The 121,896-nt window shown below is 42.8% G+C and overlaps 8 protein-coding genes across 8 annotated transcripts; 2 read left to right on the forward strand and 6 right to left on the reverse strand.

The window, feature by feature from the left end:
* Nucleotides 1–1,437: 1,437 nt before the first annotated feature.
* Nucleotides 1,438–4,221, reverse strand: LOC306914756 (elongation factor 1-alpha-like). The gene is made up of 2 exons (XM_079491945.1): nucleotides 4,140–4,221; nucleotides 1,438–2,967 (listed from the first exon to the last, which is right to left on the reverse strand). Exon 2 carries the CDS (start codon nucleotides 2,916–2,918, stop codon nucleotides 1,530–1,532), a length of 1,389 nt encoding a protein of 462 aa, XP_079348071.1. The 5' UTR covers nucleotides 2,919–2,967; nucleotides 4,140–4,221; the 3' UTR covers nucleotides 1,438–1,529.
* A 2,204-nt stretch (nucleotides 4,222–6,425) lies between these two features.
* LOC306914703 (elongation factor 1-alpha-like) lies at nucleotides 6,426–9,248 on the reverse strand. The gene is made up of 2 exons (XM_079491869.1): nucleotides 9,127–9,248; nucleotides 6,426–7,954 (listed from the first exon to the last, which is right to left on the reverse strand). The coding sequence occupies exon 2, from the start codon at nucleotides 7,903–7,905 to the stop codon at nucleotides 6,517–6,519; it is 1,389 nt and encodes a 462-aa protein (XP_079347995.1). The 5' UTR covers nucleotides 7,906–7,954; nucleotides 9,127–9,248; the 3' UTR covers nucleotides 6,426–6,516.
* Nucleotides 9,249–11,391: 2,143 nt separating this feature from the next.
* LOC306915782 (elongation factor 1-alpha-like) lies at nucleotides 11,392–14,757 on the reverse strand. The gene is made up of 2 exons (XM_079493397.1): nucleotides 14,633–14,757; nucleotides 11,392–12,973 (listed from the first exon to the last, which is right to left on the reverse strand). Exon 2 carries the CDS (start codon nucleotides 12,922–12,924, stop codon nucleotides 11,536–11,538), a length of 1,389 nt encoding a protein of 462 aa, XP_079349523.1. The 5' UTR covers nucleotides 12,925–12,973; nucleotides 14,633–14,757; the 3' UTR covers nucleotides 11,392–11,535.
* Nucleotides 14,758–53,493: 38,736 nt separating this feature from the next.
* On the forward strand, nucleotides 53,494–69,489 carry tbx21 (T-box transcription factor 21; the record flags this gene model as incomplete). Its single annotated transcript, XM_079492061.1, is given in 7 exon segments — nucleotides 53,494–53,508; nucleotides 53,511–54,160; nucleotides 63,160–63,314; nucleotides 64,834–64,955; nucleotides 65,972–66,130; nucleotides 67,672–67,733; nucleotides 68,590–69,489. Coding segments are annotated over 7 exon segments (1,986 nt in total). The 3' UTR covers nucleotides 69,413–69,489.
* Nucleotides 69,490–79,185: 9,696 nt separating this feature from the next.
* osbpl7 (oxysterol binding protein-like 7) lies at nucleotides 79,186–100,998 on the reverse strand. Its single transcript, XM_079492140.1, has 22 exons — nucleotides 100,876–100,998; nucleotides 96,113–96,356; nucleotides 95,305–95,451; nucleotides 95,147–95,200; nucleotides 94,945–95,058; nucleotides 94,659–94,814; nucleotides 93,940–94,051; nucleotides 92,247–92,365; nucleotides 91,976–92,062; nucleotides 89,602–89,749; nucleotides 87,764–87,870; nucleotides 87,001–87,175; nucleotides 86,635–86,781; nucleotides 85,959–86,095; nucleotides 84,997–85,140; nucleotides 84,641–84,704; nucleotides 83,470–83,548; nucleotides 82,461–82,605; nucleotides 81,560–81,710; nucleotides 81,158–81,284; nucleotides 79,500–79,622; nucleotides 79,186–79,350 (listed from the first exon to the last, which is right to left on the reverse strand). The coding sequence occupies exons 2-22, from the start codon at nucleotides 96,242–96,244 to the stop codon at nucleotides 79,242–79,244; spliced, it is 2,577 nt and encodes an 858-aa protein (XP_079348266.1). The 5' UTR covers nucleotides 96,245–96,356; nucleotides 100,876–100,998; the 3' UTR covers nucleotides 79,186–79,241.
* Nucleotides 100,999–101,712: 714 nt separating this feature from the next.
* On the reverse strand, nucleotides 101,713–109,452 carry mrpl10 (mitochondrial ribosomal protein L10). The gene is made up of 5 exons (XM_079492454.1): nucleotides 109,353–109,452; nucleotides 108,501–108,670; nucleotides 108,174–108,338; nucleotides 105,175–105,319; nucleotides 101,713–102,725 (listed from the first exon to the last, which is right to left on the reverse strand). The coding sequence occupies exons 1-5, from the start codon at nucleotides 109,390–109,392 to the stop codon at nucleotides 102,484–102,486; spliced, it is 762 nt and encodes a 253-aa protein (XP_079348580.1). The 5' UTR covers nucleotides 109,393–109,452; the 3' UTR covers nucleotides 101,713–102,483.
* Nucleotides 109,453–109,576: 124 nt separating this feature from the next.
* On the forward strand, nucleotides 109,577–113,758 carry pnpo (pyridoxamine 5'-phosphate oxidase). Its single transcript, XM_079492453.1, has 7 exons — nucleotides 109,577–109,907; nucleotides 110,771–110,895; nucleotides 110,974–111,073; nucleotides 111,216–111,269; nucleotides 111,463–111,591; nucleotides 112,341–112,411; nucleotides 112,533–113,758. Exons 1-7 carry the CDS (start codon nucleotides 109,725–109,727, stop codon nucleotides 112,696–112,698), a joined length of 828 nt encoding a protein of 275 aa, XP_079348579.1. The 5' UTR covers nucleotides 109,577–109,724; the 3' UTR covers nucleotides 112,699–113,758.
* Nucleotides 113,759–115,681: 1,923 nt separating this feature from the next.
* On the reverse strand, nucleotides 115,682–121,688 carry prr15lb (proline rich 15 like b). Its single transcript, XM_079492751.1, has 2 exons — nucleotides 121,574–121,688; nucleotides 115,682–116,191 (listed from the first exon to the last, which is right to left on the reverse strand). The coding sequence occupies exon 2, from the start codon at nucleotides 116,162–116,164 to the stop codon at nucleotides 115,829–115,831; it is 336 nt and encodes a 111-aa protein (XP_079348877.1). The 5' UTR covers nucleotides 116,165–116,191; nucleotides 121,574–121,688; the 3' UTR covers nucleotides 115,682–115,828.
* Nucleotides 121,689–121,896: the final 208 nt, after the last annotated feature.

The following is a 121,896-nucleotide window of genomic DNA, read 5'->3' on the forward strand; positions in this document are numbered from 1 at the left end:
AGTATATTGTTTTAAGTTCAAATTCAGCTAAAGGAATACTTTAACATGGTCTCATAATAATAAATAGGTCCTAATCTTCATTATAAGATGGTAGGTAGTACAGTAGGTACCATTTCTCACTCTGCATTTATTTTTCTTTCTTAAATTGATGCAAGAATGGCTTCTATCAACATGCTAACTTTCCAGGAAGAGAAAGTCTGTAGTTTCCATTAGCTTGCAAACCTCATTGAATATGTCACTGGTATGCATATTTCTAAACTGTCCACCACCCACCTCTAAGATGCAGCGCAAGCAGACATATTTCCCAGCAAGCCAAATGGCGTCATGATGGCGTTATGACGTCCTCCGGTGACTCCGGTGACGTTCAGGACTAGGCCAGATCACAGCCCATATGGGGATGATCTTTACGTCATTTCCAGGACGTCTTCACTAGTTGAAATAATGAAGCTTATTCGGGGCCAGATCTGACTACTGTAGTTATGATGTGACAGTTTGTGACTTAAGTTGATCGAGCCTCGATCGGACTCATCCAGGACTCGTGTTCTGGGCCAGATGTGACTAGTCTTGGTTTGACTTGATCTGGCCCCAATAGAGACTCACTAAGTCCTGACCGTGCTTGCTGGGTTACGGCACCATAACCTGTGACAAGCCAATGACAAGAGAGTATATAACCCTCAACGTTGTTTCTCATTGATAACGAGAACCGGTCTATGACGAGATTATTTTCCTCCCAAACATGTATCTCTTGTCTTGGTTGTGAAAGCAACAGTGCAGCAGAAGCACGGCATGCATGCATGCCAAAGTGAAACTGTCCATCCTGTGCATTTTCCATGTAGGAAGTATAACACCAGCCCACTAGGTGGCCAACCAGACCACATAAACCACAGCTCATCTCCCAGACCTGGCTCATATCAGAAGAAAAAAAATTAATAATTTATATTAAACCTGCTTAAAGGTATGTGGAGTTTGCCACATAGGGCACTCAATGTGTTTATAGAAACTGTGCCGATAACTCTGTATTAGTGTTTTAATACATTGAATGTATAAGATATAGAAATAACACAGAAAAGATGGAATTTGGTGGAATTTATTATTGTGAAACAGTATAAAAACAATGGTGGTCATTAGAAAGACAAACAGTCCATTTTGTAGAGGAAAATGATGAACTAGGAAGCTAAACAAAACATGTACGTCTGTAATCCACGTAACTCGAAAACCGTTCGCCCCACCGATCGGTGGCAAGAACCAGCACAAAAGCATCTCCCCGGGCTCTGGACCTGATCACCACTATATCTCCATATATGGATTTTAAATACTTTTATTAGTTACACCAGCAGCTTTTCTTTCCAATTTTCAGATTTGTGGCATCATCAAGAACAGTTCAAAACCATTTACTGTAACTTAAACTTTTAACTGAAAAGGAGGCACGGTCATCTGTTGATTCAACAATGTATTTATTTTCCTTTTTTTACACACAAATGACAATACAAATATACAAAAAACAACAACAATACAAGACAAAACAGAATTCACTTTTTAGTGGTGACCTTCTGTGCAGACTTGGTCACCTTGCCACCAGAAGCAAGCTTCTTGTCCACAGACTTGATGACACCGACAGCCACCGTCTGCCTCATGTCACGCACGGCAAAACGTCCAAGGGGAGGGTACTCCGAGAAGCTCTCCACGCACATGGGCTTGCCAGGGATCATCTCAACAATGGCGGCGTCACCAGATTTCAGGGCCTTTGGGTTGTCCTCAAGCTTCTTTCCGGAACGACGGTCGATCTTCTCCTTGAGCTCGCTGAACTTGCAGGCAATGTGTGCAGTGTGGCAATCGAGCACAGGGGCGTAACCCTGACAGATCTGGCCAGGATGGTTCAGGATAATGACCTGGGCAGTGAAGGTGCCAGCCTGCATGGGAGGGTCATTCTTGCTGTCTCCAGCAACGTTGCCACGACGGATCTCCTTAACGGACACGTTCTTAACATTGAAGCCGACATTGTCACCAGGAGTGGCCTCGACCAGTGTCTCGTGATGCATCTCCACAGACTTGACCTCAGTGGTCACATTGGCAGGGGCAAAGGTGACGACCATCCCGGCCTTCAGGATGCCAGTCTCCACACGGCCCACAGGTACAGTTCCAATACCGCCAATCTTGTAAACATCCTGCAGGGGCAGACGGAGGGGCTTCCCAGTGGGGCGGCTGGGTGGAAGGATGGCATCCATGGCCTCTAGCAGGGTGACCCCGCTGGCATTGCCTTCCTTGCGCTCAACCTTCCAGCCCTTGAACCAAGTCATCTTCTCACTGGACTCAAGCATGTTGTCTCCATGCCAGCCAGAAATTGGTACGAAGGCCACGGTGAGAGGGTTGAAGCCGATCTTCTTGATGTAGGTGCTCACTTCCTTGGCGATTTCCTCAAAACGCTTCTGGCTGTAAGGGGGCTCAGTAGAGTCCATTTTGTTGACTCCGACAATAAGCTGCTTCACTCCCAGGGTGAAGGCCAGCAGGGCGTGCTCGCGGGTCTGACCGTTCTTTGAGATACCAGCCTCAAATTCACCCACACCACCAGCAACGATCAGCACAGCACAGTCAGCCTGAGAGGTACCAGTGATCATGTTCTTGATGAAGTCTCTGTGTCCTGGGGCATCGATGATGGTGACGTAGTACCTTTCTGTCTCAAACTTCCACAGAGCAATGTCGATGGTGATACCACGCTCACGCTCAGCCTTCAGCTTGTCCAACACCCAGGCATATTTGAAGGAGCCCTTGCCCATCTCAGAGGCTTCCTTCTCGAACTTCTCGATGGTTCTCTTGTCAATGCCTCCACACTTGTAGATCAAGTGACCGGTGGTGGTGGACTTGCCGGAGTCGACATGGCCAATGACCACAATGTTAATGTGAACCTTTTCCTTTCCCATTGTTGCTTAAGTTTCGGTGTTACCAATTCACACGGCCACACAGCTGCCCCTATAAGGTAACAGAAAGAAAAGAACGAGCTGACATGATCTGACATCACAACACTTCATATTTGGGCATGCCTGACACAGAACTCCATATATAGGAAAAAAGGAACAGAGAGACAGATACAGACATCTCCATATATGTGCATAAAAGGGACACAGACAGATGGGTGGAACAGGTAAAGAAGGTAGGATGTCCGCACACCGTTCTTAAGCTCCCAATAGTATTTCATTAGGATTCATTTATATCCTAATAAAATACTATCTCTATAGTCATGTGTTCAAGACGGATCTGTCCGATATTTCATATTCCATCCTAATTAGCTAACATTGGCTTTCAAAGTTTGCAGGATAGGCCCGTTTAGAACAAAAAGCCTCAAATCATGAACGCAGCGTGCAATTTACGTGAAATCTTTCACAGACTTTCCTACTAGGCTGAGGAATATATCCCACCCTTTTCACATTGGCCTATTATAGCGCCACCAGGAGGCCACAACCTGACCTGCCCTGGTGGAGACCTACTGTAACACTCGTCCATATAGTGCTCATCACTTCATCCTGCTTGCTCTAACAAGCAACATGGTACCGTGGTCGAAGACTCTAATGCACTGCTAGACACAATCGCCAAGTTCGCCATGATGCCTGAACACGAATAGCAAACAAATACTGAATGTACGTTTATTGAGCAACAATATATATTTTTGGGGGGCTTTTTCCTGTCACACTACTGTCTGTAAAGAACCTAAACCAAGTCACTGCCTTTTGGAGCTTTATTGGGAACTTTGTTAGCCATCTGTCAAGAGCTCACCCACTGCAGGTTGAGTGTTTCCTTTCTCTCAGGCCTTGGACAGGATAAGTCTTTTTACTGTTCTGCCCTTACTATACGTTTGGTGTACAGTCTGTATGGCTTGGCAGACAGCTAACAAAGTTCCCAATAAAGCTCCAAAAGGCAGTGACTTGGTTTAGGTTCTTTACTGGTGAATACATTTGTAAAACTGCAATACAGAAAAAACAGAAAACAGACATTTGTGTCAAATACAGTACAATCATAAACCAAAACATTAGTCCTTTTTATGCATCACTTTTAGAAATGATCAAACCAACTTACAAGCATATTGTTTTAAGAGATAAAATATGCTTTAAGAGCCATACACTTTAACAAAAGACACACAGACTTACAGACTTATCCTGTCCAAGGCCTGAGAGAAAAGAAACACTCAACCTGCAGTGGGTGAGCTCTTGACAGAGTGCTGGTTTACACTGACTGGCTCTGACCAAACTAATCACCTATTAAATACCCTGGTGAGGCTACCAGGTGAGGAGAGTTACTAATTAGGCAAAGGAACATTGGTCTCCATTACACATACAAGGCTTAAAGGTAAACTACATAGAAAGTAAACAGCACACCTATCAATAAAAGTGTAAAAATGTGACAGGAAATGGGGAGAGAGATGGGGGGGTGACAGCAAAGGTCATCGTGATCAGGACTTGAACCCGCGACATGCTGTCAGGATTACCAGCCTAGCTTATATACAGTAGGTACTATAGAGAAACCACACGAATGAAATAAAAAAAAGAGGTGGAAAGAAACTGATGAAAAAGCTGTTGCTTCTTTACTGATCAAATGCAACCACTTTTTCATGAGATCTTTTCTTTGCCCGATTACAAGACTATAAATAAACGTGACTTAATTTTTGGTTCAGTCTCAACTTGATTTTGAGTTTATCGATTCAGTTGTAATGGTAGCCTAACTGTAAAACCCAATAAATCAATACGGCTATTATAGCCCACAGCAGATTATCATCCACAGTAGTAAGCAGTGTATGGGTAGTAGCCTACTTTTAGATGTTTTAAAGTGTTCATAGTTTAATACGGAATTATATTCTTAAAAATCAACTTGTTAATTTAATTTGGCTTACACTTGTAATTCAATGCATTATACATGTTTGAACATACTTCTACTTAATTTAATTATCAAGCAATTCATGTGTAAAGCTTGAAAATGTGCCTGTTGTGGTGCAGACAAAATGTTTAAATATAACACAAATTAATAGTGGCTTGTTACATAACACAGTATATTGTTTTAAGTTCAAATTCAGCTAAAGGAATACTTCAACATGGTCTCATAATAATAAATAGGTCCTAATCTTCATTATAAGATGGTAGGTAGTACAGTAGGTACCATTTCTCACTCTGCATTTCTTTTTCTATCTCAACATGCTAACTTTCCAGGAAGAGAAAGTCTGTAGTTTCCATTAGCTTGCAAACCTCATTGAATATGTCACTGGTATGCATATTTCTAAACTGTCCACCACCCACCTCTAAGATGCAGCGCAAGCAGACATATTTCCCAGCAAGCCAAATGGCGTCATGATGGCGTTATGATGACGTCCTCCGGTGACTCCGGTGACGTTCAGGACTAGGCCAGATCACAGCCCATATGGGGATGATCTTTACGTCATTTCCAGGACGTCTTCACTAGTTGAAATAATGAAGCTTATTCGGGGCCAGATCTGACTACTGTAGTTATGTGACTTAAGTTGATCGAGCCTCGATCGGACTCATCCAGGACTCGTGTTCTGGGCCAGATGTGACTAGTCTTGGTTTGACTTGATCTGGCCCCAATAGAGACGTCACTAAGTCCTGACCGTGCTTGCTGGGTTACGGTACCATAACCTGTGACAAGCCAATGACAAGCGAGTATATAACCCTCAACGTTGTTTCTCATTGATAACGAGAACCGGTCTATGATGAGATTATTTTCCTCCCAAACATGTATCTCTTGTCTTGGTTGTGAAAGCAACAGTGCAGCAGAAGCACGGCATGCATGCATGCCAAAGTGAAACTGTCCATCCTGTGCATTTTCCATGTAGGAAGTATAACACCAGCCCACTAGGTGGCCAACCAGACCACATAAACCACAGCTCATCTCCCAGACCTGGCTCATATCAGAAGAAAAAATTATTAATAATTTATATTAAACCTGCTTAAAGGTATGTGGAGTTTGCCACATAGGGCACTCAATGTGTTTATAGAAACTGTGCCGATAACTCTGCATTAGTGTTTTAATACATTGAATGTATAAGATATAGAAATAACACAGAAAAGATGGAATTTATTATTGTGAAACAGTATAAAAACAATGGTGGTCATTAGAAAGACAAACAGTCCATTTTGTAGAGGAAAATGATGAACTAGGAAGCTAAACAAAACATGTACGTCTGTAATCCACGTAACTCGAAAACCGTTCGCCCCACCGATCGGTGGCAAGAACCAGCACAAAAGCATCTCCCCGGGCTCTGGACCTGATCACCACTATATCTCCATATATGGATTTTAAATACTTTTATTAGTTACACCAGCAGCTTTTCTTTCCAATTTTCAGATTTGTGGCATCATCAAGAACAGTTCAAAACTATTTACTGTAACTTAAACTTTTAACTGAAAAGGAGGCACGGTCATCTGTTGATTCAACAATGTATTTATTTTCCTTTTTTACACACAAATGACAATACAAATATACAAAAAACAACAACAATACAAGACAAAACAGAATTCACTTTTTAGTGGTGACCTTCTGTGCAGACTTGGTCACCTTGCCACCAGAAGCAAGCTTCTTGTCCACAGACTTGATGACACCGACAGCCACCGTCTGCCTCATGTCACGCACGGCAAAACGTCCAAGGGGAGGGTACTCCGAGAAGCTCTCCACGCACATGGGCTTGCCAGGGATCATCTCAACAATGGCGGCGTCACCAGATTTCAGGGCCTTTGGGTTGTCCTCAAGCTTCTTTCCGGAACGACGGTCGATCTTCTCCTTGAGCTCGCTGAACTTGCAGGCAATGTGTGCAGTGTGGCAATCGAGCACAGGGGCGTAACCCTGACAGATCTGGCCAGGATGGTTCAGGATAATGACCTGGGCAGTGAAGGTGCCAGCCTGCATGGGAGGGTCATTCTTGCTGTCTCCAGCAACGTTGCCACGACGGATCTCCTTAACGGACACGTTCTTAACATTGAAGCCGACATTGTCACCAGGAGTGGCCTCGACCAGTGTCTCGTGATGCATCTCCACAGACTTGACCTCAGTGGTCACATTGGCAGGGGCAAAGGTGACGACCATCCCGGCCTTCAGGATGCCAGTCTCCACACGGCCCACAGGTACAGTTCCAATACCGCCAATCTTGTAAACATCCTGCAGGGGCAGACGGAGGGGCTTCCCAGTGGGGCGGCTGGGTGGAAGGATGGCATCCATGGCCTCTAGCAGGGTGACCCCGCTGGCATTGCCTTCCTTGCGCTCAACCTTCCAGCCCTTGAACCAAGTCATCTTCTCACTGGACTCAAGCATGTTGTCTCCATGCCAGCCAGAAATTGGTACGAAGGCCACGGTGAGAGGGTTGAAGCCGATCTTCTTGATGTAGGTGCTCACTTCCTTGGCGATTTCCTCAAAACGCTTCTGGCTGTAAGGGGGCTCAGTAGAGTCCATTTTGTTGACTCCGACAATAAGCTGCTTCACTCCCAGGGTGAAGGCCAGCAGGGCGTGCTCGCGGGTCTGACCGTTCTTTGAGATACCAGCCTCAAATTCACCCACACCACCAGCAACGATCAGCACAGCACAGTCAGCCTGAGAGGTACCAGTGATCATGTTCTTGATGAAGTCTCTGTGTCCTGGGGCATCGATGATGGTGACGTAGTACCTTTCTGTCTCAAACTTCCACAGAGCAATGTCGATGGTGATACCACGCTCACGCTCAGCCTTCAGCTTGTCCAACACCCAGGCATATTTGAAGGAGCCCTTGCCCATCTCAGAGGCTTCCTTCTCGAACTTCTCGATGGTTCTCTTGTCAATGCCTCCACACTTGTAGATCAAGTGACCGGTGGTGGTGGACTTGCCGGAGTCGACATGGCCAATGACCACAATGTTAATGTGAACCTTTTCCTTTCCCATTGTTGCTTAAGTTTCGGTGTTACCAATTCACACGGCCACACAGCTGCCCCTATAAGGTAACAGAAAGAAAAGAACGAGCTGACATGATCTGACATCACAACACTTCATATTTGGGCATGCCTGACACAGAACTCCATATATAGGAAAAAAGGAACAGAGAGAGACAGATACAGACATCTCCATATATGTGCATAAAAGGGACACAGACAGATGGGTGGAACAGGTAAAGAAGGTAGGATGTCCGCACACCGTTCTTAAGCTCCCAATAGTATTTCATTAGGATTCATTTATATCCTAATAAAATACTATCTCTATAGTCATGTGTTCAAGACGGATCTGTCCGATATTTCATATTCCATCCTAATTAGCTAACATTGGCTTTCAAAGTTTGCAGGATAGGCCCGTTTAGAACAAAAAGCCTCAAATCATGAACGCAGCGTGCAATTTACGTGAAATCTTTCACAGACTTTCCTACTAGGCTGAGGAATATATCCCACCCTTTTCACATTGGCCTATTATAGCGCCACCAGGAGGCCACAACCTGACCTGCCCTGGTGGAGACCTACTGTAACACTCGTCCATATAGTGCTCATCACTTCATCCTGCTTGCTCTAACAAGCAACATGGTACCGTGGTCGAAGACTCTAATGCACTGCTAGACACAATCGCCAAGTTCGCCATGATGCCTGAACACGAATAGCAAACAAATACTGAATGTACGTTTATTGAGCAACAATATATATTTTTGGGGGGCTTTTTCCTGTCACACTACTGTCTGTAAAGAACCTAAACCAAGTCACTGCCTTTTGGAGCTTTATTGGGAACTTTGTTAGCCGTCTGTCAAGAGCTCACCCACTGCAGGTTGAGTGTTTCCTTTCTCTAAGGCCTTGGACAGGATAAGTCTTTTTACTGTTCTGCCCTTACTATACGTTTGGTGTACAGTCTGTATGGCTTGGCAGACAGCTAACAAAGTTCCCAATAAAGCTCCAAAAGGCAGTGACTTGGTTTAGGTTCTTTACTGGTGAATACATTTGTAAAACTGCAATACAGAAAAAACAGAAAACAGACATTTGTGTCAAATACAGTACAATCATAAACCAAAACATTAGTCCTTTTTATGCATCACTTTTAGAAATGATCAAACCAACTTACAAGCATATTGTTTTAAGAGATAAGATATGCTTTAAGAGCCATACACTTTAACAAAAGACACAGACTTACAGACTTATCCTGTCCAAGGCCTGAGAGAAAGGAAACACTCAACCTGCAGTGGGTGAGCTCTTGACAGAGTGCTGGTTTACACTGACTGGCTCTGACCAAACTAATCACCTATTAAATACCCTGGTGAGGCTACCAGGTGAGGAGAGTTACTAATTAGGCAAAGGAACATTGGTCTCCATTACACATACAAGGCTTAAAGGTAAACTACATAGAAAGTAAACAGCACACCTATCAATAAAAGTGTAAAAATGTGACAGGAAATGGGGAGAGAGATGGGGGGGTGACAGCAAAGGTCATCGTGATCAGGACTTGAACCCGCGACATGCTGTCAGGATTACCAGCCTAGCTTATATACAGTAGGTACTATAGAGAAACCACACGAATGAAATAAAAAAAAGAGGGGGAAAGAAACTGATGAAAAAGCTGTTGCTTCTTTACTGATCAAATGCAACCACTTTTTCATGAGATCTTTTCTTTGCCCGATTACAAGACTATAAATAAACGTGACTTAATTTTTGGTTCAGTCTCAACTTGATTTTGAGTTTATCGATTCAGTTGTAATGGTAGCCTAACTGTAAAACCCAATAAATCAATACGGCTATTATAGCCCACAGCAGATTATCATCCACAGTAGTAAGCAGTGTATGGGTAGTAGCCTACTTTTACATGTTTTAAAGTGTTCATAGTTTAATACGGAATTATATTCTTAAAAATCAACTTGTTAATTTAATTTGGCTTACACTTGTAATTCAATGCATTATACATGTTTGAACATACTTCTACTTAATTTAATTATCAAGCAATTCATGTGTAAAGCTTGAAAATGTGCCTGTTGTGGTGCAGACAAAATGTTTAAATATAACACAAATTAATAGTGGCTTGTTACATAACACAGTATATTGTTTTAAGTTCAAATTCAGCTAAAGGAATACTTCAACATGGTCTCATAATAATAAATAGGTCCTAATCTTCATTATAAGATGGTAGTTAGTACAGTAGGTACCATTTCTCACTCTGCATTTATTTTTCTATCTCAACATGCTAACTTTCCAGGAAGAGAAAGTCTGTAGTTTCCATTAGCTTGCAAACCTCATTGAATATGTCACTGGTATGCATATTTCTAAACTGTCCACCACCCACCTCTAAGATGCAGAGCAAGCAGACATATTTCCCAGCAAGCCAAATGGCGTCATGATGGCGTTATGACGTCCTCCGGTGACTCCGGTGACGTTCAGGACTAGGCCATATGCCCATATGGGGATGATCTTTAAGTCATTTCCAGGACGTCTTCACTAGTTGAAATAATGAAGCTTATTCGGGGCCAGATCTGACTACTGTAGTTATGATGTGACTTAAGTTGATCGAGCCTCGATCGGACTCATCCAGGGCCAGATGTGACTAGTCTTGGTTTGACTTGATCTGGCCCCAATAGAGACGTCACTAAGTCCTGACCGTGCTTGCTGGGTTACGGTACCATAACCTGTGACAAGCCAATGACAAGAGAGTATATAACCCTCAACGTTGTTTCTCATTGATAACGAGAACCGGTCTATGACGAGATTATTTTCCTCCCAAACATGTATCTCTTGTCTTGGTTGTGAAAGCAACAGTGCAGCAGAAGCACGGCATGCATGCATGCCAAAGTGAAACTGTCCATCCTGTGCATTTTCCATGTAGGAAGTATAACACCAGCCCACTAGGTGGCCAACCAGACCACATAAACCACAGCTCATCTCCCAGACCTGGCTCATATCAGAAGAAAAAATTAATAATGTATATTAAACCTGCTTAAAGGTATGTGGAGTTTGCCACATAGGGCACTCAATGTGTTTATAGAAACTGTGCCGATAACTCTGCATTAGTGTTTTAATACATTGAATGTATAAGATATAGAAATAACACAGAAAAGATGGAATTTATTATTGTGAAACAGTATAAAAACAATGGTGGTCATTAGAAAGACAAACTAGTCCATTTTGTAGAGGAAAATGATGAACTAGGAAGCTAAACAAAACATGTACGTCTGTAATCCACGTAACTCGAAAACCGTTCGCCCCACCGATCGGTGGCAAGAACCAGCACAAAAGCATCTCCCCGGGCTCTGGACCTGATCACCACTATATCTCCATATATGGATTTTAAATACTTTTATTAGTTACACCAGCAGCTTTTCTTTCCAATTTTCAGATTTGTGGCATCATCAAGAACAGTTCAAAACCATTTACTGTAACTTAAACTTTTAACTGAAAAGGAGGCACGGTCATCTGTTGATTCAACAATGTATTTATTTTCCTTTTTTTACACACAAATGACAATACAAATATACAAAAAACAACAACAAACAGTACAAGACAATTAATGATATAAAGAAAGCAAAACTATAACAAAAAAAACAAAACAAAACAGAATTCACTTTTTAGTGGTGACCTTCTGTGCAGACTTGGTCACCTTGCCACCAGAAGCAAGCTTCTTGTCCACAGACTTGATGACACCGACAGCCACCGTCTGCCTCATGTCACGCACGGCAAAACGTCCAAGGGGAGGGTACTCCGAGAAGCTCTCCACGCACATGGGCTTGCCAGGGATCATCTCAACAATGGCGGCGTCTCCAGATTTCAGGGCCTTTGGGTTGTCCTCAAGCTTCTTTCCGGAACGACGGTCGATCTTCTCCTTGAGCTCGCTGAACTTGCAGGCAATGTGTGCAGTGTGGCAATCGAGCACAGGGGCGTAACCCTGAGCGATCTGGCCAGGATGGTTCAGGATAATGACCTGGGCAGTGAAGGCGCCAGCCTGCATGGGAGGGTCATTCTTGCTGTCTCCAGCAACGTTGCCACGACGGATCTCCTTAACGGACACGTTCTTAACATTGAAGCCGACATTGTCACCAGGAGTGGCCTCGACCAGTGTCTCGTGATGCATCTCCACAGACTTGACCTCAGTGGTCACATTGGCAGGGGCAAAGGTGACGACCATCCCGGCCTTCAGGATGCCAGTCTCCACACGGCCCACAGGTACAGTTCCAATACCGCCAATCTTGTAAACATCCTGCAGGGGCAGACGGAGGGGCTTCCCAGTGGGGCGGCTGGGTGGAAGGATGGCATCCATGGCCTCTAGCAGGGTGACCCCGCTGCCATTGCCTTCCTTGCGCTCAACCTTCCAGCCCTTGAACCAAGTCATCTTCTCACTGGCCTCAAGCATGTTGTCTCCATGCCAGCCAGAAATTGGTACGAAGGCCACGGTGAGAGGGTTGTAGCCGATCTTCTTGATGTAGGTGCTCACTTCCTTGGCGATTTCCTCAAAACGCTTCTGGCTGTAAGGGGGCTCAGTAGAGTCCATTTTGTTGACTCCGACAATAAGCTGCTTCACTCCCAGGGTGAAGGCCAGCAGGGCGTGCTCGCGGGTCTGACCGTTCTTTGAGATACCAGCCTCAAATTCACCCACACCACCAGCAACGATCAGCACAGCACAGTCAGCCTGAGAGGTACCAGTGATCATGTTCTTGATGAAGTCTCTGTGTCCTGGGGCATCGATGATGGTGACGTAGTACCTGGCTGTCTCAAACTTCCACAGAGCAATGTCGATGGTGATACCACGCTCACGCTCAGCCTTCAGCTTGTCCAACACCCAGGCATATTTGAAGGAGCCCTTGCCCATCTCAGAGGCTTCCTTCTCGAACTTCTCGAGGGTTCTCTTGTCAATGCCTCCACACTTGTAGATCATGTGACCGGTGGTGGTGGACTTGCCGGAGTCGACATGGCCAATGACCACAATGTTAATGTGAACCTTTTCCTTTCCCATTGTTGCTTAGGTTTCGGTGTTACCAATTCACACGGCCACACAGCTGCCCCTATAAGGTAACAGAAAGAGTGAGCTGACATGTTCTGACATCACAACACTTCATATTTGGGCATGCCTGACACAGAACTCCATATATAGGAAAAAAGGAACAGAGAGACAGATACAGAAATCTCCATATATGGGCATAAAAGGGACACAGACAGATGGGTGGAACAGGTACTCTCAGAAAGAAGGTAGGATGTCCGCACACCGTTCTTAAGCTCCCAATAGTATTTCATTAGGATTCATTTATATCCTAATAAAATACTATCTCTATAGTCATGTGTTCAAGACGGATCTGTCCGATATTTCATATTCCATCCTAATTAGCTAACATTGGCTTTCAAAGTTTGCAGGATAGGCCCGTTTAGAACAAAAAGCCTCAAATCATGAACGCAGCGTGCAATTTACGTGAAATCTTTCACAGACTTTCCTACTAGGCTGAGGAATATATCCCACCCTTTTCACATTGGCCTATTATAGCACCACCAGGAGGCCACAACCTGACCTGCCCTGGTGGAGACCTACTGTAACACTCGTCCATATAGAGCGTCGCAGTCCCGCCTCCTACCCTGGACCAGGAAATGAAACCCAATGCATTATTCTCATAGACATTTCTTAAAGTATTTATTTAAAGACGGTTACGCCGCGGACAAAGCCAACTCGAGTCGTGACAACTCATGACAACAAACAATATTTTGGACCAAACAAATAATTAGAAAGAAGAAAAAAACGGCAGGTTACTTTGTTGTTTTTCTTCTTTGTAATTATTTGTTTGGTCCAAAATATTGTTTGTGTTGTCATGAGTTGTCACGACTCGAGTTGGCTTTGTCCGCGGCGTAACCGTCTTTAAATAAATACTTTAAGAAATGTCTATGAGAATAATGCATTGGGTTTCATTTCCTGGTCCAGGGTAGGAGGCGGGACTGCAACGCTCTATAGTGCTCATCACTTCATCCTGCTTGCTCTAACAAGCAACATGGTACCGTGGTCGAAGACTCTAATGCACTGCTAGACACAATCGCCAAGTTCGCCATGATGCCTGAACACGAATAGCAAACAAATACTGAATGTACGTTTATTGAGCAACAATATATATTTTTGGGGGGCTTTTTCCTGTCACACTACTGTCTGTAAAGAACCTAAACCAAGTCACTGCCTTTGAGCTTTATTGGGAACTTTGTTAGCTGTCTGCCAAGCCATACAGACTACACCAAACGTATAGTAAGGGCAGAACAGTAAAAAGACTTATCCTGTCCAAGGCCTGAGAGAAAGGAAACACTCTGTCAAGAGCTCACCCACTGCAGGTTGAGTGTTTCCTTTCTCTCAGGCCTTGGACAGGATAAGTCTTTTTACTGTTCTGCCCTTACTATACGTTTGGTGTACAGTCTGTATGGCTTGGCAGACAGCTAACAAAGTTCCCAATAAAGCTCCAAAAGGCAGTGACTTGGTTTAGGTTCTTTACTGGTGAATACATTTGTAAAACTGCAATACAGAAAAAACAGAAAACAGACATTTGTGTCAAATACAGTACAATCATAAACCAAAACATTAGTCCTTTTTATGCATCACTTTTAGAAATGATCAAACCAACTTACAAGCATATTGTTTTAAGAGATAAGATATGCTTTAAGAGCCATACACTTTAACAAAAGACACACAGACTTACAGACTTATCCTGTCCAAGGCCTGAGAGAAAGGAAACAGTCAACCTGCAGTGGGTGAGCTCTTGACAGAGTGCTGGTTTACACTGAACTGGCTGTGACCAAACTAATCACCTATTAAATACCCTGGTGAGGCTACCAGGTGAGGAGAGTTACTAATTAGGCAAAGGAACATTGGTCTCCATTACACATACAAGGCTTAAAGGTAAACTACATAGAAAGTAAACAGCACACCTATCAATAAAAGTGTAAAAATGTGACAGGAAATGGGGAGAGAGATGGGGGGGGGTGACAGCAAAGGGCATCGGGATCAGGACTCGAACCTGCAACACGCTGTCAGGATTACCAGCCTAGCTGCCCGGACCGCTAGGCCAGCCCGGGCCATATTTGTAGTTTTTACAGTGCATGAGGCCTACCCTCTGTCACACCGACACACAGTATACTGTCTTGTACTGTACAGTGTACACTACAGTATGTGGGTACTGTCAATTTACTGTGTTATATGTGTCAACATATATTTGCCTATATGCCTATACAGTTTGCAAATCAAGCGATTGTGTGAGTCATTTATCTAAGGATGAGGGCTGGGTCTAGGTGATTATTAAGGAGCTGGATATAGCTTTAGCGCTATGTATACTGTATCAGGTGGCTATGTATGGACCTGTACTGCATTTTACATGTTAGGTTGGCAAAGAGGTAGTTTGTTATAGGTCTATTTAACTGATGTCCCAGCATCATCATGTACAGTTCCAGTACTAGGTAAGGGGGTCACTGTCACTCCAATGAGAACGTGTTCATTATGTCAATTGGAAACATGCCCGTGTCAAGAGATCGAAACGCTGGATGCTGTGGCACAGCAAGCCAGCACGCAAGGCCAAAACACATCTAGGATAAATGCACACACAGTCAGCTGGATGCACGGACACAGCATGCGCACCCATATTGGGACACTCACATCCAAAGACCCACAGGCATCATGTATGCAACACACAGACTTGCACACCAATTGAACTCACAATGATGCACGCACGCGCGCACACACACACGCACGCACACACACACACACACACACACACAGAGGCGAGAAAATTGGCGTGGTGACCTGCGTTTGAACCGGTGACCTGTGTAACTCACCCCTATTGATGGCAGGCAGTGCACACTGCACGCACTCCCTCACAGCCAGCAGAGCACTTCAGCAAGCATAGCATGACCCCAGGGAGGGACACTGGATGTGAGCAAGAAGAGGCCGGTGGAGCATTGATAAACGGGGCAATACAGGCGCCGAAAAGATAGTTCTGTTTGTTTGTTTTAATGGTCAAATACTGGCCAAAATATGAGTAGGAGAGGGTGTGTGTCAGAGAGAGAGAGAGAGAGAAAGAGAGAAAGAAAAACATTGACATATAATGTCTTGTCTAGTCGGACATAATACTGTAAGCGTAATCCATAGTTTGTCATACGACCGCATCTGTCATCATAAATAACATATTTCCAACTCAATGTTTTCTACTTGTGTTCAGGGTATACAATGCCATGGTTTGTGCCCTTGTGTTTCTCTCCTAATCCTAAAGGCCACAGACATGAGGAGCTGTTCATTGATGGGGTTAAGCTCTACATGTTAGGCACAATACTGTAAATCAATGCACTGCTCTGCCACTGATCAATGGCATGAATTCATGTGCATCCTTTGCGCTCAATTACTGATTATTTTCCTGTTCTATGCAATGTGCATGTTGGAGAGCAGTTGGCCTAAATTGACCTGTGTGTGTGTGTGTGTGTGTGCGTCTTGGGTCAAGTGGGTGCTCTGTGCAGGCATGCTCATGCGTTTGTGTGCGTTCGTATTTCTATTTATGTGTGTAGGCATGTGAGTATGTGTATACATGTTGTGTCTACCCATGAAATAATTCCAAAGACTTGGAGTCAGATTCAGAGTCCTCTAGTTTCATATCCATTTGAAAAAAACATGTGTTTAGTCAAATATGCCCCATACATGTGTGCTTCCCAAAGGAAGTTTTGATATGATCAGTCCTGCGATCATTCAGGCAGATGTTATCCGCGTGCAGTTCATGGTAAAGTGGAGATATTACTAAACACACCTTTTTCCAGAAAAATAAGGCACAGTTCTGAGCCCTTTGATGAGCAGACTGGAGTCAGACAAGACTGTCTGCTATAGTCCTAAACAACATCTTCCTAGTCTATATTCCAAATTAATCCAATAAAATATCCACCAAAAAACTAAAGATCTTCTGTCTGAAAACCTGATAATCCTCAAAGTCCAAAAAGAAAATAGCAATGCTTTGCTAGACCCCAGGAGATCCCTTTGTTCCCTTTTTTCGTTGCAGTTCATAACATCCACCATCAGACTATCTTCTTAATTTCAACCAAGCTTCCCTTATTTAGGTATTAAAGTTTGTCGAACACACTATACAATGGTTCAAAGTACTGATTTGGAATACAATGTAGGCTTTTTTCCCCTTCTTTATTTAGCCAGGGTAGTAGCTGAGCACAATTAAGTTCTCATTTTCAGCCCTGTACATTAAAACCTGGGAGCTGACCAGTACAACCTCAGTCTTATACTGTTGGCCACTAAGCTGCTCCACTGGACTTAAAAAGAGTCTCTTTGTCAAGCTACACCAAACACTCTTTCATGATCAAAATGGAACCCCCGTCCGGCATTACTTCCTGGAACTTTCCTACCAGTGATCACTTCCTGGAACTTTTACTGCATGTGTTGTTTTTCCCCACTACTCATCAAAACAAAACTTTCCCTCCCACACTTTCCTTAGTGGACGCACTCTGAGCCCCCCACCACATGTATAAAATGCACTTTTTGGCCAGAAAGGGATTGTTTTTAAAATACTTTTAGTTACTCCACTGCGCCCTCTATCGATGTTGCCAAGAAAAAAATCCCTTTCTGGCCAAAAAGTGCATTTTAAACATGTGGTGGGGGGCTCAGAGTGCGTCCACTAAGGAAAGTAGGCTTTCTAATTACACAAACCGCCTTTGTTTTGGTGAGTAGGTAAAACGTTTTGTATATTTACGCTACAGACGAGAGGCTGGTCTGCATTTATGCGAGCGTAGGAAGAGAACAATTCCATAGAGCTAGAGCTATGGACCAGAGCTACTTTACACCCAACCACCAGAGCTCAGATGAGAGTCAGCATCCCACACCACCCGTCACAGCTGAAGGCCAACAGTTGGCCACTGTACTGTACCTTAACATTCCTGGAAAGCATAATAATATTGACACCTGCACAATGGATGATAATAAGATCCAAAACTCCTCAGACAAGCCAAAACATCATTTGGTGGGCTGAGGAAAAAGGTTTTCCATAACAGCAACTTCAGACAATATACTCAGCATCACCCAGGACAGAGTGCCACACATGCGGTTGCAGTGTGGAGTCTACCCTGAACCACCTCAGGTTGCTAGGCCATGTCATACACATGCCCAGCTGCGTGTGTGTGTGTGTGTGTGTGTGTGTGTGTGTGTGTGTGTGTGTGTGTGTGTGTGTGTGTGGTGTAGAAAGTTGCCACACATACACAGGGAGTCATCTCTACACCAGAAGTACAGTTGACAGAGAGGTGAGCCACGTTCCATAAATCATTCACATCATTTTCATGTACATTCTCTAATTTTGCATTAGAGCCCCATGCAATGTTTGTCGTCCCCAGGAATGCTATAGGCTATCAAATATTTAGAGACACAGAGAATCAGGGTCACGATGTCCTGCACCATAGCACACGGTGGCATACTGTATGTTGGCATGTGCTTATCCATAAATGCCTGACTTTTACTGTACTTTGTTGCAATCACAGCGCAACAAGTTGTGAGCTTGGATATCTTGTTATTCTCTGTGTGCGACTCCAGCTCGCAATTAAGTATACAGTAGATCCTATTCCTAAGCTCAACACGTTCCATTCGGTTGCCAATTTTGGTGTTCATTTGAAGTCTTTGTAAAAGCAGCTGTGAATTGCTGCTATAGCCCCAAAAGGAATTGTTTGGAACTTTCAAATATATCAAATTTTCAGAACAATGAGCAACCCAACGCACATTTGTGTCACCGTCTAACTCTAACCAGTTCTACTTGACAACATTTGAATTATGTAATAATGACAATACACTTTCCATTGTATACCACCTTTCCAAAACAAGGTTGACAAGGTGCTTTACAGGGTAAAAACGCCAAACAACAGGAATCATGTAGGCTTCCCATTGCATTATTAATAGCCTATAGTATAGAAGCAGGATGGATGAGAGACTTTCAGTGTAGCTTTCACTGTATCTTTCAAGATGAATTAACACACGCTAGGTGTCTTAAGAGCATCATAATGCATCAGAATGTTCTGGGCTTGAGACATTCATCGAATATCTCAAGCCTAGAACACAGAACTCATCCTGATTATGAAAAGTTAGCAGACAAAAGTAAGTGTTCCATAAGTGTTCCAAAGTCCACTGTTCTGATTTAAGATAACAGAATGTTGCCCTGCATATTATATTATAACATGATAGGTGTATAATAAAGCCACAGTGGATAATATACAAACATGCTACAATAACAATCACGTACACATACAGTATATGTACAGTTGGGTGCCACCGATATTGTCCCTTATTATTTGACCCATTTAGGCCTGACCTCAAAAAATTTAAAAATCCTTCTAAATCCTCCAGTTTTCTGAAATAAATACTTTCACGATTTTTCAAAAATAGCAGACCTACAAGCTCGTAGCGCGCCACTCGGTGGCGCGCTATGAGCTTGTAGATCTGCTATTTTTCAATAGCTAAATTATAACATAATGTTTAAAACACCAAAAGGGGTTCCCGCCCAAAATGGGTTAACTGTCCTTTTGCGCAGATCACGCAAACCTCAGCAAAAAGAAAAGGACAATATCGATGGCCTCCAACTGTAGGTGTATAATAAAGCCATGGATAATATACAAACTACAATAACAATCACGTACACATACAGTATATGTACACATCTACAGTATGTTCAAATACTCCCCTTGCTACTCCATTGAGCTTTCAACATGCTTGATCAAGTGGTGCTATGCACATCCTGCCTGCCAGTAATCATCCAGTACACTGGGTCACATATCACAAGCCTAGATCTTGTGAGGTGAATAAATGGAGGCAGGTGGTGAAGTGCCAAAATCAAACATATATGGCCCCTTAGGTGGAAGCAACAGAGGGTGGCAGAAGCACTCGCTTCTTCCCCAATGTGAAGTGTGCAGTTCGACAGAACGCGTCCAAGATCTGGGTTCTGATAATAGAAAATGTATGACAAAGGTGTCATAACCCGAAGACCACCACTTGACCTCACTTGCTACGGTGGGAATGGAGATGTCTTTCTCTCCCAAGTGTTGGCACCATTTCAACACCTGTGACTTTATTGTCAGATACAGTATGGAAGCTAGTGTCACGTCGGTGATGGGTGAGGCCGGAGCTCTTTGACAAGGGCAAGACATAGAAATGTCCGGCTGCGAACATATCAACTCCGTGATCGGCGGGCACGTCACTCAGCCGAGGCGGTTCTCATTACCGTGCCCGCATGGCAAACGGGGCGGTGTAGCCCTTTATTTTTTTCCAGGCGGCAGTATCACAGCTCCGATCTGTCACCCTTCGCTTGCCCTAATGTGCGAAAGCAAGACGTGTTGCGCCTATTAGCACTTCTTGGCAAGGATGGCACGCTGATCCCTCGTCCTCGGGGAGCACCCGGCAATATGGTGCCGCGTGGTGACCGCCTGCCAGCCCCGCGCGGCTCCCACTGTCACAACACATCATGCATCCCTAGAAACCACAAGCGCCACCAAACACCTCCTCCTCCTCCTCCTCCTCCTCCTCCACCGCCGTCTCCTTCACAGCACCCCCGCGACTGAGGCTGGCATGGCTGCCACTCAGCCGCTGTGACGTGACCCGAAACAGCCTCAGAACCAGGGCTCATGCGAGTTTGTAGAGGAACGGGGAAAAGGGAAGTACAAGTAGACTGTGCTTACCTATAGAGGGTTTCTTAGGAAAGGCCTGTGAGGTGATACAGTAACTACAAATTGACGTCGTTCCGAACTTCTGACAGGTGGTCTCAGAACCTTTTCACAGAACTCGTGCACCCCCAGATTTCCTGACTCTCCGAACTAGTTTGGAAAGACGTCCATTCGTCCAAACCCAACGTTTTTTCCAACGTCGAAAGGAGCATGTATTGGCCTTCAGACAATAATATTGTCTAGCCGCATCATACTGCAGGATGATTCACCCGTTTCAAGTAAATCATAAAGTGGTGTGAAAAAATCCACACAGTGAATGAATGAATAATACCAATTCAATCACTGTAGGCGGCAGGGTCCCATGGGCCGGTTTCATAACTTCATACTCCATAGTGACTCACTTCATATCACTTACATGATTTATATGGTTACCAAGTGTGCGATTTCTGCAGAACATTGACGACACGCAAGAGTTTCATTATTCACCACAACTCACTTAGAGCCCTTGCAGAGATGTGACCTATGATACTAAATGAGTAATCTCTCTAGAGAGATAACTGTCTGTAATCTCATCAGTCTCACCAGAGGTCAGTCAGTCACTGAGTCAATTAATTTGAGTATGATGCTGATCAACGGTCCAATAGTTAATGGTGGGTAGATCAGAACAGAAATATTCTATACTTGATCTTGATCTTAAACTGAGTTTAAGAAAGATTTGAATGAATGTGTAATTGTTTAATTTTAGTTTTTGCTGTGCCAAGCCATGTTACAGTTGAGCTGTTACAATTTGACATACAGTTAATGTACTATCCCCATTACACAGTTTACAAAACAACAAGAACAACAAAGTAATGGGTGAAGGAATTGCATCCACATCATGTAAAGAACATGCTTAATTCATAAGAACAGAAGGCAGTCTGCCCTTCTGTAGACAACATCATTTTGTGTATACGCAGATGGAATTGCAAACTGGCATCAAGAAGAAGTACTATAGTCATAGTGACACTTGATTTGTACACTTGTATTATTTGAAACAACTGCAGTACTATTCTATTCTAAAGGGGTGGCTTCGGCAGTAAAGATACCACTTTTCACATACAAAACTCCTACTTTCTCACCTACAATCAATTCCACAATGCCTGCATGTACACGAGGGCTTTTGGCGCTTGGCTATATGTAATGTAAAAGGTCAACGTAACGGCGCGTTTCTGTACGCTTTGTGACAGCAGCAGCACAGCCTGCCGTACCTGTCTGTACCTAAGTCTGTCTGTACGCTTTGTGACAGCAGCAGCACAGCCTGCCGTACCTGTCTGTACCTAAGCCACATCTTTGGGCACGTTAATATCCCCGCCATCACATACGTGTTTATTCCACGTGTTAAAATCAGAGCGACCCGCTGTGACACGCGTGGCTACTATAGCGATGAGTAATATCCCTGCGAGGTGCCTTGTTATCCCGGTCCGTCATCCCCGATCCTCCCTGCCACTCTGCCACTGCCCCCGTCGGGCAACTCGTTTGTGCAACGGTGCCGCATTGTGGCCACGCATGGCACCGAATAGGGACAGGTTTCTGACCTGAAATTAAATTAGAATTAGATATGCCAGAGGGGGGTCACTGCCCACATAGGCAGGGATGTCAGAGCCCCTGTGCTAGGAAGCAGCACGGTTTTGATTGATTGATTGAAGAATTTATTAACAGTTTGCAGAATTACAGTACATTTCAAGCACAAACTCAATACAAAGGCTGTTAACTGTGAGTGGACGACCCAATTAAGCATTACACTTGTTTCCAACAGGGTCCACCATGTTCAAATCATCAAAACATTTAGAGACGTACAAATAGACACTTCTATAGACAGAACAGGAATTCATCAAAAAAGAATTCATCAAAAAGGAGGTAAAAAGGGAAAAGAAAAATATACAGTGAGGGGGAAAAAAAGGGGGGGCGGGGGGGGGGATTCACGTTCAGCTCCGTTAAATTGTTTGTTTTCCTTGGAGGAGCTGCGTTGGGTCCCCAAGTCGGCTCCGTGGCCGTACCATGAGTTGGCTGTGTGGCCGTGACCATCTCTTGTGTTGTCCTTGCGTTGGGTCCCCAAGTTGGCTCAGTGGCCATACCTTGAGTTGGCTGTGTGGCCGCGACCGTCTCTTGTGTTGTCATTGCGTTCGTGTTTGAGGGATTCCGATTTTACAGGGGCCAGTTTCGAATTGCAGCCGTCCGTAGGTGCCCTTTGAGAGCGGTTTTGAAAGAGTCAAGGGATTCGCATGTCTTAATGACAGTTGGTAGGGCGTTCCACATTTTAGTGGCATAGGAGCGAAAAGAATTTAGTCCCTTGTTTGTGCCGAATCTGGGTTGTACATGGTTCGTTGCACTCCCTCTGGTGTTGTGGGTGTGGACTTCGTTAACATTAAGGAAGTATCTAGACAGGTACATGGGTATCTTGGTGGTGTATCGAATCTTGTGGACCAGACCCATTGCAAGATGCTGTACTCTGTCGTCGACCCTAAGCCATTCCAGCCTGTCGAAGTGGGCAGGGGTGAGGTGGGTTCGGGGGGCTAGATCAAGTAGGAGCCTGACCAGTTTGTTTTGGGAAGTCTGGAGCCTGGTTTTAAGGGCCTTTGAGGTGCTGTGGTACCAGGAGGTGCATGCATAGTCAAAGAAACCCTGTACAAGGGCTCCTGTTAAGGTCTTCAAGGTGTTTTTGTTGACCAGTGAGGAGATCCTGTAGAGGAATCTTGTTCTATGGTTGACTTTTTTGATTACGTTGGTGGCCATTTTATCACCGGAAAGATTAGCCTCCAGGATGGAACCTAGGTAGGTAATTTCATCTTTACGTGTGATAACATTGTCACCCACTCTAACCAAGAAGCCATTTGCCTTGTTGAGATTACTAATAGAGCCAAAGAGAATGGATTCAGTTTTTCCCAGGTGTAAAGATAGTTTGTTATCAGCGAGCCAGGTGCAGATTCTACCGAGTTCAGAGCTGAGGGCATTTTCAACCTGCAGTTTGTCCCTGTCCGAGACCAGCAGTGCTGAGTCATCTGCGAACAGGAACAAGTTGCAGTCACAGGCTGAAGTCATGTCGTTTACATATATTAGGAACAGTAGAGGCCCTAGTATGCTTCCTTGTGGAACGCCACAGCTCACTGGGAGGGGGGGGGACAGTGTTCCGTTCACTTCCACCATCTGTTCTCTCCCCTCCAGGTAGGATTGCATCCAGCTCACTGATGTGCTATCGAAACCAATTGCTTTTAGCTTGTTAACCAGTATGGAGTGGTTCACGGTGTCAAAAGCCTTTTGGAGGTCCAGCATGACCATGCCGCAGTATTTGCCAGCGTCCACCTCTTGTTTGATGTGGTCGCTCAAATAGAGGAGGCATGTGTCAGTGGAGTGGGATGTTCTGAAGCCAGATTGGAACTCGTACAATAATTTATTAGTGGCAAGATACTTTTCAACCTGTTCATAGACTATTTTTTCCATCACTTTCGAGATGGAACTAAGAATAGAAATAGGGCGGTAGTTGCCGGGGTCTAATTTACTCCCTTTCTTGTGCAAGGGGGTTACTTTGGCCAGTTTGAAATCTTGGGGGACCTGTCCCTGTTTGATGGAGAGGTTTACTATGTGGGTGATGATTGGAGCTATAGAGATGGCTGAGTCTCTGAGAAATTTGGAGGGAATGTTGTCATGTCCTGTGGCCTTGTGGGGTTGGAGGGCACTCAGTTTCTTAATTACCTCATCAGTTGTTACCATAACTAGTTTAAAATCGTCTTTACAAACACCTAGGTTTTTGTAGAAGGTTGTAATGTGCTCTACACCAAAGAGCCCAGAGTGGGAGGGCAGTTTGTTAACCAGAGTTGTTGATATGTTTGTAAAGAAGATAGGAAGGAAGAGAGAGGGGGAGAGAGGAGGCTGGCCCGCGTACATGCGCGCGCAAGTGTGTGTGTGTATGGCATGTGCCTATGCGCCGTGCATGTACAGTTGGAGGCCATCGATATTGTCCTTTTCTTTTTGCTGAGGTTTGCGTGATCTGCGCAAAAGGACAGTTAATCCATTTTGGGCGGGAACCCCTTTTGGTGTTTTAAACATTGTTATAATTTAGCTATTGAAAAATAGCAGATCTACAAGCTCATAGCGCGCCACCGAGTGGCGCGCTACGAGCTTGTAGGTCTGCTATTTTTTTTTAAATCGTGAAAATATTTATTTCAGAAAACTGGAGGATTTAGAAGGATTTAAAAAAAAATTGAGGTCAGGCCTAAATGGGTCAAATGATAAGGGACAATATCGGTGGCACCCAACTGTACGTGTGCGCGTGTATGTGTGTGTGAGAGAGAGAGAAAGAGATAGAGAGAGATAGTGGATGCATGTGTGTGGCGATCTGTCCCAGCCCCATGGATGGCTGGCTGCGGTCCCATTAACACTGACGAGACAAAGGGGTGACATGTCCCTGCCCGCAGGGGCCCGTGAAGATTTAAATGCACACACACATGCATGCACATGCACACGCCTTTGCTTAATGCCAAGCGTGCACGCGGGCGTACATGATGTCGATGTGCACTCCCGCGGCCTCGGTCGTGGCATATGTGACAACTAACTGATGAGAATATGAACAACATGTGTGGGATATGAAGAGGGAGCCGGGCTCTTCTTGCACAGTCTACTGTATGGCTCTTGTTTCGAGGCTTATACACAACAACGTCTTCAACCTTTGTTGTTGAGATTCGTGGCTACATTTAAGCGTGTAAATTAATTAATAGGAGTACGTTTTTTTCTTTCTTTTTTTTTGTTGCTGCTGCATGTGATGTACGTAGTCTATCAAATGGTTTTAAGCCCATAATCATTTACTTTTATAAAAAAAAAATAATAATAATTTGTATAAAAAAAGGGGAAAAAAAGAACTTGGCCTTTTGTGTGCACAAGAATGTTCGTGCGTCCCGCACGCACGCACGCACGCACGCACGCACGCACGCACGCACGCACAGACACACAAACACTGACATAAATGAGATCTGCATCTATGTACTTACAGTAGTGTATAGATCAAAGACATGATAAATAAAAGACCAGCATATGGTAAAACAAAGCAAGCATCTATTCTATACCTATACAAATAGACAGTAAATGGACAAAAGAAGAATAAAAGAGAGAGAGAGTTATGTGTGCGTGTGTGTGTGCGTGTGTGCGTGCGTGTGCGTGTGTATTTGCAGATCTTTGTCCATGGGTGTCTGTATGTGTGAAGGATGATGACACAGACAGGATCAACAACAAACCAGGAATGGTTACACACACACACACGCACGCACACACACACACACACACACACACACACACACACACACACACACACACACACACACACACACGCACACACGCGCGCACATCATGGTTCACAAACAGCTGAGCTGACGGATGGGGGGTGACAGAAAGCGATGCCAAAGCAGATTGAACTTTGGGACATCTCTGCTTTCGACAGCTTCAACAAGCAGAGGGCACGGGGCGGTCACCGGGGGCATGGCACCGGTCACCGGGGGGGGGCTCGCACAACATCCTGGGCGGGGGAGGTGGGGCTATAGATGGGTGGATGGGTGGGATGGAGAGAGGCGAAGGGGGGTGTTATGTGTTGGGGACAGGGGAGGGGCCGCGGCAGGCAGCGGCAATGGGAGGCGTTGCGGTGTCACTGTAATGTCAACCTGCGTCAAGTACAATCATCGTTAGCTGTAATTTTCTAAGCAATTAGAGCGCTTATATTGAGAACGCTGGCCAGCTGACAAACACAGGGGGCTGGCCACCGGAGTTCCTCAGAGCTATTTGGACACACACACACACACGCACGCAGACACACACGCACACACACACGCACACACACACAGACACATACATGGGCAAAATGTGCTACACACTCATTGGCCTGTTTAGATTGTGTGTAATGTATAATATACATTACACAAAAAGAACAAAAAAACCCAAAACATCTACATATTATGTAGATGTTTTGGGGGTTTTTGTTCTTTTTTACAGTTTTTTCTTTGTCTTAAACTTTCAGTTGAATTATTGTATTAAAGTCAATTGAAAGCACTGTTTTTTATTTATTTTTATCACTCCTTATTTTTTATCCCTCCTTATTTAAGAATTTTAGATGATGTTGACCATGGCCTGAAAATGACTGTAGTATGTGTTTACTTATGGCTTTGCTGGGGCTCCTCCGACACTCATGCAGGGACACAGGTAGGCAGACAGTACAAACACATTTATTGTGGCAAGAGCAAGACTGTATACAAGCCAGAACAGCTGGAAACATGTGCCATCATGACAGAGGCTCTCACTTGATTGGGGATGGCCGATTTTTCCTGTGTGCATCAATGCACAACAGGTGTGTCGTCACACCCAGCTCAGTTTAATTAGTTTGACTTAGGCCAGGTCAGGTGTGACTGCTTAAATCAGCCGTCATCCACGCCGCATACATACCCGCCATGCTGAACTGAGGCCGGGGAGAATCCCCATTGCTTCCTCATGACTGACTAACTCCAATAACCAGCAGGACAGAGTCTGGGCATGTCTACTGGGATCAGAATGATGAGGAGGAGACCCCCACAGTCTGTGTCTGTCTGTCTGTCTGTCTGTCTGTCTGTCTGTCTGTCTGTCTGTCTGTCTGTCTGTCTAGTATAGTCTGTCTGTCTGTCTGTCTAGTATAGTCCTCAGCGCCCGCTGGCCTAGCGGTCCAGGCGCGCCACGCTGTCAGTGTTCGAGTCCCGTTCATGACGAGTGAGGACCTTTAATACTGCATGTCTCTCCCCCTCTCCCTCACTCTTTTCTATCAACAATCAATAAAGACAGAAAAGTCAAAAAGAAATCTTCAAAAAAAGATCACACCTGTGTGAACTGAGCGGAGCAACTATGCTGTTATTGTGATAGGTACTGTACTGAACTCAACGCTAGTGCAAACCCCAGGTCACGCAGCGCTAACCACCCAGTAGGGGTGGGACAATATGGGTTCCTCACGATACGATATATATCGTGATATTAGGCCCTCGATAACGATAATATCACGATATTCGATATATTGCGATATTTGCGATATATCGATATATTGTATGAAATTTCATCAACGATATATCACGATATCTGCAACTACAAAATACTTGGAACTGAAAAAATGCAGCATTTTGTATTCCCACAAAGCTGTTTGGAGACTTTGGACAAATCACCATCCAGTAATTCAGTACTTCTGATTGCTGTGGAATCTGAGTGGGATTTGCTTTATTTTAGCTGTCATTTCCTCCTTTTCTAAACATGTTGTTCATCACTTCATTATGAACAACATTTCAAATTTCAAAAAAAAAAGAAAGAAAAAAGTTAAATTTTTTTCCCGATATCGATATTTTAATAATCAATATCGATTTATCGCGGGAGGACGTATCGATATATATCGCCATATCGATATTTCAGCACACCCCTAAGTGCCAGCCCAGGTCACAGAGCGCTACTGCAGCTGTCCGTGCTGAAATGGACACACACACACACACACATGAGTTTTCTTCGACAGGTGGCTGGCATCTCCCTTAGAGATAGGGTGAGTTCAGTCACACAAGAGAGACTCAGAGTAGAACCGCTGCTCCTTCGCCTGGAAAGGAGCCAGCTTAGGTGGTTCGGGCATCTGGTTAGGATGCCTCTCGGGCGTCTCCCTAGGGAGGTCCTCGACACATGTCCCACTGGGAGGAGACCCCGGGGCAGACCAAGGCGCAGTTGGAGGAAACACATCAACTCACTGGCCTTGGAACGTCTCGGAATCCCCCAGTTGGAAGTCACTAATGTTGCTCTGGAGAGGGAAGTCTAGAGCTCTCTAGTGGAGCTGTTGCCCCCGCGACCCGACTACGGATAAGCGGTTGAAGATGGATGGATGGATGGATGGACACACACACACACACAGCTGCGTATTGGAGCGGTTAGGCACCGCTCAAAAAATAACTGCTGAGGCCACTCTGTGGGCATTGTTGTCCATCAACACTACAGTGTAAAATCCTGGGTGCTTATTTAACTCTGAAAGTGAAAAATGTACCCTATGTCCACTTGGTTCCATTTGTAAACTCTCTGAATTAGAGATGTCCCGATACTGTATCGGTATCGGAAAAATATTGTACCGGGCCTTATTTGGTCATATCGGTTCATATTGGTATCGGCAAATATGCCAGTCTAACCACAGATCCGACACACGGGTAAGGGTAGCAGGTAAATAAAATATTGGGGCATGTGGAGTTTGCTTTGGAGTTGCCCAAACTGCATTTGGGCAACTCCAAACATTCAACATTTGAATGAGGAGTCTGCTATAAACATAACACGAGATATATAGCTAGATAGCTATAAACACTATTCCCGGTCGGTGGACTTCAAAATAAGATCTTTTTTCTTTTTGTATTATTATAAATATTATTCTCTGGTATCGGTATTCGGTATCGGTATCGGCTAACACAGAAATTGTGGTAACGGGATCGGATCAGAAACGAAAAAACTGCATACAGTAGATGAATATATCAACCAGTGTAGGATCCCGTCGACACAGTCCTTCCAACACTCTGGATGCAGTCCAGGGTGGTATTAGCACAAAGCTGCCCGGTTCAGCTCTACTGGAAAGATATCCTTTGTGAAGTGCCAGTCAACACTCTAATCACAGATCTAAATTTATACTTCTAAATGTTAAATTGCATGTAGCACAACCGAAACTAACAAACTTTAGCTGTCTGTTACCAAACTCGTCAGCGGTTATGTTCCAATATATCAGAAGTCAGGACCTCATTATATTACTTTGTAGATGTGACCTCTGCTATGACCCCTAGATTGGCCAAATACCTTTGAAGAGAAAAAAACCCAATTCCTAATATTTTTCCCTTTACAGTCAAACAAGTCCTGCTAGTAGCCCCTACCCTAGGCTATAAATGGTAAATGGTGCATTTATATAGCGCCTTTATCCAAGGCGCTTTACATAGATTGTGCATTACATTCATCCATTCACACACACACACACACACATTCATACACAGATGAGATGACAGAAGAAACCATTAGAAATTAGGGGTTCAGTGTCTTGCTCAAGGACACTTCGGTTCCCATCCAGCCACTGAGCCACCGCCGCTATGATGCTCTTTATAACCAGACGGAAACTAAGGGTGATGTTAGTACAGTGGCCATGGGGTCTGAAAATCGGTAGAATTCATCCTGTAATGTGCCAGTTACATTGTGAGATGTCTGAAATGTTGTACAGACATCTGACGGCTAGTTCAAGGTTTATGTAACCGCTCTCAAAGGGCACCTACGGACGGCTGCAATTCGAAACTGGCCCCCGTAAAATCTGAATCCCCCCACCACCGCCCACCCCTTTTTCCCCTCACTGTTTATGTTTCTTTTCCCTTTTCTTTTCCTGTTCTGTTCTTTGACTATATGGAAGTGTCTATTTGTACGTCTCTAAATGTTTTGATGAATTGAACAAGGTGGACCCTCTTGTAAACAAGTGTAATGCTTAATTGGGTCGTCCACTCACAGTTAACAGTCTTTGTATTGAGTTGTGCTTGAAATGTACTGTAATTCTGCAAACTGTTAATAAATATCTCAATCAATGTTGTCAAATAATATCACTAGACTAGACCAGAGGGTTTAAGTGGTTAACTACTTTCCAACACTGCCACTTCCTTCCATTAAATAGGCCAAAAAAGGTGGGTATTTAAGTAGATAAAGAGGAAAGAATAAAAGAGAAAGGACATTTATTCCTTGAGATTATAGGCCTATCTCGCTTTTCACGCCCACTTCCGGTAAATAGTGGTGTCTTTAACATTAGCATTTACACGTTTTTTTCTCTGGAGAATCTAAGTACATTTTCTAATGTAAAAATGTGACCAATATTATTATGAAGCAAACAAGATGGTAAATCAGCTCGAACAGATAGAACAAACCTTACCTTGAGAAAACAAAAGTTGTAGACTTCTTAAATTACCTCTGTTAACATGTAGCGTCTATGGAGTGACGTCACGCTATCACCACTAACCCCAAAAGGGGGCGTATTAAGGGGGGCGGGGAAATTCTGTGAGATAGGCTTATTGAGACAGTTGAGCTGTGATTGCAAGTGTTTGACCAAATTCTGACCAAATTTGGTCAGAATTTATTGAGAGGATAGCTCCTTGAGATGCAGCATCTCATTTTAGAGGGGGTATTAACATAACAGTAAAAAATTACATACAATACAAATACACAATACACACACGTACAGTTAGCTTGCTCACCATCTCCCACCCACACCCCCAGCCCTCAACTCATTTTAAACAAAAAAGAATGGAGAAAACGGCACCATGACCAAAGTTAGAAATAAACGTAAGCAGTATTAAAAGCATATACAGGTTGTTTTTCGAGATGTGAATACAAGGAAGTCCTTCCTGAAGCGGCCAAGAGAGGTAATAGATCTGAGTGAAAGAGGAAGATTGTTCCAGTCAGATGGAGCTTTGTAGTGGAATGACTTGCGTCCAACTTCAGAAAATATTCTTTGGAGGAAAGTAAAATAGGGATGTTGTTACATAAAGCTTCAGTCTACACAGTATAATCCTGGTTTGATCTCAGTCCAGACGGAAAACAACCCTTGTTGGTTTAGTCTAATAATACATTTCAGAGAGTGTCTGACAGCCATACTGGCCGAGAGACAGACAGGTAGAATAAAGGGACACACAAAGGCAAAGGCAGCACAAGAGAAACTTATTTTCCTCCTTCTCCTCTCTCTATAATATTGTGTGGAAGTGCTGGGTGTATAAATACCCAAGTCCCCCCAGGGCCCCACCCAGCCCAGCAGGACTCTCTCTCTCTGTCCCCCTGCCCAGACTCTCTCCTCCTCCTGATCCTCCTCATTGCCCCCCAAGATTCCACCTCGTCCCCTCCTCCTCCTTCACCGTCTAATTAGGATCTTGGGCCTCGTTAGGGCCAGCGGCCCCAGGGCCCCCCCGCTGATACAAAAGATGATTCCATCTGACGTAACAAGTCAGTGCCATGGGGACGGATGCTAATTTTAATTAATTAAATGGAAGGGTCAGGTTGCGACAAACAAGAGCCAGGGGCAAGTGGTAGGGTAGGGGTGGGGGTCAGCTCGATTGGACCAGCCAGACCCCTGCTATCCTCTGGAGGGGAAGACGGAGCCCACTGCTTGCGATTCCGATGCATCGCCATTCTGACTCACCGCATATACTAACCCTGTCCCTAACCCTAACGGAAGCCACGTAGTCGGAATGTCAGTGTGTCGGAATGCCACTGTTTCCCCGTTGTTCACCTCATACAGAGGACTCTGCGTTATCGCATGACAAAAAACACTTTACAGGACAGTTACAGCACAAGAATGGCTGACAGACTGAAGAGGGGTCTCAGGAAGAATGAACGATGCTATTTTCCTTTCTAAGCACATGATGTTTGGACATGCATCGCCCTTGTTTCCACCCAGGAAATCATCAGTGAAATAAAAATGCGATTGGGTGACACAGTGGTAAGGTGCCCGCCCACCACCGGCAGAGACTGGGGGTTCAAACCAAGGTATGAAAAATAAGGTAAAGACACCAACGTCATTTTCGCTAACATGCAATTCCAGACATCAGATTCATCGCACCACGGGAGCCAAACTACACCCAGAAGTTCGGTGGAATGCATTGGAGTCATTGAGAGCCCGGTGACCAGCTCAAGAACAAACACTATTTCTGAATGACTGAGACTCTTTGTAAAGTAATCGCTTCTGGAAAATAACAGAAGACATGCTGTGTTGCTTTTCGATATGTATGCTGCGGAATTTTATAGAGGAATCAAAAGACCACAAGGTACATTTCTGAACGTGCCAAGTATTGCGAGACTGTCCATCGTTTCCTGTCTGGCAACCAAATCTCGCTATACCTCCGAGATAGAAACGATACCTGCCACTGTTTAGATGCCTCAAAAAGATTATGTACTGACCACATCGAATAGCAAGTGATTAGAAAACAACAACAACCATCCACTGCCATGTACAGTATTTCTTCAAACTTCTGGTGCAAGATTTGCCACTAATGATCGTCATGGCGCAGCCCCGGCGTCCAGTCATGTGACTTCATGTCCGTTCCTTTCATTTTTGTTCCTAGGGTTCAAATCCGCCGTGGTGCATCTGGCTTTGTCGAGTGTCTATACACAATTGGCCCGTGTTTGGGCGGGGAAGGGAAGACGAGCGGGATATATTTTTTACTATACGTGTACTCATACAGGCTGGGGCGGCACCTGTCAACAGGGATTTGCACGGGAGTCATTATGACAAAGACTCTACGTCCTCCCGGTGGGGGCTCCTCACTGGCAGGTGAGACAGTAGGTTACAACAGCAGTGACAATACACGTGTGTGGGGAGGAATTAGCCCTTCACTAAATTCCACCCCAAAAAGCGATTGTCCAATACCAATCCAAATAGTTTAGCAACGGTTGCTATGCAGGTCAAGCTTTCTTCGCTGCTAACGTGCCTATTGGACAAGGATGGGTTGGGGAGGGACTTAGTGAAGGGCTAATTCATTGGCATAGTGACTAAATTGGGGAGAAAAAGTAACACGGTAAATAAATAATAATACTTGTGTGTAGGGTATTATCTCTCACAAGTCACAACACTCCCCTTGTTGATTTTTGTCAAATAGAGGATATGCGCGTGTGGTATCTGGTGGAACCACATTTCATCAATATAGCCTAAATCATGTTAAACTAGACAGACTGAATTCACATCTAAAATTGTTAACGACTGAATAATACTAGCCATAGTGAGAGGCTACAGGGCCAAAAGGCTAGACATTCAGGCCCCATTCTTCACAGCTTGCACCTATGCTAAATAGCTAGGCCTACTTTGATGCAGGAGCATTCAGACCAGAGGTCTCCTGTTGTGCTTCCTGTGACCTGTCCAGACATCTTGGTTTGGGTGTTAACGACTGTCTGTTTCAAATGTGTATTGGGATTTGGGCTTGTATAAAAACTCTACTCAAATGTTGAATCTGGAGTAGTGTGTCCTGCCGTCAGGCTGGGTGCATGCATGGCTCCGGCCATGCATCTGATGCTGTATTGAACTCTGAAAATAAACCTGGACTCCGAAACCTTCATTCATCTGTCTGCCTCCGCGTTTATCCTGAGTACTTTTGCCTAAGTATTAGAAGTTTGTTCATGAGCTTTATAGAGAGGAGAAGCAGTCTCTCTTTGGAGTTTTTATACTTCACGCGTGACATCATCATCATACCCGGTAGTTATGCGGGAACGCCTACTGAGTGGCAAAAAACTACTTTCTGGCCTTGACAGCCCATACATCCAAACAGAAAGGTCCTGTCTGATTGCATTAAAGGACCTTAAACGACATTAAACTCACTTTGCCATTCAATTTGACACTCGATTTGCCACTGAAGTGTTATGCATGCGAATAAACTCTATTGTATTGACCTTTGGATTATCCATGGTGAGCATAGGACAGAACCACAGTTTCCCTGCAGTCTTGCAATTCAATTCAATTCAATTCAATTCAATTCAATTCAATTCAATTCAATTCAATTCAATTCAATTCAATTCAATTCAATTCAATTCAATTCAATTCAATTCAATTCAATGCAATTTTATTCTATTGCCGAATCAGTACAAGACACCTAAAGAACATTGTGAGCAAGCATTTGGCAACAATGGCAAGGAAAGTTTGAGTAGAACCAGGCCCTAGGGTGGGCTGCCATCTGCCTCGACTTCTTTATGATAAGGTTGTAAGGTTGTGTGCCCCCCTCCACCCCCCCCCCCACACACACACACGTTTGAGCCATTGTTTTGCCATGGTCAGACCCAGCTGGCCACTGTTAGCTGTGTGGTGGGGGGCAGCGGTAGCAACCACTGATACCATCTGGGTAGAGCAGCGCAGGTCAACACTGGTCTATAAACAGATTACCAGCATCAGTATGTGTATCTAATGATGTCCCAGCATATCATATATGACAGTCGAGTCAACTTTATTATAACTTTATTATAACTTTGGTTATCTCAGACTGTCGTAGAAATGATAGATGGCGAAGAGTGTAGCACTTTCTCATAGTTTATAGTCCATTTGACTGTACAATCTATTTCTATCTATGATATGAATAGTCATTTATTTATTGTTAAGGTACCCCCCCCCCCCCCCCTCTCTCTCTCTCTGTCTGTCTGTCTGTCTCTCCCACTCTCTCTTCCCATTGACCTAGTTTTAGCATTTGATCCTGACTGGAAGGTTAACCCCTAGAGGGTGCACAGTGTCAGCCTTGTGCCATGTCAATTCCCACACAAAGGCCACCCTTTGTCACTTCATATTTTCAAGGCTCCAGAACCCTGGCTTTTTTCATTGTTGTTTTCCATGGCAGGGGTCACTTCCTAGCGGCCCCCCTGTTGTTCTTCCGCAGGTGCACCCGCTGCTGCTGTTGACCATGACACAAGTGCACACACCAGGGAGGCAGCCTAGCCTAGAGAAACCAACACAAAACGTGCTGGTTCATATATACAATAGGTCTTGGAACAATACATATTTTGCACGTATGGAACTACATGGACATTTCTTTCATGGTCATTTCTTTAGCGGTTTCGGATGTTATCAGATGATTTAATCTCCGTCATCAGCCCTTATCAAGACAAGACCATGCAATGCAGCCAGTATGGACATTTCCTACATATTGACGTTGTCGTCAGCCATTGTCCGACGTTGCGTTTGGTGCGTTGTCCGACTACTAACCCTAACTCTAACCCTAACTTCAGTCCTAACCGGCCACGGAAGTAAACATAAAGTGAAGTTGTTGTATAGTGCAGTTGCACCATGTTTTCACTTCGGCGGCAGTAATTTAGGAATGTGGAAATGTCCATTGCATGGTCTTAACATATTGGTGTTTGTCGGTTGATAACATTTAAATATATTTATTTCTCAAAGCAGAGAAAAGTTTTGCTTGAAACAGTTTTCCCGCCCCGCACTCCCTCCACCTCTCTCACATCACATCCATCGGCTCGGTGGAATCGTGACTCGAAAAGACAGGACATTTTAACAGGGTGTCCTCATCTTCGCCCCGGCTGGTCTGCCGGTTGATAGCAGGAGCATGTGTGAGGGCCGCTTGTGGCAGGAAGTGAGCCCAAGACCTGGCGAGCCGCGTCACAGACGGCCACAACACTGGCCACCGGTCACAGCTCTGCCGGAGGTCGGCAGGCATCACATGCTGGGACCTAATGCTACTGATGAGAGAGAAAGCCTGGCCCGCGGGGCCCTCACGGCCCCCAGGCCTATAGCCACTCAGTGTCAGGCTAACCTGAGCCGACAGACGGGCCACCACTACGCCACATATCGTTGCTGTCGGGAAGAAACCTCTTATCTCCCTATTTTAACTTTTTGTGTTTTTTATTTGTAAATGAATGCCCTACTCTGGATCATACTATAGTATCACACAGAAGTAGATGGTAGATCTGCTACTTTTGTCTTTTTTATTTTAATCCTAAAGTAACAGTTTTGGACTAATCTAAGCACACACTCCCACTCAAATTGAAATTCATAGCATCACACATAGAAGTACACACACACACACACACACACACACACACACACACACACACACACACACACACACACACACACACACACACACACACACACACACACACACACACACACACACACACACACACACACACACACACACACACACACATGTATTTCCTTTACCATGCAAGAGGATGCTGTAGCATTCTAACATGCTCACATTGCCCCTTCTTAAACGGCAGAAAGCTGGTGTTCAAATTCCATCTTCAAAAGAGTCATGCAAATACACACCTGCATCCTGGTGAAAGCTGACCATGTTCTCCCACCTTCACCTGTTTCCTGGCCCTTGAAAATGGTAGAAGAATGCCATAGCTGCAGCACATTCACCCATTCCCAACTGGGAAAAGGTCAGTGTAGATGTGATGGCTATTGCAGCTACCATGTTCACCTGTGCAATATACAGTCCCTTACTCTCTGTTGCATATCTACCAACAGATGGAGTAGAACTAAGTATAAGAAATTCACCCATCCCATGTGAAAGGCTTACTGATTCCATGTCTTTATGAGCAGCGTTTTTCCCCTGCACTGATTTTAAGAATTAAGTCTTGGCCATTTCCTTTCTCACTCATAATGTACAGTATGCATTACATTAGCCTGTCAGAGCACAAGACAGAATAAATGGAGCTGTTTTGGGATCAGTGCCTGTAAAATCACTTGGTAACAAAGAGCCAAAATGCCAGCCACATGAGTACACTTGTAGTTTTAACATAAAGATGTCAATTGAAAATGCTACCAAAAATATGGTGTCTCTTTTGATAGCTACAGTACATGCTAAAAGCGTTTTTATTTCCACGTTGCACTTCAACAGTCTCAGTTGAAGGGAGAATCATTGCCTGACGTATCAATATCAAACATCATTTATTTTCTCTTTGCCGAAGAGGCACTGTTCTCTATCAACACCCCACTGGCAGACTGCACTGGGAGATATGTCTGTGCTTTAGGCAAGAGACGGATGGTCGAATTGCTCGACTTTTCACATTTCTTTTAAATACATATCCCCCGCTGGCAATAGACTTCTGAGAAAGTGGAGAAGTTTTCTGGCTTTTCCCTTTGTTAAATCAGAACATTTTGGATCCTGGTTTAAAAGCTCCAGGTTTTCAGTGGACTAGAACAGTTTTGCCCAATGTGGCTTGTCAAAGCAGTACAGAGAATGATGTCAAATGTGGCTCTCCTCTCTTTCTGAAAAACGAATGTGAAGGAAAGACTCCCAGATGTTTCACTCATACTGAGAGTGAGAAACAGATACACTGATCAACAGCTCACTAACAATGATGGCAATGATGCATATTAATTTTACATGGATCATACTTGCAATTGAAGATCACATGAATGGATCTTCCTTAGTGAACTGTGACAGGTTTGTGACCTTGTAGATCAGCTATTTTCAGTGCATGACACCTGCGCACAACTAAATGTATGTGTAACTCTCAGGCTTCGAACAAACAAAAAAGGTAGGAGCGCACACCAGTAGTGGGGAGGTGCTGAGCGCAGGAGATAAAACTTTGACTGAGAGAGGAAAGAGGCCGCACAGCTCGTAGTCACGATGCCATAAATGTTTTTATTTTTCCGAAACTCTCAGGCTTAAATGATGGGCTTGTTGTTTTTGTTATTTTGTTGTGTTTTTTAAACTGTGTTGAACGTATTGGAGGGGACTGGAGGGCAGGGGGTGTAAGAGAATGGGGCGTGGGTGAAAGGCACTGGGGGGAGGCATCGTGAAAGGAAACACCGTGGTGTTGATCTCCCGGAATCTCGGCATGCCAGAGCCCTGGCTCGACTGGCACCAAACCCAAATACCGTTGCCCTGCCCCTCTTCCTGTCTCCTGTCTCCTGTCTCCCCTCTCTCTCTGTCTCTCTGTCTCTCTGTCTCTCTGTCTCTCTCTCTCTCTCTCTCTTCTGCTTGCTGCTATCGCTGAAACAGGAGAGCCTCGGTCTCTTACTTCCACCAGCAGGATCAGCGATTACCCCGGCCCAGGACGGACAGCATTCCTTCCGCTGCTACTGTTGCTGGCCGGCTGTCGCAGCGCGCGGCCAGAATAGATTTGTGACGACCTTCTGGTTACTAGAATACGTCGCCGTCCCAAGAATCGGAGGAACACAAGGGATACACGCACGCACACACACACACGCACGCACTCCAAGACTCATACACATAACCATGGAGATCAAAGAGGCTCATATAAACAGTAAACACACTCACATGCAGATTCACTACGGCCCATGCCTGCATTGTTGTCATCACTGGACAGAAACAGTTGTCAAAGTTCAAAGTGCTGACTACATAAAGTAAAAACTTGACGAGTATGACGAAAAGGGGCAATTGGTGACCGAACCCTGACCCCGGACACTGATTGACGTTATCAATACAACCAGTAAAGCTACAACAGTAACAGCTACTGTACAGCAGACATCCTACAGAGGACATCGATCAGTACTGCCTGTGATGATTGACACAGATGACTATTTCTAAGCCAGTGATGAAGGGCTAAAATTGACATTGACAGTGGGTGCTGACTGGGTTAAAAGCAGAACAAAGTTTAAGGATAGAACGCACACACCGAACAACGTTTTTTAGACTTTTTTTGTAAACAGAAATAAGACGTTTTGAACCATGGTGGATCTTTCTTTGTCAGGTGCTGGTGAAGTCTAAACCATACTATAGCTCGGTACGTTTTACCCGTTTCTAAGCCATTACAATCGGCAGGGGGTGGACAAATGTCCGAGGGAAAGGAATAAGATATGGAGGCTTTTTTATGAACAAACTTTTGGAAGGCTGGTGAGTGACGGAGGCAGATTGGGCGAGCATGGCACGGCTGTCAGGTTTGACTGGCGAGCCTCGTCGTGATGCGAGTTGACTGGAGCCCTGCGTTTGTCAGGGGAGGTGTCTGCACCAAAAGTGCCAGAGCCCCCCAGATTGACACTCATTAGTGAGGGGCTCTGAGGCAGAGGTGGCCAGAGGGGGGTGGGTGGCAAGTCGAAGGCAAGGGGCCACATCCCGCTAAAAATACATGATTACTAGTGATTGATACGGAGAGCGAAGGGACTGATAGGGCCAGATGAATCAGACGGCTGGGAGCGGGCAAGACCTCTGGTTGGCAAGCCGTTGTCAGCTGGAATGCCGCTTAAAGCCACCGTGTCCTGCTCAGCGTGTCTGATCTGAATCTGACCCAGTCCGTCAATGCCACATTCTAGCCTTCCCTGAGTCCCTCCACCACCTTCCTTATACCCCATCAACTTCTTGTACTTGCACCACCCCACCTCCACCTCCCGAGCAGACCCTCTGTCAACTGCCACTTAAGCTGCACACAAAATGCACATTACACAAAATGCCAGCAAGTTAAAGGCATTATGAAGGACCGGTGCTTCAGTAGGCAGGAACTGGGGGTGGCAATGAAGGACCGGGAAGTCTGGCGTAGCATTGTGGAATCCATGATCTCGACCGCGGTCGAAAAATGATGATGATGAAAGGCATTATATGCTACATTCAAGCCTAATTTAAAAAAAAGGTTTCTTTATTAATTTTTCAAGTCACATATGAGTCAAAAATAGCATACAAAAAGCATGTTACCCCTCCCTCCCCCCAGAGTTCCCGCTCTGTAAGAGCCACAACCCCGGTATCTTGTACCATTAAAAAAGTTACCTAATTTGTATTTATTTTATGAATATTTTGCTTTTTTCCCCCCTCTATCAGCCACTATGTAATTATGCTGGGTGTTTTCCTGCAGAAAGACACATCCCTCTGGTGCATTTTGGTTTTGTTACACTGTTTATGTTGACATTCCACTGTTTATGTTGACATTCCCTTGCAGGGACGTTTCTGTCTGTGGGGGGAGCGGGGGCTTGGCAGGAGCTCTTAATTGATCCTGAACTTGAACTTCAAAGGAAAATGTGCACTGAGTTGATTGAATGGGCCATAAAAGTGTCAAACTCGTTCTATGCTGTTCTCTCTAATAATTGAATGTATCAAAGACAGTAATCACTTTGATACCCATGTCAGAGAGGGGAGGGGGGTGCTGGCGTGTACACACAGATCTGAGGTTCTACCTAGTATGCCTTTAATCAAACCAGGGCCACTGGACATAAGGCTTGAATATACTGTAAGGCCTATACAAACATACATTTGTGCATACACGCATGCATGCACGCACACACAAACACACCTAGTTAGTTCCTTGTGGCTGTAACCATGCTACCCTCTCCATGGCCTCACATAGCCAGAACACTGTCCATCACTGTGTGTTTATGTATAAATCTGTGGCTCAGGTCATTCATTACACATGCCTGCAGCTGTCAATCATTCAATCAATTCCTGCTTTATTACAGTGATTGTAAAAGCAGCCCCGCCAGCACCAGCTAGCAGACCATTATACAGAGTGAGTGAGTGAGTGAGTGAGTGAGTGAGTGAGTGAGTGAGTGAGTGAGTGAGTGAGTGAGTGAGCGAGCGAGCCAGTGAGCCAGCGAGTGTGCGTGTGTGGCTTGCGTGTGTTTAATTCTGAACCTTGTAGGAGGACTATGTTCTTTCAAAGGTGGAACGAAGAAATTTGATCACAATGGCCACTGAGCTTGAATTGGTCAAGGTGGTTGTGAGTGACCAGAGCAACCAAATGCTTGTCGTCACACGACAAGCATTTGGTTCAAGTTCAAGGTTAAAGGTAGCTTGTAGAGCCCATGCTGCTCTTTACATCCAACAGGACCAAACAGGTTTGAACCAACGGACAATTGGCATCCAGAGCCCTTTGATCTTAGTGGTGGGTTTGAAAATGAAAATAATAATACAAATATTGTATTATATGTTTAATATTTATTGTAAACTCTTTTGATGTGTCTTATATGTAAGGAAAGGAATTGAGGTCACCAATATCAGTAGGGGTCTAGGGACCATGACGGTGCACAGCCAATCGCATGACAGTGCAGTCCAGGGCCGGATTCAGCCAGGCCCACTAGGGTGGGCAGACAGAATGTTATAGGGGGGACGACGCGGGCGAAACATTTTTGGGGTGTCAAATCCCCCCAAACCCCCGAAATGCATAGAAAACTATGCTATCATCATATCAGTTCATATATCTTCTCCTTCTTTGACCAACAGTATGCTAACCCAATTGCCCTTCCTGACCCTACCCTTAATTTGCATTTACCTGAGCTTGGGACTGGCACAATTACATTTATCTTTCTTTCATCTTTTTATTTTTTTCATCTTTTTTATTTATTTTTATTTGGATCTCTCTATCTATCTCTATAACATGAGTCTTCTGTTTGTCCTGGCAAAAATGGTAACAAATTCATCCATGTCCAATGTATCATGTGCCAAGATGACCGCAAGTTCTTTTATCTGTCGTGCAACATGGTGCGACGGTAGGGGGTTAGGACACATGCCAGCGTGGAGAAGGAACTCTCACATGAAGCTGAAGACACACCAATTACAAGGGCTGTCACATACAACTTGTGCAACACAGGAAATGCTTTCTTGTATGTCTTCATGTGTTTAGACACAGTGGCCAGGTCTGTTTCGGTTGGACAACATATCTTGGATCTTTTGAGAGACTGAGAGGGGGTGATGGTGGGGTTATCAGTATCTGTATGACCCACAGTTGACAACACAACACTTTCACCAAGGCGTTTGCTCAATATGCTCCTTCTTTTAGGTTGATGTGACACATCCTGATCCTGAGATAACTGAGAAAGATCAGTCCAGCAATCCTCTTTGCGGATGTCTTTCAAGGACTCCAGTGATTCAGTAACAACCAAACCAGCAGAACACATGAGACAGCATGAGACTGTAGAATAACATTTGCTGGAATTAAGACACTAAGCACCCGCACTAGAAATGTGGCAATCTCAAAGAAATGTAGCCTCTTCATTTGAAATCAAAGGCCTGATGCTTCAGTGCACAAATCAACTGAGGCCTCATCATCCTCTGAAATCTCTGACAGGATAGTGCAAAGACGTTCTTCGTTCTCAACAATGCACCTTGTCACATCATAATGGCTTGTCCAAATATGCAACTGGTCGTTGTATACTGTAACAGTGAATATATAGCACATATCTATCCACCTTCTTTTGAAGTAGTGCTTGGACACCACCTCGTACTCCACTCATCACCAAAGCACCATCATAACACTGGCTAACTATATTGTCAGCACTGTAGCCAGCCTCAGAAATGTGTTTTAATATCTCAGTGCTGGTGTACTCGGCATCAAGTTGGTGCAAGTTAAGTAATCCAATTAGATGCTCCTCTGGTATGGATTTACTTACAAATCTTAGAATTATAGACAGATTTTCTACATTGGTCCTGTCCCTTGTCCCATCACTTTTTATACAGAATCCTGCAGAGGCAGCTTTTGAATATTTTTCCTGGATCTCTGCAAGAACCATGCTGGCTATGTTGCAATTATTTCATTTTGAATATCCATAGATGTGTACGTAGCATTTTTATTCATGCTCTTAGCAATAGCAGCTAGCTTCTCATCCTTCTCTAAGGTGTACTCCAATAATTTCAAAAAAAGACGAGATGTTATCATGATCATCATCAGCAGCATCGCTGTGGTCACGTAAGGTTTATTTTGTTCCACAGAGCCCCAACTCGTTAACACAGAGAAACTTAATAACACCTCCAATGCTTTTAACATAGTACCGGTTCTTTTCAAGTGCTGTCTTACCTACCAGCATACTGTCAAATGTCGCCCCGGTCGCCTCTCTGGACTACATGTGTTCTGACCAGGTCCTGTATATGATTGTGGCTGGATGCAGCCCCCTTCCATTTTCGAGTGCTGCTTTCCAGTTAGTGTAACCGCGCATGGTATAAAACAACATCCCTTTCATTTAATTACCAACACTGCTATATTTCCGACAGGGGAAACAGAAACAGAGTACCCAAGCCATGGTCGTGTGTGGTACCAGGCATGACACAAATGCACGTTTGGGGTATGAAGTTAATATGGGTTGGGACGGTGCCTCTCCATTCAAGTCTGTGCTCACTGTGACTGGGACCGAGACAGCGGAGACGTCGGGTCCCCCATTGTTGGGTCTAAAAATGTGGCGCAGTGCCCACCCAATCAGAAATGGTACAGATATTTTGTGATATTTTTAAAGAAATAAAAGAATCCCCTTAACTTTTGATTGGGTGGGCAGGACGCACGTTTGGGTGGGCACAAAAATATTGTATAGCGACAATGTGGGGTCGTAAAACATATATATATATATATAAATAGTACAAATGCAGTGAAGGTCCCAACAGAGTACTCTTTGACTTTGTATGTAAGTGTAGACTTCGTTCCGATTGATCAGCTGAGTCTATTCCCCTAATTGTCATCAGTTATACTGTGTGTGTGTGTGTGTGTGTGTGTGTGTGTGTGTGTGTGTGTGTGTGTGTGTGTGTGTGTGTGTGTGTGTGTGTGTGTGTGTGTGTGTGTGTGTGTGTGTGTGTGTGTGTGTGTGTGTGTGTGTGTGTGTGGAGGTGGGGTGGCGATGGAGTATGTGGTGTGAGTGTGGGGGTGGGAGTTTAGCATCAAAATATACTTTCAGTACCAAGTACTCAAATTTTCACAAAATAGCAGATCTACAAGCTCATAACAAGTCACATTGTAGACCGGCTGTATGTGGCTACTGTAGACTTTGTATTAATACAATCTGCAAAGTAACAAGCAACTAAAGCTGTCAAATGCTGTAATTGTAGTGGAGTAGAAGTAACAAAATGGAAAGTAAATTGAAAGTACCTCAAAATGGTACTGTGCATTGTAAGCACTTCAGTGCTTCAGTAAATGTACTTAGTTACTTTGCAATGACATGACAGGCCATTCACCAGCTGTACTTATTGCTACAGTGCAGGGACATGGGTTGATATTGCAGGTCTTAACTCAAAATGTATACATCACACAGCTTAGATCTTTGGATTAAATCGGAGAGCAGACCCATGCGAACTTGGTGATGTAAAAACAAACTGTAGTTTCAAAATTGCACGTTCATGGAATGTTAATCTACAGTGTTTCTAGTGTTAGTAGCTCAGTCAAGCCCCCAGAATGGCTGGCCAACGTTGAAGCCGCCGAGACGTAGTGTTCAGAGCTGGAACTGCAGAAAGCCCCATGCATTTAGCACGAGGAAACCCGTGCAGCTGGGGGTTTAACATTGAGCGCTCGGTAGCACTTGTCTTCCGCATTTGACCATAGAAATTTGGTGTTGTTCAGCAGCCTGCACCAATCAGTTCACACTCATCTGTCAAGTCTGTCAGGTGACTGCCAGCCCTGTCCTGTCAGTAGGCAGTTGGCAGGGGCGATAGGAAACACTGGAAGGATTATAGGATCTAATCTCTGCTCTTACCTTCCTGAATCCTGGGCCCTTGTAAAACGGGCTCCCTGAATCCTTACCATCTTCCAGTGGTGGAAAGTAACTAAGTACATTTACTAAAGTACAATTTTGAGTTATTTGTACTTTACTTGAGTATTTCCAATGTCCAATACTTTTACTTATATATATATATAATATTGTACTTTTACTCCACTAAATTTATTTGAAAACTTTAGCTAGTTACTTTGTAGATTTTGATTATTATTATTATAAAACATACATTTACGACTTCAGTGCTACAGTATATACATTTCGGCCATCTGAAAATAGCCGATCTATAAGCTCACAATGCGTCGCGATGGAACGCATTGTGAGCTTGCAGATCTGCTATTTTCAAAAACTTCAAATGGGACATTCTGCATTGATCAAAATACATTTTGATCAATGCCAATACTTTTGTACTTTTACTCAAGTACAAGTCCGGAATTGTACTTGAGTAAAAGTACAAAAGTATTGGCAAGTATTTCTGTATTTCTATATTGCAGTATTACTTTTACTTAAGTAAAATAATATGAGTAATTTTTCCACCACTGCCATCTTCCAACAGTCATCCTTCCTGGCCAGGGATTCAAATATACCCGGCTGCTGGTGGCCTGAGGTGTCAGCCTTGGAGGTGGACAGTGGCATGGTCAGGATGCCAAGTGGGGTTAGCATGGATGGGGTGGGTGTCAGGGTGGCAGAGTGGCTGCTTTGACAGCGTGAAACCGGCTGTAATGGAACCAACCCTATATCTTCTCTGAAATGCATTTATGGAGAGAGCAGTTTGCCAAATCCAATGTAATGGGCGATAATTCTGCCGCTTTCGCCATGGTCTTGTGGTTAACCCCAGTTGTCATTTCATGGATGTCAACGTGGGAAAACAGGGTGATGATGGAGAAACCATGTGAAGTGTCCGAAAGTGTTGAAAGGTTCACTGCTGGACGAGGAATAATTATTAAGCTAACAGACAGAGCATTTGTCTGGAGGCAAATAGACACAGATCCATGGAAGCACCTGACACCGCGTCCACAGGGATTTATTGCCCCGTAATTATGTATTACAGACATCCAGAATGGCAGGTGTATATCCGGTGGTGATGATGCATTGCCTGTGAGCTTGTCACTTGAAATAAATAATATACTGCATTATTATTGTATTAACAGATGCTGCATAACCACTGCCTATACTATGACAGAGAAAACAGACATTTAGTGAGTGAGAAAGATGAAAGTTAGCATCATGTCTTTCAGAGGTTTTTGGGGGGGCGTACAGAACCACCTTGCTTCCCCTATGCTCACTAATCGAAGCCGTCTTGAACTTGCCGTGAACCTGAACTGAAATACACAGAAATACACAGAAGCTAAGTGACTAACACACGCAAGGCTTTTCTTAGCAGACTCTTGGGGCCTGGGTGAAGCGAGGGGAACTGAGATCAAGGAAGGCAATGAAGACTGGGCACTGGAGGAGAGGAACACTACATTTAAACTTTGATAATAAAAAGGCAGTTTATTCAGCTATTTTTACATTTCTTTTAAATGCCACACACTTTCATTGTATGTCCAAATGAGAGATGAACACATAGTAATCAACGCGCAAAAGCACGAGACAATCAAAATGACATTATACAGTACAAAATCATGTTCTTAAAGAATAAAGCAATTATCTTAAACTCTGGTGTAAATAACTGGCCCTTCCACAATACCTCGCCCAAATATTTGTCCGGAGATGAGCGACACTTGAATTGGGGAATGGTGAATGCTTTGTATGGGCAAACTGGTGTCCACACACACACTAATTAATTATCTAGTTCAGACCTCACAGATTTGCAACAGGTTTTTGAAATATTCTCCATGCAGCGAGTACTCATCACATCCTCGTGGGTAAAGGATTTTAATCCTCACACACACACACACACACACACACACACACACACACACACACACACACACACACACACACACACACACACACACACACACACACACACACACACACACACACACACACACACACACAGGTGGTCCACCCCCTCCCTTTTTTTCCTTTCTCCCTTCTACTCCTCTTTTCTTTCATCTCTCCTTATATTTTCCTTTTTTATTCATTTTTATGAATACAATTATTATTAATTCATTACGGCTAAATGAACTAGGCTATAAATGAACCTACCGGTACATATGAAATGAACCAAATGAACTCATGTACGAATTCTTATACAACATCTGTAAAGGTATGCTACTGTTCTATCATTGCTATATGACATTATGCTAATTATTATTTAACACATTTCATTGCATTTTATTTTTGTTCTACTTGTATTACTACTACCATCTATTAATTATAATTGCATTTTTTTCCCTTCTTGCAGTATTGTCTCTGCATCTGGGAAGAGTGGGCGGACAGGTGCAGGGTAATGAGGGGTATTTATGCATTGCATATGTATATATGTATGTTTATGAATAACGACCTCACATTTAAAATGAAACAATAAAAATTTTTTTTAAATAACATATTTCCGATATTGTCATTGCACAATGATGTATTAAATATGGCTTAAGTGGTTGGTTAATAAGCCCTAAACGGCCAATTAAGTTAGATGACCATCTTCATCCAATAGCTTTGTTTGACTTCTGCACAAGTCAAGTTGAACTTCTTGTCACAGAACGCTATCAAAGCTTGGCCCAAAGCCAAGAACATCTTCTGGGCGACCAGCCAACAGCTACACGACCACCCATTCATGATTTCACACACCATATATTGTTTGGGAGGAGGGGTGACCACAGACCCAGCATGGGGCTCGCAGTCAATCTAGATTAAGATGTTGCCGTCACTCTCAGGCTCCTTGTTTGCTTGTAATGAAATTCCGCAACAGTAATCACAGTTAGTGCTATTGTGAGCAACTGCCAAACCTGACCCTGACAGTAACATTTAGTATAGCAGGGTCAGGCTGGATCTGACAAGGGTGATGACTTCTTAATGCAATCAGTTTGCAAGGCGAATGGATGACTGTCGACCGTGGTGGGGGGTCTTGTCGGATGCTGGTGTGCGTGTGTGTGTGTGCGTGCGTGTACGCGTGCGTACATGCCTGCGTGCGTGCGTGAGTGAGTGTGTGTGTGTGTGTGTGCATGTGTGTCTGCTCACTCTCTGTCTGTAAGAAGAGACTGGTGGTGTTTTGGGTGGGGGGGGTGTTACATCGATCTGCACCGATGGCGTAGACCAAAGGAATGTAGTGGAGTGCCGTGCAGCTGCCGTGTCCTGTCACAGCACGTCACTGCGCAGTCTGTCTGAGGAACATAAAGATGGCAGTGTGGCATGTCCATGTGCAGGACCTCCCATGGTCCCACAGGCCTGAGATTTGAAAAGTCAGTCGTGGGATAGGGTTAGGGTCTGCCCTAGCAAAGGCCACCAACAGAAATATATAGCATCATTTAGTTGAGGCTTGTCAGTCTGTCAAGGTCATTATACCCCTGTGGCAGGGAACTGCACTCTGTCCAACCGGGCTCATGCACTGTGACGTTCCCACTGCTAAAGGATTGATCAGGCAGGTGAAATTCTGAATCCACTTGCTCTTGGACATGACCGATGAAAGAGCTTAGCTTCAGGAGGCAAGGGCGGTATAAACAGGACGAATACACACCTCATTTCCTGGGCATTTGGAGTATGCACAACCTTCCATCTAATTACCAGTTAAGCTATGGGATCTAATTATACCACCTCTATTCAACAAAATACCCCCCCTCGCTCAAATATCAATATCATCTTCCTTGCATGAGTGGTATAGGATCTTAATTAATTTCTCTTGGGGATGGAGTAGCAGTTTATGACATGCTATCTAAAACCAAAGGTCTTGGCGTTTTGCCCATAGGGTTTTGCCAGACACAAGACTCACAGTTCCAGCCAAGCGTACTCTATGTACTTTTCTCCACAGGTGAGGTGTAGTGCCATTTGTAAGTAGAACAATGATCTAAACAGCACACAAATCAAGTCAAGTAGAGGCGAAATGATAGCGCACTTGAAACATTTGTTAATGTATTGTACGATTTGTAAAGCAATGCACAAAACCTAATTCCACAAGATGCTATGGAATTTACAGTAGGTTAGGTTAGATATTCTGTAGCTGAAATATATATAGAGATATAGATATACTGTAGATAGAGATTTTTTTTAACCATCAAATCTCATTGAAAGGAATATTTAAGGTTGAAGAGCTGTCCGTTGGCAGGCTGAAAGGTCATGTCTGGAGTCTGAGTGCCGTAGATTGTAAGGGCAGTGCTGCGTGCGTGCCTAAGAAGGTGCTGCCCGCTGCCTGCGGCCTGTGTGTTTATAGGGGTTAACGTGGGTTCATAGGCTAAGCAGAGAATGTGCACTGTCCCACTACATGCTGTATGATTACGACACGACCCCCTCTTAAACAAGCTCTTAGCGAAAGTGGCAAATGTCTGGGGCTAACACCAAAACAACGTGTCAACAGGGCAAGCTTTGGCTGCGGGGCAACAAGGCTATAACCTACCGACTGAGAATAGGATATTAAGATTCATACATCCCTAATATCATTGGAGAGATTAACCAAACGATTGTAATCCACACATGCACACGCGCGCACACACACGCACACGCACACACACACACACACACACACACACACACGCACACACACACACACACACACACACACACACACACACACACACACACACACACACACACACACACACACACACACTTTTTTATTATGAAGGACACCACTCACACATAGCGATACTCGTTAAAAACAGTCTTTCTCAAGCTATGGCCATGACCAATTTAAAACGATGACAGCTCCTGTTGTCATCTGAAACCTGCAGCCATAGTGTGCAGCTGCAGGTGTAGTGTTGCCCCACTATCGCTGGGGACAAGACAGCAACCCACCCAGCATTGATTACCATCTAATTATAAACGAAGGAAGTGGCAGCTTGTTTGTTTCTAAGGTTGCTGTGGAATAAAAGATATTTGCACTTCTCCAAGAGAGTTCATGTGATATTGGGTGCTAAATCCGCTGAGCACTAGGTGCTACCTTCTCTTTTCTACCCCTCTCTCTTTCCCACTATCTGGCACTCCCTTCCCACCCGTTCTCCACTTATTTCTGCCACCCTCTGGTTTCACTGCCTCTATAGGTGGTGCCTCCTGTAGCCACGGTTCACACCCCATCTGGAGATCTAAATAAACATATGTTGTGTTAATTAGGACTCAGTGCCACACAACTGTTCATCTTTAGAATAATTTTCCTAGACCACAGGAACACCACAGGAAGTCTGAAGTTAAGTTCATACTTCATCGACGCGTTGTGAGCTTGTAGGTCTGCTATTCTGAGTCGTTCTCATGAGCAAAGACGAGAACTGATCCTTATTCATTGATTATGACTGTGTGTGTGCGTGTGTGCGTCTGCGTGTGAGTGCGTGCGTGCCTGCGTGTGTATACTGCATTGGCCTACTACAGAATTTGCTATAGGCATGAAAACTGGGTTAAAGTGAACTGAAGGCCATGGTTCAGCATGTGCAGTGGGCTTGATTTGTGAAGCATGTGTGACAAGCATGCTGTGCCCACCCACATCGGGCGATGTCAAGATGATGGTATTTATGGCCAAGGGTTATGCACTCAAGAGGGACAGTTGACATAAAACATAAGTGGGGGATCGCAGTGTGATTATAGAATAACACTGACGATAAATGCTATAGCAAAGTGCTATAAGCAAGTTTCAATCCAAGTGCTTATATAGGAAGTAATATGTCAGCTGAAGAGAAGAATGAAGCGATGGCATGGAGAGTGACAGGACGAACCCATGGTCAACATACAGCCTCTTCAGGTTTCACAGGGCAGAGGCTGGGGACACTCACTCCTTTCCACTACTGGACACAAGTTGTAAACTAGAGTGGTGTCAACTTGAAGGCTTTATAACCTGCCTAATGTTAGCCAGTGATAAACAGTGCCTCCGTTCCAATTCAAATAAACAAGCCAGATTAACCACGTATAATTAATAATTTCAATATTCTTTCTTTTTCTCATCAACCCACAGTGCACTTTGCACTGAAACGAAACAAGTCACAGCTATAAATCCTGACACCTGGACCTTGGGGACCCTTATAATATGAGTTAATACTGACACATTAGCGTATACTTTATTTCTGAGTACTCGACCCATACCCACTATAAGTAAATACTAGGTACATTTGTTAGGACAGCATATTGGGTCTTGCCGGGTTTCATTGAGTATGTACCAGTAATTTCAACCTGTCATCTCTGCTGTGTTCCAGCTCTGCCACCCCCCTTCTCATGGCAGCCCTGTGTGTAACTGTCACCGTGTGATAATCCTCTGTACTGGCTGAGAGTTGGACATATGAGATACTGTAATGTGACAGTTTCCACCAAAATGAATCTCTGTTTCATTAAGTAGTAGTAGTGTTAATAAAGAGATGCTAATACGCCCGTCGATGTCCATCGCCTCTAAATCTGTCAGGCCGCAGAAGTCATATACAGGCTATCCACTTCAGACAGCTTTTACAACATTCCCTCGCAACTGTTGGGATTTTATATCAGCATTGAGTTACAGTGCTGCTCTGCTTTCTGTGTCCATGCAAGATTGTAAATGAAATTGCATTTTACTATTAATAACACTGTCTGACACTCTTACCCCAAGTGACATACAATATAAAGGCAACAGAAAAAGGTCAGACAGTTGAAGATATACTGTAAAATGACTGCTTCATTTGTACTCACGGCTGCATCTTTGACTCACATGCTGAATTTATACTCGGGTGTACGACAAAGTGTACATCAGGCTTCGCGGGGGGACTCGCGGGGGACTTGTCCGGCTGGCCTGGCCATGGTGTCGCTCACGCTGTGGCCCTCTCGCCATCCGTGTCAGCCCAGATGACTTCAGCACGTGCCCTTGTGAGCTCACCTTGCTAGGAGAGACACACAGGGAATGGGATTACTGCAATGACAATGTGGCGGGGGAGAAAACTGTGTCATACCTGCACTAGGGGGATTTCTCATATGTGTGTGTGTGTGTGTGTGTGTGTGCGTGTGTGCGTGTGTGCGTGCGTGCGTGCGTGCGTGCGTGCGTGCGTGCGTATGTACAGTATATGAACATATCATTGCACAGATACATGTATGCTCACACACATGGACAGCTAATACCCCAGGGCTATCTGTTTCATGTGTTTATGGAAGATATCTCCAGGCAGAGTATACAGCGATCACACAGGTCTTAAAAGAGCTGTAACCACTGCTGTACGACTCAATCAGACACGGTTTTTTATCCAAATGTCAACCAAATGGACCTTGCTTTTAGTTGTTGTTTATGTTACCAGATGGGTGTGATTTACTATATATATATATATACAGTACATTTACCATTATTACACTCCTGTCAATCCAATCCAAGAGCTGAGTGTGTGTGTGTGTGTGTGTGTGTGTGTGTGTGTGTGTGTGTGTGTGTGTGTGTGTGTGTGTGTGTGTGTGTGTGTGTGTGTGTGTGTGTGTGTGTGTGTGTGTGTGAGTGATTAAGCTCTGAACAAAGTCATTAGATAATAAAAGTAAATGCAGTTTTTAATTTCACAAAATCAGAGTCATAGTCACATACCTGTATAACAGTCCACAGTTTTCACGCACATGTGGTTTTATCGAAATAACGTTTTTATGAATGGGTTTTAAATAAATATATGAATCATGATTTGGCAAAGTGTAAAAAAGCAGCCTAATCATATTTACTGATTTCTCTCACATGTTTTGTATCTCAATTTTCTGTTTAAAATAACAATTTCACTTCCTTTGAATTTGTATCGGCATCATTTACATGCAGTAAGTGATGTTTGGTTTTGTTGGTCGGGATACCACAATTTTATGAAATCAAGAGACAGCAGTCAGTCACAGAACTCATATAGGACGGGATACAGGATAAACAAGTTAAATTGGAACACAAATAAATTAGCAAAGAGAATTTTGGAACTGGAACACTGGAAAATTGAGGCTGATAAATGGGTAGCCTACTTGTACTTCCTCCTGATTAGCTGAAATTGTCCACCCACCTGAAAATATATTTTCTGTTGAGCAAAGAGCTGTATACAGACCCCTGTTACTGACACTGATTATAACCTATAAATAATAGAACTTTAACATATTAACACACTTTTTGCAACTAAACTAAACAACTAAACTACCAAAAGTATAAATTCTACTGTATAGGCCTATATATTAATGCCAATTTTGCAACATGATTATAATCTACAAAGACAAATAAAAATAGGCAATGTTATGTGACAATAACTTTAAAAGGGGCGGGATATAGCCTATACTCGCACCTATTATATGAATGTATTAATATTAAATTGTTTAGCAACTTTAGCCTATATTTATTTTTGTCTTTAAAAATAAATGAAACTTGTATAGGCTAGATAGCTTAGGCCTACAGTTAGACAGGCGACGCTACACTATAGACCACCCTCCCCTCCACTCCTCAAGGACCGGTCCTGTGATTAAAGAGGGGCCGTCTCTGTCATCATGTGGAGCCTATCACGTCTTGCCTATATGCATCAGGCACACCTCCAAAATATTACCACTCACACATGATGGATATATCATACACTAGAATGCTGGCCATGTGTTACAGTCACTGGCAGCGAAAAATAACAAATAAAAAGACACGGCAGACAATCTAATTAGTTATGTGAGATGAGATGGCATGCGTTTTTAAATTATAGGCTATAGCCTATATTGATCCATCTCTTAACATCATAGCAGTCAGTCACTGGCGCTGTCATTTTGTGGAGAAACTTTTCTTGCCAGTGTTTTGACTGAAAACAGAATTACAAGTTGCTTAATTCGTGTTTATTTTAATTCTTATTTACAATCGCGAGTGATTGATTTCATTCAACTTAACGGAGTGTAGAAAGGGAGCTGAACCTAAATGACATTACACACTCACCCACCTTGTGAGCGGGGCTGCAGATGGGCGGCATAGGGACGGCATTAATCTTTACCTCAGCATGTTGAATGGGACTGACGCGCAAACTTTCGGAAAGGACGCCGATCTCAACAGCCACGTTCACCAACAACAACAACACCAACAACAACAACACCGCACCACCACCACCACCAGCAAGGACTTAACAGCAGACTTCAAGATGGGGATCCAGGACGCGAGGTTTTACTACTCGGACTCGGTTCAGAGCGGACAGGACGCCCTGGCTCTGTCCTCCTCCTACCACCACACGGAACAGAGCGTCGGGGGTTTCGGCGCCCACCACCACCAAGCGGGGAGGTTTTACTCGCAGTCCCTCGGCAGCGGCGGCAGCTGTCCTTTCGGCGGCGTGCGGTCGCCGGCCAGAAGCGGCAGCGGACAGGGCTACATCCCCGCGCACGGAGAGGCGGGCTTTCCCTCCTCTGCTGGGAAAGAAGTTTATCATCCCGCTTCTTCCCCGGAGAGTTACCCCGCCGCCGCAGCCTTCCACCATCAGCACCACCACCACCACCACCACCACGGCTACCCGCGGCCCCTCTACCCGCTACCTGGGCTGCAGGTGTGCGGCAAGACTCAGACACTGCTCAACAACTACCCGCTTTGGGCGAAGTTCCACAAATACCAGACCGAGATGATTATAACCAAACAGGGCCGGTAAGCAGACACAACAAGACTTTTTACATGATTTCCCTAAACGCGTGGTGTCCGGCTGTCCGCTTTTGTTTTACGGTAGGCAACTGCAGATCCCAGTTGATTTGGTAGTTTTGGTACCAGTGAAAGGGGGGTTTCGTCAGGTGAGGTGACAGGGGTGTTGGGAGATGCAATTTTTGGTCCAAAGACAAAGTTTAAATTAAGCTTTCTTCACAACCTTTTGGAATAAAAGCGTTGGTTTCGATTCTCAGTTTAACACTCAAGAATAACCTGCATGATCAGTCTTCTTTCATTTGAGAATGGAGTGTGACACATTCAGTTTGATTAAATGAACAAACACACTTGCACACAATGTGCATTACGATTTGAATTGAATTTGTTAGTTGTCGGCTACTAATCGTTACATAGTAGCCGACAACTAAATTACAATTACAAATTCTTAAACAGGGAGATTTTGTATCGAATATTACAGTGATTTATTCAAATAAAATACACAATATTTAAGTCAATGTATCGGTCCTGTTCGTTAAGTTTCAATTAAAGCCCAATATGGCATAAAGTAGGCTATAACATACTTACAGTATAGGTCGAATAGGCCCTATTTCAATGCGTTTTGCATGTGGTATGAATAACCCAAACAATTTCCATTTAAAAGAAATCTTTAAGCTATAGCCTACTTTTTATTCAAGTATATATAGACTCATTTTTTAAAAATCTCCTTTATGATTTTGAGAACACGACAAGAGTTAATTAACGTGCACTAATTTGATTTCCATAATGCTACAATTGTGATCTCCTCATTACTCATAAGTATATGCACCTGTTGTGCCTATACTGTAGTCTGTGGCCTGTATTGCGCTCTCTGCCAAGTTAAAGCAGTGCACATCAGTCAGACAGTTGGTAGAAATGTTGCATTATAGGCTATTTATTATAGGCCTTTAAAAAAACTAAATATAGGCATATTATAACCTATTTCTTACCTTATAAAAAACACCTATAGTAGTGAATATATTCAAGCTACTGCCTGCATGGACTTTTATATCCAATATAAGCCATTCACTGTGTTTTACAACAATATGCCTAATTATCAAATTAGCCTATCACAATTGCAGACCATTAGTTAATTGGCTCTACAATTTTTAATTTTTGTATTGTGAATTAATCAGTATAAGTCCCTTTGCTGTGGGCTCTGTGTGTGTGTGTGTGTGTGTGTGTGTGTGTGTGTGTGTGTGTGTGTGTGTGTGTGTGTGTGTGTGTGTGTGTGTGTGCACGCGTGCGAGTGCGCGTGCGAGAGAGTGTGTGTGTGTGTGTGTGTGTGTGTGTGTGTGTGTGTGTACGCATGCGTGCGAGTGCGTGTGCGAGAGAGAGAGAGAGTGTGTGTGTGTGTGTGTGTGTGTGTGTGTGTGTGTGTGTGTGTGTGTGGCTGTGTGTGTGTCTGTGTGTGTGTGCGCGTGTGCCGTGTGTGCAGTGCGCTCCATTTGAGTAACTAGTCGTAACAATAATAATGATCAACATGTATAATTATGTATATATTCGACCTATCCCTCAATTCATCCACAGTACGCTATAGCAGCATCCACACATGCATGTAACCACATCTATGCACACAACACATTACGTAAAAGTGCATGACATTTGTGTGTCATTCATTGCTTCCATTACCAACACAACAGCAAAGCAATGTGCACTAAAGTGTGAGAGGAAAAAAAGTATAAATAATTAATACCTTTATTATCCTAAATAAACTCAGGTGGTTGTGGAAAACAAACAAGAGGACGTTGAGCTGCAACGTGCAAGCAACATGCAAGCATTCAAGTCACCGACGACTGCAAGCCACTCTTTCATGCTGTGTAAAACCACAAACCCATAAGCCTACTGTATATGTCCTCTCAAAATACTTGAATCCTGTCAATATGAATATTCTCTTCCTCATGCCTTAAATAAACTCTCTGAGGCCAGAGTACAGTGAGCTGCCACAATCAAATGACCATACTCTGAGCGATGGGCATGTTAAACCAGCCTGTTGGAACCATAATGGAAACGTTGTCTTGCAGAAATTCCATTGGTTGTGCAGAAGTGTGACATCAAGTGGCAAAAAAGAAAGAAAAAAAGACAATATTTTTTTCCCCCTGTCTTCTTAAATTTGCAACTTACCTTTTTGACTCCCATGATAATTTTTCACTGCAGACTTCATGTAAAAGGTCTGGGGTCTGCGATGTTAATCATAACCTGCAGCCGCTGAGAAGACGAGAGAAAGAAGCAGAGGAGAGTTAGTTGGCTGTAGAGCGCAGGGTCTTACACTGCTGGGTCTTTAGATGGCCATGCTGAAAAGTTGAGGCACCTTTGAAGTCCAGGAAGTAAAAGGCTGCATGGGTAGTGGGTACCTCTTCTTTTTTTAATATGCTATCTTCACCTTCGGCTCTCCTCTGGTAGATGTCGAGTATATAAGGCAGACATCTCTTAGATGTTTGCTCAGGCGCCTGCATGTTGCATGGCCTTTGAAACCTACATCCATGCTGGGCCCTGTAGCACTAGCAAGGGGCTGAATTCTCCAACTCGTTTTAACGTTTCTCTCTGAGATAAGCTGAATTTGCCAACTTAAGCTAGTGAAACTTCATTGAATTGGTTGATTGTGAGTTAATAGATTTTGTAGATAGTGATAAGCAAAAGATGGTTAACAGAACAATTTGTTTTCCAAAAAGGACAGGATTAGCCATTTAATAAAAAATCTTTTTATTTCCTTCCATCCAATTTCATTTTAAGTTAATTTCAAGTTATAAGGAACTGTAGTAATATTTCCAGCTTTCCCTTTTGTTACAAAAAAGAAAACTGTAAACTGTAAACTTGTATTATCAACATAATTTGAAACAACCATTGAAAGTACAACCTGTTTTGTGTGTGTGTTTCTAATGTGTTGTGCATATGTCACATAAAAAAATGCAACAAAACTGTAATAATTGGCCTTAATTGGCATAATTTGAACACTTTTATGAAGAATATTATCGATAAAATACAAAGCAGTCCAGCCAGGGCCGGATTTAGCCAGCCCCACTCAGGTGGGCAGACAGAATTGTAAGGGGGGCGACTCCGCCGGCGCGGGTGGGGTGTCAAACCCACATTGGGTGGGCAGGACGCACGTTTGGGTGGGCTATGCCCACCCCTGCCCCCCCCTAGAACCGGCCCTGACAGCGTTTTTTCTAGTTCCCTGAGCAATATAGGCTAGAGTAGAGGTATATATTAGGAGCATACGGTATGATAACATTTCTTTGTCATACTATATGTCTCCTCTTCAGAGAAATAGATCAGAGCTTCACTTTGGATTCAGAGCTTCAGATGCTCACACTCTGGTCCAGTGAACCCAAACCAAGGTGTACGTGCACTTTCATTTCTCCCTGAGCTTCTGAGCAACGAAAGTACTTTGATTTCTGATTCACCAGCATTAAATCCATTATAAATTAAAAGAATGGATATTGTATGGATATTTTTGCAGGCATGTTAGTAAGTGGAAAGCTCTCTATAGTCTGTCTGTCTGTCTGTCTGTCTGTCTGTCTGTCTGTCTGTCTGTCTCTCTCTGACTCTCTCCTCAACTTAAGAGAAAAACCTATTTCAAGGTTTTGACAGCATGACCTGACACTTCCTGTTCAGCTGTTTATGTGTGCATACAGTATTCAGCTTTTCGCAGAACCTCTGCTGCCAATAATGTTCAGAGGTAGCTTAACAAGTGCTTCCCTTTTCATTGACATTCATCCTGTCAAACTCTTTTGGACCATTGGATTTTGTGGTATAAATTAACCCAGGAAATTGTACCGCAGGCAGTACACAGATAATATATATGTAGTTTATAATTTTGGGCGGGAACCCCTTTTGGTGTTAGCATTATGTTATGCTTTAGCTATTGAAAAATAGCAGATCTACAAGCTCGTAGCGCGCCACTCTGTGGCGCGCTATGAGCTTGTAGATCTGCTATTTTTGAAAAATCGAAGAACGACTGACATAGAAACATAGCTTTTTCAGAAAACTGTCAGGATGTAGAAGACATTTTTAGAATCTGATCTCAGGTCAAAATGGGTTAATAGCATTCATTTATTTAGTGGGAAATAGCCGTGTCAGAAATCTGTATATAATGAGTGTTTTATTTTTTTAGACAAGTTAAACAATCATTACTCTCTCAAGCTTTTGTATCATACATTATGTTGTACACTGCACTGCAAATTTGCAGTCTCAACATATACATGTGCTGTAAAGCCTGAAGTCCTGTTTAAAGCATAGCCAACATAACAAACAGGATGCCAGGCAGTGTGTGAAAACCTCATGGAAAGCGCCCTTGTGTCCGGCAGCAGCTGTAGACTGGCATGTTTTTATCACAGATGATCGAGTGTACGTGCGGTGACATAAACTGGACGTGAACTCCTGTCTGGATGAATCAGTGGGTGCGCTCAAGTGGAAACGTCTTCTCCCTGGTGAATATCCAGCCACTCTCCTCTCCGGCTCCACATCCCCAGGACAGGAACCCCCTCCTCCAGTCTCCCTCCCCCTTTCTCGTTTTCCTCTTTTCTCTAACCTCTGTTTTCCACCCGTCTGTGGTGGTCACCCCTCCCAAGCCCTCGACGCCTCCCGTCGGCACCACCACCACCCAACACGCTTTATTTTGATTTCTAAATGTCACTAACATTTGTAACCTTCTCTGAATTACTGACTGTCTCGCTGTGCACTCGTGCTGTGTTCATGGTATTGTGTATGACAGAGCACACTATCACACAGACTATTCACATGAATCACACGCACAAAACGTCTGGTCCAGACAGACAGAACAGTCCTCATGTCCTATGTAATAACCATCATCTTATCGGTGAATCATGATAGTAGATTGCCGTTTAGCTATCTATTAAAGCACCCAGCACCGACAAAGTGGCCCCTCTGAGTATGGGGCACCTAACCTCCCTGTAACCTCCCTGCGTTTGTGTGCGAGGCAGCCTGTTCCAAGGGCAGGTATTGCAAAGTAGCACACGTTAGCTAAAAATATTTTCATACAGCCCAGCAGGCAGTTGTTTGTTCCATTTCCTTGTGGTTGTAACTGTCCTTGTAAAAATATAACCATGCGATACACAGACAGTCCTAGGCAGAGAGCGCCATGGCTTCTATACCACGACTATCTGGCTGCCAATCGCAGCCAAATACCAATACTGTTCTTCAACAGGCTGCCTGCGCGCTGAACGAAACACACACACACACACACACACACACACACACACACACACATGCCTCTGCGTGGTGAATGGTGATGTCTTTGGTTTCCACTTTCCACCCATACCCAGTTCTGATTTCCTATAAAAGGCCCTAGTTTAATCCATTGAGACCTGGAACGCATCCATGTCACGTTAGCGTTTAACCACATTAACCATTAACCCATTTTGGGGCGGGAACCCCTTTTGGTGTTTTAAACATTGTTATAATTTAGCTATTGAAAAATAGCAGATCTACAAGCTCATAGCGCGCCACCGAGTGGCGCGCTATGAACTTGTAGGTCTGCTATTTTTGAAAAATCGTTAAAATGTGCCTCAAATCTTTCCGAAAATTGTCATGATTTAGAAAACTTTTTTTTTTTTTAATTTAGACGTCAGGCCTGAATGGGTTAAGTAAGTATGACAATATCAGTGGTGGAAAATGCTTCTTCAAATGGACTTTCTAGATTTATCTCATAGAGAGTAGGAGGGCAACAAGATACAGTCATACCCCGAAAGGCCTGTCGCCACCGGTTTCTGTTTTCACTTATATTAAACAGTGTCATGGAAGAAGAGACCTTTCACCTGTTCTGTGCTGGTTGCTAACGTGCTGCTGCAATGATTGGATTTCACTGAGAACCCTGATAATTTGCTAAACTGGACTGAGACTCAAAGGCCCAATGGAGACCATCCACAGCAGGGGGCGCATACGTTGGTCCGACGTACTAACAGTCCGACATGCGTGGCTGGTTAAGACACATGCGTGGCTGGTTAAGACACATGCGTGGCTGGTTAAGACACATGCGTGGCTGGTTAAGACACATGCATGGCTGGTTAAGACTCACCCGTGGCTCCCCGACATGCGTGGCCGGTGAAGACACATGTATGCGTGGCCAGTTACGAGTAATGCGTGGCCGGTTAAGACTCACCCGTGGTTTCTGTATGTGGTTAGGTTAGGGTTTTGGGTAAGGTGTCAGACTATTGTGTGTCGGACTGTTAGTCGGACCAAAGATATGCACCCCCACAGTAGATCTTGTTTTGCCATCCATGAAAGATCAAGCACGTTTTTTGTCCAAAAGCAACCCTATGAGAAAAGGCCAAAATATGCTAGCTAGCAGCCATGCTTTTTCTGGCAGTATGGTGCGCTTTTTAAAGTTGAAATTAGTTTGAATTCTTTTCAGAAATGCACTTATGACGTGGACTGCTTTTCATAAGCTGTGCAATCCAATCACAACATGACAATCACTACATCGTCATTTGGTCGGTGTGAGAGAGAGAGAGAGAGAGAGAGAGAGAGATTTTCTTTTCTTTTTTGAGTGGTGCAACCACTCCAAGGAACAGCAATGTCCCTATGTCCTAACCTATGTCCGATGTTTAGAGTACCAATAGGGGGTGCTGTTGCACCACTCGCTTCAGACTGGTCTGATTTTTCAGCTCACATAGCTTGCAGATGAGCATTTTTGAAATAGGGATTAAGTGGTTAATATAAGTTTCCATTGCTGCCCATATGCATACAATATACAAACACTTATTTAGTGCATACGTATACTACACACACTCATCATATATTCACACTAATAGTAATACCTGTATACAACTATACACATGCATACACTCCAGAATGGATGTGGGCATGTCCTGTCCATACAGTATGGACATACAGTACACAGTATCTATCTCCACAGACAGACAGACATCACACGCCACAACTTGAAGTTTATTATAGTATACAAGCAGAATACACGGCACGAAGTGAAATGCGATCAGCTTGCTGGGGTTAGTGGTGCTGACAACACGTTGTAAAGTGACTCATTAAGCAGTGTAAGCAGGGCTCTCTCCCATCCTTTATCCTTTGAGGTTAGACATGAACACACCTTATATTTGGAGCTGCATTGGGAACTCATGGAGTCGTGGTTATGGCTGAAGTCCCGCTCGCCTGCCCTCCCTTAACACTCAAGACACGCTCCATATATGGCCAGACCTCATCAAACCCTGTACACTCATGACACTGCTCCCGCTGCCACCTTAGATCTCCATACATGGAGCTGACCTGTACTGACATTCCATAATGTTGATCTGACCTCATCAAACCCTGTACACTCAAGACACGCTACATATATGGCAAGTACAGAATTCATTCCATTATGTTGATCTGACCCCCCATGCCAAAGCGCCAGCGCTCGCCCAGCAGTCTGCCGCCACCCAGGTGGATGCGTGCATGTGACCTCGCCCTTTCGCCTCTTACCCTTAGGGCGTCTTACTGGTATAGTATATATACTGTATATGGGCTGCCATGTCAAGCATGTCATCATGTGCACATTTATCAACACCAATTGCATCATCTATGAAAATATTATGTCATCATAGCATGAATGGACAGTTAGTGTCTACAGTAGAGAAGGGAGAACCACTCGATCAAAACGAATTTTGTGGAAGTGAGTATTCTGCAGCCACGCTGTGACCTTATGCATTCTAGATGTGGAAGCAGATGTGTGTGTGTGTGTGTGTGTGTATGTGTGTGTGTGTGTGTGTGTGTGTGTGTGTGTGTGTGTGTGTGTGTGTGTGTGTGTGTGTGTGTGTGTGTGTGTGTGTGTGAACTGGGTGTGACCATGCATCCAGTAAATGTGTGCACTTGTGTCTCAGCACGTAATGTGTGCCTTTTGCATGCGCATGTGTGTGTGTGTGTGTGTGTGTGTGTGTGTGTGTGTGTGTGTGTGTGTGTGTGTGTGTGTGTGTGTGTGTGTGTGTGTGTGTGTGTGTGTGCGCATGCACGCACACACGCGTGTAAGTGTGTGAATACCTTTTTCACAGTGTTTGTCCGAGCTTCCTCTTGCTTGCCTCTGTGCTGAATTGCCTGGGGACAGCCTGACCTCTCTCTTACCTCTTCTCAGTGACGGCCTCTGTGATCAAAATCAGTTCATCCAGTAAAGCTCCAGCAATCAGACACTGCTCCTGGGACATATTTTATTAACATCAACATTAAATATTCACCTATGCTCCCTTACCATGCCGTGCTCACACAGACATACAGTACAGTAGGCTACAGAACTCTGCGTCACCCCTTCCCCCACTGCTTGCTCTCTCTGCTCCTTTGGTCGGTGAACTGAACCGAAGGCAAACAGTTCATAGTTGTGCGGCGAAAATAGCCGGTCTACACGCTCACAATGTGTTGCACCGCGTCACGTTGTGAGCTTGTGGATCTGCTGTCTATGACGGGTGACCCCGTCGCACAAACAAACAACCTTTAATACAGGTACATGAACGTATATTACTCCCATTTGCCCACAATGAGCCCTTCTAGAGTCTCTTCATTCGTGTAACCTTTTGTATTGATGAACGTGTTTAACCTCATTTACACTTCACAGGGTAGCCATGTGTGTCCCAAATGAAAATAGGATGCCCCACCCTTACGGCCAGCTCTGCTATCTTGTGTTTGAGCGAGCTGCTAGAATGTCTGAATACAGTGCTGCACAAACACCGTTGGATGGAAGAGGGGAGGCAGGGACTCCCTCGCATACTCAAGTTTTGAGTTGGATAAACTGTACAATCAGAGCCAGTGGTTTAGAAGATATTTTTTGTGATGTCAAAAACATCAAATTGTACCTGTTGCCAGAGTACTCATTGTTAGAGAACCCAGTGAAGTAACCGTTTCCGGAGTTATGAACGTCTGAATTTAACGGTCGCATGGTATTCTCCTCTCTACTGTAAAATCTACACACACAATTTAACTTTGAGAACCAATGATCAACAGTGATGATTTTACTTTTTGTTTCTGTCTAGGAGGATGTTTCCCTTTCTGAGTTTCAACATCAGTGTGCTGGACCCCTCTGCCCACTACAATGTCTATGTGGATGTGGTTCTGGCAGACCAGCATCACTGGAGGTACCAGGGAGGCAAGTGGGTCCAGTGTGGCAAAGCAGAGGCCAACATGCCAGGTGAGCTCAGAAACAATATCTTGTCATCCTGAAATATGCACTGGAAATCTGGAAAACATATACTGTAGCACACATTTGCTAAATATAGGCCCGGCTAACTAATACCAAAATGAACTTACCAGAGTGCATCCCAAAGGAAAAGTTGTATCCAACCAATAACCATTAATGTTATAGCTAATGTTAGCTATAACATAGCTAACAATATTATTGTAGCTAACGTTAACTGATTAAACAAACAACAACTGAGACTATAACTACTTCCCTGCATTATTATATTAAAAGCACATCGGTACTTACATTCAGTTGCTCTTCTAACAATGGGATGTCCAACTGTCCTCACACTGGCAAACACACCTTTGCCCGTTTGCCACACAAATACATTAATTTGGGGGTCCTTGACATGAAACTGTTTGAGCAGAGGGTATCACTCAGAGTCATACAAATGATTAGGAATGACTGGCCCAGCCCAGTCACTTATAAGTAGACATGGCAACACTGACTGCATGCAGGCACGAATTGATCACACCTGGCTTGCATGAATAATTGCCACTAGTGTTACATAAATTAGGTAGCAAATTAACTTGCCTGACTCAAAAACGACTTTGGAAATTGAACTTTATGGAAAATAGTATTTTTATTAGTAATTTAATTATCTGAATAAATATCCTAATTTCTTCATAGATTAAATCCTTTACAGATTATGATTTACACACATCTTTTGCACTTTTCTCTCATTTAGTAAATTTTACTAATCTATTAACCCTTGTTTAATACCATTAGCTTCCAATCATTAGGTTTTCACATTTCATCATGTCACAGACCCCCAAGTTGAGTTACTTTAGGCTAAGGTTAAGGTTAGGGTTAGGTTTAGGCTGTCAATCACAGCGACTGGCCAATCACAGCGCGTCCTTGCACAACCCGTGTAGGCTTTGGTATGACGCAGCCATGCCAGGCTAATCCAGGCCGGCTTTTCTCTCTAACTTTTTCTGAATGGCAACAGTTTTACCACATTAATAAAAAGTGGGTGAGAGTGTTGTGGCTACAGGTGACAGCTGATGTGTGGTGGCTATGACACAGTTTTGCTTAATTCTATTCAGTGTTGTGATCAAGGTTAGTGGATCATTGTGGCGCGGTGGTGACTGAAGATATGTATGCACACTTCAAATCACCTCCTGATAGTTTCCTGTCATTTCCAAATTTAACTTGAACTCTATAGGCTACTACTACTACAACAAGTGATTTTATATAACTGAAGTCCAGTCTCTGAAAATGTTTGTATAATTGGTAAAAAATATAAAATCATATGGTTCTAAAAACAATCGTTTTGGCATAATGACAAAAACGCCAGTGATCTACTGTATTTTCTACTTCATCGTACAAAAATAGCAGAACCACAAGCTCACATTGCATTGCGATAATAAAATGGCCTAAACAGAGATGTCAGGTTGAAAGTGGTTGAGACGACTATACTGAATACATGTCGTGTGTTTTGATTTTGCCACTGTACCAACCTCACCAGGCAACAGGATGTACATGCACCCCGACTCTCCGAACACCGGAGCTCACTGGATGAGACAGGAAGTGTCATTCGGCAAGCTGAAACTCACCAACAACAAAGGCAGTTCTAACAATGTGGCACAGGTACAGTACTATGTGTGCATGTATGCTGACCTCTCTCTCTCTTCCTGCATGCTGTCTTAAAACACATTTAGGCCTGACGTCTACATAAATAATGTCTTCTGAAAGAATATATATTCAAAGATTTGTGCCACATTTTCACGATTTTTCAAAAATAGCAGACCTACAAGCTCGTAGCGCGCCACTCGGTGGCGCGCTATGAGCTTGTAGATCTGCTATTTTTCAATAGCTAAAGTATAACATAATGCTTAGTTAAAACACCAAAAGGGGTTCCCGCCCAGAATGGGTTAAAACACATTTCTTATTTTGTATGTCTAATTGTCTATGACTTTACAGTAAGGCCTCTTCCTCTTTTTACGTTACGTAACATGAAACATTTAGAAACCAGTTATAATCTAAATTTAACATACACATTGAAAACAAATAAAAAAAGAGACAATCCAGGCACTAGTAAAAAGAGGAATAGCCTTTATTTTATTTAAAGCCAACAGTTGCCTTTTAATTAAATAAAGGCTATTTCTCTTTAAATTAAACATACACATTGAAAAAATACCTTTATTTAATTAAAAGGCAACAGTTGCCTTTTCATTAAATAAAGGCTATTCCTCTTTTTACTCTTGAGTGCCTGGATCGTCTCTTGTTGTCTTGATGTCTTGATCCTGTTTGATCCGTGTGAGCACCTTTTAAATCTTTTACTATAGTCATCTTTTTACCTCTTGTGAGCACCTGGTTGCTCCTGTTTTCTCTGACGTTAAACAGTTTTCTGTCCCTACACACATCATCATCATCATCATCGTCATCAAAAGATATAGGCTAATATAGAGTTTTCATAAGCTTGGTCCTAAAACGTTTGGTCTAAGTTAAGATTAGTTAAAATGACTTAAAGATTAGTTTTCGATTTTTGGATCTGGACTTTTATTGATTTCCATTTTATTTTCCTTCCTTTCGTAAGTATAGGCCAATGAGATAGTCATTTATTGTCATTGTACCATTGCCTTTCTTTGTTTCGGCAACTCTAGATGATTGTGCTCCAGTCGCTCCACAAGTACCAGCCTCGCCTCCACATCGTGGAGGTCAAGGAGGATGGTACGGAGGAGCCCTACCTCTCGGCCAAGGCCCAGACCTTCATCTTCCCCGAGACACAGTTCATTGCAGTCACCGCCTACCAGAACGCTGATGTGAGTACATAAAGAGACAGGGATTAACACAGGGAGTTACAGTAGTTACTAGTTATACACCAACATTTTGTTGATCAGTATCAGGAGTCTGTACTTTGCCCCCCTCCTTTTTTCCTTTTATACGCCAAATCTCTTCACGGAACATAACCGATCTTCAAGCTCACAATGCATCATGTTGTGAAGTGTTGTCAGGTTGTAGATATGATACTGTATGCCAGGGGTGCCCCCACATTTATGACGTGAGATCTACTTTCAAAATGACCAGCTCAACAAGATCTACCCACTGAAAAAATAAGTGTACCATTGCTGAAAATAGTTTAAATATATAATGTACCTGGGGGGGCTTTGGAATAGGGAGGCAGTTTCTGCTGTCAAAATATGTCCCCCCGTATTTAACTTAAACGCCCAATGCATTCTCAATGGCAATAGCACAAACTTTAGCATGCTACTAGTCCTACATACTTACACCTAGAAACCCCATTCAAACCTATTTAGGTTAATCTTACGGTGGACAATCTTTGAAATGTTTCATAGTTTTAGAAATATAGTGCTTTCAAATTTGAGAAATTCACAATGGGGCTCAATGGCAGATATTGGCACGTCAAAAAAGCACTTTCACCTAGAAACTCCATTCACACTTTTTATAATTCAGCTTACTGTGGAGACACATGCTGGAACTTTTTACTTTGAAATGATTTGTAGTTTCGGAGTTATTTAACTTAAACGCCCAATGCATTCTCTATGCTATTTCATGCCGAATATTCATCAATTATGACATGCCCAGAATAGGGTTCATGTGGTAAACATGTCAGCAATGTGGCCTCTTTTTGAACAATTCTGTTTGTATCTGGAATAGTTTATAATCTTTGACGTTTATCTTTTTAAATTGTGTGTTGTTATTTTTTTGCAACACAAACTTGTGTATTACTCATTACTGTCCTCATCTTGGCAGTGGAACACCTTTTTTGTGAGCTTTGGTATAGGCTAAATATGTGCCCAACGAGTACATATCAAGTTCTCGAATGCAACCTCCATACGTTCTAGGATCAATGATTAATAGCAGAGCCTTGTTTAAAGGAGATGGATTTGATTTATGCATGTAGGCCTCATGAATAAGTTCTGTAAGTGGTATTTGTAGGATACGTGTGTCTTGAAGGACTGCTACGTATACTTGTCAAACACCCCCACGTACTACAACAGCATCAACGACTCCGTAATGTCTCCTCCCCTGACCCCCATAGCTCATGATGAGTTACAGTTAAAAATACATTGTGTAATACTTGAAAGAGTTACTGTACACTGACATGAAAAAGACGTGTGTGTGTTGGTGTGTGATAGACACGTTCACCCCACCACCAGGAATAGAAATGCACCCACACCCATGTGCCAGACACAGCCAGTTCCATGATCAGAAAAGAAATCACACACTATCCTCATTAATAATTTCTCTCTCTCTCTCTCTCTCTCTCTCTCTCTCTCTCTCTTTGTGTCTCTCTCTCTTTCATATGCCTATCCCTATAAAACACTCTCCCATAACACAGATCACTCAGCTGAAAATAGACCATAACCCCTTCGCTAAAGGCTTCCGGGACAATTACGACACGTAAGTAAGCCAGAAAATTAATAAAAGAGTAGAACCAGAGCACCTTGCCTTGGCTGAGCATATTTGAACTTTTCACCCCGTTAGTATGCACAGTGAAACCCCCAGTGTTCGTTTAACTCCATTTTGTACACTGTCAAGAGTTACCGTTAAATGAGCACTCGGGATTTTAGATTGTGTGTAAATAAGAGGTAGGCCTACTGTACCCACATACAGTACTGTACATGTCCAGGCCCCTCCTGTCATATCATGTTCTCCATCTTAGCCCGCAGCACTTGCCGTAGCACTTGCACTAGCCTCGAAGACGATCTTTTACAGGCTTATGCAAAGGCTGAATGTATGTAATTTATATAGGTATATTATGTAGACATAGCACTCTATAGTGTATACTCATAGTTTCATTGTACAGATATTCTACTGTTAGACGGATGTTAGGTTCTTAGCTTGCTTATGATCCTTGATGACTATTTCTATATATTTGATGTATTACCATGTGTTGTTCTTGTTTACTGTAAATCGCTCTGGATTAAGAGTGTCTGCTAAATGCCTAAATTGTAAATTGTAATATCTAAAATAATACGTGTGAATATTGTGCCTCTATGCTGTGTGGCTGTGAGTTAAAACACTTGGGTTTACAGCTTGAGGTTTGGGCAGGAAATAACACCTTCTCCTTCCTCTTCTTCTCACTCGCTTTTTGCCTCACATCCCTGCTGCGCCCTCTCACACACACACACACACACACACACACACACACACACACACACACACACACACACACACACACACACACACACACACACACACACACACACACACACACACACACACACACACACGTCCCCTCCTTCCTCGCCTATAGGCTGTATGCTGCCCCCGAGTCAGACCGCCTCACCCCCTCCCCCACCGAGAGCCAGCAGCTGCTGCCGGGGACCTGCTACTCACAGAGCTACCTCTCCGAGCAGTACATGAGCCCGCTGCCCCAGGGCCGCTTCTACAGCCGAGAGCCCGCGGGCATGGCCCAGCAGTCCAAGGACCCTTCCTCCAGCCCCGGGCCCCACAGCCGCTGGTACCTGTCCGCGCAGCAGAGCGTGGCTCCCGGCCGCTTCGACTTTGGCTCCTCCTACGAAGGCGACTTCTCCGCCAACGGCTTCTACAAGCCCTTCCCCCTGCAGACGTCGGCCCATCACCACCACGCCCTGGGCTACTACTCGTCGGACCACCCCTTCGCCACCGCCGCCAGCGGGGCCTCTACGGCGGGCTGGAGCTCCGGACGCCCCTCCCCCCAGTACCTGAGTCACGCCGGCAAACACGGCTCCGGCCTGGGCTGGTACCGGCCCGTGTCGTCGTCGTCGTCTTCCTCCCCGTCCTCCATGTCGCCCAGCAACCACAGGCTCCACCACGTGTCTCTGCTGGAGTCGCTGAGACCGGCCCCGCTGCTGCAGGACAAAGCCAAGGAGGTCGTCGCGGCGGAGGAGGACCCCTGGCTGGAGCCGCCCTCGGTCAAGTCGGTGGACTCGACCGACTCGGGCCTATTCGAGGGTGGCACCGTGGGCGAGAACAAGAAGAGGAGGGTGTCGCCCTACACGTCCAGTACCGAGAACTCCCCGACCACGCGCACCGGAGAGGTCTGCGAGAAGGACAGTGGCAGCGACACCGGCTACTATGGCTTTTACACCCACTAAGGACCCCGTGCTCCACTGTCGTCTCCACCCCAGCCATTCCCGGTGTCCACCTTCCTCACACCCTGGGTATGTCAGGTGCTCCCCCATGGCCATGTGTGTGTGTGTGTGTGTGTGTGTGTGTGTGTGTGTGTGTGTGTGTGTGTGTGTGTGTGTGTGTGTGTGTGTGTGTGTGTGTGTGTGTGTGTGTGTGTGTGTGTGTGTGTGTGTGTGTGTGTGTGTGTGTGTGTGTGTGTGTGTGTGTGTGTGTGTGTGCCTGTTTGTCCAGGTGAGGGAGGGACAAAAGGCACTGGGGCGAACCCAAACACAACCTCCCACTGGCTGCATATTATAGAACTCAACTATTTCAAGATTCAAGAGGGTTTATTTGTCATTCAGTCATACATTGTCATACCTCCATGTGTCCACACAGTGTGGCAAGCCTGTCTGTAAGTCCCCTCTCTAAGTGTCATCGGTTGTTTCGTTTTTTTTTAAAGGATGTTTTTAAGGTTTATGTTGAAGTTGAGATTGGTCAAATAGCCTAGTAAATCTGACTGGCCGAAGAAGCTGCCTCAGAGATACATAAAGGTGAATTAAGGCTTTCAAACTGCTTTTCTTAAAATGAAGTGGTCCGCACACCTGCTAGCTGTTCATTGTCTCCGCCAGGCCGAAGGCGTGGCCGAGACTATGTTTTGCACCCTGTCCGTCCATCCGTGTGTCCATCCGTGTGTCCATCCGTCCGTCCGTCTGTGTGTGTGTGTGTGTGTGTGTGTGTTTGTGTGTGTGTGTGTGTGTGTGTGTGTGTGTGTGTGTGTGTGTGTGTGTGTGTGTGTGTGTGTGTGTGTGTGTGTGTGTACAGCTAATCTCCGTTGGCCAATCATGTGACACTGTGCACACAGTCACACACTCCTTGGATGTGAGAGCAGAACCTCTGAACTCCAAATTTTATATTACTTCTATAGATTTTACTCAAACATCACGCAAATCGGTGCACATTATCTCTATAGTCACGTGATTGACACAGATCTGTCCGATTTTTCATATTCCATCGTGATTGGCGAATTCCGAACATTGCTGGCCCAAAATAACCTACCCGACCTGTGCTCCGAGGAGCACTTTTTCTAGTTCCCTCTCTCTCTCACCATTATGCTTTCCTTCATTCCTGATGTAGCGCCCTCCAGTGGCAGCAGCGTTGCATTGCAGGCTCATTGAGATGACTGCACAGTCCAGCGTGTGAAATTGAAATAGAGGTGAAGGGAGCTTAGCAGGCACATGGTTTAAAACGCTGCTGGTAATCTCCCTCAACCCTGCTAGGAGGACAGTGTGTGTGTGTGTGTGTGTGTGTGTGTGTGTGTGTGTGTGTGTGTGTGTGTGTGTGTGTGTGTGTGTGTGTGTGTGTGTGTGTGTGTGTGTGTGTGTGTGTGTGTGTGTGTGTGTGTGTGTGTGTGTGTGTGTGTGTGTGTGTGTGTGTGTGTGTGTGTGTGTGTGTGTGTGTCCTGTATTTATCACTTGTGATTGCATTGCATTATGTTTCAACAGCCAGAGCAGAAATAGCAACCCTTGTTCACAAGCTAATCACAAACAGACATATCTCGCAGACATACATGTAAGAAAATCGATGATTGATTATTGATAGGCTACTGTTGAATATAACCCGCAGTAAACGTGTCAGATGACCCTCTACTATTATGCCATGCATAAAGTGAGTGGCAAAGTGAGTTTAACGTCGCTTAACATCGTTTAATGCAATCAGATAAGGCGTTTCTGCATGGATGTGTGGGTGGGATGTGTGGCCACAAAGTAGTTTTTTGCCACTCAGTAGGCGTTCCCGCATAACTTCCGGTTATGCTGATGATGTCACGCGCATACCCTCTATAGACTCAAGAGGAGCCATGCAACCACTGATACAGTACGTTGCTGTCCCCACTGAAGCTGAAGTATAAATTAGGGCATTAATTCATCAAGAATATTAAAATACATTTCCTTGAGATGCAAGGTTTCTACCCAACAGCCAAGATATACATTTTCACCATTTTACAGAAGATTGACAGACAAATGATGAAACAGTTTACACAGCCAACATCCTAATAGAAAGACTAATAGAGCAGGGGTTCTCAACCCGTGGGTCGCGACCCCTCGGGGGGTCGCCAAATTATTTTAGGGGGTCCCCAAATTATTTTCAAAAAAAAAAGAGAAAAAAAAAGATTTCTTTTCTTTTTTTCACGGTTTTTCAAAAATAGCAGACCTACAAGCTCGTAGCGCGCCACTCGGTGGCGCGCTATGAGCTTGTAGATCTGCTATTTTTCATTAGCTAAATTATAACATAATGCTTAAAACACCAAAAGGGGTTCCCGCCCAAAATGGGTTAAGGTTATTGTAGCAGTCAATTTATATTGGGGGTCGGGAGGGGGCGGGGCGGGGGTCCCGAGACATTGCCAAAGCATTTCCGGGGGTCCCCGGCCAAAAAGGTTGAGAACCCCTGTAATAGAGGATAGATCTAACATCTTAGACCAGTTGTTCATGCTAGTGTTGAGCACGACTTGTCTGTGCTAGTTTGCATTACAGGGTGAAAAAGCGGACTTCACTGTAACAGAGGCCAAGCTGTGTGCAACAATCAGTCAGTCAATCAATCAGAAAACACACGCACGCACGCACGCACGCACGCACGCACGCACGCACGCACGCACGCGCACGCACGCACGCACGCACGCACACACACACACACACACACACACACATACACACACACAAAAATGATGACCATGATCAATAACGGCATTAAAAGCATGGTCCCTACAGACAAAATAGCCAAGAAATCATTACTGGTAATGGGCATGGACGAATTTTGGCTTGTGCCAAGTGTGCACGTGCACAGGGGCCCTGAGCCAATGGGGGCCCTTGGGTTCAGAATGTCCTCAAAGTCACGGCTCCAACAAGTTTTCAACTGAGCAGATTGGATTTTGGACGTCAGAAAGATAATGAATAGATAATGGCCAAAACGTCTTGAAAACGGCCACTTTAGCCGGTTTTCGTTTGCCGATTTTTGCCAGTTTTTCTTTAATAACACAGGCTTGGAAGGTTGGACAGTAACAAACTAGCTACCCGAGTAAAGGTCACCTCTGCCTTACTGTTAGGCTGAACACTTGGGCGGGCTTTGGGGGGCCTTTCGGTTTTGTGCACATGGCCTATTTTCTCTTTAATCCATCCATGGTAATGGGGACTGCGCTGGCTTGAAAACAGACACATACCCATACCCTCACAGTAGTATGTTAACAGAAGCTGTTACCTATATACTCAACTGAAGTATAATATGAACTTAAAGGGAGTGTAAGTGATGTTTTGTTAAAATAAGTGTTAAATAAAGATCTATATTCTGCATGGTAGGCCTATAATCATTGCTAGAGTGTTTGTTCAGTAACATGGGTCTCTCCCCACCACTTCAGCTCTTTAATAAACAAAATACATTTTAAGATGGGTTACCAATTTCATCCAATCAGGCGAGAGAACCTGTGGAGAACCCATTTATCAGCTTCAGCTTTGTTTAGTGTTCCAATTATACATTTGTCTGCTCAGTTTTCACTGCCAATGTCAGGGCCCCGAAATGTGTTTTGGACCCAAATGCAGAACTCATTTCAAATAACAACAGGACCCAGAAACATACGACATGACAATGCAATGATCCAGCACGGAGAGCAGTTGCAGGAAGTCTTAAATAGTCTCTGCCGTCATTAGGCCAACAGCTCGCAGCTGAACCCGGGTGGAGCCCAGTCTGTCAATCAAGGACTCACCAGGGGGGAAAGGGTGAGCAGGGCCTAGTTGTCAAACAGGAAAGGGGTAACAGGTCCAGCACGTGACAGACAATTTCACTTGTTTATCCTGATTGAATGAAATTAATATCCTGACCTGAAAATGTATTTTCTGATAACTAAAGAGCCGGAGAGATGGGGAGACCCCTGTTACTGACCAAACACTCAACAACGATTACTATCAGGAATATAGAGCTTAAACCATTTAACAAAACCTTTACGTTTTAGCAAAAATAATATCACTTACAGCACCTACAAAAGGCTGTGCTGACCAGTACATTCATTTCCCCAAGCTAATTTTAGCACCAAATACTCAATCGGTTTATAATACAACAAGAATATTGTACCTAGATGTACTGCAAAGAGCCATTAAGGCTATGATACATCATTGGGCTCATAAAAAGGGATGTACTGGACAGTACGGTTTTCTGCATGTGTTGATTTCCTAAAATATATGATCTTATTGGGTAGGTAGAGCACCAGTGCAGCAGAAGGGCTTGAACAGCATGTAGAAAGTGGGTCAGCTCAGCTGGACAGCTACATCTGTAGGTAAACGGGCAAGGTCTTGTTGTCACCCTACACCCAGGAAGCACAAAGTGACCAGACAGACACGCATTTCCTCTCTAGTCTCTGGGTCTATCATGTGGTGACACTGTTTGACATGTGGTCCCACACTCTCACACCATGTGACGGGGCTGCAGTCACGGCCGATAAGCTCCCCACTCCTCACTTTTCATCAGGTGTGCTAATGACCTCAGACAACCCGGGGCAACAGACAGAGTCTATATTCCCTTTATAGTTTTTTAACTTAGTTTGTGTGTTTTAAATGTGTGGGTTTTAAATGGCTGATAAACAAAACCCATGTCCTGATAAAAAAAATCAGGGAACTTGTTGGTGTGCATACTTGGTTGATCTTAACATGGTTAATTTAAAGTTGATGGAAACATTTGATGGACTTGTAATCCTGGAAAGGCAATAGCCTGCCACTGGTTTGGCAGGCAACATAAACAGTGCCACAATCTGCACTTAATAAATGACAATCTGCCATTAAAACGTATAGTAAACCTCAACATGAACAACTTGGTTAAACTATGGGTACGATTTTATGTAAATTATAATTGTGGAGGGGGAAAAAAGGTTTAAAACAAATGCCAGCAAATAACTATGATGATATCTGCCTTATTGTCGTTTTATATTGTACTTGTGAGTTACAACTTTGAAAAGAAACAATGTGAGCCCTTTTTTCTGCTAAAATTGAATTTATATATATAAATATATATACACTGTACAAACTGTTGAACAGTTGGTTATATCATGAGAAGGAGACAGATCAAAGGACACGTTAGTGTCATACACTGATGGGACAATCAGAATTGTCTTCTGGAACATGCTGCACTGTTCCCTAAGCCCGATTTATACTTTTTCGCACGACAGAGTCTAAATCTGACAATGCAGGTGAATTAGAATACCTCCCCTACACAGCACTTAGTTTTCTCAACATGAAAAAGGACACATGCTGTATGACAGTGGAGTGTTTACCTGAAATGTTAGAAGAAAAAGAAAAAAAAAAGATCATGTTAAGTGTTGTAATGAAGTGTAATCCTATGCTGGAGAAAGAATGGATATAATAAACAGATGACACATACACTTAAAATGTATATTGCTCAATGTAAGATTTCCAAAATGTTTTATTTTTACCCTCTAACTTGACTGCCAGGATGAGCGAAAGAGGTAACTTCTTAATATATCTTAACTTGGGCGTTCTGTGATAAGTTAGTTTTAGTATTTTTTTAAGTGCAATTAAAATAAATGTTAATTGGTTTATAATTTATTATTATGGTATTGGAAAAAGCAACAAAGAGCTTTGATTTGATCATTTGCCACAGAGAGTGGGTTTTGCTTTGTATCTTGTGTTACGGAACATTATTTGGAATATTTGCCATGAATGACAAACTGAACATGCACTTGCGTATCATTTTGGTCACCTATATGACTCCTGCTGTAAATCTTAGCTGTTAAAACCACCAATCTCAGCCAGTACAATCCCCATTAAAAAGATAAAAACAAACAAACAAAACAATTCCTGATGTTATTACGGTATTGAGTATTATGAATCCCTTACATTTAGGCCTCCATTCCTGACTGTGCAAGACAATTCGTTTTTGTGAATATGTAGGAATGGTTTTTCCCGTTAAGTATTTGACAGTTAAGTAAGTTAGACTATCAAAATTGAAAGACGCACAGGGGAGAGAAAGCAGTGCAGTGAGATCACAGGTTTGTGCATTTTTGTTTTTGTTCTACAGTATGTGCATTGTTTGTGTAAAGGCGTGAGTTATTTTGCCTCTCACACTAGGTTTGTTTTAAGTCTTCTCTACTGAGAAAGGTTACAGGGTTGGACGATGATTCAGGAATGCAGTAAAACTAATGCAACATATTGTATCAAATGGAGATATAAACCCTTCGAACATTTTTTTTTACGTTTTTATAGTGTTGGAAAGCCTGTTTATTTCCATTTTCAAATGGTGCCCCACTTGTTACTGATACTCAATCCAAACACCACCAAACAATTGTCAATAGCAACAGCAGAATAAGCTGTTTGGCACTGGCAGAGATTTGCCAAATGTTTCATGGGTGCAACCCACAAACTCAGCTGTGCTGCTCCCACAAATGCATGTTCCTTACAAATGAAATGGCGCACCATTTAAAAAGGGAAATAAACAGACTTACCAACGCGGCGTTATTGCCATTGTTATTGCCATTACAACATTGTTACAACAGAGACATATTCTACAAAACACACATTTCCAAACATTTTGTTCGATGTTTCAGTTTATTGTTTTGCAATGCGTAACACAAACAGCATCAGATTTCATGGGGAAAAATGTTTATTTATTAAAGGTGATATACGTGTATTGTACTGTAGTCGGTTTTTTTTATTCATGAAATTAAAGCTTAATCATCTTAAACCTTCACTGTTCGGTTTGATATATTCAAAGAGTTTCAATTAAGCTGAACTATTGACTTGAATAAAAGTTTGTTTCAAAAGTGTGATATGTCCATTTTCAAATATATATATATATATATCAGAGATTTATCATTAAACATCTCTCAAAAACAGGATCCTGTGAGTAAATATGTTTATTAAGAGTAGATTTTTCACTTTTCCAGTGTTGGATATATAAATTTGGAACAAAAGTACTTTTTCCCTTATCAGTGCTAAAACATTGACGTTGACTTTGTGATTTACCTTACATACACTGTAAAAATATACATATTCACCTCCAACAAGCTGGATGCTCATTTCACTCTTATAAAGATAAAACATTAGTATTAATGTTAGGAGAAGCATACCAAAGTTTGCTGACCCAAGTAAGAATAAGTAACACCAATGGAATTTCAACTAACAACCCCCACGAATATTGCTTTCTAATAAAAACTGATCAACAGCGTTGCAGTATCAGCAGTTAGCATTGTATTATATCCTAGTAGTGTTGCGCGGGCCGGCTTTTTTGCATAACCCGCCCGTCCCGTCCCGCCACAGGAGCCAGCCCGCACCAACCTGCCCCGCAAAACAATATATTAATCAACAACCCCCCCCCCCCCCCACACCCGGCGGTCCGCAAAATAAAAAAAACGCTATTAAATATTAAGTTTCGCATCGCCTATACACTTCGACTTCGTTGCGCGGCGGTGGTACCGCACACCCAAAATAGCCGCTCTACAAGCTCACAACGCGTCACCTGCGACACATTGTGAGCTTGTAGATCCTATAATTCTGTGTGTGCGCACTGTGCACGCCTGCACGGTCACGTGCTCAATTAAGAAAGATTTAATTCAGATGCGCTGATGACGCCGGGCAGGTTCAGACGTAGAGCCTCAGAGGGGCGAGAGACACTTTTCTCCGACGGTCAAAAAGGCAAAGCCCCCTTTCATAAGCACAAGATGAGCAACATAACAAGCTGATGATTTCGGCAGGAGGAGTAGGAGAGCAGGTACCGGAATGCTTTTTTTCTCCTTTTTTGGGGAAAGGGGGAGTGACCCGCCCCGCCCACTGCGTGATAATTGCATTTATTTCATATTTACATGTCGATTTCAGCTCTGACACTTATTTCAGACATGCTCTAGTATGTGAAGAGTCTGCCTGTGATATTAACTCATTTTGAAAAAAAATAAAAAGGTTTTCTCCTCTGGTGAAAAGCTGGAATTTGCGCGATGGCAGGCTCTCAGTCAAATCTGGTCACAAATAGCAGCTCGGCGTTATGACTATGAGGTTGTTGATCGGCTATTTTCAGCAGAAGTTTTCCCCACAGTAACAGAAAACACACTTGTATAGAGCCCTGATGGACTCCGGTCAACCATTTAAGCGGTTAAAGAATGAACACTTCGGTATTGGTGCACCTCGGGACAGTAACATGGACTACACGTATGCACGGTTGTAAGTAGTAACGCAATATAAAAAGTGAGCTGGAAGCTAGCAGATAAACCTCTTGGTGGATAAACACCAAGAGGTTACTTTTGTGGTCTCGTAAAATATAGTCCATAAGCCATAATGCTATATTCTGTCAATAATTACACTACACTTTGGTTACTGTGCTAAGTTGATCATGGTTGGTGAGAGACATGGCTCCAACATGTCTCTGAGAAGCAATCACTTCAGAAGTTCTCAGGGAAGTACCTGTGGCTAGGCTTTGTTCTATACTGCTTGAAGCTTGGTCTTAGGTTACTCCACCCTTCTTGAATTCAACTCAGTATGCAAAAGTATATATCTTGTCATTTTGTCAATGAAAGGTTCAGTCTTAGCAGGCTGGCCATCAAGGTGGTCAGCTTTGCTTGTGCTCCCGGGGGCCGACCAGGGCCTACGGGGAAGCTATGCTCTGTGAGGTGTATTTTCACACCCAACTAACCACTGAAACTCACTAAAGTAGAGAAAACTGAACTCTATCTAAAGCAAACTGTAGAGTAGTGAAAAACCTCGTCAAAGCATCAGATCGAATCGGAGAAACGCAGGCAGAGAGAGATTTCCTCGGAGTGTGATGTACCATTTATTTCAATCAAAGACAGAGTCCAGAATGACAAAAATAGCATAGCTTCCCCGTAGGCCCTGGTCGGCCCCCGGGAGCACAAGCAAAGCTGACCACCTTGATGGCCAGCCTGCTAAGACTGAACCTTTCATTGACAAAATGACAAGATATATACTTTTGCATACTGAGTTGAATTCAAGAAGGGTGGAGTTAAGATTTACATACATCTCAACAAATGGCATTTGGTTAGCAGATAGCCGTCTCACTGTGTGTTTTGATTCACACCTAAGACCAAGCTTCAAGCAGTATAGAACAAAGCCTAGCCACAGGTACTTCCCTGAGAACTTCTGAAGTGATTGCTTCTCAGAGACATGTTGGAGCCATGTCTCTCACCAACCATGATCAACTTAGCACAGTAACCAAAGTGTAATTATTGACAGAATATAGCATTATGGCTTATGGACTATATTTTACGAGACCACACTTTACTTCACATTCTCACTCATTTGGACAGCAAACTTTCAAAAGAAAGTAAAAACAAACAATATACATTGACTTAAATATCGGGTGGCCGTAGCTTTAGAGGCCGTCTGGTCATTAGAAGGTCACTGTTTCGCCTCTCAGCCCCGGTTTATGTGTCCAAGTGGCCTGAGCAAGACACTTTCCCCTAACGCTGCCCCCCTCCCCCTCCCTCCGAGCACGCATCATAACCATGTTGAACACTGAATCGTCCCCGTGAAACTAAGGTAATAAAACAAGAAGATAAAACAAAAACAATTATAACACTGAGGGCCTCTGAAGAATTCATTGAAAATTGAGATAGTCTTTGGGTAGCCCTTTAGCGGGCATATGATCCACGCTCATAATACGAAGGCTATTCATTGCTTTTCATAGGTTGGATAGGGCTGAGGGTTCCCATGAGCCAGTCATGAGACGTCCCACCGAGCCAAGTAAGAATGATACCAATCAGTGCTCTTCCTCTCATCTCTTCTCACTTTCTGTCATACACCACAGTCCAACATCACCTCACCACAGAGCCATGTTTTCGATGTTAGCGAAGCCTGGACTCTCCCTGAGTTTCCAATATGTTCCATTTGTTAGCCACACATCTCTGCTACTGGAATCTTTGGCTTTCCTGAAGGATGAAATAGGAGAGTTCCCCACGGTTATACATCTACATACAAATACATAACAGTATAGACATCAAGCAAGCAATTAATCAAATGGTAAAATAATATGTAAAATATTGCAGTTGGATATATTAGGATATTTTCAAGGTCTCACTTGAAAAAACGTGGAACGTGATCCTCTCCCCTTTTGATCATTTCTTTTCTTCGCTCCCTCTGCATTTCCTCTACTTCCTCTTTTTTAATATCTGTGTCATCCAACCTTCCCTCTTCCAGCATTCTGTGACAAGAGAAGAACAACATCCAGTAATTCTCACAAATACAAACAAGAACATTTACTTTTTGGCCGTTTGGTGGTGAAATGTTCAAGACTTTTCCCTTTTTACCTCCTTTATGATGAATTCCTGTTCTGTTCTTTGGCTATATAGAAGTGTCTATTTGTACGTCTCTAAATGTTTTGATGAATTGAACAAGGTGGACCCTCTTGTAAACAAGTGTAATGCTTAATTGGGTCGTCCACTCACAGTTAACAGTCTTTGTATTGAGTTGTGCTTGAAATGTACTGTAATTCTGCAAACTGTTAATAAATATTTCAATCAATCAATCAATGTCTGACTCTAGACCGACATCTTAGCTTTTCTGGGATTAAAATACTGCCATTGACATTGTGTCTGACTCTGTAATGAATAATAACACAAACACATTCACATTCAATTCCTTCTATAGTATAGCAAGTGCATATGATATATTGATGAGACTGTCCGTCTGTGTATACTGTATTGGCACTTTTCCATTGCATGGTATTGGTTCAACTCGACTCAACTCTAATTGCTTTTCGTACAAGATACTTTGTTTCCAGTGTAGCTGGTCGTCATATCGACAACCAATCCTCTGTGTCGGGAAAGAACAATCGCGATTGTCTGGAAAATATGTCTATTTCACTCCAACAAAAACAGTTTCTTAACATAACATAACATAACATTTTAGGTGAAAAATAGTTGCTCAATATTGAGTAATTTCCTATTTACACAATTACACTAGCTAGTTTAAAAGTTTGTTCGAGGTGAGTCAATCGTTCGTGATGCAACGACACAATCACCATAGTGACAATTCTGACCAATCAGTAGTCTGCAGTCTGGGAAACATTTGGTATTGCATCAGCTTACTTGGAACTTCAACAGAGGTGATACCCCCAAAAAGTGGCAGGTACCAGGCAGGTACTAATATTGCCCAATGGAAAACCAAAAAAGGCAAGTACTGTAGAGTCGAGTCAAGTTGAACTGGTACCGTGTAATGGAAAAGCATCATATAAATTATGCATTTATAAAGAACTTTTATCCATAATGCTTTACATATATTGTGCATTACATTCACCCATTCTCACACACATTCAAACACTGATGGCGGAGGAAACCATGCAAGGCACCAACCTGCACATCGGGAGCAATTAGACACTAGGCCCTTATTTATCAATGCGGTGTACACCCAAAATTGGGTGTAATTTTGGGTGTACACCACTTTGATAAATAAGGGCCTAACTCTGGGGGAGCCCGGGATCGAACTGGTAACCTTGTGGTTCCCATCCGGCTGTTCTACCGGCCACTCTACCCCTGAGCCACTTCCACCCCCATACTGTATCATACATATGTCCCCATGTATGCCATTCTGACCATAAATGTATCCACCAGAGAGTGCTGAAAACACATATCAAAAGTATCTTCGAGAGATTGTTTACAAAAAAAAGTGTAAAAACCTGTGTACCTAGAAAGAATGATAATCCCTGGCCTCCATAGCACCCAAGTAAAAGACACCAACCTTTGGTCTGGGCGCATGCGGGTGTCTGTGGGTGGCAGGAAAGGCTTGAGATCGGGGGTCAGCTCATTGACCTCCAAGGCGAAGCTAGAGAAGCCAAAGTACAGCAGATCATCCTCTGGCTGGGGATCTGAGGATTCACAGAGACCTTGGTGGTGAGCGGATGCACTGATATAACACCTGGCTTTACACTCATTAATAGCCTGCAGGGGGTCATCTGATTTCAAATTCCTTGAAAGTACACCTTCTTAAAAACACTGAGACTATGCCACTTAATACAATATGAGAACAGAATAAAGAAAAGACTGAATTATCATATCCAATTCCCATTCACTCGAAACTTTTATCATAAACACATAAATGACACTCATTGTTTGGGACCGCTTGGGACGTGTTGTCACTCACTTGGCTTCCAGATGCACTGGGGAGTTGGTAGGGTGTCACAGAAGATGCCCTCGTGCCACAGACCTCCAAAGCGGTGAATGACACTCCCACTCCTGTCTAGCACTGTGCCCTGCACCTCATTCTTGTTGGTGTCAGAACCCCAATAGCGAGACTGCAACAAAGACAAACCTAGTGTGCATGCTGCTTAACAAAACACTTCCATCATGTCATTGCAAATAGGCAAGAGTAGCTCAGCCAGTAATAATAAAAGTTTGACCAGACTTAAAGGTATATTCAGTGATTTGACTTAATTCAAATATCACTTATATTTTCTTTTTTTCTGGATAATCCTCCCTACTATAGAGTGTGCTGACCATATAAGGAGTTCCTCCCTGTCCCCAGTGAGCCCCTGGGGTCAAAAAAACCCTAGTTTCAGTTTTGGTGGCGGGTGGCAAAACCTTCATCCAATCAGGATGAGTGGGGCCTTCCTCCAATCATGATCGAGTGAGGGCGGGCCTTGGTGCACATGTTGTTGGCCTGTTGCACTTCCCCCAACTGTAGAGCGTGCATGTGCACATTTTGTTACCGGGGCGGACTGGGTGGTTTTCCAAATCACCCAAATCACTGAATTCTCCTTTAAAAAAAAGTATAATAAGACTATCACAAATATAGATAAATGAATATAGATTAACAAAAAAAACAAAAAAAAACAAGATTAATAGAAATCAAATGAATGAACTATCGTATTTTGCACAGTGAGAGTCCTTTACCTTCATGTTGCCCTTTATTTTGCCCCTTGCATTAAACAGCTATTTTGTTCTACGGTAGATGATAATAAAACTCACATCTTAAACCAGCATTCAGCTAGCATTTATTCAACCATTTTAGCTACATAATACCATATAAGCACACTTGCACTAACCTTGACAAATGTAATCTTACAGGTGCAGACATTGTTGTTGAGGTTGCGGATGGTGACTTCTCCATAGTGTTCTAGATAGCGCTGCTGACTGAGGACGTTATGGATGCAGGTCACTACTTTGTTCCATTCATAGTGGTCTCCATGCCTGTGCAAAATAACAAACTATGAGGTTCAGTAGTACATTATTTCCTATATCAACAAAATAACAGCTCAATAACATTAGAACACAACGTTTACAACCTAGCAAGCACAGTTCAAACTGCATAAATGGTCTGCACTGTACTGTCAAAGATGTGGAGTGCCGTGATTTTTTACCACCCTCTAACATGATCATCAGGTATTTTTCAAAAAAGTGTACAGTATTTGTTAAAATTACGTTTTTATGTGGACACCTGGTTTGCCTGGTGGGTGGTGATGGGTAGTGATCCACCTGAAATGAAGCAGCACCCACCTCTATCGTAAAGGGGGAGGGTTTAGGGGGGGGGATGATGTTGTGATGTCACTATATTTCATCAACATATTTATGTTTTTTTCTTTGGCACGTTTGACTGTCAAGGTTTCAGCCCCCAGGAAGAAACAGTTAGCGTTTCAGTGTCTTGCACTTCGATATGACCAGGAGGAATGAGTACCTCCCAGACAACATCAGGCATCACATCATACAGTGTATGACCAAGTACAACCAGTCAAATGCAGTTGCACTGTCACAAATTCCAGTCTTGGTCATTGAGGCAGCAGCCTCCAGCAAAATAAGAAATGATGATTTAGTGAAGTCTTTTCTTGAATCACTGGTCTGACAGCAAATGTCCTTGAGCCTGAACTGTCACTTCCTCCTCTTCAGATCAAAGGATATATTTTAACCACTTATCAGTGTACTTCATTTTACGGCAAAAATAGCCGAACTACAAGATCACAATGCATAATTATCAGAAAAGTTATGCACTTCAGGGACGCCTGGTTGAAAGTGGTACACAGAGACATTCTTTGTTCTCCCCTATGCTACAAATCTTACTTTGGCAGTGTGACGTTCACCATTCCTGTGGGACAGATCTCCAGTGACTTCCCCCAGAACTTATTCTTCCATCGCTGGTCTGTTGAGATAGAGAGGTGGGTGTATGTGCATGCATGTCCAAGCATTAGATCAGGAAATGTTGCCCACACAACATCAGAAGGCAGAGTCAGACCATTAGAGTACCCAGTGACCACTGGACCATAAAAGCTAAGTGCTAGTTGGTGTAACCTAGGTGGCCTTGTGTAGCCAGCCTTCGTCTGCCTTTGCAATGCATATAGCCCTAGGCAGATTAAGTCTGGAGGACTTCACGGCCTAAATGGTGACGCCCAACCAGATTCGTGTGGAACCAGGTTATAACCAACCAGGGCCCAGTATTCAAATATGGGGCGGGATATTGCGAAAAACAAGAAATGATCACATAGTGCTATTTGTCAGGTGAAAGAAACGCTGTCTCCGTTGTGTTCTCCCGCCCCCCATTATAATATGATAAATATTTTAGTAACGTGTATGTTTCTGTGTCACAACCTCGCGGCCGTTGTTTGCGTTCGTTTTCCGACATTCTGTGCATGGTTCAATGACTGTGTGTTGTTGTGGCTTTGCATTGGCTGCACTGCGCTGTTTCAGCAGCATTTGGTTTGAAGTTATATCGAGTGACGTGCGAACATTGCAAACGTGTCAAATAACTGTAGTATCTTCCTTGCCGTCAACCCGTGACTGTGATCATGCTTCTCTGCTACGTTGCTCTGCACTGTCTGTCTGCAGCCTGCGTGGCTGCCAGGGATATTTGCCCCTCCCCTTCCCATTGGCTAGAGGCAGCTTTGCCGTTGCTTGTTGTCCCATAGGCTAGAAGCAGACAATTACGCCACTACGTCAGTATGACTAGGGGGTCGATCTTGTCGTCTACATTTCATGAGCTTTCACTAGTCAGGTTTCACCTGACAAAAATCTAACACTGAGAGGGACGAGACTAATATTCACGAATTTCACGCAGTGATATTAGTATCGCTACACAAGGCTAGTAACCACCTGGATTCAAACCCCAGGTCTCCCACATGGGAAACCAAACACATACCACTCAGCCAAAGGGGGAATCCCCTTGGACAAAAGAGATATTAAGCTACAGGCAGGGCCACTGGCACTCTGCTACGCTGGAATATTGACAGAGCCTCACCCTGCCAGAAGGAGAAGTTGTCTGAGTCTGCATGACAGGCAGAGATGGGGGGATGGTGGCACACCTAGTAGAAGACAAAAATTATCATTCAAATGTTAATCATACGCTGATTACAATTGTAATTTCCAAGACCATATATATACTGACATTAAGTAGGTACGTATACATGGGTAAATTTAAGATGATAGAAGATACTGCCCAACAACAGAATAAATTTGCTCAGAAACAAACAATTCTGAATTAAAGCCCCCAAAATTGAGACTGAGCAGCATAAGAGACTCACAACAGACATTACATCACAAAAAGATAATATCCACTTTGAACATTCACAGTGAGTGAGCTGCCTCCTACTGCACCTGCTCGCAGATGAGGCGGAGGCGCCGCTCCGGCTCCTCGCTGGTGTATTCGTAGGTCTCCCCCAGTACTGGGTTGAACGGCTTGTAGCGGTTTCTGAAGGTAGCGGTAGAGTAGCCGGAGATAGCGAAGGCAGCTATGTAGACCTGTATGAGACACACAAGTAAAACACTCACACCTTCTTTTAGCAGGAAACTGTGAAAAACCAAGAAAAACTTTTTTTTAAATTTATCTTGGAGTTGGGACTATACATATTTAGAAATTGACCCTAGACTCACAGTAAATGGTAAATGGTGCATTTATATAGCGCTTTTATCCAAAGCGCTTTACACACAACAGATTGTTGTGTGTGCATTACATTCACCCACACACACATTCATACACCGATGGCAGAGGAAACCATGCAAGGTACCAACCAACCTGCACATCAGGGGTAATTAGGGGTTCAGAGTCTTGCTCAAGGACATTCGACACTCTGTACTCTGTCACGTCAAGTGTACTTGACATTACTGCTGAGTCCAGACCTCAACCCAATTGAACACTTGTGGATCAGCTTTGGCGTACTGTAGGCTACATCCTAAAGTGACCAACAGAACCTGACCTGCAACAAATCCTGGTTGAGGAATGCTGCCATCACACAGCAAAATGTGCCAAGATGTTGTGGCTGTGCAGTGATCTTCCACAGAGTTCCCTAACACTGAGTGTAAAATTAATAAAGTGTAAAAATTCTCCTTATTACTGTGGGAGAGTGCAATCACCCAATCCACTAAGCAACTCAAAGCAAGGGTGAATACAGTACCAACAATTTGCCATTTGTGCAAATATTTTGGGGGGCGGGGGCGCTATACCCACACGTTTAGCTGTGTTGCTCAATCCATGAATGACTGGTCCTTACAAGCTGTTGTAAAGGTGACTAATCAACGATAAAAACAATATAGTTTTATTTGTGGATGTGTGGCCGTACCATCCTCTGAAAAGGGTCTTGTGTGTTGCAGGCAGTGTCCAGCAGCTCCTGGTACTCCAGCTCCTCACACAGTCTCTGCAGCAGGTTGATGGGCTCATTGAGGGCAGCAGGCATGGACACCCTGGACAGGTCCTTACCTGAGGACAAAACCACAGCTGAGAAGGTGCTCTCTGGACTTGAGATTAATCCGAATTTATAACCGCCTACGATGTGTCTTGACATGGCTTCCCTGTGGATCTTTGTCGTCATGTTGATGACTTCATACAGACGTCATTATGGAGGGATGGGCGGGACAGTGGATCTGATTTTATTTGCGACCGCAGGTCGCATTTACTATGAAATTGTTGTGTCAGTTGTTTGGTTGGTCACCCCCAGGCGGATGCATGCACGCAGCACGCGACCTCGCCCTTTAGGTCGCAGGTAGCGCCCTTTAGGGCGAGGTCGCTTCTCGTCCTCAGGAGTTTTACTGGTGATACAAATGTGTGCACGCATGCGCACACGCAACAAATATATATTTACAATATGTGAAAGATGTTCAAAGGATTCATTTACTTCCTTGGCCTACTGCAGCAGTGTGTACAAGAAATGTACCGATCATCAGTGGCAAAAGTTTGTCTTCCCCATGTGAACTGTGTGGAGGGTTAACTTGTGACTCCCAGTACAAGGGTCTTTTTACCTATGTTGTTGTAGAGGATTTGCATGAGGCCCACGTGGCTGTTGTCTGGGCAGTGGGCAGGCAGGGTGGTGCGATGACCTGTGCTCTTGGGAACAACACTGTTCGGAGCTTTGCTGATGCTGGCGCGGTATTTGCGTGTGGCTGAGTCTACAGCAGAGGAGGTAAAGGAAAGATTTAAAATCATACCATTTCATTTAAAAAAAAGGAAAAAGAAAGGCTGCATAACATGCATGCTTCACATGATTGAAACCTTTATTTCAGGGGAATCCAATTGAGACCAGGGTCTCTTTTTCATGTACAGTAAGCATCATCAGGTGCAAGAATAGTATGACCTATTCTTTTTATAGCTACTGTATATCTACACACCATGGCCAGCGTCTGGCTCAGAATTGCTTGTGGTTCCGTCACTCAGCCTTGATTCGTAAGACCCGTCAGAGGAGCTGCCACCGAGGACGTCATCACTGGCGTCAAAATACTCCCCATCATCAGAGTCGACTGCGGTGGGCGGGTCCTCCTGTGACTGCCTGGTAGCCGCTCCAGCCTGAAGAGAGAGCGAGAAGAAAGAAAGAAAGAAAGAAAGAAAGAAAGAAAGAAAGAAAGAAAGAAAGAAAGAAAGAAATCAAACAAACAAACAAACAAACAAACAAACAAACAAACAAACAAAAGCAGCATGAGATAGAGGGAAATCAAGGAACCTACAAGTCAATGTTCATTTCATTGACTAAAACTATAATGAAAAAGGTTTGTTGACTACCTTTTTTCACAGATGAAAACTAAATAAAATGAAGCTATGATGACAAGAACTAAGACTAAATATATTGGCAATTTCATCAACAAATAGAAAGTGTTAGGGTGGGACTGGTGGAGAAGAGATCGAGTAGAACAAAAAAACAGGTCATGTTATATTTGGTTGCTCTCGGGTGTTGCACTCTGAAAATAGCTGATCTACAAGCTCACAACGTGTTGCGTTGTGACTTGTGACGCGTTTTGAGCTTGTAGATCGGCTATTTTCAGCATGAACCAAGTGTAAAATGAGTCATTACAACGACATCAAGGCCTGCCAAAATGCTGTCTAAGTGAACCCTGCTACAAGGTAAGGTTGGTAGAAGATGTGCGGGTTGAGGTTCACCTGGGCCAGTGTTTTAGACCGATGGACGTTATTACTGCTCCAGCCCTCGTGCTGTCTCTGGTGCTCCTGGGCTAAGATGTCATGTACTGACTTGAGGGACGTGTGCACTGATATGGAAGAAACACAACAGGGCTGTTTTTAGAAAACTAGAGGTACAGGCCACCATGTGGCACTCACATGTAGAGTTCAGGTCGCTATGTGGCCCTCACATGTAGAGTTCAGGTCGCTATGTGGCCCTGACATGTAGAGTTCAGGCCGCTATGTGGCCCTCACATGTAGAGTTCAGGTCGCTATGTGGCCCTCACAAGTAGAGTTCAGGCCGCTATGTGGCCCTCACATGTAGAGTTCAGGTCGCTATGTGGCCCTCACATGTAGAGTTCAGGCCGCTATGTGGCCCTCACATGTAGAGTTCAGGTCGCTATGTGGCCCTCACATGTAGAGTTCAGGTCGCTATGTGGCCCTCACATGTAGAGTTCAGGCCGCTATGTGGCCCTCACATGTAGAGTTCAGGTCGCTATGTGGCCCTCACATGTAGAGTTCAGGTCGCTATGTGGCCCTCACATGTAGAGTTCAGGTCGCTATGTGGCCCTCACATGTAGAGTTCAGGTCGCTATGTGGCCCTCACATGTAGAGTTCAGGTCGCTATGTGGCCCTCACAAGTAGAGTTCAGGTCGCTATGTGGCCCTCACAAGTAGAGTTCAGGTCGCTATGTGGCCCTCACAAGTAGAGTTCAGGTCGCTATGTGGCCCTCACATGTAGAGTTCAGGCCGCTATGTGGCCCTCACATGTAGAGTTCAGGCCGCTATGTGGCCCTCACATGTAGAGTTCAGGTCGCTATGTGGCCCTCACATGTAGAGTTCAGGCCGCTATGTGGCCCTCACATGTAGAGTTCAGGTCGCTATGTGGCCCTCACATGTAGAGTTCAGGCCGCTATGTGGCCCTCACATGTAGAGTTCAGGTCGCTATGTGGCCCTCACATGTAGAGTTCAGGCCGCTATGTGGCCCTCACAAGTAGAGTTCAGGTCGCTATGTGGCCCTCACATGTAGAGTTCAGGTCGCTATGTGGCCCTCACATGTAGAGTTCAGGTCGCTATGTGGCCCTCACATGTAGAGTTCAGGTCGCTATGTGGCCCTCACATGTAGAGTTCAGGTCGCTATGTGGCCCTCACAAGTAGAGTTCAGGTCGCTATGTGGCCCTCACATGTAGAGTTCAAGTCGCTATGTGGCCCTCACATGTAGAGTTCAGGTCGCTATGTGGCCCTCACATGTAGAGTTCAGGTCGCTATGTGGCCCTCACATGTAGAGTTCAGGTCGCTATGTGGCCCTCACATGTAGAATTCAGGCCGCTATGTGGCCCTCACATATGTCAAATCACAGATACAACCGATATGCCCATATATGTATGGGCATACAGTATATGGAGACCGTCCAAACGATCTACATCAAACTCGCCATGCATATTCTAGTATGGAATATAATACTAATAATAATACTACTACTAGTAATAATAATAATAATAATAATAATAATAATGCATACTCAAAGTGTCTTTACAGGACAAATACAATAAAACAACTTTATTAGGAAAATAAACTACCGGTAGTTAAAAAGTTAACAACTAAGAGAAGGATAAACAAACAAAAAGGCGGGGGATTTATGTAGGCAAAGCAAGTCTGAAAAGGTGGGTTTTGAGTGTGCTTTTGAACGTGGTGAAGGTGGGGGAATAGATGGGGGAATATTTAAGTCAATGAAATGTCGCCAAAAGTTTGAAGAATCAAATCTGTACAGTATATCTGCCCGTGTACTGCATGATGTGTCTCTCCTTAATTGACTCTGACCTCTGAGGGACACGGTACAGATATCCTGATGGATCCTCTTGCCCTCGGGGGAGGTGACGGTGGGAGGAGACGCCTGGGCGAAGTCTGGGACGGAGGGGCTGGACGACGTGCCCAGGTGAGACGGGCTGCTCAGGTGACTGGAGGACAGCTGTGGGACAGTACTGGACAGGTCACTGGCTGGTTCAACACACTTTTCCAAGTTACCGTATACTGTATGCAATATAAGGCTATGAAATATATTACAAAATCGGATTTAAAAAAGTAATTTTCTGTCATTATTATTATTTATCACCATTTAGCTTCTATCATATATCAATTATATTGTTGTGGGTTTTTTTTGTTTTACTTTTAACAGAACTTTTTTAAATTCGAAAATGCAATTGCTATGTTCTATTTTGGATATGTGACACAAACAATAGATTCAGGTCTGTATATGTTTTAACTATTATACAAATACATCGTAGCATGTCAGAAACGTGGGATGTGTACAACGGCTGTACTGTATTTGGTTAGCAGCAGCACATACTGTAGACAGATCAAGACCCTTTCATTAATAATGAAAGAGTGATGATCATTTTGTTAGTATACTATAGAGGGTATGCGCGTGACATCATCATCAAACCCGGAAGTTATGCAGGAATGCCGACTGAGTGGCAAAAAAATACTTTCTGGCCTTGACAACCCATGCATCCAAACAGAAAAGTCCTGTCTGATTGCATTAAACAACGTTAAACTATGTTAAACTCACTTTGCATGTTGCTTTGCCACTCGATTTTCCACTCGATGTGCCATTCACTTTAAGCATGCGCATACCCTCTATACAATGAATCATTATATACTTTCCTATCATTTATTTTGAGGGTTTTCTCTTTTCTGACATAGACACAAGGACAACACAACAGACTTACATACAAGACAGTGTACATTATAAAATACGAACAACAACATATATAAAAAAACAACAACAATGAAAACAAAGAAATGAAAATGAATACTACTAACAAAAATGATCATCACTGCTGATTTGCTCCGTCCCCTCCCCTGGATAATCCCCCCACCCCACAGCTTTGCTCACTTCATTTATTATGCAGTTACACAGTACAGTATGTCTATAGAGTACACAGTAGTACACATGTGTACTACTGTGTATAACATGAAGTGAATGACATGACTACAGTGAATAACATGACACAGCTTTATGGGGATCAAGCTGTGGCATATTCCATCCAGAGGTGACTCACCGATTTAGTTATCCCACGAATAGGCTTTGGATTAGAGAGAGGTTCCAAAGCGTTACTAGGAGGTTGGGATGTCAAATGCTCAAAACAAATTCCAAATATGTAAGTTTAACACTTGACTTCAATGTCAATTGTCAGAAATCTAAATTCTAAATAGTAATATCAAAACATGAATATAAAATTGCATTACCATATAAGGGAACTAGACCCTAGTTGTGCCAATGTTGTGAGTTTGCTGCCATCTAAAGGTTAAACATAATTTAACCCATTTTGACCTGAGATCAGATTCTAAAAATGTCTTCTACATCCTGACAGTTTTCTGAAAAAGCTGTTTCTATGTCAGTCGTTCTTCGACTTTTCAAAAATAGCAGACCTACAAGCTCGTAGCGCGCCGCTCGTAGCGCGCCACTCGCTATGAGCTTGTAGATCTGCTATTTTTCAATAGCTAAAGCATAACATAATGCTAACGCCATGTATCTTTCATGGCGTTAGCGTTATGTATCTTTCAGGACCTTTCAGGACCTTTCACTGCTTCGTCTCAACCATTACGTTGTCCTGAATGGAACAGAACCTTAAGTATAGGGCCTATATATACTATAATTGGTAAAACCTGTGACCTGCTGCATTTACTGTTTATCCTACTAAATGTCAAAATGGCTGCTGTGAAAAAAGGATTACTCTGTTAACATGTCCATGGTAACGGAGATGCTAATCTAGTGGCTATGTTACATTGCTTTGTTATCCTATTAGAATATTCGATATGTAGAAACTAGTATTTTACAAACATGCTAGTTTTCACCATCTATATATTTAGATTTAGCTGAATATGGTTAATTAAAAAAGAAAAAGAAAAGAGTTAAACTGTTGTATAATCATCGTTTTACACTCAAGGTGGTTGTTTAGTGTCATTAGTGCCACATCATTTTACACTCAAGGTGATTGTTTAGTGTCATTAGTGCCACTTAACAACACTCTTGTGTAAAAATATGCTATTTAGATTATTTTTAAACTTTAAAGGGTCAGGAAACTCACCGAATTGACCCAGGGTTTAGTTCACCTATAATTAATAAATCCATTTAAAATCATTTGAAAGGATATAGGTTAATATTTCCGTCAGTGCTGGTAATGAGTCTTACCATTCTGGCCTCAACTCGAGACAGTGTGCGACTCTGACTCCAGATCTTTCCCGACTTAGACTTCTTTGGCTTCTCAAGTGATAGATTCTACATTAGAAAACATAAGGAAAATCACAATAAAATGCCATTCTCGTGCTCTTATGCACTTGTACACCTTTTGGTTTGTATGCAGTGTGCAACAGTATTTCATAGCACATAGTTTAGCAACAATCTACAGAAAAAATACATTATATCGTCCAAATCAAACTCATCTAATTCTATCCATCCATACCTGCATGCTAATGATGCGCTGCAGGTCTCCATTACTGAAGACCGGGCCTGTCTCCAGGGTCTGGAGCCTCTGGACCAAGCGATTCAATTCAGACAGGTCCATCTGACATCGATTCAGCTCTGGGTGAAGAAATAAAGGGCATAGATGTATAAAAGACTCTAAACAGACTAAAGTAAAACACTTTTTGGTTAGTGAAGCTCTCACAATGATATCGGTTTTTTTTTCAGACTTGCAAAGACATATTTCTTGAAACCTTCACCCATATTCTCAAAACTTTAAACACAAAACCAGATTTTCAAACTACAGTTGGGTGCCACCGATATTGTCCCTTATCATTTGACCCATTTAGGCCTGACCTCAAAATTTAAAAAAAATCCTTCTAAATCCTCCAGTTTTCTGAAATAAATATTTTCACGATTTTTCAAAAATAGCAGACCTACAAGCTCGTAGCGCGCCACTCGGTGGCGCGCTATGAGCTTGTAGATCTGCTATTTTTCAATAGCTAAATTATAACATAATGTTTAAAACACCAAAAGGGGTTCCCGCCCAAAATGGGTTAACTGTCCTTTTGCGCAGATCACGCAAACCTCAGCAAAAAGAAAAGGACAATATCGATGGCCTCCAACTGTACATTAACAAAATCCAGTCTCTTCTATGAATCACCTCAAAACCATTATCAAAAATCATCAAACAATGCTTTCACATCATACACATAGCCAGTTATATAACACACTACAGAGCTACCTTAGAGTACATAGAATGTTTTAGATTTAGAACAAACATCCGGGGCATTATTAGTTATTGCATACTGTAAGACAACTCTAAACAAAAATCACTTCACTGTACAGTCAAATAATGTACAGTTGTGCAACTGCTAAATCAAAATCTTTGCAAGTTGTGTATAAGTACCTGAACAGTGTTTTTAGTTTTGCCAATTGTGATCAATTCAACAAATGGGTTTAGGCTAATGATTTAGGCTAATGGCATTTAGTGTTTTTAGCCATTATGAGTAACTACAGTATAGGGTGAGCGATGGCTGATGGCCTTTGAGTCAAACCAACTGGACTCAAAGTTAGGTGTGATTACACAGCTGCTGTGCATGAAAATGAACCATCTCCGCACAGATTCAGCCAGTCTCTGTTATGACAAGTTTTGTGTCTTCTTATTTTCTTGTGACTAACTATTGCACAGCGGCATGGCATGGAAAGCAGTGTGTTGGCACTTGGCACATAGGTGGAGAGAAATAAAGAACTTTGTTGTAAGAACCTTGGCTGTTGTCTGTCCTTCCATTGAGACTGTTATCATTTATATTGCTATAGGTGTGTTTTATAAACTTAATCCAGAGATACTTCAAAATCCCTGTTTTAGATAAAGATAAAGAAAACTTTATTGTCCATTAAATTGACATAAAATGGAAATTCGTCTTTGGCACACCGGCAGTCAGTTACAACAATAAAACATTACAAAAAATACACAGGTGCATTAAAATACTATATAAAAATGCATTCACATTAACACAACAGTGATCAAGAGCAGTGGCGATTAGACTATTTAAACATTTTCTTATTTAAAATGTCCACAGCAGTTGGCACAAACGAAGTTTTGTAACCCTTCTTTTTTGCTAATATTAGTTTGTACATCTTCAGAGTATCTTGCAATAGAGAGGAAATGCATGCCAAATGCCATACCATACCTTGAGCACAGCTGTCTGTGTCATGGGTTTGCTGCAGCCAGGCAGACACCTTGCCATTTACACCAGAGACAGCTGAAGGCAACACCTCTGCTCTGTAGATGCCTGTGGTATTCTGGCATTGAGAATAAAGTGACAGAGGAGAGGAGTGGAGAGGAGCGGAGAGGAGGGTCAACCCAGGGCTCTGTTTAAGAATGATTCTTAGTTAAACCATTAAGATCTGAGGCTGATTCTACAAATGTCTTCTAAATCAGTAGTTCTTAAACATTGTCATGCCAAGGATGTATTTCGCCGTGGACCCCCAGGAGAGAAGATTTGTGTTTAAAAAAAGAAAGAAAAATAAATCTTTCAAGATTTTTCTAAAATGTTCAAAAATAGCAGATGCACAAGCTCATACAGTATATCTCCTATTTTTGAGAACCACTGTTCTAAGAGTTTTCTGAAAAACATATGTTGCTATAGCTAAAATCTAAAATGACACACATGCGTTCCCGTTTTTAATGGGTTAATTAATAGATCTATGCTCAGATATAATGTGAAATTATGTTCTTTTTGTTTCCTGAATTTTAATTAAGTTTGTAACACTGGGTGTATAATAAGAAAAAAAGAAAAACAAAACTATTGCAAGAATATGAAATATGTGTACTGCAACATGAAGTAATAAAGTATTTAAAAATATATAATGTGTAAATTTCATTTCATAGTTTGTGTGATTGATATACCAAATCTCCATTCCTCCGAGCCAGCTGGCCACCAACAGATCCATGGTTCAGGATTTGGAGGCAGCCATTGTGGACCTGTGCTGCCTCGTTCCTCTTGTATATGCGGTGGGCTTGTAGCTTCGTTAACCAGATATAGAAGAGTTCGTGGCTTTTTACCTGGAGATAAAAGGCCCAAATCATTTCAAGTCACATTACTGTGCATGTATTTGACTTTCAGAAGCACACTGGTTTCAATAAATTGATTGTTCAACAGCAGCTCTTGAATTCATCTCAGGTTTGAGTTTACCTTCATGTGATAGATAATGTGGCCCGCATCCAAGTCGATACGATTTGACTTCTTGTTTACGGACATCACTGCCATGCTGACGTCCAACGAGCCCTGGACTTTCCCCCTAGAGATCTTTGGCGAAGCGTATTGAATGTTCACTTTCACATTTTCATCCATGAACGTTCACTCATATCTTAAAAAAAATGTATAGTGCACTTACATCTTGCTGACTTTTAGAATAGCGCAATATCCCCGCTTGCAAGACAAAGTATCTCTGAGAAAGAGAAGAAGAAAAAAAAACATTGAGGCTAAAAATAAACCCACTGAAACAATACATCCAAAAACTACACTTTAAGATCCTGAATTGTGATTTCTCACCTTGTGCCAACCTTTGAGAGGCCACCTCCTCCTCTTGAGGAGGTACCCCTCACAGATACCTGGTGCTGCCATGATGTCTTGGAGGGTTTCAGTAGTCTGAATCTCCGCCTGGGCATCTTCCATCACCTCCCAGTCTTTGGAAACGTTCTTGGGAAAATATTTGAGAATTAATGCACCATTGTTTGTGGATAATTTATAGTATTATTTGTTTCTTTTTCACGATGATGATGCTGCTGAATACAAAAACACTCAAGTAAACATTAACACCCAAACTGCAAAGGGTATAGTATCCATTATACACATGGAAACGGCAAAATAAAGGGATACAAAATAAGGCTGCATTGCATTTATATGGATTCTCTGTATACAGTAAACAGCCAAAGTGCACAAATAATTAGAGCAAAGCAGACCATGCTTACTGTTTTGGAAATAGCTTTTTGTAGCCTATAAAAATGTCCTAAGCAACAGTCCACATGGTGGCAACTTGAGGTGGCATTGGCTATGAAGGGTAAAATACTTACAGACAGAATACAGAATCTTTAAGCACTTCCTTGTTTTGTTTTAATATACATTTTGTTACACTATGGTACTGGTGAGCCTTGTTAAAAGTGAACACAGGGTGCACCCTTGTGGTTCAAATGAACAGTGCCACATAATCCCTAGGTTGGTTTTCATCCAGCTCACCGCCTGTGTCATGCATCATCATACTCTCTATCTTGTCTCTCTCTACTTTACTAGTAGTGTAGTGTGCTACTGTGCTAAAATGTCTTGAAATACAGTGCAAAGCCCCCACAGCCACCTGACTCACCTGTTTTGAGTGACGAGACGAGGCAGTGCTACTACTTCGGGAGTGGTTAGGTCGTTTGTAGCATGTTGGAGATGTCTTCTCCTTCTCCGTCTGTGACTCTCTGCGGTCCAGCGCAGACCCGTAAGACTCCATTTTTTTGTGACCTACAGTATATAGTTTCTCCCTCGTATCCCTGGTTGTGTTGTACAGTGAGATCTGATGAGACCTAGCTGCTACACGTCTCTCATGTCAGGATGAAGTGAATCTGAAAGAGAAAGGAAATGCAGTCATTGAATTAAATGCTTTTATGAACGTGTGTGACAGTGATACCCTCTATTAACCACTTGAACCCTAGTCTATACTTAATAGTAATACAGTTGACAAGGATCGGCTCTGTACTTGGTCAGCTCTTTTATTACCTGATAATCCAGTCTGGCAGTGTGCCACAGGTTCGACTCCCGATCCCGACGGCCTTTACTGCATGTCACCCCCCCATCTCTCTCCCCAATTCCTGTCAGCCCACTTTGTATCTATCCCTCTACAAAAATAATAAAATAAAGGCGAAAGCCACAAAAAAAAAAAATATATATATATATATATATATATATATATATATATATATATATATAGTTGTGTATATATATATATAGCTGCAAGCATATCTGATTGGAGTGATCCGATATGTGTTGTCAGGAGCTTCTCAACCAGATTGCATGGCAGCGGACCGTGAGGTCAATAAGCTACGTGGCCATCTGAAAACGGAAGAGACCAATTACAACACTCTTATGAGAGGGTCACCGAATAGTTCCAGAAGATAAGCCTGTTCCTCAGGGAAAAAGAAAAAGAGATCCACCAGACTAAAGACATTTATTACGTATTCACTTAAGCCAGTGATTAGGTATTTTCATTACATGCAGCAATCTTCATTGTATTAATGCTTTAATGTCACATTTTGCCTCACTCACTGAGAGATCTGTTAAAGTATCCTGTGGTTTTGGTGAGTTCATGTTCAGCCGTTTTGAGCAACTGTCTTTGAAAATGTTATTGTAGCATATCGGGACCGGAGGGAAGCAGCTACTGGGTATAGGGTCTTTCGCCCCTATACCCAGGTCAGACGACCGGTTTGCACGTCAGGACCGCTGAGGGCCTCCACCAGAGTTTCCTCTGGCTTCGCCCTGCCCAGGCATAGTTCACCATATTTCGGGTCAAGAGGGGCCAGGGAATGCAGCAATAAGAAAAAGACTATTATGCAATATGCACAATAAGCGGGTCTGTTTGCGGTACGAACAGCTGCAATACAGCTGGGTGACCTAAAGTGGCACTGTTGAGCAGCCTAAAAGGGCCATTCACACTGAACTGCAGCCAGCCAGCTGTGTTGTTGAACAGCCTGCACCGCTCATCTCACACGGGCGTGATTTTTCTTACTTCTTGGCCCCGTCTTATCGACATATTGACATAACTGGGCAGATGACATCTGAACTCACAGCCTATGGAGAAAGTATTAAGGAAACAGAGCCGAGGCCTCAGTCTAATCCTGTTACCTAATGCAGGTGAGTGGAGAACTCTCTGTACAAGGCAGTCAGTTTCAAGTGACCACTTCACTCCAATTTCACTGGGTCTATTGCACCAGTTGCATAAATGGCATATACTGTCTGTATGTACGTGTTTAAGAAGACTAAGATAATCATATTTCCCACTATAATGTTTTCTGCACATGTACTGCATTAGAAATGGTTGTCTTAATTTGTGTTATATAGATGAATGAACACCACTGTGGCCAAAAACTGCTTGTGAAATTAATTCCTTGTGATTTCTGTGACACTAAATAAAAACGTCTGGGTTTCAGAGGCTACTGTGACACTAACTCTGGGGGAGCCCGGGATCGAACTGGGAACCTCATGGTTCCCATCCGGCTGCTCTATTGGCCACTCTACCCCTGAGCAGCCCTGTGTAATTGGACATTGTGTCACTTTGGGCCATTAGAGCATTCAAAGACTAGTACAGCTAAACATTACATCACTGTTGCTTGGAGAAAGGTTATGATTAATTGGAAATGTTCATGTCACACCTCTTCATTTTAATCATTAATCATATTAATTAATTTACTGATCGATATACGTAAGACAGGGCAGAAGGGATGCTTCTTCAATTCATGACATGGAGTCACTAGAATGTACATTCAGAATGAGGGCAGAGTTTTCTAAAGGCAGCGTAATAATTCCTGCTTGGAATTCAATGAATCTTATGTTATATGATGTTGTGCATTCACAGTGTCCCCAGGCTGGTGTAGGAGTTATGCCACTTGCACCAGGCCCAGCATCGCCTGGGAGGACAGGATTAACAGCCAGCACACTAATTGGCTTTTTTCCAGGGCCGTTTTTAGCAACCTGTCACTTGGACGCACAGTAACGAGATCATAAGGCAGAGAACACTGACAACAACAAATAATAATGTGCCAAAGGGGCTACAATTGTTATTGTTGGGCTAAAGTTAGACCTGTAAGCAGTAAGCACAGCAATGTCAAAACCGACAATTCTGTAATTTCTGTGTAAAAGAAGGGAGATGAAAACAAACCTTGTTATAGAAAGTAACAGTTTTGAGTGTGCCATCCATCACCAAGATACCAATCACCATTCTAGATTATTTTGAAATTTTATTTTCAAGCCATTCTTCTCCCCATGCAAACCAAAACTGTTGGCACGATCCTCAGATAGTGAACTTGTGTTTAAGTCAAATGATTTTTACCGCATGGCTGAAGATGTCTGTCTGTATGGAGCTAATCTCACAAACCGCTAGACCGATAACCACAATTTCTTGAGCACCCCGCCAGTACTACTTTACTTTAATTTCTTAATATAGAATTCACTGGAGCTGTGGTCAGGCTGAAACCTTGCCCAAATTTAGTGTGATTACATCATCATAGATACATCGTCGACAATATTGATACTGAATAGTGATGTCAAAGGTTCACCGTCATGGAGTCACTCTGAACTCCACATTGGAGCCAATGCTGTTCCCATTGTGGATCCAGAGATATTAAAGCATGATCCACATTTTGTTATGGCTTTGTGGAATTTGGACATTTTAAGATGTGTATTCATTACCAGTTCATCTTTCTTCCTTGTATTCCTACACTGAAGAGATAACTGGTTAAATAAAGGATGAATTAAACTATCTCCAAAATCTCCCATTTAAAAACATTTTCACTGTGTAAACAGTACTGAAGGCACTTGAAGTCATACACAACACAACAGCCTCTCTGGCACAATACAGTATCAAATAATTGGCCACTTGTATAGCACACCAACGCAACTGGGCCTCTCGTTATGCAGCTGCCTCATCACTGCCAAATTGTGCCAATTTTTGGCATTTTTCTTATCTGCGCATTTGCACTGAATGTGAGGTACTCTTGTCTCTGCAGAGGAAAATACTCTTCAATTGCAAATAAACATTTAATGGTCATCAGGTGATCTGATCTCTTGTCAGTGGAAAATACATCAGCTCTGTGAAACCCTGCACTGCATGTGGTCAAACAGGTAAACTCTTGTAAAGTTACACAGTCAAATCTTATGTAACTTAACCACATGAACATATAGCATTTCTATTTTGGTCTGGTATTACCAGACCAGTCTGGGATGGAGTACCCTGGGGAACTCTGGGCAATGAAGTAGCCTATATGGTTTAAGTGTTTAAGAGTCCATTTTCACACTCTCAGAATGAACAGTAAAGATTTGACAGTGTATTATGCTTTATGCTTCATTATACAGGTTGTCAAAACAGAGATGTCCCCTCCCCTGTTTCTACGGTTTGGTTTGCTATTACATAAGGACAGAGAAGGATGAGAGCAGCAGGAAGGGTGGAAACAGGATAAAAGGATTTGCAGGCTTCCAAGATTGCTTACTCAAAGGCCCAATGAAAAGAACATGTAAAAAACCTTCATGTCATGCTTTGGGTCTGATGTGAATTCTGCAGTGATACAATATCAAATAAACAATGGACAGGTGCACTGCCACTGACCCACACGAAAGAGGCAGAGACAATTAGTGAAATGTTAAGGTGAACTGGAAACAAGATACTGGTGATAGAATTCTACAATGTGGAACTTGACTCTATTAGCCCAATTAATTGATGGGATAGTGAGTCCATAAATCAAGAACTGAATAAACAATAGAAACTATGATCCTCAATACTGACTTTCAGATCTGAAGACTTCAGTCAAATTTTTGCAAGTAGGATATATTTTTCAATCAATAACACTTAAGATTCATAGTTAAGACAGCAACTTAATTGACATGTTCATTCTCATTGGCCATAAAGCCCTCAAACTGGACAATTGTAGGACTTGCACTTATAGGGTAAATGGGAATGATGAAGTGACATCCACTGCTGGTCATATAAAATAGCATTAATGTTGACAACACCTCGGCACCTATCAAACAAAATATTTTGTAATACAAATTGGCAATAACAAGAAAATGCATGTTTCAAGTTTACAACAGATCCCATCTGAAGTTGTAAGAGAAGTTGAAGGGAAATGCATATATATGTAGATCTACAGTATAATTGACAACACTGAAGGCCATGGGCATTTGATGTTATCCAGATTCCAGACCGGTGTTCTTATCTAAAGCCCATTATAATGTTCTCACAGTCCCCAGACACCTACAAAGTAAGGTTCAGCTTTCGCCAACATCAATATGCTTTCAAGTCCTTTAAACTTTTTATTATAAAGTAAAGTAGACTGTTTCAAACTCGCGGAAAAGTAAACATCAATATGTTCTTACCTGAAATTCGCGTCGGACTGTCATGGTGTTATTTGAATCCTCTTTAGGCTAATTGATGTATCCAGCGAACTGAACGCGTTGTCATTTGATAAACCGTACAGCCGTCAGCCAGACGACTCGGAGTCGGACATTCTTTTTATCCGGATTGGGGGGGGGGTGAAAAAGTCAAGTAAATGTCCCGTCAATGTAGGCTAATCACTTAAAATAATCTCTGAGTCTGTCCCATTACCTCTCAATGGGCGACATGAGCGCCCTCCAAATCCAAGGAGAGCAGTGCGTCGCAAGGAAGCGCAGCGCCATGCGCAATGTGTCCAGGCAGGGCATTATCCGCATTAGCTGGAATTACACGTAGGTATGTCTGTAGAAGAGTTGTAGCTGTGGCATCGTATGATAGCTGCACTGCCATCTGCACTTATACATACGAGGTTCCAAATGATCCTAACTTTGTGAGAACACATTTGTTCTGATTTGTACTGATGCAGACATGGTCTTGCTTAGCCTAGAATTTTGAAGTCAGGAATAAATACATCTGGATTAAATTAGATTTTTAGATCAATTTGATTTGTTCTATAGGCTATACATTATAGTCAATAGATGTAGTTTATTCAATTTAGACATGTGGGCAGTAAAAACACTGCCATTTCTGCACATTGTCAAAAGGATTTTATGGTGGAGTGTGCATGTATACCTATAGGTCCAACACCACAATTTGCTAATCAACTAAAACTGGTAAAAATATTGCTAGTAATAGTATTTGTAATATTTTGTCACCAAAATCCCTTTACTAGTGGACAACATTAGATCAATAAAATAAATCACAACGTTGTGTGATGGAACGACAGTAACCAGGATATCATTTATTTGTAATATGACAGTTACTTTCTTAAATAAAACAAAATCATGAACAAGCAGGACCCACAGTGGCGTGCACAGACATTTAGAGGGGCAGGTGCTCAAGTGGAAAAAAGGGCACTTTGTGCAGCGCGTGGAACCGGCCGGTTGCCTTAATAGTGTGAGATTTATAGATTGTGGGGCCTAAATTATATATTAGAAGCTTTTTTATCAAGAATTGATCAATGTTACCATGGTCCACATACTGTACAGTGTAACTGTACAAAATAAGAAAGGGCACATTGCCAAAAGGGCAGGGGGTGCTCTAGCACCCCTAGTGTCTATCTGTGCATGCCACTGAGGACCCAAATGGCGCTGAAATGTTGGTACTAGAGTTCTTGCAACACTGTACACTGCAAGAACTCAACAGTGGCAGGGGTCAACCCCTGCTACTGTTCTTGCAGTGTACAGACACAGTGTTGCAAGAACAGCAGATATAAAAGTGGGCATTAGGTCAAGTCTGCAGACTCCATCGTTGTTCCAGCAAGGTGCTTATATGCGGTCGGCTGCACACAAAGACTTTGACTGGATTAAGCCGTCCCACACAAATGCACAAGACTGACTCAAATCTTGACAATTCAGCTGGGACAGCAGCACTGGTGTCAAAACAAGGTGAAGACAATTCCAAATGCACGTCTCAACTTCGGCCTCCTTCTGCGTCACAACGTTGCTGCCTAGGCAACAGTTCCAGGTACCTTCCCAAGGAGGACCGGAACTCTACACCGTCTCCTCCACCTTGGGAGCTTCCTGCTCGCCGCCGGCCTCAGGGCTCTGCTGTCTGACGTACTGCTGCAGCAGGGCCGACAGGTGAGCCGGGTGCCGCTGCAGCAGGGCGGCTGTCCGTGAGGTGAGCATGGTGAGGCCGCTCACCAGCTCTCCCTGCACCACAGAGACCGATGGCAGCCTGGAGTAGCTCAGCAGCCCCTCTGCACTCAGCAACGTGTTCTCGACACAGGCTCCTGTTGGGACAGGATGGGGGAGATTAGTGGCGCTGTGACACCTTGATCCACACTTAAACCCTTTAGAATTTGTTGACCGGCGGCAGCCCCGGGGGTCTAGTTGGTGCTCTCTTTCTTCCCTTTGCACCAAATCTCTGCTATTTTCACCAAATGTTCACCTATTGTGACATGCTGAGAAAGTCAGTGCTCAGCTCTTGCTCTTTTTAAAGATATTGTGAGCTAACCTTTTGCCTACGTTCTTCAAGGTCTGATGATTCACTTTAGAATAGGGAGTGGAAACTATAGTAATATCTGTTATAGGGCATATAGCAGTGGTGGCCATTTTGTAGTTCCACTCAAAAAAGCCCATAGAGATTTACAAAAATATTATGGTGAATAATGATTCATGAACATACATACATCTGTGTACGGAACGCCGATCCGACGAATATGCCCACATATGGGCATAAAAGGGAACAGACATACGGACGGGTACAGCTTAACCAGAGGGCATGCATTTCCAACAGGCATAGGCCTAGTCATGTAATGACTAATACATTAATACTCATGCTACGATGAGTAGCATGCACCTGGACCTTTTGGCCAGCGGGTGCCCAATAGAACTTTATTATTGTCCATAAAAGAGTTCAAACAAGTCCCAGAGGCGTATTGTTTGGTTTGGGCAAAACAAACCTGGGCATTGTAGTTTTTCCTGCATGGAACAACTTTATGAAGCAATTGCAGGAGCTTTCAAAATGTAAAAATGGCAATGTGCAGGCACAGGGATGGACAATGAAAACCATCTGTGACTTAAAATTGTTCCAGGAAACATTACAATGCAATTATGAATTATGCTAACCAAATCAACAGTACAGACTCTCCGACTTATTCTTAACATTTTCTTAAACAATGGAGTTCCATGAATTACGGATATGAACTATATTTGTTTTGGCAAGACTGGCCGTCCGGCCATGACTGCAAGTAGCACAAAAAAGGACTGTGCTGGCGACCTGCCAGCACACACCTGCTGGCTGGCGGGTGTGTGTGCCAGTCAAGGCGTGACTGGCACCTGAGCATGGGTCCTGCAACTTTGTTGTGCTCCAAGCAGCAACACTGCCAAAATAGGGTAAGTGGAAACTGGTGTTTCGTTACGCAGTCTAAGGTGGCTTTTAGACGAGGATGGTGTTCATAAGAAACGGGAAAATAAAGTATCGTTTGCTGGGGTCCTTTTAGACGAGAAGGGTGTTCTCAGGAGGTGAAAACGCATCAAAGTGAAACCACCTCCCAGAGTGGAAATCTTTGAGAACGCCGTTTTATCCCTTCTCCGTGTAAACAGGCAAAACGGTGAATCCGCAAAACTTATGACATCATGGCTCACGTTGGCTCGCAGCGCATATATTATTACATTGATGCAGAGCCATATAATTATGATATAATGGAGTTCCTGAACAAGCCAACCTCCTCGCCTACAAAGCGCTCAGCGATGGTGAATGTAAAACCATGATGTAAATAAAATGCCTTAATTGTGATAGGTGGCAGCCGCGGCAGCAGCGTTTATGTAGCCTAATGTATTATAAAATATATAACCAATTCCCGTGGCGCACTCTGCCTGCATGCTCTGGGCTGTCTGTCACCACCATCACCCTCCCTGTGAATAAAAATCCAGTCCCCTCCCCTATTAACCTATTAATTAACATCACATTTACCTCAGTATTATTTATTCCTAACTTTAAGCTGGTAGCGTTTTTAATATGTGAGAAAATAAAGTGACCGCAAAAATCGCGAAAAACTGTCTGCTCTGAGGCTTGAACTCACGGCCAATGCGGACAATGGTCTCGTAGTCTAACACCTAACACAGCAAGCTATGTAAGTCATTGAAAAGTGGGGGTTGCAGTGTGTACTTGTAGTGTGTGTTGTAGTGTGATTGACACGGGGAACAATGAAACTGTTGCGTGAAAGGGGGAGATGGCTCTTCTTCTTGTGCATAACGTGGGTGACTGGTCTATTTGGCAGCCCGTTACCGCCACCTAGCGATATTATAGCGTTTTCATAAAGTGTGCGTTCTCGTGTAAAGGGTCAATAAAAACTGAGAACGCAACGGGACTTTGCCGTTTTATCTGGAGATGGTCGCCGTCTAAAAGGAGTCTAAGAGTGGCAGCATTATTTGGTGTCAGCCAGCCCTGGTACAAACCACTACCAACATAAGCGATACCCACATGTTCCTTACAAATTAACCTTGTTGTAAAGGTAACCATCAATGAGAATGATATAAAATACCAATTGGTGTTATTGAGGGGAGAAATAATCGAACAAACCTAAGTTTCTGAACTTTTTTTTTTTTTTTTTAGGAGTTGATTTTTTAGTTTTTACAAAATAAGGATGCCAGGTTGATTGTGGTTAAAATAAAGTGTAACAGATGCACACATGTGGTAGGGGATTCTGTAGAGATTCTGTGACATAAAGTACATACCTAGTAGAACCATCTGAGGGCTGCCTTTCAGTGACAGCAGCAGTTCCTTTGCTTTTGGCTCTTTACTGACCATCAACACTGTGTGGCCGATGAAGAGAGGCAACAAGTTGTAGTATATGCCGTTTTGGAGAAACGACCTCATTACCTGAAAAGAACACAATGAACATTTTACTTATTTAAAAAAAATAAAAGATCTACAACATGATTAAAATACTTGGTAATCTAAGACCTGATTAGAGAAGAGATAATACAAAAAAAAAACACAATTATTAAGAGATTTGGTCAATCAGAACAACCCTCAATTTGTTCTTAGTTGTAACCCAGTTGAGTATTTGTCCCAGAGTGTAGTACCTCTGTATTTAATAGAAAACGGACCATGACGCGTCACCAGGCTTTCCACCTCGGAGGAAAGCCTGGCCTGATTACTAAATGTTTGTGTGATCCAGTCGGAAGCGGATAATATCTTACGTCATGTTCTAGCTATTGTTTTGTAGTCATCAGGCCGGAACCCTCAAACCAGAACTTCCTCTCCCTCAAACCGGAAGAATAATACCTTCCCAATAAAAGCGTAGTTTCACTTTGATTGATTGAAATATTTATTAACAGTTTGCAGAATTACAGTACATTTCAAGCACAACTCAATACAAAGACTGTTAACTGTGAGTAGACGACCCAATAAAGCATTACACTTGTTTACAAGAGGGTCCACCTTGTTCAAATCATCAAAACATTAAGAGACATACAAATAGACACTTCTATATAGCAAAAGAAAAGAGAACAGGAATTCATCATAAAGGAGGTAAAAACGGAAAATAAACGTATACATTGAGGGGGAAAAGGGTTTCTAAAGAGTGTGCTTTCCAGAGACTATTTAGCGTCTGTATACCTTTGTTATCCCGCAGGGAAATTCTATTCTTATCGAAGGCTACGAGAGAGCGAGTCACCCTTTTATTGGGAAGGTATTATTCTTCTGGTTTGAGGGAAAGAAAGTTCTGGTTTGAGGGTTCCGGCCTGATGACTACAAAACACTGACTAGAAAACAATGACTACAACATGACGTAAGATATCATCCGCTCCTGACCAAATCATGAACCCGAAAAGGAATGCTGCCCAGGTTAGATCATGACTAGTATGATAAAAGGGATGGGGGGGGGGGGGATGCCTGTCTAGTGTTGTATTTGAGAATTTGTTTGAAAGTAATTATGTATAGGAATTATACATATAGAGGCGTATCATCTATATAAACAGATGTATATTCTATTAACCCTTTGACCTATGTATGCTTCAATCTGTTCTCTGACTGAGTGTATTCATGTGGTCCCAGCACTGTGTCTTTTGCATGACATGTGTCCTGTGTGTGACATGTTGTTTTCCATCTGAACCAGTACAGTGTTGCAATACACCTCACATATTCTGAATATTCCCTCAAGATCAGAACTGGTTGGGTATGGTATGATGTTTTGTTCAGTATGATAACTTGTCATGTCAAGTCGACCTTTTTGGCAGTACCCAAATGTTCTGAGAAAAGGATGACTAATAGAACTTGGAAAAGTTACGGCAGTACGGTTCATCGGCTGCTTGCACAGCTATCCTTTTTCGACTCTTGTACTTTTCTTTTTGGATTCATCGTTGTACTTTACTTTTGGACTTATTCTCATTTTTGTATTATCTTCAAATAAACCTTTTGATTAGACCTAATTGTTTTTGCCTCATTATCTACTGGAATATTGACATTCCTCAATAACACCCGCTTCGAATGGGATCAGTGTATTGAAACGGGGAAAATCAGGTGCAATCAGGCCTTTCAATAGACTGAGTAGACGTCTACCCGTCTACTCAGGTGCTCAGTAGGTTGATTCCTTCCTATTGTGTAGGTTGATCTGTGCAGTTTAATGCATCGCATGCAGCTACTGGAGCGGTGCCGTGTCGTTAGTCAGAAGGTTCCTTGTTCCGAAATTACTATCCCTATCTCTAATCCTAACCTAAACATAACCGCAAGCACGGGAGCAGTGCATGTTCGATGTTCGACGCGGTAGACACCACGGCTGCATTGAAAGGAATGATCACCTACTGAGCTCCAGTAGCTGCATGCGATGCATTAAACTGCACAGATCAACCTACACAATAGGAAGGAATCAACCTACTGAGCACCTGAGTAGACGGGTAGACGTCTACTCAGTCTATTGAAAGGCCTGATTGCACCTGATTTTCCCCGTTTCAATACACTGATCCCATTCGAAGCGGGAGCCAATAATTACTAAAAGGCTTGGGAATGGAGTGGTCGAGTCGTTTTGAAAAGTTTGGTTGAATCGAGTAATTTTGAAAAAGTAGCAGTTCTAACAAATCTCTTCTGGAGTAGATAAATGCTGTGGAGGTATGAGTCATAAAAGTGCTGGCCCAGACAATATTGCAATATGTTAAATGTGGGTAAATAAAGCTGTAATATAAAGTAAGCAGAGTCACTAGACCACTAATTTTCCTGATGACACCAAGCGATCTAGAAACTTTGTTAGAAACTAGATTGATGTGTTCTTTCCAGCTTCTCCAGAGTTTCTCATCTACTAAAACTCCTAAGAATTTTACAGAGGAAACTTTTCTCAATATCATTAATAGTAATTTGTGTCTGTACAAAATTTGTTTTTTCCACCAAAGACAATAACATTTAACTTTTTTACATTAAGGATAACGTATTTGCTTAGTTGGAAGCGGAACCACGTAGAAATGTGTGCGCGAGCGTGCCTGAGAGAGAGAGAGGTTACACCAGGCAACAGCAAAAATATTAGTAGTGTTGGTCATTATTAGCCTTGCTGTTATTAATCCCCTGTTTTCTGTCCAATCCCAGATAAAATGTGCATTAGTGAAAAGCTAAATGTGGATTAGTGAAAAGTACAAATGGCTAGTGAATTGGACACCTGCGTCTATCCACCTCTGTGACTTGTCACAAAATGCTTTTGCATGCCATGTTCTAAATAGCTATGGGCAAGAAAGATGTACTGTACCTCATTGGGGATGAACTTGATGGTGATTCCATGTTTATGAAGTCTGCGCTTGAGTGTTAACATGTCTTCAGAATTGATGGAATTATTTTGGATGACAGCAATCATCTTGCAGTCTTGAAATACAGTCTTTACTTGCTTCTTTAAAATCAACATCAGGCCAGTTTCCTACAGACAGAACAGAAGTCAATTTGTAGAGAAGACAGAATTGTACAGGGGAGGGAGTGGCTCAGGCGTATATCAATTCTACGTTCAAACATAGACATGGTAACGCCCCGCCTGCCTCTGATTGACCTACCGACAAGAAACTGAAGATCTCAAACTACTTACCTCTTTAACTGTTATGATTTTGGGTGGATAAGCACCCCGAGGAATAGGTGGTTTGGGGGGAATGTATTGAGTGACAGCCATCAACTTTTGTTTTAAAATGTGCATGGGCTTTTTGTGTCGAGTCACAGCCTTGGACCCATGCCGCACACTCTGTGTTAGTGGCAGCCATCCTAAAAAGTGAGAAATCATACATTTTAGGTCTTAGTTACAATTTGGCGGTTATAGGACATTGTTGGTATATTTTCTTGCGTTTAACGCACAGATAAGGAAAACATCTCAAAGTGTTATAATGAGAATAATGCCCTGGATCAGTCAGGTGATGTCATGGCTTTGAGAACACAAGCACAAAGCACATAAATGCCTAGCCCGTCTCCGGACCCCCCGGGTTGAGCTCCTTTGGACCCCTACCACGGGGTCCAAAGGAGCTCAACCCGGGGGGTCCGGAGACGGGCTAATAAATGCCTAGCTCTGGTCCATAGCTCTAATGCCTTTGCAAAGGCATTAAGAGTTATGGAATGGACCCTGGAGCTAATAAATGCCCATGCATGCGTGTGGTTAAACCTATGGGTAGAATACACAAACCCTCCTCCAACTGATACAATATTGTTTCGCTTTACTTTGATATTGTAAGTACAGTAGCTTGTTTACATGGATTTGTACATGTAGCCATAAGCCATATCTGTTTACCATGAGCAATCAGATATCTAAGAGAAATAGCAATTATTAGTAAAGTGAACTCATATTTTGCACAGTCAGACAACACATACAATCGTTCTATAAAATGACCTGGATCTTACTTTTTTTAATCACTTGCCTACATGTAAAATATGTCATATGAAACCGTATATTTACCTTGTTTAGGGAACAGTCTTCCACACAAGGTCGCCGCCATCTTTGTCAGGGTGAACAACACGTGACCACGCGTGCCGGTGTCATCGTTGACGCGTTGTTCTAATAATCGATGACTTAAATCGCTTTCTGTGTATTTCTACCAAGGAATGATGATGATGATCGGAATCAGATCGTTGTGCCTCTTCTACGCATTCTTCTTATACGCAAACCAAACTAAAACGTGACAATATGATATACATTATTACATTTACAATACGTCATGTAGTATTATGTTATTGCACAAAACACATTTTGTGTCATATTTTACGTAAGGCAGGCCAGGCAGCGCGGTGACGTCGCACATCATTTGGTGTGTGACGTTGCACAACAAGCATGAGACGCACACTCAGTTGTGTTTTGAGGAATCAAATATTGAGGAGAAGTCCACCATATCCTGCTTCTTTGGCAGCTCGTCGTCAAATTATTTCCCATTTTCGGTTTTGCACAACATCAACGAGTGATACTACAGCCATGGATCTCAGTGGCATGAGGAAAAAATACAAAGGAGACGAGGAAGTGAGTATATTGAGTCGACTTTGTTGCATTATCAATGCTATCCTCAGTTAACCCTATGAGTTAACCTTTGGTCACTTGCGTCCAGTGGGCAGCTTGTTGGTCTAGTTCACTATCCTTGCAAATGACTTGAGTAAGTTTCCCCTTTGTATATGAATGGCTGTAGATACATGATTGATCATTGAATGCATGAAATGCATGCAGCCTGAGGTAATATCGGCCTTGCTAGAAGAATGGGAGTTGCACTGCCTCATCTAACCAGCAGAGAAGAAATAAATAGCAGAAACCTACCCTAACGTCATATTTGACTGACTAGAGAGGTGCAGGTGCCCATTCACGTTGGGCACTGGCTTACTTGGAAGTAACCGATGCAAGTTGGAAATGCATGACCCCGTTATTATGACTCTGTGTCACTTACTCCCTTTTATACCCATATATGGAGTTATTTGTCAGGCATGCCCAAATATGGAGTCTATGCAGATGTTAGAACATCACTGTGATGTCAGAACAGGCCAGCTTCATATATGGAGATCTAGGGGTGATCAGGAGTGATCAATTGTCCGGATCCCGGGATGAGGCTTTTGTGCTGGTACTGGACAACCGGCTATCTGACGGACTCGACACCGGGCACTGCACTCCCTGTGGTGGTGTGGAACCTGTGTGTCAAATTTGAAGTCGGTGGGGCAAACGGTTCTCAAGTTGTGTGGATTACAGACGTACGCACGTCGCACGTACGTACGTACACAGAGACGTGGTGCATTTATAGATAAGATTGACTGATATGGTCTGTGGTGATACTACGTTCTTCACAGTGATGATCTGTGTGTGTTTCTGTGCACTCATCTGGTAATTATTTCAATTCACAGTGCTTTGAGGAGAATCAGCTCACTTCCCTGGACCCAATCAAGCAGTTTGGTGATTGGTTTGACCATGCCACACAGTGCCCTGAAATTGGAGAGCCAAATGCCATGTGCATTGCCACAGCTACTAAGTTAGTACCAGCAGCTTTGCCAGTGAATGTCACTTATTTTCTCATTTTCAGTGTCAGCATTATTTTATTTCTTTAAAGGGACGGGCTTCCTTCTGCACGTATGGTGCTGCTGAAAGGTTACAGCAACGAAGGCTTCCGCTTCTTTACCAACTATGAGAGTCGAAAGGGGGGTGAGCTGGTCAGTAACATCTTTATCCTGTCTATCTGTATTTAACTGTCTGTCTGTCTGTCCCTCTCTTTCTCTCTATCTATCTCATTCTCTCTCGCTTTCTCTCTCTATCATTTAGAGGTTTTTTTTAACAAACTTTTGTGTCCACTAGGAGAGCAACCCTTATGCATGTCTTGTCTTTTACTGGGAACCTTTGAACAGACAGGTAGGTACAGCTGTGCTGGCCCGTCATATTCTATCTTTACAATGTATGTCATGCTAACGATAATGTCAATGAATTTCCATTAGTCACACATAGCTATGTCCGGACACCATTGAACCCACTCCCCATGTACGACATAAGAGCAAAACGGCCACTGGGTTGATATGGTCTGTACATTTAATTTGTATGCCTACAGATTCGCATCGAAGGCAACGTGGAGCGCATCCCATACCAGAATTCCTGTGATTATTTCCACTCCCGGCCCAAGAGTAGCCAGATTGGGGCTGTCGTCAGCAGACAAAGCACTGCGGTTCCTAACAGAGATGTAAGAGCCAAAACGAGTACATCATCTCTTTTATTTATTTATTTAGCAATTTCCAGCACACAGAATTCTGATGTAGACCAAGGGTTCCCAAACCTTTCAGGCCACGACCCACCAAAATAATCATATTTGAAATGGGGACCCCCCACCTTTGATTGATTGATTGAGATATGTATTAACAGTTTGCAGAATTACAGTACATTTCAAGCACAAACCAAAGACTGTTAACTGTGAGTGGACGACCCAATTAAACATTACACTTGTTTACAAGAGGGTCCACCATGTTCAATTTATCAAGCACTTGGAATTGTAGTTTTACATTAGTTTGACTTGGTTCAAAAGACAAATATTGTGAAAATAGCTGAACTGCAAGCTCACAACGCCACACTGCATGGCGTTGTGAGCTTGTACATTGGCTATTTTCACAATGTTTGCCTCTGAAGTATTATTTATTTGGCCAATTTGATATTGAAAAAGTCTTAAGTCATTCAATTGTCACTTTAGAAATGTGCAGATATCCTGTATACTGTATGTTGGTTTGTTTACTGTTGAGTGATAAAACAATGTTGCATAAGCTAATCACCAATTCAGGGACCCCCCTGGAGGTCCCTACCCCCAGTTTGGGAACCACTGATGTAGACTATACGTGTCCCTGTGACAGATGTAGGGAAATGTCTGGAATTAAAATGTGTCTTTGTGAAAGGAAGCCTGTGGCACTGGCTTGAGTGATTTTACAGAATTATTTCTCACAGTACCTGAGACAGAAAAATGCAGAACTGGAGGAACGGTACAAGGATACAGATGTGCCCATGCCTGATTATTGGTGAGTACAAGATTCTGCTCATTGTACCGGTAGTAGTCGTCACCGTCATGCGTTAATGTAGTCAACTTACGTATACATAATGTACTGAGTGTCTGTGTGTCCTTGCATTCCTTTGGCACAGGGGCGGCTATATTTTAAAGCCATACTATATGGAGTTTTGGCAGGGTCAAACCAACAGGCTTCATGACCGCATCGTTTTCACAAAGCCCAAGAATGGAGAGTTGATGCAGGAAGACTTTAAGCACCCTGCAGAGGGTGGCTGGGTATACCAGCGACTCTCCCCTTGATTAAAGCTTCAGTCTGTAAGTAATACAAATAAAAAGGCGAGGGTTTAAATGTCTCAATGGAAGAGTACGGAGACCACCTCCAACCACTGCAGATGTAATATATTATATTTACATGTTTTATTTATTCAAATTAGTCCAGCATTGTAACTTGTAACACTTCCGCAGAGGTGTGTGTGTGTGTGTGTGTGTGTGTGAATCACCTTGATGTTGACTTAAGGCCTATTCATACTTCAGTTTTAGGTGATAAGGTGACCACTGAAACAGTGATTCGTAAAAACAGAGAGATGTGTTTAGGTGAGCGAGTCGCTTACCACCATCACCTAAAACTGGAGTATGAATAGGCCTCTAGAGATATATGGGATTTAGCGTATAACTAGTCAAATGTGATGTTTTTGTCAACCAAACAGATGTATTGCAGGATTCCTGTGTTTGTTTCCATGGTAACCATGGGTAATGGTAGTGGTGATACAACCTAACTTGTACTATATAGGAACCAGCAACTTTCTGTTGTATATGAATATGCACAAAATCCATAATATGTGACATGCACTGTCTGCCACAGGTGCAGCAGTGTCTGCCAGCAAGTCTATCCACTTGCTGTCAGATAAATTATTGACAGTAGAATCAGTAATGCTGTTGACCTCTGGAAGCTGTGTCTGATGCCATGAAAAGCACAGTTCCTTTTTTCAATCGTGCATTCAGCATAATATACTGTAGTAGTTGAATAGCCTTGCATTTCAAGATGTGTATTTATTATTTAAGTGGCCTGATTTTTCTCTTTATTGTTCACATAGTCCTAATCCTAAACCTGGCTAAAACCCTAGCTCACTCTTAAATCTATGTCCATGCAACGGCGTGCATCCAACTGCCTTTTAACAGAGAGATTAAAAGAGCTGGTGTTATTTGTGCCTCTTCAGTGTACAATGCAGTTTAATGAATGAATGTGGATGATGTTATGTTTTTTTTTTTAGTCCACTGATTGAAGGAAATTGGATTTGTTCAATTTTCAGTGGCACTTGTCAAATGTGATAATGTCTCAATAATAAATTTATATTTCTAAGTCAAGACTAGGTTCCCTTCTTGCCAGTAGATGTCAGTAGTGCAACACCTGATGGCCTGTAGATGAGGGCAAAATACCTTCTAGACTCAAGGAATAGATCTTTTCAAAGCTCTGTAGAGAGGTGGACCTCTCTACAGAGCTCAGAGTTCTACCCCCCCACCCACATTAATATGGCATTACTATTTCTATCATTGCTGCTTTGAGCTTTACCCACTGAGAATCTCTTACATAATTAAACCATATTAAAAATGTATTTATTGTAGGCTGCATGCCAAAAAAACACCACATGGCTACATGAACATTGCATGGTGGATTTGGCCAAACCTTTTCTTTATTTATAGCTAATACCAAATCATCTTTGTCCAGCCCCTGTCCCGGGGAGGCCCGCCTCACAGTTTGAAAACCTCTGGAATTGACTGAACAAAAGACACTTTAATACCAATTGGAATGGAACGGTCCCACACCTGGAGTCACATGATGCGGAATGTCTCATTCATATTCTAATCTAATGTAATGTAGAACCTAGTATTGGTCCATCTCACGCTGGTCTCCCCTTACCATCACCATGCCAACACAACCTCAGACATCACACAACTTGAGCTCAGATAAAGTAACATCCTCGGCTTGGCTAGAATTCCATCTAAAGTAATATCCACTCAAAGTAAGGTAAGCCCCACAGTCCTTCATGTTAACCCCATTAACCCTGGCATCCCCATTTTGTGCGAAGTGAGTCAAAAGTAGCTAAAATAGCTGATCTACAAGCTCATAATGTGTCTTGATTTGATGCGTTGTGAGCTTGTACATTGGTTATTGTTGTTCAATTGTACATTGAAGTACTGTATGCTAATATTGTTTCTATTGGTGACACACCAGAGCGCTCCCTACCCCACTGACAACCAATCACAAGCCGATTTTTTAAATGGTCATCTACATAAACAAAATTTGCGTACTGTATATAGGCCCTAGGGCTTAGGTGGTGGTGAAGCCCATTTTGAGATTTTACATTTTACAGAAAAAAGCAACTAGGTTTCCTTCGTACCAACACATTAACACATTTATTAAAAACAAAGTACTATTTTCAAGTTAGGATTTCTGAAAGTTATCTTTCATAGTATAAATGAAATGATTTAGTTATACATTGATACTTTTTTACATTTTATAAACAGTCATCACACAACACACTTTAATTTCCTTGATCTACAAATCTCCCCTGTAATTTGCTTGCACTTGTATGTGATGTGTGTCTGACATTTCTCTGTCCTGGACATTAAAAAAGCACATTTTCATTATAAAATGCTATACATCAATTTTAGCAAAAACATTTTTTTAATTTAACTGTAATTCTAAAACCGATGATTCCATCCACAACATGTTTAAATGGTAGGCAAATGTGGTATAGCAAGTAACTTAAATGACAAAACAGAGTTTCATTCTCCTATCCCGTTATTTTGTAAAAATAGGCACAGCTTTTCTTTAAACAGTGGACATCTCATTTTTAAGCGAGACTCCTCAAACAGCGATGCAAAATGGCCCCAGTGCTATGCCCCAGTGCCTTGCATGCATTCCCTACCTTTACTGTGCAGTAGGTAATGTTTCTATGGTCTCTTTGCTGATAGCAGCTGTTTGTTTGTATAGTGTGAGACTCCATTGGTTACAGTATCTACCTGGGTGTGGTACCTGGTAACAAGTGTTTATCCAAGTTGCACGTTTGCAGATTTAGTGCCAGTTTGGCTGTGCTTGTGTATTTTCTTTTTAGCCCTCTTACTGTATTGTATATACTTTTATGATTGTGACACTGACATATGACACGTGTGTGTGTGTGTGTGTGTGTGTGTGTGTGTGTGTGTGTGTGTGTGTGTGTGTGTGTGTGTGTGTGTGTGTGTGTGTGTGTGTGTGTGTGTGTGTGTGTGTGTGTGTGTGTGTGTGTGTGTGTGTGTGTGTGTGTGCGCTCACAAGTGTGCGTGCGTACGCACACAGAAAATTGGTATGTATTTATAGACCATAAAAGCTTCATTTATTCTTCACTGTATGACGGTATCACACAAAGAATAATAGCTTTTTACACTTGGCTTATTTGTTGTTTTTATGGTTCTCGTCGGTGAGACTATGCTCAGGGAAGAGGTTTGGGTTCTCGGCCAGCGTGGCACGGACCTTCTTCTTCTCTTTGAAGCGGCCAGAGTGGGACACCTTGACGTGGCGGCCTTTGGTGGCAGACTTATCCACAATCTTCTCCAGTCTGGCATTGAACTGGCTGTCCATTGGGTCTATGCATGGAGGTGGGCCGTTGCTGGCGAGCTCCTTATTCCCAGTGTTGCTGCCATACTCGGCTGGGATCTCATACAGAACCTTGGCCTCGCTCTTCTTCTTGCGCATGAAGGTCAGCTTCCACCAGCTAGGTTCAGCCATGGCACAGACAGAGACTGGGAGACTGACCTGCAGAGTACAGGGTGCATACTATGTCATTATCACTTAAGCCTTAAAATCATACTGGTAAATGCGGTAATACAGAAAGACATTGAGATTGCCAAGAGCAAATATACACAAGAAGTTTGTAAGAATGTTTGTTTGGAAATATGTGATTGTTATTGTCTTTGTTTATGTACGTACTAGCCTGCAGGCTTGAAGCTCATTCCAGACAAATATTGACATATCTTTTGGTACCATATCTGTATCGGGATCTTAATGCCAGATGTAACTTGAACCAACTTGGTTCATGCTTAATGAATTTTGTCGTTACATCTATGGTCTTATTATTATTATTATTATTATCCATTGCAATTGATACCAACATAACCTGTATTACAGTAAATCATGTGATGCAGAATTATTGTTACAATGTAATACACTCCTATTATTAACATGCCTTACAAAGCAAAGACGTCGAGTTAAGCCTTAGTAGTAGTAGTAATAATAATAATACATTTTATTTGTATTGCACTTTCCATTCACAGGGATTCCAGAGTGCTGCTATAGCTACATGGTTAAAACATAATCAATCATAGGTTAAAAGCAGGTTTAAAACAGGTCAAGCACAAAAGGATATTGCTGACGGTGATTACACAACAATTTAACATTTAAAAAATCAGTCAGTGACTAACAATATCGTACGGCAAAGTATACATTTGGCTTTATTCTCTATAGGTTGTGTCAAAATGACACAACCTGCCTTACAAACCAGACGACATCCATGGATGACCTCTTGTCATCTGCTGCACATCTCGGTGATTAGCGAGTGTAACCGAATGGAGAGAGACACCTGACACCTGCTCTCAGCTGATAAATTAATGAACATGTAAAGACTATCGTCTGTCCATGCCATGAGATCTGATACCATGTCAGAGAAAAGAAGCCCTTTCAGTTGATGAGGAGCTAATCTGTTGTCACGAGGCCGCTTGTTATATAATAAAAGCTTGGCAGAGCGGATGCTATTGTTGGCATTATACAAAACAACCACATGCCACTGGTTTATGTCTTTCATGTGAATCCAACCACCGCAAACTTCTGGGTATATTATAGACAACACAGGTAGAGAGTGCGCACATTGATCCCTGCTCCTGCGGGGCTTAGTCCTCATTGTCTGCACAGGGGGCTTATTGCACAGTCACCTGGCAACCTTTCAGCTCAGATCTTTTGCTTATGAAATGGTAATGGGATCAAGATGTCACGGTGACATTTTCTGCACTATAGTGTGTGTGCAGTCATAAACAGGAAATACTAGAATCATTATTTATTAAAAAAAATAAACTATTATTGCAATCTACTTGCATATTACTGGCACTAGTTGTCTATATTAACTTTTAAGTACCTAATTTAAAAGGATCCCTGGCTAATAAGACTTATCTGCCTTAATATATTATACTTGCCCTCTATAACTAAAATTAGAAATTAAAAACGCATGTCATATGTGTGATCCAGCCCAATGGAATGTGCTAATAAAATGTGTTAATAAAACATATTTAAAATATTGCTTTGATGCTCATATTAACCTCAAGAAATATTAAGTTGTTTTTTATTAGCACATGCATTCCATGAATTCCATAGGCTGGACCACACATGGACATATATGACATCACCAACTGGCGATGGGAGCGGCCCCTGTTGAGTGAAAGATGTGCTATTTCTAAAATGAATACAATATTTAAAGTGTTTTTAATTTCAAAGTTTAGTTATAGAGGGCAAGTATAATGTATTAAGGCATTCATTCAGTCTTATTAGACAGGGATCCTTTTAAGAGAAGAGCATGTTTTATGGTGTGTTGGATGATGCGGTGAAGCAATAAAAAGCCATGCTTATCATGTTCCCATGTGTCATCATCACCAAGGCGAATGCTTCATCGTTAAAATTGATTATGTGGGAACTACTTATTTACACAACTATCATATATACAGTACACTACACTGCTTTCTATCATACTATCATATATACAGTACACTACACAGCTTTACACCACTATCATACAGTACACTACACAACTTTACACCACTATCATATATACAGTACACTACACTGCTTTACACCACTATCATATATACATTACACTACACAGCTTTACACCACTATCATATATACAGTACACTACACAGCTTTACACTACTATCATATATACAGTACACTACACTGCTTTACACCACTATCATATATACAGTACACTACACAGCTTTACACCACTATCATATATACAGTACACTACACTGCTTTACACCACTATCATATATACAGTACACTACACAGCTTTACACCACTATCATATATACAGTACACTACACTGCTTTACACCACTATCATATATACAGTACACTACACTGCTTTACACCACTATCATATATACAGTACACTACACTGCTTTACACCACTATCATATATACAGTACACTACACTGCTTTACACCACTATCATATATATACAGTACACTACACTGCTTTACACCACTATCATATATACAGTACACTACACTGCTTTACACCACTATCATATATATACAGTACACTACACAGCTTTACACCACTATCATATATATACAGTACACTACACTGCTTTACACCACTATCATATATATACAGTACACTACACTGCTTTACACCACTATCATATATACAGTACACTACACTGCTTTACACCACTATCATATATATACAGTACACTATACAGCTTTACACCACTATCATATATACAGTACACTACACTGCTTTACACCACTATCATATATATACAGTACACTATACTGCTTTACACCACTATCATATATACAGTACACTACACTGCTTTACACCACTATCATATATACAGTACACTACACTGCTTTACACCACTATCATATATATACAGTACACTATACTGCTTTACACCACTATCATATATACAGTACACTACACTGCTTTCCAGTGACCCTCATCATGGTCTCTTAGTTTACATGATGAACTACTGTATGAGAATAAAGATTGTGTTGCATAAAGTGCAGTCCCACTTTATGCAAATATACACCACTATGTTGAAACCCATATCTTACCACATCATACAATTTGGCCTACGCCAAATTGTATGATGTGGTAAAGCAATACAAAGTCTCTTTTGTCATCATCGCAACCGTTCATAGTTCAAATGGATGACGTGGGAACTACTATTACACACTACACTGATATGATAACCTATAACCATAACATCAAAGAAAGGAAAACTCTTATATCCATGATAAATGTTATCTAGATTTACCGCTTTCCCTCATAGTTGATTAATGATTAATACATCGGTTTGGTTTTAGTTAGTCTCTCGAGACAGGTGCTGTTTTCCCTTTGTTTTGCAGATGGGTTCACAGATTGGTGACCGAGGCTTTGTTAGATGTATTTATTTTTGGAATAATTATGAGCAGTGTATGTATATCTGTTGTAAATTCTAGATATTTATTTTTTATTCTACCAGACTATAGACCAATAGACATTGTGAAATCAACATTAGAATGATAATTTCTCAGCCTCACCAACCTGAAAAGGCTGGTCTCTGCATGATTGTATGTACAGTAGAAAACTCAGTTTTACAGATTTGTACTAATCGATAAGTTCAGTTCCTATGACTATTAGTCGACTAAGAATTCTTTGGGTCGAGAATTCCTTGGGTCAAGAATAGTCTTAACTGAATTCAATAACATTTTTGAGTTCTTCAGTAACCCTCATGATCTCTTATTTTACAGGATGAACTAGGGAATAAAGATTGTGTTGCATAAAGTTCTGTCACACTTTATGCAAATATACTCAACTTTGTTGAAACCCATATCTCAGTCTTATCTGTCATTTAACATGAGACACCGGGCAAGTGCTGTACACATTTAGGGCATCATGGCATAAACATCACAACATATTCTTCATTGCTTGACAAAAATGTAACACTGCTATTTCCTTATGGAGGAGGTAAAAGTACAATTTCATAAAAGTGACCTTTGTCTTTGTCTTTGTGCCATATCACTTACCGGTATATAATTGCCAGGGGGCTTTACTTCTCTGGGCTCAATGTTGCTTAATTACGTATTTCTGGCCTAGTTGTGTGCAGACAACCAGGAAACAGATAGCATTGCTGATTAAGATTAGCTTTTATGGGGTCTGGCATCCCTGAAGGCGGCAGTTACCATCCCATGTCAGATCAAACTGTTTACACCTGTTCCCTAGCAGCAGCATCATTCACAGTGATAGTGCCCATCAGGCGTCAGATTTTCACAATTTATCTGTAATAAATCATGTGGCCAGTGTCGTTTCAGTTTGAATCAAACTGTATCTCTTTTGCTGGAGCGAGGTCTTTAGTGTTTATGTCTCAACAGTAATCGCATCCTGACATCAAGCATGTTCTCAATATCAAAATATTTGAGTTTGTTACAGTAGATCACTTTCACATCAGAGTCAATAAGGAAACAATTGCATTACAGTACATACTTGAATTGCTTTTTAGAAAGTTGTGTTTGACTTAGATTTGACCTTTGAGACAAAGAGTCCTGTTGACATAAAGGAGGCCCTCTCATAGCTCTATTTAATAAGTTACTATGTGTTCTATTATGTGTGGGTGAGCCGGTCTGCAAAGCCCCAAAGATCACAGCAGGGAAGGAACACTGTGCTTATATTTGGAAATCACTAACCAAGTGCAAAGCCTTTTTCAACGGAACAATGTTCGAGCTTGAGAAAGGAGGATCCAAGGGCACCTGGACCTGTGCTATCCTGATTATTGAGCTGGAGTTTTCTAGAGTCTTGGGTTTCATCTCCTGTGCCAGGTCCACTGCTGACCCGTAACTGCAAGGTTGACTGAGTTGTTTAAGGTCCTTCGTGTCCCTCTGATACACTCTCGTGATATTAAGTGTTCATTAATTATATAACTGAACCTATAGGGCTTGGTAATAGATTTGATCATTTGCATCAATCCACCTGTCCAGAGGTTTCTATAACTTGCTATAGTATTTGTCATTAGTACCACATTTAGAACTAATGTGCAGTTTACAAATGGCCTTGGGTTACTCAACAACACTTGGACATTTGCTCATAATAGGACTTAACTTTATAACAATAGCACCGTGCTGGCCAGACATTTCCAGTTGGACTGAAAAGTTCAGTTCAGGTGAAATGTTCTTCTGCTACTTTCTGATTACATCCTGCATGGAAGTTTTAGCTTGTATCACACTTTAATTAAATCACAGGAAAAACATGTACAAATTAAATAAATAAAAAACACCAGCACCAACTCAAAAACAGTATGTAACTTTGATTAAGAAACTCCAACTTGAACATGGTATACAATTATGGAAATAGAAAAGCCATGAGAGGAACAAAGGCGGTTTCTTACCTAGATGTTGAAGAGCTGGCGTGGACACAGTTCAGGGAGATGCTTTCAGATATGAAAACATCCCTTCATGTTAAACTCGGTCGTTCCTCTCACGCACTTTCTATCTTTATTTTCTTCTTCTTTGTCTCTCTTTTTTGATCTTTTGAAGTCCCTCTTGAATTGACAATCAGGTGAGCAGGCACAGGTGCAGCATCTCCCTCCCTCTCCTCTCTCTCTCTCTCTCTCTCTCTTTGTCCTTCTGTGCTCGTTCCCTCACCAAAGCACACACCCTCCTCAAACACACGCCTAAAGCCTGCCCAGCTAAAGTGCCTAAGTGAGTAAAT

The sequence above is a fragment of the Electrona antarctica genome (genome assembly GCF_951216825.1).
Source record: "Electrona antarctica genome assembly, chromosome: 22".
Lineage (NCBI taxonomy): Eukaryota > Metazoa > Chordata > Actinopteri > Myctophiformes > Myctophidae > Electrona > Electrona antarctica.

Coding starts and splice junctions, on each gene's coding strand:
- LOC306914756 (XM_079491945.1), bottom strand. CDS start 2,918: ATGGGAAAGGAAAAGGTTCACATTAACATTGTGGTCATTGGCCATGTC.
- LOC306914703 (XM_079491869.1), bottom strand. CDS start 7,905: ATGGGAAAGGAAAAGGTTCACATTAACATTGTGGTCATTGGCCATGTC.
- LOC306915782 (XM_079493397.1), bottom strand. CDS start 12,924: ATGGGAAAGGAAAAGGTTCACATTAACATTGTGGTCATTGGCCATGTC.
- osbpl7 (XM_079492140.1), bottom strand. CDS start 96,244: ATGGAGTCTTACGGGTCTGCGCTGGACCGCAGAGAGTCACAGACGGAG. Junction 95,201..95,304: donor CTCTCAAAGGTTGGCACAAG/GTGAGAAATCAC, acceptor TCTCTTTCTCAG/AGATACTTTGTCTTGCAAGC. Junction 85,141..85,958: donor AAGACCCTTTTCAGAGGATG/GTACGGCCACAC, acceptor TGTCTCATACAG/GTCTACATAGCTGCCTTCGC.
- mrpl10 (XM_079492454.1), bottom strand. CDS start 109,392: ATGGCGGCGACCTTGTGTGGAAGACTGTTCCCTAAACAAG. Junction 108,671..109,352: donor AAGACTGTTCCCTAAACAAG/GTAAATATACGG, acceptor CTCACTTTTTAG/GATGGCTGCCACTAACACAG. Junction 105,320..108,173: donor TCAAGTTCATCCCCAATGAG/GTACAGTACATC, acceptor TGTTCTTTTCAG/GTAATGAGGTCGTTTCTCCA.
- pnpo (XM_079492453.1), top strand. CDS start 109,725: ATGAGACGCACACTCAGTTGTGTTTTGAGGAATCAAATATTGAGGAGA. Junction 110,896..110,973: donor TGCATTGCCACAGCTACTAA/GTTAGTACCAGC, acceptor ATTTCTTTAAAG/GGACGGGCTTCCTTCTGCAC. Junction 111,074..111,215: donor GTCGAAAGGGGGGTGAGCTG/GTCAGTAACATC, acceptor TGTGTCCACTAG/GAGAGCAACCCTTATGCATG.
- prr15lb (XM_079492751.1), bottom strand. CDS start 116,164: ATGGCTGAACCTAGCTGGTGGAAGCTGACCTTCATGCGCAAGAAGAAG.